Source organism: Xenopus laevis, chromosome 6S (assembly GCF_017654675.1).
Source record: "Xenopus laevis strain J_2021 chromosome 6S, Xenopus_laevis_v10.1, whole genome shotgun sequence".
NCBI lineage: Eukaryota > Metazoa > Chordata > Amphibia > Anura > Pipidae > Xenopus > Xenopus laevis.
The window spans coordinates 3,860,063-4,004,241 of NC_054382.1; the positions used below are offsets into that span (position 1 = coordinate 3,860,063).

The 144,179-nt window shown below is 41.5% G+C and overlaps 5 protein-coding genes across 6 annotated transcripts; 1 reads left to right on the forward strand and 4 right to left on the reverse strand.

Annotated features, from left to right (window-relative positions):
- Window positions 1-785: 785 nt before the first annotated feature.
- On the reverse strand, window positions 786-16,825 carry klhl18.S (kelch like family member 18 S homeolog). 2 transcript variants are annotated; one of them, XM_018268967.2, is made up of 10 exons: window positions 16,694-16,825; window positions 12,956-13,086; window positions 11,203-11,343; window positions 10,053-10,251; window positions 8,654-8,814; window positions 6,662-6,798; window positions 3,676-3,898; window positions 3,464-3,568; window positions 2,500-2,611; window positions 786-1,550 (listed from the first exon to the last, which is right to left on the reverse strand). In XM_018268967.2, the coding sequence occupies exons 1-10, from the start codon at window positions 16,817-16,819 to the stop codon at window positions 1,164-1,166; spliced, it is 1,722 nt and encodes a 573-aa protein (XP_018124456.1). In that variant the 5' UTR covers window positions 16,820-16,825; the 3' UTR covers window positions 786-1,163. The 2 variants fall into 2 exon arrangements, with proteins under 2 accessions (XP_018124456.1, XP_018124455.1); XM_018268966.2 differs by having other exon boundaries at window positions 3,676-3,913.
- A 117-nt stretch (window positions 16,826-16,942) lies between these two features.
- kif9.S (kinesin family member 9 S homeolog) lies at window positions 16,943-47,324 on the forward strand. Its single transcript, XM_018268964.2, has 21 exons — window positions 16,943-17,079; window positions 19,720-19,821; window positions 22,448-22,613; window positions 24,923-25,029; window positions 26,108-26,332; window positions 26,416-26,499; window positions 27,333-27,425; window positions 28,474-28,621; window positions 28,810-28,874; window positions 31,013-31,090; window positions 31,345-31,413; window positions 33,854-33,958; window positions 34,042-34,097; window positions 36,347-36,437; window positions 36,698-36,849; window positions 38,923-39,126; window positions 40,645-40,853; window positions 42,712-42,891; window positions 43,034-43,149; window positions 44,850-44,954; window positions 47,107-47,324. The coding sequence occupies exons 2-21, from the start codon at window positions 19,726-19,728 to the stop codon at window positions 47,212-47,214; spliced, it is 2,457 nt and encodes an 818-aa protein (XP_018124453.1). The 5' UTR covers window positions 16,943-17,079; window positions 19,720-19,725; the 3' UTR covers window positions 47,215-47,324.
- Window positions 47,325-57,319: 9,995 nt separating this feature from the next.
- LOC121395251 lies at window positions 57,320-62,352 on the reverse strand. Its single transcript, XM_041568288.1, has 2 exons — window positions 62,293-62,352; window positions 57,320-57,937 (listed from the first exon to the last, which is right to left on the reverse strand). Exons 1-2 carry the CDS (start codon window positions 62,320-62,322, stop codon window positions 57,320-57,322), a joined length of 648 nt encoding a protein of 215 aa, XP_041424222.1. The 5' UTR covers window positions 62,323-62,352.
- A 65,160-nt stretch (window positions 62,353-127,512) lies between these two features.
- Window positions 127,513-134,803, reverse strand: LOC121395223 (cathelicidin-6-like). The gene is made up of 4 exons (XM_041568267.1): window positions 134,367-134,803; window positions 129,862-129,966; window positions 128,946-129,023; window positions 127,513-128,021 (listed from the first exon to the last, which is right to left on the reverse strand). The coding sequence occupies exons 1-4, from the start codon at window positions 134,553-134,555 to the stop codon at window positions 127,812-127,814; spliced, it is 582 nt and encodes a 193-aa protein (XP_041424201.1). The 5' UTR covers window positions 134,556-134,803; the 3' UTR covers window positions 127,513-127,811.
- Window positions 134,804-139,865: 5,062 nt separating this feature from the next.
- LOC108720046 (cathelicidin-7) lies at window positions 139,866-142,718 on the reverse strand. Its single transcript, XM_018269416.2, has 4 exons — window positions 142,375-142,718; window positions 141,930-142,028; window positions 140,929-141,012; window positions 139,866-140,189 (listed from the first exon to the last, which is right to left on the reverse strand). The coding sequence occupies exons 1-4, from the start codon at window positions 142,639-142,641 to the stop codon at window positions 140,001-140,003; spliced, it is 639 nt and encodes a 212-aa protein (XP_018124905.2). The 5' UTR covers window positions 142,642-142,718; the 3' UTR covers window positions 139,866-140,000.
- Window positions 142,719-144,179: the final 1,461 nt, after the last annotated feature.

Sequence of the window (144,179 nt, forward strand, 5' to 3'; positions counted from 1 at the left end):
CTTCCTGTATCTTATCCAGCTTCCTCCCTGTGCCAGGCCACACTGGGCTCATTCCATGCACAGGAACAGGATAGGACGTCGGAAGAGACCCCGTGATCTAGAACAAAGGACAGAATTTCAACAGTCTAGAACACATACTACCCACCTTCCCATTGATCCAGAACAACCAACAAAATGTAAACAGTCTAGAACATAGACTATCCACCTTCCCATTGATCTAGTACAACTGCCCTTCAGGCCACATGACTTACTTCTAGAACCCAACATGATACCTAGTCCTCCTCCCATACAAAACCCAGGCCAATCCAGAACTATCAGCCAGATCAGCAGTGTTCCAGCCAGTGACTATATATATATATATATATATATATATATATAAAGTTCAAAGTGGACCAGCACACCAAATTTTCAATCAAAAAAAGGTTTATTCCAATAAACCTTTTTTTGATTGAAAATTTGGTGTGCTGGTCCACTTTGAACTTTATATACTACGATTGACCAAGCACCCACCCTCGACAACCAGGAAGGAGTGCAGGTACTTTATGAATATATATATATATATATATATATATATATATATATATATATATATATATATATATATATATATATATATATATATATATATATATATATATATATATATATATATATATATATATATATATATATATATATATATATATATATATATATATATATATATATATAAATAAATAGCCCTGAATTTCAGTTCCAAGGGATCCATGGCACTTGGTTCACAGCAGGAGGGAAACACAGTGGAATTGAATTGTCAGCTCTGTGCCAGGTTATTGTGGCAGTTTATGCCAGGGACACACATTTTGGTGCATTAGCCATTGTTGGTTGTTGGTTGTTGATACAAGAGCTTTGGAATTGGCCACCATAAATCATGTGCCGCTCAGCCCCCTGGGTGTGTGGAATTCTATTGGTTCATATCATAGAAGAATCCCCTAATAATAAATACATTCTTACCCCGGGGGAAGGGCAGATTGTCTGGGGGGGGTTATTAAAGGGGAAGTAGCAGAGACTTGAGCACCTGAAGATGTACCTTATATTGTTGGTTTTTCACATTTATAAAACTAATGGATAGGCTCTATACCCTCACACTCAGACTTCTGGCGTCCTTAGGAGCCCCCCTGCCGCTATATGGGGAGCAGCGGTATACAGCCCACCCCCACCCCTCCTTCGTGACACACCATGGGGGCCATGAAAGTCCAGCGGTTGGTCTCGGGGTCGTACATTTCCACTGAGTTCAAGTTGGACTGGCCGTCGTAGCCTCCCACGGCATAGAGACGCCCACAGTTGGCTACAAGTGAAACGCGACTCCTCCGGGTGCTCATGTTAGTGATGAGGTACCACTGATCCGCCATGGAGTTGTAAACTTCTGCCACGCTCAGGAACGCCGAACCCTCGTATCCGCCACAGATGTACATTTTACTGCCCAGGGAGGCGGCGCCATGACGACAGCGCTTGTTCAACATACTCGATACTGGGTGCCACGTCACTGTGTGGGGGTTGTAATATTCCACCTGGGGGGCAAGGAAAGCGAAAGAGACAAATCTCTGGGTCATTACTCTCATAATACAGGAAATGGCTCCAAGAGAAGGAATTCAGAACAGAATGGGTTAAAGGAACAGTAGGAACAGTGTCAAAAGAATTATGCACCCCCCGTGTGTGTAGTGGGGTAATTATAGAGGAAGCAGGGGGGTCCGGGAAACAGGGGGGCACAAACTGTGGGGTCTGATTCCTATATAGCTAAAACCCCCTCCCCCCAGCCGCTCTCTTACCCTGGAAGCAAATCTGAAGATTTTTTTTGCAGGGGGGCACGGGCTGTGGTATCTGCTTTCTCTATAGTTTATAAAAACCCCCCTCGTCCCCAGCCGCTCCCTTACCTGGGCCGCAAGTTGGGTGGGAGTGGGCGGAGTCGGGTGGGGAGTGGGCAGAGGCAGGGTGGGGCATGGGCGGGGCAGAGGCGGGAGGATGGGGATTGGAGTGCACCGAGCCCTTCTGAAGATTTTTTTGCAGTGGGGCCCTGCGCCACTGCGTTTGTGGTTTATTCCTTTCAATGGCCAACTTGGGCCACCCCCCTTGCCATGTCTTGGTATGTTCCCTGCTCCACACCTGAAAGCACCTTGGCACTTGGTGTTACAGAGTAGGAGGTCAGTCGGGAGGCAGTTGGGATGACTAGGGGGCAATACAGGTACATCTGGCCCCGTCAGAGGCTGAACGAACAACTGGGGCCTAAGAATATTTGAACTGAGCAGTTACCTATGGCAACCAATCAAATTGTTCATTTTACTCTCCTACTACTGCTGCCTAAACAAAGAAAAACACTGACTGGTTTCTATGGGTTACTGCCAAGGTGCAAATTAGCCTTGTGAGCCCCTGTGATGCTACAATGTTTGGGGAGCTGCCGGAGTGAGACAGAGCAGTAAAGCGAGGCAAGTCCGGTATGTGGCCCCTGTGTTAGTCACCTACCGTATTAAAGATCTGCAGCCCATCGTGTCCTCCAGAAACATATATTCGACCTTCAAATACCGTTACTCCAGCTGCACTGCGATTGGAGCTCATTGGCGTCACTACCGTCCATCTGGGGGGAGAAACATTTGCACCAATGCCCGTGAGTCACACCTGCTGCTGAACATCAACTCCCACCACCTTCTAACAGTTGGCTTAGAAGTTTCTCATCAACCGCATCTGGACTTCTATTGCAGTGTAAAGAATACGTACGGCCACTATCCCTTTAAGCTTTTTCTTAAAGGGATACTGTCATGGGAAAACATGTTTTTTTCAAAACACATCACTTAATAGTGCTGCTCCAGCAGAATTCTGCACTGAAATCCGTTTCTCAAAAGAGCAAACAGATTTTTTTATATTTAATTTTGAAATCTGACATGGGGCAAGACATATTGTCAGTTTCCCAGCTGCTACCAGTCATGTGACTTGTACTCTGATCAACTTCAGTCACTCTTTACTGCTGTACTGCAAGCTGGAGTGATATCACACCCCTCCCTTTCCCCCCAGCAGCCTAACAACAGAACAATGGGAAGGTAACCAGATAACAGCTCCCTAACACAAGATAACAGCTGCCTGGTAGATCTAAGAACAGCACTCAATAGTAAAATCCAGGTCCCACTGAGACACATTCAGTTACATTGAGTAGGAGAAACAACAGCCTGCCAGAAAGCTGTTCCATCCTAAAGTGCTGGCTCTTTCTGAAATCACATGACCAGGCAAAATGACCTGAGATGACACTAATATTATAAATTACAAAAAATACACTTGCTGGTTCAGGAATGACATTTTATATTGTAGAGAGAATTATTTGCATTGTAAACAGTGTCATTTAGAAATGAAAACTACACAATAAAAATCATGACAGAATCCCTTTGAAGCTCTGGGGCTCATTTGCATCGCATGGATTGTAGAATTAGTATCTTACTTGTCAGTTTCAGGAGAATAAGCCTCCACGGAGTTCAGAGAGCAGTTGCCATCATATCCTCCGCACACGTAAATCTGACCATCCAACACCACAGTGCCCATAGCGCTGAAAAGCAACGAGAGAGACGGGTGAGCACTGAACGGGCAGTAGGGCACAGGAGGGAGCCGGACAGGTATAGGAAGCTATATATAGTATATAGAGGAGAGACTTACCTTCTCTTGCTGTTCATGCTTCCAACTTTGGTCCAAGTGTCAGTTTCAGGGTTATAAACCTCCACAGTGCTCAGCCTTGACTGGCCGTCGTATCCACCAATGGCGTAGAGGAGTCCATTCACAACAGCCACACCCACGCGGCTCCGAGCAGTCGTCATTGGCTGACATTTCTCCCAGCGGTTGGCGATGGGGTCGAAGACTTCCACCACATTCAAGGAGTCGCCTGCGTAAAAATTTGCTGCTCGTCTTAAAACATGAAATGGTTGGAACAAGAATGGCAGAAACAAACAGCCTGGTTACAACTGCCAGCATGCCCCAGATGACAATTGCACATCTTTTACTGCTTTTTTTATATAATTCTTCTGGTTTCTGTTATATTTATCTACCAGCAATGTTTCTTGCAGTGATTTGTAATTACATATATATATATATATATATATATATATATATATCAAAATTAAACCTCACTCTTCCATGATTAAAAAAGTGATTTATTCAACGTTTCAGCCCTTCCACTCGGGCCGTCTTCAGGAAATGCTTGTAGACAACACATTAAATGCTGAAACTAAATTTAATTGTTATATGAAAAATATCTGCTCATTTTGAATGTGATACCAGCAATCCATTTCAAAAACAGTTGGGGGGTGAGGGGTACATATCCCATTGTGTTGCACCTGCTCTTCTATTAAAGGATAAGTAAACCTTTAAAATAAGTGAATGTAAAATTGATGAGGGAGCTATTCTAAGCACCTTTGTAATGTACATTCATTATTTATTTATTTTTTATTCCAAGATATTAAGGGATACATGTACTGTTAATATGAATGAATTGTGTTACAACAGCGCCACCTGCTGGTCAGTTTCCCACCAGTCTGACCAGCAAGTAGTCAAGGAAGTTGTCAGGAGAAAGAAAGAGGCTGATGTTCTTCTGCTTAGGAAAACAATTAGAAACCTTTCTCACATCTTTCCTAAGCAGAAGAACATCAGTCTCTTTCTTTCTCCTGACAACTTCCTTGACTACTTGCTGGTCAGACTGGTGGGAAAATTTTGTATCGTTGTATCCTTTAATATCTTGGAATTAAAAACAATGATGTACATTACAAAAGTGCTTACAATAGCCCCCTTATCCTTTAACCAACAAGCATCTGCTGGTTTCTAAGGCAGGAGCTTTTTTCCTCCATGATTCCTCCTTCTAAGGATTCACATCTTTAAAGGATATGTCCACTTTTAAAATAAGTGAATGTAAAACGGACGAGGGGGCTATTCTATGCAATTTTGCAATGTACATTGATTTATGTATTTTTAATTCCAAGATATTAAAGGATACATGTACTGATTAGACAATTAGAAACCTTTCTCACACCTTTGCTAAGCAGAAGAACATCAGCCTCTTTCTTTCTCCTGACAACTTCCTTGACTACTTGCTGGTCAGACTGGTGGGAAACTGACCAGCAGGTGGCGCTGTTGTAACAAATATCTTGGAATTAAAAATAAATAAATAATGAATGTACATTACAAAAGTGCTTAGAATAGCCCCCTCATCAATTTTACATTCACTTATTTTAAAGGTTTACTTATCCTTTAACAACACTCTTGTAACCTTTCGGGATTTGAGTAGACCAGTTGCTGGAGTTTTTAAAGGACATCTCAAGCTTTTTTTTAGCTTTGGGAATGTCTGCATAGATCACCTTATCCCAACCTGAACCGCATTAATTTCGCTTTCAAATTCGCCTCCTGCGCCCTGCACCGCTGCTTTGTTTCTCTCTTAATTCATTACATTATCCGGCGGCCATTTTTTCCGTGGTACGTCTTTCCAGTTGCATTGCGCATGTGCGGATAGCCCCTCCCGCTTAAAGGACATGTTAAGCCTACATTTTCCTACCACGCATATAATATTGGCATTATCTGTTCTGCTTATACCCCCTCCGTTTTCCAGCATCATTACATTTCCCTAAAACAAATAGCAGCTTTCACCAGGGGGCCATTTTCCCTCAGACACATTATCAGCGCATTTATATCTACAAACAGCACATGTGAGATGTAAAGTTCATGCAATTGAAAAATGCAGGCGAACACAGGCAGACTTTACTATGATGACAAGTCCTGCTTGGATTGAGCACTGTAATGGTTACTCTGAGCTCAGGAGAGGGGTTAAGATTTAAAAATACTGTTAATTGGCTCATGTGACCTAACAAGTTTGGTTTGTTGGTATGTTTGTGTGCACCGTGAATCATATGATCCCAGGGGGCGGCCCTTATTTTTTTAAAATGGCAATTTTCTATTTATGATTACCCAATGGCACATACTACTAGAAAAGTATATTATTATGAAAATACTTTATTTACATGAAGCAGAGTTTTATACATGAGCTGTTTTATGCAATATCTTTTTATAGAGACCTACATAGTTAGAGGGGTATAGTTTTCCTTTAACATTTGACATGTTGCCTTTGTACTCGCTGCAATTAAATATATATGTTATTAATTTGTATATCATCTCATTATTTACATTTAACTGAGGTTATTCTTTGGAAAGGGGGTTTTCTGGGTATGTATTTATAAAATATCGATTTATATTGGATTCCCAATACTTAGAACAGTTGAATTACTTGACACACAGGGATATCTGTACAGAAAAAGGCAGAAGTTACGAGAGAGAGAGAGACAAGTAAACCAACACAGAGGAAGAACTCCATGTTGCCTTGAATTTTTTGTGGTTTGGGAAGTGAGGACAGAGTTGGGGCCAGACTGAAGGTCTATGATTTTAATCAGGGCCTTGGAATACTTATCCTTTAACCTTGCAAAGGAATTTTGCAACTCCTTGATAGAAAGCAGGTCTGTAATAAATCTCTATATTTAGCATTCCTGAGCCCACACCCCTTCCCTGCCAGGAACCACAACATTGCCACCAAGTTAGTATTCTCATGATCACGAGTCCAAGCACAGAAAACACATCCCATAACTGAATAAGCAAGAATTCAAGGTACCTGCTGAATTCAGCCCCCCCACTGCATAGATGAGCCCGGCAATAGAGGTGCAGCAGCGCGGGCGGGTTTTAAATGCAAGGAGGTGGGGGCGTCGCTCAGGCATCAGGTGATAATCCTTTGCTTCATCCACTAGATCCCTGCAAAACAAATGCATCGTTAGGTGATGGTCTGTGCTTAATTATAACATAATTGCTGTTTGCAGTAAGAGATTATACAGGAGAGTTAAAACCAGACTAAAAATGTCTATCCATGCCAATGAAGGAAGATTCCTGAAAAGTGGATTTTCCACTGAAAAATTTCATGATTTTTAAGTTTTTATTTCTAAATGACACTGTTTTCACTGCAAATAATTCACTGTACAATATAAAATGTCATTCCTGAACCAACAAGTGTATTTAGTTGTAATATTGGTGTGTAGGTGCATCTCAGCTCATTTTGCCTGGTCATGTGATTTCAGAAAGAGCCAGCACTTTAGGATGGAACTGCTTTCTGGCAGGCTGTTGTTTCTTCTACTCAATGTAACTGAATGTGTCTCATTGGGACCTGGATTTTACTATTGAGTGCTGTTCTTAGATCTACCAGGCAGCTGTTATCTTGTGTTAGGGAGCTGCTATCTGGTTACCTTCCCATTGTTCTGTTGTTTGGCTGCTGGGGAGGGAAAGGGAGGGGGGTGATATCACTCCAACTTGCAGTACAGCAGTAAAGAGTGATTGAAGTTTATCAGAGCACAAGTCACATGACTGGGGGCAGCTGGGAAACTGACAATATGTCTAGCCCCATGTCAGATTTCAAAATTCAATATAAAAAAATCTGTTTGGTCTTTTGAAAAACAGAGCTGCTCCAGCAGAATTCTGCACTGAAATCTATTAACTGATGTGTTACTACATGCTGTGTATGGGTAGAGTTGCCACCTTTTATGGAAAAAAATACCAGCCTTCCTATATATTTATCTTTATTCCCTATTAATAACATTGGGATCACTGACCTTCCTATATATTTATCTTTATTCCCTATTAATAACATTGGGATCACTGACCTTCCTATATATTTATCTTTATTCCCTATTAATAACATTGGGATCACTGACCTTCCTATATATTTATCTTTATTCCCTATTAATAACATTGGGATCACTGACCTTCCTATATATTTATCTTTATTCCCTATTAATAACATTGGGATCACTGACCTTCCTATATATTTATCTTTATTCCCTATTAATAACATTGGGATCACTGACCTTCCTATATATTTATCTTTATTCCCTATTAATAACATTGGGATCACTGACCTTCCTATATATTTATCTTTATTCCCTATTAATAACATTGGGATCACTGACCTTCCTATATATTTATCTTTATTCCCTATTAATAACATTGGGATCACTGACCTTCCTATATATTTATCTTTATTCCCTATTAATAACATTGGGATCACTGGCCTTCCTATATATTGATCTTTATTCCCTATTAATAACATTGGGATCACTGACCTTCCTATATATTTATCTTTATTCCCTATTAATAACATTGGGATCACTGACCTTCCTATTTATTTATCTTTATTCCCTATTAATAACATTGGGATCACTGACCTTCCTATATATTTATCTTTATTCCCTATTAATAACATTGGGATCACTGGCCTTCCTATATATTTATCTTTATTCCCTATTAATAACATTGGGATCACTGACCTTCCTATATATTTATCTTTATTCCCTATTAATAACATTGGGATCACTGACCTTCCTATATATTTATCTTTATTCCCTATTAATAACATTGGGATCACTGACCTTCCTATATCTTTATCTTTATTCCCTATTAATAACATTGGGATCACTGACCTTCCTATATCTTTATCTTTTTTCCCTATTAATAACATTGGGATCAGCCATAATTTTTACTGGCCAGGTAGCAACCCCTATGTATGGGAGACAAAACAAAGTGCCCAATCAGAATGACTTTCAGTTGCCAGACGTCTTACCGGCATTTATGACAGCAGCGAATCAAGTCATCTTGCTGAACTCTATCCGTCAGGAACTGCGGTCGGCAGAGGGGCAGGCGGATTTTGGACAGTAGCTCAGGTACGAAAACTTCTCTCTTCTCCCGGTCATACCGCACCCAGGCCAGAGCTGCCTCAAACACCTGACACAGCGGGAATGAAAGGACATGAGAGGGGACAGTGATAGTGAAAAAGTAACACCGTATCATAAGGTTACAGAAGGTATTTATGCAGAAATCATGAGGAACTGAGCTTCTATATTGGAGTATGTAAAAAGCTGAAAAACTACTCTTCCAACTTCTTTCCTTTCTCCCAACTCTCACCTTCCCCTATCCCCTCCCCCTTTTCCCTCTCACCTCTTACCCCCCAACCTCCTTCATCCCCCAAAACCTCCTTCATCCCCCTTCAACAGTTATCCCCTTCACCATTTACCCCCTCGTTATACAGCCGATGAAAGATAGAACAAGCCAACTAAAGGTGGCCATAGACGTAGAGATCCACTCGTTTGGTGATGTCACCAAACAAGCCGATCTCTTCCCGATTTGCCCACATTGAAGTGGGTGATATTGGGCTGATCCGATCGTGGGCCCTAGGGAGGATCGGAGGCCAAACGGCGGTCGGATCGCGGGACCGCATCAATGAAAAGATGTGGCCACAATCCAACAGGATTTTCTAACCTGCCCGATCGGCATCCGACCAACTTTTGGCCAGATATCGATCGGGAAAGCCCGTCGGGGGCTCTGAGCGGGTCCATTTTTTGGAACCTGTACCCGACCCATACCCGCAACCTGCAATCCGCAACCTGCATTCTTACCCGCTTGGACCCGCTACCCGACCTGCTAGTACCTTATCCTCAACCCGGACCTGAGACCCGCTGACCATCAAGAATCAGGAAGTGCAGTCATTGTAAACCGGAAGCAACATCATCGGAAGTAGGCGTGATCAGGGGGGAAAGGAGTAAAACAGGAAGTGCTGTCATTGTTAACAGGAAGTGACATCATCGGTAGTAGGCGTTATCAGAAAAAAGGAGTAAAAATCGCTATTGAAAAGACCCGCGGCCCGACCCCACAGAACCGCCGATCTGCGTCTATACCCGCAACCCAAACTTCTACCCACAACCCGCGGGTACCAGACCCGCTGCAGGACTCTAGGCTCTACACACGGGTTGATAAGCTGCTGACTTTGGTGCGTCTGAAGCTTTTATCAGCCTGTCTATGGGGGCCTTAAGGATGTATCCAGACTACAATGACGTATAGATGACACGCGGTGTGAATACATGTAATTCACATGATGTTATTTTACTCTTGAACCTTTGTTGTGTCAAGAAAAAGAAAAAGTCAGCCAAGATGGCTGCAGAGAGGTCAGGAAGGTGACGTTCTACCTGCTCCTCAGCTTTCACATTCAGCTCATCCCTGGAGACCAGCTCCAGCACCTCCTCAAAAGCCAACGCCAGGAACTCCTCAGACATGGAGACCTCCACAAAGTGCTCGTGGAGGAAGCGGTTGGAAGCGTCGTACAGCACCGCACACATCATGGTCTCTGCAAACTGGCGGACCCCTAAGCAGTTTTTTGGGTGCAGCCTAAATGGAAGAAATAAAACACAATACTGATGAAGACATTTAAGAATTGGCATAAAGCTACAAACATCCCAAACCTTAGGACTTGTGTTTTAACGGCCAACCCTGGGTCAGTGTCACCCCTCACCATACAAATAAAGCGGGTATCAGGCACTCAATATTCCACAAGGGCCGCCAAAATCAAAGTTGTAATATTTATTGTCGATTCATTAAAAAAAATCTCAATTGGCCCTCCAAGGCACTTCGTCATGGGCTATTTCTAGGCAGTTATAGGAAACATGACCAATAGAAAACAAGATACAAAACACATTGAAAAAGGGGAATATCTCTTAAAGAGACATGCTCTCGGGGAAGCACATTTCTCAAAGGTTGAATTTCGAATTCATGCGAGTTATTACTCAAACTCAAATTCGACCAATCAAAATTTATTATAAAAACTCTAGTTTTCTGAGCTCGGGCGAATAGGATCGACCTGAAAACTCAAATCGAATTCAAATCAATTTGAGTTTTAAAAACTCGATTGAAGTTTTTTCTCTGAAAAGATAACTTGAATGTCATGGAAGGCTGCAAATAAATCCCAGGACATCTCCCATTGACTAAAACAGCAATTCGGCAGGTTAAGGTGGCGAATAGTCGAATTTGAGTTCTTAACGGGCCAGTGTATTATAAATCTCGAAAATCAAACTCAAATTTTTTAAAAAAACTCGAATTGAATTTGAACAATTCCCCAGTCGAATTTGAGTGTTTTGGCCTTAACATTCGAATTCAAAATTTTAGTTTTCAATTCGACCTTTGATAAATATGCCCCTTACTGTCTCTTAAAGAGATACAATCTTCTATAAAAATAATATATATACATACAAATACAAAAACCCAATGTAAAAAACAATGCAATATCTATATACATCATAAATATACAACCCAAAGAGGGCACTCTCCAACCCTGGGCCTTACCTCTCTTTTAGGAACGAGCAGCAGGAGTCCTTGATGTTCTGTAGCTGCAGGAAGCTGGCGCCCATCAGTAAAGACTGAACGTTCTGCTGATCGATGGCGAGGTGCCCGTTATAAGCAAAGTTAATCAGAGCTTCCAGGGCACTGGGTGGGTAGAAAAATATTGAATTAAAACCACAGGAGCTGCTCAATGCAGAAAACTGGCTATGAATGAATGAATCAGTTAACAGTGCTGCTCCAGCAGAATTCTGCACTGAAATCCATTTCTCAAAAGAGCAAACAGATTTTTTTTATATTCAATTTTGAAATCTGACATGGGGCTAGACATATTGTCAATTTCCCAGCTGCCCCTGGTCATGTGACTTGTGCCTGCACGTTAGGAGAGAAATGCTTTCTGGCAGGCTGCTGTTTTTCCTTCTCAATGTAACTGAATGTGTCTCAGTGGGACCTGGTTTTTCCTATTGAGTGTTGTTGTTAGATCTACCAGGCAGCTGTTATCTTGTGTTAGGGAGCTGCTATCTGGTTACCTTCCCATTGTTCTTTTGTTTGGCTGCTGGGGGGAAAAGGGGAGGGGGTGATATCACTCCAACTTGCAGTACAGCAGTAAAGAGTGACTGAAGTTTATCAGAGCACAAGTCACATGACTGGGGGCAGCTGGGAAATTGACGAAATGTCTAGCCCCATGTCTGATTTCAAAATTGAATATAAAAAAATCTGTTTGCTCTTTTGAGAAATGGATTTCAGTGCAGAATTCTGCTGGAGCAGCACTATTAACTGATTCATTTTGAAAAAAAACATTTTTTCCCATGACAGTATCCTAAGGGATACATGTGCTGTTAATATGAATGAATTTTGTTACAACAGCGCCACCTGCTGGTCAGTTTCCCACCAGTCTGACCAGCAAGTAGTCAAGGAAGTTGTCAGGAGAAAGAAAGAGGCTGATGTTCTTCTGCTTAGGAAATATTTGAGAAAGGTTTCTAATTTTATTCCTAAGCAGAAGAACATCAGCCTCTTTCTTTCTCCTGACAACTTCCTTGACTACTTGCTGGTCAGAGTGGTGGGAACATTTTGGTGGGAAAATCTAATTGTCTAATCAGTACATGTATCCTTTAATATCTTGGAATTAAAAACAATGATGTACATTAAAAAAGTGCTTACAATAGCCCCCTTATCAATTTTACATTCATTTATTTTAAAGGTTTACTTATCCTTTAACCAACAAGCATCTGCTGGTTTCTAAGGCAAGAGCTTTTTTTCCTCCATGATTCCTCCTTCTAATGATTCACATCTTTAAAGGATAAGTCCACCTTTAAAATAAGTGAATGTAAAACGGATGAGGGGGCTATGCTATGCAATTTTGCCGTGTACATTGATTTATTTATTTTTAATTCCAAGATATTAAAGGATACATGTACTGATTAGACAATTAGAAACCATTCTCACATCTTTCCTAAGCAGAAGAACATCAGCCTCTTTCTTTCTCCTGACAACTTCCTTGACTACTTGCTGGTCAGACTGGTGGGAAACTGACCAGCAGGTGGCGCTGTTGTAACACAATTCATTCATATTAACAGTACATGTATCCCTTAATATCTTGGAATTACAAATAAATAAATAATGAATGTAAATGACAAAAGAGCTTAGAATAGCCCCCTCATTAATTTTACATTCACTTATTTTAAAGGTTTACTTATCCTTTAATTGGGAACTTGCAGACAGGGGGGCACATGCTGGTTTAGCCAGTAGAGGGCAGTACCTTGCGTCCATTCCCTGCATGACTATCTCGTCCTGCTTGCACTCCACCATGTCGTTGGTGAACATGGCATGGAAATACGGGATAGAAGCTGCCAGTACAATGCGATGGGCACTGAATTTATGCTCCCCCACCTGAAACAGAAAAGAACAGCCTGTAATGCGATGGTTATATACGTATGTAACGTTACTGCCTGACACTCTACGCTCTGCACTGCTTGTCACCCACATACCATTTGTAGGGAATGTTTCACAGGAGACTAATGAACAGGATAGCATGACAACACTATCAATGCTACTAGCATGCTTCTTGTGCACCAATACATTCAACAGTTTCAACCTGTGCTTTGAATTAGGGGTGCACCGGATCCACTATTTTGGATTCGCCCGAACCCCTGAATCCTTCGCGAAAGATTCGGCCGAATACCGAACTGAATCCTAGTTTGCATATGCAAATTAGGGGTGGGAAGGGTAAAACATTTTTTACTTCCTTGTTTTGTGAGAAAAAGTCCCGTGATTTTCCTGCCCGCCCCTAATTTGCATATTCAAATTAGGATTCGGATTCGTCCAAATCCTGCTGAAAATCCTGGATTTGGTGCATTCCTACTTTGAATAAAGGAGTCATATACCCACAGTTAATCATATGATTTTACTTTACTGATCTCTAGCAATTGTAGTTGCCCCTTGGCAAGAAAGAGTTAATCATGGGAGTGGGGAGGAGGAGTGGCTACGTCAATGTGGCACTTAAGAGGTGGTTGACCTTTACTTTAACTTTTAGTATATTATAGAACGGCTAATTCTAAGCAGTTTTTCATTGATCTTAATTTTTTTTTTTTATTTTATTGTTTTTGACTTATTGGCCTTCTTTTTCTTTCCAGTTTCAAATGGGGGTCACTGACCCCATCTTAAAAACAAATGCTCTGTAAGGCTACACATTTATTGTTATTGCTGCTTTTAATTAACTCCTCTTTCTAGTCAGGCCTCTCCTATTCATATTCCAGTCTCTTATTCAGATCAATGCATGGTTGCTAGGGGAATTTGGACCCTAGCAACCAGATAGCTGAAATTACAAACTGCAGAGGTGAATTTAAAGGTGAACAGCCCTTTTAATAATCAGTGGAGCTGATGCAGGGAGTGTGCCAATTAATCAAGCAGCATTAACGAGTAATCTGCTTAGAGAGCTGGAGCCTGGGCCTGCTGCAAATCTCTAAAACAATACAGGAGACACGCTGCCTCCCTATCATCATCATCATCATCATCATCATCACGTCCATTCTGGGCTCCAGCGCTGTGGCCCGATCTCTCCTGTATGTTCTGTGCCAATACTGAGAGACAAGATCCCTATGCCCCAGGGTAACAAAGTGGCATGTGTTCATTCAATTAGGGCAGTGCCAGATAAACCATCCTCGTGGGGGGCTACTAACGGCATAGGGCTGGCTACGGGAAGCTGTATGTCAATAACCCAATCACTCAGTGATGCCTAATGTAACATACATTATGAACACTGAGGATCTGGTGCCAACACCCTGGGATTAGTCAGGAATTGAATGGGATCTGCCCAGTCAGCATTTCTCCGAGTCAATTGCTTGTAAGTCCCCATCTGCCCATCATTAATCTCCCCTCCCTAATGAATCCACAGAGGGAGAAGCACTGCAGGAGCGACTACAGAACAGCAGCTGGGGAGTCACTTGCTACAGTTCCTCCCCCACATTAACACATTTTTTGTGTTTGTTTGACCTTTAGGAGCGACTGAGCATTGCACAGTCATATGGTTGCTAAGGTTTCACTTACCCTAGCAACAACGCTGATGTTGGCATTGCACAGATGGGCATTAAATACAAACATATGCCAATCATACCCGCCCAATAGTGAGTCTGACAAACGGGAGGAGGGAATCTCCAGGACCATACGTTGGCTTGGCTCCATTGGACTGAGTTCAAAAGTGAGTCTGGGACCCCCTTACCAGTTAATAATAATGGTACTTGCCATATATTAACCCCCTCTTGTCTCTTCCCTCCACTCCAGGCCCATGTGTTTACTCAGTTGCAGGTTTATACAGACCCCTGCTTAGAACAGCTGCTATACACTTGCACATGTACAATCTATATACAGTATCTATATATACACACACACACGAGAGTTGTATTAATGTATCAGAGCTGCTGTACACTTGCACATGTATCACACACACAGCCATGAATATCCTGTAAATTATATCCTTATAAACGGTGAGTAGTGATGTCATCAGTTATAAACGGTGAGTAGTGATGTAATTACTGTCACATGACTCACTAAAATTTGTGTATTATAATAAATAAAGTACCCCCAGTTGTAAAATATGAGGATATTAGAAGTTACATCGGAGTTCCATGACCTGTATAAAAACACTCGGCCTCGTACTTTTATATGGTCATGAAACTCCTCGGTAACTAATAATATCCTTATATTTTACAAGAGGGGGTACTTTATTCACTATATATATATATATACTGTATATATTGCACTGAGAGTCGTATAATTGTATCAGTCTGTGCTCCACATGTAAATGTATAAATCAGCTGCACAGTCTGTATAATCAGGACACAATGACAGGGACACTGAACTGGTGCAGAACAAGAACAATTTGGCATCACAACATCAGCTCAGATGCACCTCCTGTTCACACTCAGTATAATCACTATAATTACTATAATTACTATAATACAAGCATTTCTCAGTAACAGCAGCAGACACACCAGTGTAACTAATGATATAGACACAGATATTACAATACAGACCAAGAATTCTAGCAACACACAAAGGGTCTCAACTGAATTTGGAAAAAAACTGCAAGTCCCAGCATGCACTGCCAGAGTCTAGGGAGTATTCCAGTCTGCTGCCATAAATAACCTCAGCTTGCTATACATGGGGTGCAGGGAGGGTACAGGGGCACTGCCGGGTCTGAGCATATTACAGGGCACAGTCGGGGGGCGTTCGGGGGCACAGGCGGGGGATGTTTGGGGGCACAGCAGGGGGACGTTCGGGGGCACAATCGGGGGACGTTCGGGGCCACAATCGGGGGACGTTCGGGGCCACAATCGCGGGATGTTCGGGGCCACAATCGGGGGACGTTCGGGGGCACATTCGGGGGTACAGTCGGGGGACCTTCGGGGGCACAGTCGGGGGACCTTCGGGGGCACAGTCGGGGGACCTTCGGGGGCACAGTCGGGGGACCTTCGGGGGCACAGTCGGGGACGTTTGGGGGCACAATTGGGGGACGTTCGGGCGCACAATCAGGAACACAGTCTGGTGACGTTCGGGGGCACAATCGGGGGACAGTCGGGGGACGTTCGGGGCATAGTTGTGGGCACAGTCAGGGGATGTTTGGGGGCACAGTAGGGGGACGTTCAGGGCCACAATAGGGGGACGTTCGGGGGCACAGTCGGGGGACCTTCGGGGCACAATTGGGGGGACGTTTGGGGGCACAATTGGGGGATGTTCAGGGGGACGTTTGGGGGCACAATTGGGGATGTTCAGGGGGACGTTTGGGGGCACAGTCAGGCTTGGGCATATGAGGGGCATTGGCAGGCTATAGGCAAAGCTCTAATAATAAAGTTCTAATAATAATAAAGTTCTAATAATAATAATAATAAAGTTGTAATGGGGCTGTAGAGCTGCTGGTGATACAGAGGGTCAGTGACTGAGGAGGGGATGTGTCCAACCAATGGGAGGGGGAGGGGTAACAGTCAATATGGGGAATTACCCTGAGAGTGACATCACACAGCTTGCCCTGCCGCCGGATCTCCTCCATCACCCCATAACCACGGCTGGGCAGATCCCCGACCGTCACGTGCACTAAGTCTTCCAGCTCCTCCAATTCGTCCTCCATCTTCCGTCAGGGCACGGCTGTCAATTAGACAGGAGCAGCAGCAGCTCCAAATTCACACACACACGACCCTCTGACCCTAAGCGCTTGCCGTAGCCACGCCCCCAACCCGGACGTAGGTTTAAAGGCTCCTCCTGAGTGCCGGACAATGAGGGACGACAGGAGTTGAACACGCCCCTGGAGCCCAGAGGTACTTCCGGTCCCGGAACAGTTGCCATGGAGACGGGATAGTTTACACACAGCTGCGCTGAAGCCAAGAGCTGGTGAGTCCCCAGGCAGAGTTAAGGGGTTTAGGGGCTGCAGCTGTCAGTGTTCCCTGATTCCATCATTGCGTCTGGGGGAGGGGGGCACTTATTTTGGGCCCATTTACTGTAACTCTTTGTTTAAAAAATGTTTCTTATTTTTTTTAAAGGGGAACTCCACACAAACATAACTTCAGCTTTTTGAACAGGAAACATAATTTCAAGCAACTTTGCAGTATACATCAGTTAAAAAATATGCAGATTTCTTAATGGTTTCTGACAGTTCCCTAAGCCTCCCCTGCTCTTTAGTGATGTGCGCGTTACGATTTTCCTGACCTGCATCCGACCCTAACCCCACCCCCCCTCAGCCCCCGCCCACATCCAACTTCCGGGTTCCTTTTATAGACCCGCACCGACCTGCCCTGACGATGATGAAACAAAAGGGGTGGGCCGGTTCGTAACTTGGTGGGGGCGGGCCCTGGTGCGAGCCGTGCAGACAGGCCCCTCCCCACCCTCGTGTGCTCTATTTTTCTGTGCCGCTGCAGCCGACTCCAGCGCGCACGATCTTCCGGGGGGCCCTGCGGGGGTGCGGGCCCTGGCCCATTTGCACCCCCTGCTCCCCCGGTAGTTACGCCCCTGGGGGTGGGGCCAGTGTCGGACTGGCCCACAGGGATACCAGGAAAGTCCCAGTGGGCCCAGGTATCAGGGGCCCCTCATACTGATAAACATTTGGCCTATTTCATGGCCATTCCCTATTTCTATGAGAACAAAGAGACTAAATAGATGGAATAACAGATTATAGTTTGTAAAGGAAAGAGACTAGGAGAATAGAGGTTGAGTGAGGAGATGAAGAATAATAATAGTAGTGAGAGTGGCCCCTGGTCTAAAGTTACTTGGTGGGCCCCTGGTCTAAGGTTTTTGGGTGGGCCCCTGGTGACCCAGTCCTACACTGGGTGGGGCGAGCAGGTGTGCGGCTATAAAGCTGGAAGCCATTATTTGAAGGTGGCGCAACCCGCAAAGAGGAGTGGGAAGTCGGCCTGAACCCGCGGGTATCAGCCCAGCCTGCACATCACTACTGCTCTCCTGCTGATCTGTTTGACTACTTTGCTGAGCTGACTGACTACTGTTACTTTGTATCAACAGCCATCTGTCCTCAGCCTGCATCCTCCAAACCCCACAATTCCCTGCACATGGGATTTCAATAAGGAAAGGAACATCACCATACAATGCATTGTGGGTTATGTAGTTCCTGCATGTTATCTGTAAGCTGTGGCTATAGCTCTGCTATGACTTCTGGCAGTATTTTACATGAAATAGTCACTGTGCCATCCTGCTATGACTTCTGGGGGTATTTATACATGAAAGTCTCTGCGCTATCCTGCTATGTGTTCTGGAGGAGTACATTAAGATGCCACTCTGTTTATATATTTATATTTTATATATTCACTGGTAGTGATAGATCTGTAACATGGAGAGTAGTTTATTAACAGGGGTGTCTCGCAAAGTGATCTTGCTGGCATGGTTGGAGTTAATAGAATGGTTACTCCATTCTCCATTGCATACCTCCCAACTGTCCCTTTTTCAGAGGGACAGTCCCTCTTTTGACAGCTCAACCCGCAGTCCCTCATTTATAATGGAAAGACCCTGTTTTCTCTGCATTGAACAGCCAGAAAAAGAAACAAAGTTTCTCACTTAATTGGCTTTTAGCAGAGAGCCCAGAACAGCTAACAGATGCAAATAAGATACTTTGTAACAATTTTGAGACACAAAAACACAGTTTAGATAAGGAGAAATATTTTCAAACTTTCATAACCTGCCAAATTTTGTAAAACAAACATGGTAATTAGGGGGTGTGGCCACAGAAAGGGGTGTGGTCAAAAAAATTGCTGCGCTACGTGTCGGAAAAAAATGTTTTGTCCCTCTTTTTACTTCCAAAATGTTGGGAGGTATGCCATTGATCTTACTGGCACATCTGAGACTGATGGTGCTCCTTGGTACAGCTGGGGTTAATAAAATGCTAATCAGTTTTCTGTAGAAGTTATATTGACATGCTTAGGCTTATTATGCCGTTATCTATATTACTATTATTATTGGTTTACATCTGGGTAGTGTTTTAGTAAAATGGGTGTTGTATTTAGGGGTGTGACCAAAATCGGACGTGGGTTTAAACTTACTGAGCTTAGGGAGCCACTCACAATATACAGTACACATAGAATAGAAATGTCACAATATAAGGCTGATTAGTAATTAATACACATAATTACTACATGGCAGCACAGAAACCAGTGCAATTAGCATCAGAATTGAATAATCAGCAAACCTGTAGCATCAGCTTATATTACAGCCAGGGAAGCTCATTTTCTGCTGGATAATTAGTGACGAGCCCTAAGCTTAGCTTCTCAACAGCCAATCAGAGCCCACTGAGCATGTGAGTGTCACAGACACTTTCCAAGATGGTGACCCCCTGTGACAAGTTTGAAGTCCTGGATCATTGCTGCTATTGACAAGCTCAAACTTTAGCCTCCTGCAATAAGTTCACCATATAAAATATGGAGTTTTAGCCATATTAATATTCATGGTTTAGTTCTCCTTTAACCCACTAGTGACTCCAAGACACAGCGCTCAGTACATTTATATTACTATGTTGTATTTCTATTGCAGAACAGAATGAGCAGCAGACCGAGCACTGTGCGCGTATTTGCCCGGGTTAAACCAACACCACATTTCGCTCATGAGATCATCAGATTTGGGGAAGATAATAAGGTAAGACTATTGAATATGAGAATTCTTTCCATCCCAATATAATAATAATTCGTGATGGGCGAATAAATTCTCCTGGCACAAATTTGCTGTGAATAAACGTGTTTCACCGCCGGCGTCAATTTGCGTTCATTTTGTGAAAACGTTTGAATTGCTCGATTTTTTTTTCTGTGAAAACGTTCTAATTGCTCAATTTTATAATGAAAACGCTCTAATTGCTCGTTTTTTTTATGAAAATGTTCGAATTGCTCGATTTTTAAGTGAAAACTTTCGAATTGCTAGATTTTTCGTGAAAACGTTTGAATTTTCATGTTTTTTTCGTGAACTTACCAATTTCACCAATTTCCCGATTTTTCTCAGTTTTTTTTTTTTTTTTGGGAGAAATTCGCCTATCACTAATAATAAAAAGTAGTGGCTGCCCAGCCTACTCAATAAAAGCATGCCATTATTAAATTAAATAAATAAATATATGTATTGCTGAGATCCTCAAATTTTGCTGTGCTATATATATATATATATATATATATATATATATATATATATATATATATATATATATATATATATATATATATATGCATAGAATGGACCAGCACACCGTTTTCTTCAATCAAACGTGTTTATTCAATACACACTGTGCATCCAGGATGCACAGTGTGTATTGAATAAACACGTTTGATTGAAGAAAACGGTGTGCTGGTCCATTCTATGCATATATAAAGACTTTGACCGAGCACCCGGCTTGGAGAAAAAAGAGGACAGAGTGCAGGTGTTTGTACTATATTATATATATATATATATATATGTGTGTGTGTGTGGAGGTATGGTTGTGTTATCCAGAATGCTCAAGGCCTGGGGTTTTCTCGATAACAGAGCTTTCCATAATTTGGATCTTTAAACATTAAATCTACTAGAAAATCATTTAAACATGAAATAAACCCAATAGGCTGGTTTTGCTTCCAATAAGGATTAATTATATCTTAGTTGGGATCAAGTACAAGTTACTGTTTTATTATTACACAGAAAAAGGAGTTATTTTTTCTACATTTGGATTATTTGGATAAAATGGAGTCTATAGGAGACAGCCTCTCCATACTTGGGTACTTTCTGGATAACAGGTTTCCGGTAGGGATGCACCGAATATACTATTTTGGATTCGGCCAAACCTCTGAATCGTTTGCGAAAGATTCAGCCATATACCGAACCGAACGCAAATCCTAATTTGCATATGCAAATAAGGATTGGGATTCGGTTCAGCCGGCAGAAGGATTCGGCCGAATCTAAATCCTGCTGAAAAAGGCCGAATCCCAAACCGAATCCTGGATTCGGTGCATCTCTAGTTTCTGGATAACGGATCCCATACCTGTCTTTTATATATATACATATACACACACACAGTTCAGGCTGTGGTGCACTCCAATCCAGCAGAATTTTACTGCCTGGGTGCTGTCATATATAGTCATACATATATATATAGTCGTGTTCCAAGGAATGACGCACTCCAGGACTTCATAATGAGATCAAGCAAAGTGAAGTTTATATGTCAACGTTTCGGTCCAGTCTGGACCTTTCTCAAGACAGATGAGAAAGGTCCAGACTGGACCGAAACGTTGACAAATAAACTTCACTTTGCTTGATCTCATTATGAAGTCCTGGAGTGCGTCATTCCTTGGAACACGACTATATATATATATATATATATATATATATAGATATATATAGATATATATATATATAGATATATATATCTATATATATCCAGGAAGAGAAAGTCCTTGCTGTATAGAATCCAATTTCTCACCAGCTTACTTTTTTTTTCTTTTTTTTTAAAGTAAGCTGGTGAGGCATTGGATTCTATTCAGCAAGGAGACTGGCAAATGTTAGCAATACATAAAATATATTTATTTGACTTTATAATGGAATGTTTTAATTTCAATTGGTCTTATTTATCTGTAAAGACTGGTATTAGTAGTAATCTTTCACCTTTCCTTAATTGATCGGTTTTAATTTAGTCGTTTCTTAGAGATCTTAGCACATCATTGTTTCTATGAGAAATTGGTACGATTGCGGTGCTGGGAAGCCTGCGCACAAGGAGTTAATACCTGGGGATCCTCTCTGAGTAAAAAGCTTTTTTTATGAAACAATTCAACTGCAATAATAATAATCAGCAATATATATATATATACACACATACAGGTATGGGATCCGTTATCCAGAAAGCTCCGAATTACGGAAATGCTGTCTCCCATAGACTCCATTATAATCAAATAATCCGATTTCTTAAAAATGATTTTCTTTTTCTGTGTAATAATAAAACAGTAACTTGTACTTGATCCAAATTAAGATTTAATTAATCCTTATTGGAAGCAAAACCAGCCTATTGGGTTTATTTAATGTTTACATGATTTTCTGGTAGACTTAAGGTATGAACATTCAAATTACAGAAAGATCCCTTATCCGGAAAGCCCCAGGTCTCGAGCATTCTGGATAACAGTTCCCATACCTGTATATATATTAGCCAAGGTTTTATTCTCTAAGAAAATAAAATTGTTTGATCCTATAGATATAATGAATATTTAAGAGATACAGAAAGAAATCTAACACATAAAGCTGTGGTTGTGTTTTGCAGACAGTAGATATCCACATCAAGAAAGATGACAGGCTCGGTGTTGTCAATAACAAGCGCTCTGATTGGTCCTTCAAAGTGGACGGCTTACTTCACAATGCCTCACAAGACACTGTCTATGATACTGTGGCAAAATCAGTTGTTTCCAAAGCACTTGATGGATACAATGGTAATTGGATCTGGTGCATAAATGTTTCTGGAGTGATTAAAGGATAAGTTAACTTTTAAATCAAGTGAATTTAGAATTAAATTTCTAAGAACTTTTGCAATTGATATTCATTAATTTTTTCTTTTTTCCCCGAGATATTAAGGGATACATGTAGTGTTAATATGAATGAATTGTGTTACAACAGCGCCACCTGCTGGTCAGTTTCCCACCAGTCTGACCAGCAAGTAGTCAAGGAAGAAGTTGTCAGGAGAAAGAAAGAGGCTGATGTTCTTCTGCTTAGGAATAAAATTAGAAACCTTTCTCACATCTTTCCTAAGCAGAAGAACATCAGCCTCTTTCTTTCTCCTGACAACTTCCTTGACTACTTGCTGGTCAGACTGGTGGGAAAATGACCAGCAGGTGGCGATATTGTAAAACAATTCATTCATATAAACAGAAAATGTATCCCTTAAAGTGGACCTATCACCCAGACATTAAAATCTGTATAATAAAATTAACATGAAACCCACATAATTTTATTTATTTAAGCATTCATAGCTGTTGTAAACTCATTTCAGCTGTCAATCTAATATTGCCTGGCACTCAGAGATGAGGGCAGGCAATTACTTTCACTTTCCATTCAACACTTATTAGATGTCACTGCTCTCCCCACATTCCCTCACCATTTAATTGTGTAGCCAGGACATGGGGATGGACATCAGGTCCCCCATTCTGATGCACAAACAAGATTCTGAGATGATACAAGACTTGTCTTAATAACAGTGTCCACAAAATGGCTCCTGCCTGCTTGTTATAATTATGAATTCCAAGACGGAAACAAGATTCAAACATTTTTACAGTGCTATTAAAGTTCAATTTCTTTTATAAATGCAATCACAAGGAACAGTGGAATGGAACAAACTAGGGGTAACTCTGGAACAAAGAACATTCCCCAGTGGCCTCCTGCAGTGTGCTGGGATCATGCAAATAAATGTTGAAATAGTCGCACACAAAGCAGTAAATAGGGTGCTTAACCCATTTATCAGCAGCCACAAAAAGTTTGAAAAAATGTAATGTTTTGGGGAACAAGCTTCCTTTAATTGTCTGGGGATTAAAACTAATTTTCACTGATTAACCTGTAAGACTTAAGGTGGCCATAGACGTAACAATCACGATCTTTCTTGGAAAAGATCTTTCCAAGAAAGATCGTTCGTTTCAATACACACGTGTATAGCTGAAGCGTGAGATATACAGGTAGATATACGGGAAGAAACAATAGAATTCTACCTGTATCTGACGATTCAGCACTAACAATGGGCGATGTTTGGGTCCCTTCAAAGGCACCTGATCAAAATTTTCCGTCCAGCCCGATCGACGAGCCGACCGATGTCCAAGTCTTCTGCCGATATCGGTCGGCTCTTTTTCCACCATACACGCAACGAATATCGGACGAAAATTCGTTTCGTACGATAATATCTGTGCGTCTATGGCCACCTTTAGTTTTCACCATTATACTTCAAGTTAAAGTGGAACTACCGCGAAATGATTTAATTTTATTTAATATAAGCTTCCTCATACTGAAGTAAGAAACTTTGTAAATACAATCAATTAACTATTCCGCACTGTTTCTGAAATAATCAAGTTTATCTTCACTATCCCTCTTTCAGCATCTGTTTCTCTTCATTCTCTCTTCATGCAGCAGTTGGGTGTCACATATTCACTGACCGTTAGATCCAATATATCTTATAAGGGGGCTTCCTTTCCTAGCAGATGTATTACAGCTCACTCAAATAACTGATTCCAGTACAAACCAAATCTAACAAAATAACTGCCTTTTGCAAAAATTCTGTATGTAGAGAGACAGGATTTCTGGTGATTTTAATAGAGTTAACCCTAATACATCTTCTAAGCAAAAGAAGCCCCACTATTAGATATATTGGATCATTCATCTGACACACAACTCCTGAATGAAGACAGAATGAAGAGAAACAGATGCTGAGAGAGGAACAGTGAAGATACACTTGATTATTTCAGAAACGGCGCATCATTTTTAATTGATTGTATTTAGAACGTTTCTTATTTCAGTGTGATGAAGCTTATATTAATTTAAATTTTTGCAATAGTTCCCCTTTGATGATGTGCCAGCAGGGAACATACCCCTTGCTTGGCCAAACCACACAATATCAGACTAGAGAGCCAATCAAATCATATATTGTACCAAGCACCAGTGCGTAAACCAATTACGTTTTCATTTGGATTGCTGTTGCTGTTTGTGCTATCATTTATTTTCTCCAATGTAAACGGAAACTCTGCTTTTTCATTTCTTTTAGCTACAATCATGTGTTACGGGCAGACAGGAGCAGGAAAAACATTCACAATCACAGGAGGGACTGAAAACTACAAACTTCGAGGCATCATCCCAAGAGCTTTGCAGCAGGTGATGGGGAATCTCAAAGGAGGGAACTGCCTTAAAGGAGAACTAAAGCTAAACTGAAGATGTAGCTAGAAAGTTTGTACATGATGTTTTGTGTTTCTGTACCAGCCCAAGGCAACCACAGCCCTTTAGCAGTAAAGATCTGTGTCTCCAAAGATGCCCCAGTAGCTCCCCATCTTCTTTTCTGCTGATTCACTGCACATGCTCTGTGCTGCTGTCACTTACTGAGTTTAGGGACCCACTCACAATATACAGTACACATAGAATAGAAATGTCACAATATAAGGCTGATTTAGTAATTAATACAGATAATTATACATGGCAGCACAGAAACCAGTGCAATTAGCATCAGAATTGAATAATCAGCAAACCTGTAGCATCAGCTTATATTACAGCCAGGGAAGCTCATTTTCTGCTGGATAATTAGTGACGAGCCCTAAGCTTAGCTTCTCAACAGCCAATCAGAGCCCACTGAGCATGTGAGTGTCACAGACACTTTCCAAGATGGTGACCCCCTGTGACAAGTTTGAAGTCCTGGATCATTGCTGCTATTGACAAGCTCAAACTTTAGCCTCGTGCAATAAGTTTAGTATATAAAATATGGCATTTTAGTTCTCCTTTAATCTTCTCATTCCCTTCACTGTGCAATTATTGGTAGTAACTCAAATGCACTGTTGCTGCAATATATCATACAAGAGGCCACGATTCATCCAGGTGCTTCATGTGCCCTGGACACAAAATTATAGCCCATATACCCGGATGCTACATGAAACCATAGAATATTGGTTACGACTATAAATGGACGTGCAGTTATCTGATAATTATCCTGAAATTTCTGAAACCATTTCCCATGCAGTCCACAGTGCCATGAACAGAAAATGTCAAATGTTGCTTGTAATGATGGATTCTGCCCTTTTATTTAAATAATCTGTAGTAAGCATTAAATGTGCTTAATTAATGATGTAAGTTAAAGTTGGTTTCCCAAACAACAACTGATTATCTGCAATACGGTGACTTTAGAGTGTATGAAATAACTGGTAGCACAGCATCAGCAAACTTTCTTATAATATTTCCAATGCAGGTGTTTAAAGAGATTGAAGGGAAAAGTGATCAGTCCATTACAGTGCGGATTTCATACCTGGAAATCTACAATGAGACGCTCTATGACCTCCTTTCCACTGTTCCAGATGCCTCAGCCCCTGACACACAAATGACCATAGTAGATGATGCTCAGGGAGTGTTTGTCAAAGGCTTATCCCTAAACCTTGCCTCCAATGAGGAGCAGGCCTTGAACCTTCTCTTTGAGGTAAAACACACAGACTTTGCATTCATTGTCCTATGTACCTGATCAAAGCAAGTAGAACATCATATATATCACTTTTCCTCTAGGGGGAGACAAATCGAATCATTGGGTCACATGTCCTGAATAAAAACTCATCCAGATCTCACTGTATTTTCACTATTCATGTGGAGGTGAGTGTGAACTTTTAATTAACTGATGTGAGTGTCCATTGGGTGATTATATAGATTTTTCTATCACTGTTGTACATCCTGATACTTTTATCAGCACAGTGACCGCAAAAGAAAAAGCAAATGTCAAGGGCTAAAATATATTATGCTGATTTGTATAAATATAGAGGAATAAAAAGGTGCAGGATACAACAATTTACATTTTTTTATGGAAAAAGGATAAGGTGCAGGATACAGTGCAGGAGGACTAACTGATACAACAATTGCATTTTTTTTATAGAAAAAGGATAAGGTGCAGGATACAGTGCAGGAGGACGAAGTGGTACAACAATTGCATTTTTTTTATAGAAAAAGGATAAGGTGCAGGATACAGTGCAGGAGGACGAAGTGGTACAACAATTGCATTTTTATATAGAAAAAGGATAAGGTGCAGGAGGACTAAGTGGTACAACAATTGCATTTTTTTATGGAAAAGGATAAGGTGCAGGAGGACTAACTGGTACAACAATTTGTATTTTTTATATAAAAAGGATAAGGTGCAGGTACAGTGTGGTAGGACAACATGGCACAGCTATTTTCCATGTATAGAGGAAAGATGATTTGCGGTGTACACAATCTCCCTTCCAAATTGTATCTTGTTTGTAGGGGAAGGTAAAGGTTGGGATACAGTTTAGGAGGTCAGAATGGCACAGAGATCTCAATCTGCGTATTGGCAAATGTACAAGATTCAGCGCAGGAGGGCAGGCACATCAAGGTGCAGAATACTGTGCTAAATACATATTGAGATGGGTTCTTGCATAAACGTAAGTTTGGCTGAAATGTCTATTCTTTTTCAGTCTCGTTCCAGAATTGTTTCTGATGCAAAGTATACTATGTCAAAAATTAACCTGGTGGATCTGGCAGGTTCAGAGCGTCTGGGTAAAACTGGGGTAAGTGTCTAAAAAATTTCAAGTTTTTTTGAATTGTGTTCTTTTCACAGAATTATCACAAGGAATTAATTAAAAAAAAAAGTCTGCCACTCAATACAGGGAGTCCTATAGTTACATACAACCGACTTACATGCAACTCATACTTACATACAGAGGCTATTACTTTAATGTACTGTGGTTTGCTTGACCTTTATTAGCAATTAGCTTTAATAAACCAACTGCCCCAATCCCCTCTGGTGTGTGTTGTCTACTGCAGAGCACAGAAAGGTTAAAATAAATAATATGTTATTATGTTGACAAACATCTGTCTTGTTGCATTTAAAGGATAAGTAAAGCTTTAAAAAAGTGAATGTAAAATGTATGAGGGGGCTATTCTAAGAACTTTTGCAATTTACATTCACCCTTGTAACCACAGCCCTATAGCAGTAAAGATCTGTGTCTCCAAAGATGCCCCAGTAGCTCCCCATCTTTTTTTTCTGCTGATTCACTGCACATGCTCTGTGCTGCTGTCACTTACTGAGCTTAAGGACCCACTCACAATATACAGTACACATAGAATAGAAATGTCACAATATAAGGCTGATTAGTAATTAATACACATAATTACTATTATGGCAGCACAGAAACCAGTGCAATTAGCATCAGAATTTAATAATCCGCAAAACTGTAGCATCAGCTTATATTACAGCCAGGGAAGCTCATTTTCTGCCGGATAATTAGTGACGAGCCCTAAGCTTAGCTTCTCAACAGCCAATCAGAGCCCACTGAGCATGTGAGTGTCACAGACACTTTCCAAGATGGTGACCCCCTGTGACAAGTTTGAAGTCCTGGATCATTGCTGCTATTGACAAGCTGAAACTTTAGCCTCGTGCAATAAGTTCACTATATAAAATATGCCATTTTTACCAATATTCATTTATAGGGTTTAGTTCTGCTTTAACCACCCACTGTTTATATTGATATTTTGCCCTGTAAGATGTGCATGTGTGTTTAGGGTAAGAATATATCCACTTAAATGTTATCTCCTCATCTCACTCTTGTGTTTCAGTCTGAAGAGCAGGTCCTGAAGGAGACCACATACATCAATAAGTCTCTCTCATTCCTGGAGCAAACAATAATTGCCCTCACTGATCGCAGCCGAGACCACATTCCCTTCCGGCAGAGCAAACTCACCCATGCCCTCAAGGACTCCTTAGGTAAAAAACTATATACACACATTTCCTTTCTTAAACCTGCCATCTTGGCCCCCAACAAAGACGCAAATGAGCAGGAGTCAGCCTGAGTGCTTTCATTACAGTAATTCCTTTACCCGGTGTCTCTCTCTTCAGCAGGAGGGAGGGGTCAGCAATCCAGTTAAATAAACATTCTCTATTATTTCCTACAGGAGGCAACTGCAACACAATTCTTGTAGCCAATATCTATGGAGAGGCCTCTCAGCTCAACGAGACTGTAAGTTTCTCTTGCAATTTGTCACTTAGTCACTCACTTTCTATGTGCTGTTCATTTACTTCTGTCCAACCACAAACAAGTCACTGGGCCATTTGATTTATTTTTTTTATTATGCATTTGGGGAAACCCCATTCAGTGTTACTTGTTAGGAGAGTGGAATTGCTTTAAGGGAAAAAAGTAGGAGTCAATCGTGGAGGCTCATTTAGAGGTAACAATATTCAGGTTATTGCTGGCAAGCTAGAGAGGGCAAACATTTGGGTATAGAAACACCAGACATGGGCTGATACTAAGTCATGTGCAGATACAGTCATATGAAAAAGTTTGGGAACCCCTCTCAGCCTGCATAATAATTTACTCCACTTTCAATGAAAAAGATAACAGTGATACCACTGTTATCTTTTTCATTGAAAGTGGAGTAAATTATTATGCATTTCCCATGAACATCCGAGTAATGGGGTGTTTTCTGAACAATGATTTTTAGTGAAGCAGTATTCAGTTGTATGAAATGAAATCAAGTGTGAAAAACTGGTTGTGCAAAAATTTGGGTACCCTTGTAATTTTGCTAATTTGAATGCTTGTAACTGCTTAATAATGATTTCTGGCAACACCAAATTGGTTGGATTAGCTCGTTAAGCCTTGAACTTCATAGGCAGGTATGTCCAGGTATTTAGTGTGGCCAATTGCAAGTTGTGCTTGTGTTTGACTCCCCTCTGAAGAGTGACAGCATGGGATCCTCAAAGCAACTCTCAAAAGATTTGAAAACAAAGATTGTTCAGTATCGTGGTTTAAGGGAAGGCTACAAAAAGCTGTCTCAGAGGTTTAAACTGTCAGTTTCAACTGTAAGGAATGGAATGAGGAAATGGAAGGCCACAGGCACAGTTGCTGTAAAACCCAGGTCTGACAGGCCAAGAAAAATACAGGAGCGACATATGCGGAGGATTGTGAGAATGTTACAGACAACCCAAAGATCATCTCCAAAGACCTGCAAGAACATCTTGCTGCAGATGCAGGTGTATCTGTACATCGTTCTACAATTCAGTACAATTTGCACAAAGAACATGTGTATGGCAGGGGGATGAGAAGCCCTTTCTGCACTCACACAAACACAGTCGCTTGTTGTATGTAAAAGCTCATTTAGACAAGTCACAGTCATTTTGGAACAAAGTGCTTTGGACTGATGAGACAAAAATTGAGTTATTTGTTCATAACAAAAAGTGATTTAAATGGCGGAAGAAGAACACCAAATTCCAAGAAAAACACCTGCTACAGACTGTCACATTTGATGGAGGTCCCATCATGCTGTGGGGCTGTGTGGCTAGTTCAGGGTCTGTGTGGCTAGTTCAGGGACTACTGGGGCCCTTGTTATAGTCGAGGGTCAGATGAATTCAACCCAATATCAACAATTTCTTAAGGATAATGTTCAAGCATCAGTCACAAAGTTGAAGTTCCGCTGCAGGGGTTGGATATTCCAACAAGACAATTACCCTAAACTCACTTGGAAATCTACAAAGACATTTATGCAGAGGGACAAGTACAATATTCTGGAGTCCCCCGACTTGAATATCATGGAAAATCTATGGGATGATTTGAAGCAGACTGTCCATGCTCGGCAGCCATCAAATTTAACTGAACTGGAGAGATTTTGTATGGACCAATGGTCAGAAACAGCCACATCCAGACACTCATCAAGGGCTATAGGAGGCTTGTAGAGGCTGTTACATTTGCAAAAGGAGCTCAACTAAGTATTAATGTAATATCTCTGTTGGGGTGCCCAAATTTATGCACCTGTCTAATTTTGTTATGATGCATATTGCATATTTTCTGTTAATCCGATACACTTTATGTCACTGCTGAAATACTACTGTTTCCATAAGGCAAGTTATATATCAAAAGGAAGTTGCTACTTTGAAAGCTCAGCCAATGATGAACAAAACTCCAAAGAATTAAGAGGGGTTCCCAAACTTTTTTTCATATGACTGTAAGTGGGTAGGTGGGGTAAGGAATTCCCATATCACCCAACAGAACAGGAATAAGAAAAGTGGAATTATTTAAAAGGATAAAGTATGTGACCATAACAATAATACCAAACCCGAATTCACCCCTTGCCCTGTGTAACAATTTAGCATTTTCTTTTGCAGCTCTCTACTCTGCGCTTTGCCAGCAGGATGAAATGTATCCCTGCCGAGTCTGTGGTGATGGAGCACTACGATCCTGTGGTGAGTGCTTGAGCCCCTATGGCTGCATCTTTTTTCTTTTTGGGATTCATTAAGCACCCTCACCCCACTGATGGATGAAACACATCTGAGTACTTTGACTTCAGAAACTACTGCTTTGCTAAACAAATGAGTGTTGGGAGCTAAATGGGGCAGATTATGTACATTCCTAACCCTTGCCAGCCAATCACATTAAAATAGGAAAGCATTTGGATCGCGTTCTGCTGAAATAAAAGCCTATTTTTCAACTTCTACAGAGAGTTGCTCGAAACCTGCAGAAAGAGATTGACCATCTAAGGCAAGAGCTGGCTATTCATGACACATTGGTAAGTGGGTTACAGCAAGTTTGGGTGAAATTGCAAATTGTATTATTATATGTACCCCAATATTCCAATGACATTTTATATACACCCCAGTCTGTAACATATAAACTTTCAAAGCTGTTTTCATTGTGATTTAGCAAGTGGCAAGGGTAGTCCCGTAGATGACTTGGTATAATGGCAGGTGCATATCATACACTACTTAGCAAATCTAACCCCTAGTCACTCAACTTTAACTTCAATTAACCTAACCAAGCTGAGGGTTGATGGGAGTTGTATAATACTTCTTGCTAATCTGGAGCAATCTAGCCCATTCTGTCCTACACAGACCCATTCATTTTTTACCAGTATTCTTACTCACTCTATTCTACTCTGACTCATCCATTTTCCATAGACTCTACCCTGTTCTGGCACATTCACATTGGATATTAATTCTGCTCCAATGGCCAGTGTAAGCATTTAACTGTTCTCACAATCTTTACGTGCCCTGTACATTCTAACTAATCCTTTGTGAGCCCATTGCCCAGTCTGTGTCGAGGATTAGGTAGGGGGCGTTGTGGAGACTGATAGGGAAAGGGCGAGTCCTTGAGGCAGGAGCTGTATGTGCCTAGGGAACATGTAAAGGGAAAGCAGGAACAGGTTGATGAGGGCGAAGAGTCAGGCTGGATCAGGTGCAGAACAGGACTGAGAGGGCGAAGATCAGAACTGGACTAGGCAGGACGAAGAGGGCGACGACTCAGGACAGGAACAGACTGAATGGAGCAGGAGTGGAACAGGAACAGACTGGATGGGACAGGACGGTGTAGGCGTAGATCAGGTCAAACTGGGGATAGAGTGCAGAAGGAGACTAGAGCAGGATAACAGGAGAGGACTGAGAGCAGGATAACAGGAGAGGACTGTAGAGCAGGATAGCAGGAGAGGACTGGAGAGCAGGATAGCAGGAGAGGACTGGAGAGCAGGATAGCAGGAGAGGACTGGAGAGCAGGATAGCAGGAGAGGACTGGAGAGCAGGATAGCAAGAGAGGACTGGAGAGCAGGATAGCAAGAGAGGACTGGAGAGCAGGATAACAAGAGAGGACTGGAAAAGGCAGGGCAAGATGCAGAGCGAGATGAGGGGGTACAAGGTAGGGCCAGGAAGCAAGAATCCAGAACCGGCGAGGCAAGGTCAGTACAAGGCGAAGTCAGGGAAAGGTACAAGGTAGAATAAGTTAAGGCAAGATCAGGTTTGGAGTGAGGAACAGTCAAGATACGGAATAGCAAGGAAAGCTGGGCAGGGCAAAGTCAAGACAAAGTTAAAGCAAGGAGAGGTCAAGGCTTAAAGCTGGACCAGAGCAGAACTAGAAAGGGAAGGTAAAGCAGAACAAGACAAGGTTCAGAGCCAGGCAGGACAAGACAGGGAAGAGTTCAGGCAAGGAGGCTAGAACTGAAACCCTTAGCTAGGGACAATGCAACACTGCTAGTCTGAGAAACAATGCTCTCGCAAGGTGTGTTTGGGGGGCTGACCTTAAATAGGGCAGAGTTAGCCCTGATTCGCTGATTGCAGCAGCTGGGCTGGGGCTGCAGAGGCCAAACCGGCTGGGGCTGCAGAGTCCAGGTAACATATAGCGAGTAACCCTACAGACTGCTCACCTGGCCTAATGGTTAAGGTATCAAGCCAGAAACCCAAAGGTCCCTGGCTCGAATCCCAGCAATACCTGACAGTCTGGTTCATTCCTATGTTCCCAATGCTAGCTGCTGTCCTACAGTGATTTACCCATCCAGGGCTCATTAAGTAATTTAGGAGCTTAAAGGTGAACTGTTGTGAAAATTAAAAGTAATTAAAATAAGCTTCATCATATTGAAATAAGAAACTTTGAAAATACAATCAATTAAATATTCTGCATCGTTTCTGAAATAATCAAGTTTATCTTCACTATCCCTCTCTCAGCATCTGTTTCTCTTCATTCTGTCTTCATTCAGCAGTTGGGTGTCAGATATTCACTGACAGTTACATCCAATATATCTTATAGGAGGCTCCTTTTGCCTAGAAGATGTATTAGAGCTCACTCAAATAATTGGTTCCAGTACATACAAAACCTTTTGCACAAATCCTGCATGTAGAGAGACATGATGTCTGGTGAGTTTAATAGAGTGACCTCTAATACATCTTCTAGACAAAAGGAGCCCCCCTATAAGATATATTGGATCTAACTGTCAATGAATATCTGACACCCAACTGCTGAATAAAGAGAGAATGAAGAGAAACACATGCTGAGAGAGGAATAGTGAAGATAAACTTGATTATTTCACAAACAATGCAGAATATTTAATTGATTGTATTTACAAAGTTTCAGTGTGCTAAAGCATATATTCAATTTAAATGTTCGCGATAGTTACCCTTTTAAATACAGTTGCCCATAACAAGTGTGCAGAGAAAGGGATGTGAAAGTTGTCACTGTTGTTTCAGAACAATCGAACTCGGGTCAGTTACGAGCCTTTCAATGAGAGTCAAATTGCAGAAATTAACACTCAAGTTCGGCGCTATCTGGATGGCACAGTGGATGAGATTGATGTAAGTTTGTGCTACAGTATCACTTGCCAGTGTGAAATACTTCTGTATCTTTTTAGTGATTCCTTTCCCTTCCTTATTTTTAGATACGGAACCTGAGGCAAATCCAGGAAATTTTTAATCAGTTCAAGCTGATACTGAGGTGCGTATTCTTTCCCTTGCTCCAGGGATCCTATACTGGCCTTGCTTGGTAATTTCATGTAAAAGGGGCCTTTATCTATTACCATGTATGCAATTAAGCTTTAAAACTGTGATCATTATTTATGAACATGACATTACACCAGCTTGGACACTGACCTCTGGGCATAATTCAGGACCTAATCTATATATATATATATATATATATATATATATATATATATATATATATATATATATATGTGGAATTGCTGCTAGACACACTGCTCTCTTTAAAGGATAAGTAACTATAAGTGAATGTAGATGTCATGATCGGCACCCTAAATCCTGAACAAATGGTAGACTCCCTGGTCTTGGCTCTGCTTCCACCTGTAGCAACCGCCTTTGACTTCGGGAGGAGCCATCCGCTAATCGGATGCCGCCAGGTCTTAGTAAGAAACGAGCCAAACGAGTTCTGAACGAGCAAAGGGGCACGGTCGTTGTCAATGTTTTTGGACGGTAGGCACAGTTCTTGGAGTAGACAAATCATAGTCAGACAGGTAGGGTCGGTGCAGGCAGAGTTCAAGCAAGGTCACAGGCAAGGGTCAATACTGGTAGAATCGTCAGGCAGGCAGGAGTCAGGATTAGCAGAGTTCAGGATAGTCAGGCAGGCAAGGGTCAATATTGAACTTTCTCACTAATTTGCTTGGAAATAGACTTTAGTGAATAACTAGTAGCATGCTGGGGTCCTCTAGTGACCAAATAGAGGTATAGCCACAAAATTTCCAAAAAATCCCACAAGCATGCTGTTTGTAATAAAAATTATTTTAATTAGACCATATTAAAATATCAAAAAAGTCCCCACATGGAGCCTAACGCGTTTCATGCTTACCGAGCACTTAGTCATAGGCAACAGAGTCATAGAGATTGCCTATGACTAAGTGCTAGGTAAGCATGAAACGCGTTAGGCTCCATGTGGGGACTTTTTTTGATATTTTAATATGGTCTAATTAAAATTACAAACAGCATGCTTGTGGGATTTTTTGGAAATTTTAAGGGTAAATATTGGCAGAGTTTAGAGTAATCAGACAGACAGGGATCAAAAACAGTAATCAAACCTGACGTCATTACGCTGTGATGTCATTACGCCTTCCCCACTGGCCCCCTAGACCACTAGGGTGAGTTTTCATTACAGTAGAATTGATAATAGTGCTATTCTAAGAACTTTTACAATGTACATTCATTCATATTTTTTTTTTTTTAATTCCAAGATATTAAGGGATACAGGTACTGTTTATATGAATGAATTGTGTTACAACAGCGCCACCTGCTGGTCAGTTTCCCACCAGTCTGACCAGCAAGTAGTCAAGGAAGTTGTCAGGAGAAAGAAAGAGGCTGATGTTCTTCTGCTTAGGAAAGATGTGAGAAAGGTTTCTAATATTTTTCATAATCAGTAGGATGGGAAACTGACCAGCAGGTGGCTCTGTTGTAAAAAAATTCATTAATATTAACAGTACATATTTCCCTTACTATCTTGGAATTTAAAATAAATAAATAATGAATATAAATTGCAAAAGTGCTTAGAATAAAACCCTCATCAATTTTATATTCACTTTTATGTGTTTTAATAATAGGGAAGGATATTTACATTGCTGGCCTAATGTTGGAGATCTGTCTAAAATCCAGTGGGGGTCATTTATCAACACTGGGCAAATTTGCCCATGGGCAATAACCCATTGCAACCAATCAAATTGCTGCATTCATTGTTCTACTTGCAGCTGGCTTCAAAAAGCTAGTCACTGATTGGTTGCTATAGGTAACTGCCCATGGGCAAATTTGCCCAGTGTTGATAAATGAGCCCCAGTGACTCAGCTCCTTTGATATCATGTCATTGTTCCCTCAGTCACACGCTGTCCAATAACATGAGCAGAAAAGTACCAAACACTGAAGGCAGGTGTAACGGGGAGATCCCCGGCACGTTTATTAGTCTCTTGTCGACATCAAGTAACTAATAAAAGTGGAGGTTATCTCCCTGCTACACCTGCCTTCAGTGTTTGGTACTATTCTGATAATAGTATTTTGGGAGAGGTGCCGACTCCTTCAACCAAAACAGGACAGTCTCTTTCTGGAGAGGCTTGGGGGGAAAAAAGGAAAAATTGATTGCTACAATAACATGAGCAAACACTGGTTTACCAACCTAACGGCATCAATCATATTTAGGATTATAGTGACCAGTCAACACAACGACTCACTGCCTTTCATTTACATTTGCAGCCAACAGGAGATGGAGGCAGAAGCTCGACTGAGACAGAAATACACCCTGATAGACAAAACTGACTTTGTGACTGTCACAGCTGCTCAGAAGGTTTGTGTCCGCTTTTATCTAAGCTGCAGTTCCCCCACTGTTACTACTATTATAGTATTACTATTACATAAATGGTGATCAAGTACCACTGCCTGACTCGAGAACATTCTCCTACAATTGATACTGTGCTTAGAATTATGTTCAGCAACTGCCTTATATAATATAAATGGTACTCGAGTACCACTGCCTGACTCGAGGGCATTCTCCTCTAATCTATACTGTACATAGAATGCTGTTTATGTGCCTTGTGTTTGTTACAGGCTGGGCTTTTAGACACGGATGGGCGGATGGTTGGGGAAGTAGATGGGCAGAGTTTTGGTATTGGAGTTGCTCCTGGTTCATCCAAGCCCAGCAGCTCTCTGCAGTTTTCTGCAAGAAAATCCAAGAGCAGAAAATCAAAGGAACGGTCCAGGTAGGTGTGCAGCCTGGATTTCTGTATTTAAAGCACCAGACATTAGTTACAAACAGGGTTGCCACCTGACCGGTATTTTACCGGCCTAGCTGGTAAAACACCTGCCAAGGCCGGGGGCGGGTATTACAAATTTACCTGCAATGTAGCTGCCGGTAAATTTGTAATACCCTTCAAAAAGACCCCTCAGCCTGCCCCAATCCCCTGTAAACGTAGCTTTTCTGACTTTGTCCCCGTCTGAAAATCTCGGCACCGTAGCCACGCCCCCTGTTGCGGTCACTTTGACGTCACTCTCCACCCCTTTTTGTTCCTGCCCCCCCACCAACCGGTAAAACATTTGGGAAAAGGTGGCAACCCTAGTAACAAATGTGCTCTATTTAATCCAGTTATATTTCTAATATTACTAACTGAATGGCTAACTTTACTGTACTTCATATTCAGCTTATTTGCTTAACATTCACCTCCCAGGGTGAGTGAACCAGATATTCCCAGTACTTACCCAGATCTGATTCTCTGTACTTCCTGTTCCTGACCTGTTCTCGTTCCCATGGTCGAGGAAAAGAGCAGGACAACTGAGTGGGTAACCTGCAAGCCTGATGATGCTCACCAGGCTAATTTTATGGCCCATGGATTCCTCATGGTTTTCATAGACATAAACTTTGTTACTTTAGAAACGTTTATCACATCTTTCCTAAGCAGAAGAACGTCAGAGCAGCCTCTTTCATTCTTCCTTGACTACTTTGTGGTCAGACTGGTCAGAAACTGACCAGCAGGTGGTGCTGTTGTAACAAAATTCATTCATATTAACAGTACATGTATCCCTTAATATCTTGGAATAAAAAGAAAATAAATAATGAATGTACATTGCAAAAGTGCTTATAATAGCCTCCTCATCAATTTTATATTCACTTATTTTAAAGGCTTACTTATCCTTTAAAAATGTTGTTTATTATGTGGAAGAAGTTGCAAAGCAGGTTTATACAGCATTAACCTCTAGAGGGAGCTTCTGCTTCATCACATAGATTCAGCTGCCTGTAGAAATTAATACAATGGGGAAACCTCAATCAGCTCTTTTAATAGAAGCCAAAACAACCAATCTGACAATAGGGATAGAAGTAGAACGAGTGCTAGAAATAAGGAAAAATAATTGACGGACTGCAATTACTTGACAAACAAGATGGTCCTTGTTGACTCTTTTAAGGGGAAGTTCATATTTAAATTGATATTCTGTAACAGCTAGAGATGCACCGAATCTAGGATTTGGTTCTGGATTCGGCCAGGATTCGGACTTTTTCAGCAGGATTTGGATTTGGCCAAATCCTTCTGCCCGGCCGAACCGAATCCTAATTTGCATATGCAAATTAGGGGCAGGGAGAGAAATCTCGTGACTTTTTGTCACAAAACAAGGAAGTAAAAACACTTCCCTTGCATTCCTCCCAACTGTCCCTTTTTCGGCGGGACAGTCCCTCTTTTGACAGCTCAACCCGCAGTCCCTCATTTGTACTGGAAAGTCCCTCTTTTCTCTGCACTGAACAGCCAGAAAAAGAAACAAAGTTTCTCACTTAATTGGCTTTTAGCAGAGAGCCCAGAACAGCTAACAGGTGCAAATAAGATACTTTGTAACAATTTTGAGATACAAATAAACAGTTTAGATAAGGAGAAATATTTTCAAACTTTCATAACCTGCCAAATTTTGTAAAATTAGGGGGTGTGGCCACAGAAAGGAGTGTGGTCAAAAAATTTGCTGCGCTACATGCGGAAAAAAAATTTTTTGTCCCTCTTTTTACTTCCAAAATGTTGGGAGGTATGCCCATCCCAAATTTGCATATGCAAATTAGGGTTCGGTATTCGGCCGAATCTTTCACAAAGATTCAACAACTTGATACTGAGACAAATTGCATTTTTTATTTCTATTCTGGCTTTGTCTCTCCAGCTATCTGGTTACTAGGATTAGAAAGCAGATTCATTATGGGGCTCGATTTTCATTGTTGTTTTTTATTGTTTATCTCTCTGTTTAGCTCCTTTCCCTTTTTTAGTTTGTTAGGTTGGTGTTAACAGTTTAAATTCAATTTTCAGCCCTGTGAGTCGGAAAGAAGGAGTGGGAAGTCCAGTCCTGGGCAAGGAACAAGAAGCTTTATCTTCTTCAAAATCCTATTTGCTAACAGCTTCGGCCAGGGAGCTGGACCTCAAAGAGACCGCAGTCAAAGAGCAACCTGAGCTGGGAAACCTGGATCCGCAACCTGCAGAGGCAACAGTCAAGGAGGATCGCAGTCTGTCCAGGTGAGTGTTGTGTCTGTATAAATGCAACTGACAGATTCTGTTGGGTGTTGTTCAGTCTGGCATTGCACTTGCAGAAATGCTAATGTTCTGGGGAGCCTATATCTCTGAGCTTTGTGGGAACATAGACTAGGAAAAGCAATCATTAAAAGAACAGTAACATCAAAAAATAAGTGTTTTAAGTTGAGAAAAATACAATACACTGTTGCCCTGCACTGGTAAAACTGCTGTGTTTGCTTCAGAAACACTATTATGGGTCAGATAAATAAGCTGCTGTGTAGCCATGGGGGCAGCCATTCAAAGTAGAAAACGCTCAGGTTATACAACAGATAAACTCTGTAGAACATAATGGTGTTATCTGTTATCCACTATTTAACCTGTGCCATATAGCCTTTCTTCAATTTTCGCCATTGCTACACATCAGCTTGTTTATATAAACTATAGTAGTACTTATCTGTTATCTACTGTGTATCCTGTGCTTGAATGGCTGCCCCATGGCTACACAGCAGCTTGTTTATATAAACTATAGTAGTACTTATCTGTTATCTACTGTGTATCCTGTGCTTGAATGGCTGCCCCCATGGCTACACAGCAGCTTGTTTATATAAACTATAGTAGTACTTATCTGTTATCTACTGTGTATTCTGTGCTTGAATGGCTGCCCCCATGGCTACACAGCAGCTTGTTTATATAAACTATAGTAGTACTTATCTGTTAGCTACTGTGTATCCTGTGCTTGAATGGCTGCCCCCATGGCTACACAGCAGCTTGTTTATATAAACTATAGTAATACTTATCTGTTATCTACTGTGTATTCTGTGCTTGAATGGCTGCCCCCATGGCTACACAGCAGCTTGTTCCTTTAAAACACTCATTCCTTTAAAACACTTTAAATTTTTGGTGTTACTGTTCCTTTAAAACTCACTGGGTGTGCCAATATGTTAATCACTTAGAGCAGTGTTCACCAACCAGTAGCTCACAAACAACATGTTGCTCACCAGCCCATTGGATGTTGTTCCCAGTGGCCTCAAAGCAGGTGAGAAGTGTTGTGAAGTTGGTGTGTGGGTGCTGAGTGCAAAGAGAATGCTGCACATGAAAGGTGCTCTAAGGCAAATGTTAAGTAAAGGGTTTTTTGCACCATAGTTCCCATAATAAGTGCTGAGATTTATACAATAATGATGATGCCAAGTTATAAAATGGCATAGGCCAAATGATTCATGGTGCTATTATACCACTTACTTACTCCAAGACTAACTTAGAAAGCTTAACTTTATGTTTAAACCTGGGCTCATTGTGGGGCTTCTGTTCCCTGGCTGCTCTTTCCTATGGACAAGAAGGAATCCCACCCTGGGTTAGTGAATCCAATCTCCCACCAGTAGGTACAGATCATTCATTCTCAGAACTTGCTTCTCACATACACTGTGGCAGCTGGGGGGCCGCAGATTAGCCCTTGCGTTTAGTCCACAGGCAGCAGGTTTGAAAGAAGAATTCTCAGTCTGCGCTTCTTTGTTCCCTCTTCAGCTCTCCTCCTCCTAAACCATCTGCTTTCGAAGACTTTAAAGTGGAACGGGGCAGTGAGCTGAATCGCATATTTAAGGAGAATAAAACTATTCTTGCCGACCGCAAGCGAAGGCTCAAGGACGTCACCCAGAGAATAAACCTCATGAAGAAAGAGATGGACACCACTACGCACACTCTCAATGTGGCCAAAATAGAAAGAGAAAAACAAGGTAAAATAACCGAGGAGGGAGCGCGGAGATATTTAATCACAATACACCAGAGCCGTGGATATCCCGTCAATTATATAGTGAATAAAGTACCCCCTCTTGTAAAATGTAAGGATATTATAAGTTACCGAGGAGTTTCATGACCATATAAAAACACCAGGTTGAAGGCCGAGTGTTTTTATACAGGTCATGGAACTCCGAGGTAACTTCTAATATCCTCATATTTTACAACTGGGGGTACTTTATTTATTATAATACACAAGTTTAAGTGAGTCATGTGACAGAAATGACATCAGAACTCACCGTTTATAACTGATGACATCAGAACTCACCGTTTATAAGGATATAATTTACAAGATATTCATGGCTTTTGTGTATTATATCCTTAGAAACGGTACTTAGTGATGTCATTGGTTATAATCGGAGCTTACCAATGTCATTTCTGTCACATGACTCTCTGAAACTTGTGTATTATAATAAATAAAGTGCCCCCTGTTGCAAAAATGAGAATATTAGAAGTCACCTCGGAGTTCCATGACCTGTATAAACACTGGGCCTTCGGCCTCATGCTTTTATATGGTCATGGAACTCCTCGGGTAATTATAATATAGTGAATAAAGTACCTATTGTTAAATAGAAGGATATTATAAGACACAGAGGCCGAGTGTTTTTATACAGGTCATGGAACTCCGAGGTGACTTATAAAATCCTCATACTTTGCAACAGGGGGTACTTTATTTATTATAATACACAAATTTCAGTGAGTCATGTGACAGAAATTACATCACTGTATTTAATTATATATTATAACCGATGACATCACTAAGCACCTTTTACAAGGATAAAATTTACAGGATATTCATGGCTCTTGTGTATTATATAGTGAATAAAGAACCCCCTCTTGTAAAATATAAGGATATAATACACAAGAGCAATAAATATCCTGAAAATTATATCATTATAAACGGTTCCTAGTGATGTCATCAGTTAAAAACAGAGCTCAGTGATGTCATTTTTGCCACGTCATACTATAACTTGTGTGTTATAATAAATAAAGTACACCTTGTTGAAAAATGAGGATATTAGAAGTAACCTTCGGACTCATCTTTTTATATAGTCATGAAACTCCTCTGTGACTCCTAATATCCTTATATTTTACAATAGGGGGTACTTTATTTACTATATATCCGCCACGTTTCTAACTCATCCATTGGAATTCTTCTATTGCACAAATGCTCACAGGGGAGGGGCGCTATGTAAATATAGTAGGGATGCACTGAATTCACTATTTTGGATTCAGCCAAACCCCTGAATCTCTTGCAAAAGATTTGACTGAATACTGAATACTAATTTGTAGGGATGCACCGAATCCACTATTTTGGATTCGGCCGAACCCCCGAATCCTTTGTGAAAGATTCGGCCGAATACCGAACCGAATCCGAACCCTAATTTGCATATGCAAATTAGGGGTGGGAAGGGGAAAACATTTTTTACTTCCTCGTTTTCTGACAAAAAGTCATGTGATTTCCCTCCCGCCCCTAATTTGCATATGCAAATTAGGGTTCGGATTCGGTTCGGCCAGGCAGAAGGATTCGGCCGAATCCGAATCCTGCTGAAAAAGGCCGAATCCTGGCCGAATCCCGAACCGAATCCTGGATTCGGTGCATCCCTACTAATTTGCATACGCAAATTAGGATTCGGATTCGGTTCGGCCAGGCAGAAGGATTTGGCCGAATCCGAATCCTGCTGAAAAAGGCCGAATACCGAACCGAATCCTGGATTCAGTGCATCCCTAAATTAAAGTAAATGATGCATGTTCTCTCTGCTCAGCTGTGTCTCTGCTTCTCTCTTTTATGAGCAGGGGAATACATTAATGAGGAAGGGCAGGTTATCATTGATGAGCACGAGTTTATTCTGATTGTCCGGCTGAAGGATCTGAAGAAACAATACAGGGCAGATTATGAAGAACTGCAGGACCTGAGGGCCGAGGTGACATATTGCCAAAAACTGGTGGATCAGTGTCGGCACAGACTGCTCACAGGTCTGTCTCTTTGCTGTCTCTGTCCATTAAAGGGAAATTTGTGTTCTATTTCTTCATCGTACGTTGGCTGTGTGACTTCTAGAGAGGCAAAGTCATTCTGTGAATGTTTATATGGTTAATTGCTTTAATTTATTTTCCCCAGAATTTGAAGTTTGGTATAACGAGTCCTTTGTCATTTCGGAAGACATGCAGACTTCATTGAAGTTTGGTGGCAGCATAAGGCCCGGACTTATTCCAGCCAATAAGCTCCTAGCACTGGTGAGTCATTTCCTCTATTGGAGACTCTGACTTAAAGGAACAGGAAAAAATCAAAGTGTTTTAAAAGAATGACAATATAAGTAGTGATGCCCTGTATTGGTAAAACTGGTGTGTTTGCTTCAGGAACTCTACTATAGTTTATATAAACAAGCTGCTGTGTAGCCATGGGGGCAGCCATTCAAGCACAGGATACACAGTAGATAACAGATAAGTACTACTATAGTTTATATAAACAAGCTGCTGTGTAGCCATGGGGGCAGCCATTCAAGCACAGGATACACAGTAGATAACAGATAAGTACTACTATAGTTTATATAAACAAGCTGCTGTGTAGCCATGGGGGCAGCCATTCAAGCACAGGATACACAGTAGATAACAGATAAGTACTACTATAGTTTATATAAACAAGCTGCTGTGTAGCCATGGGGGCAGCCATTCAAGCACAGGATACACAGTATATAACAGATAAGTACTACTATAGTTTATATAAACAAGCTGCTGTGTAGCCATGGGGACAGACATTCAAGCACAGGATACACAGTAGATAACAGATAAGTACTACTATAGTTTATATAAACAAGCTGCTGTGTAGCCATGGGGGCAGCCATTCAAGCACAGGATACACAGTAGATAACAGATAAGTACTACTATAGTTTATATAAACAAGCTGCTGTGTAGCCATGGGGACAGACATTCAAGCACAGGATACACAGTAGATAACAGATAAGTACTACTATAGTTTATATAAACAAGCTGCTGTGTAGCCATGGGGGCAGCCATTCAAGCACAGGATACACAGTAGATAACAGATAAGTACTACTATAGTTTATATAAACAAGCTGCTGTGTAGCCATGGGGACAGACATTCAAGCACAGGATACACAGTAGATAACAGATAAGTACTACTATAGTTTATATAAACAAGCTGCTGTGTAGACATGGGGGCAGCCATTCAAGCACAGGATACACAGTAGATAACAGATAAGTACTACTATAGTTTATATAAACAAGCTGCTGTGTAGCCATGGGGGCAGCCATTCAAGCACAGGCTACACAGTAGATAGTTATAGCTCTATTATCTGTGTATCATGTGCTTGAATGGCTGCCCCCATGGCTACACAGCAGCATGTACAGTTAATATGAATGAAAGAAAGATACTGATGTTCTTCTGCTTAGGAAAGATGTGAGAAAGGTTTCTAATTTTATTCCTAAGCAGAAGAACATCAGCCTCTTTCTTTCTCCTGACAACTTCCTTGACTACTTGCTGGTCAGACTGGTGGGAAACTGACCAGCAGGTGGCGCTGTTGTAACAAAATTCATTTATATTAACAGCACATGTATCCCTTAATATCTTAGGGAAATAAAAAATAATGAATGTACGTTGCAAAAGTTCTTAGAATTGCCCCCTCATCAATTTTACATTGACTTATTTTAAAGGTTTACTTATCCTTTACAGAGATTATTATTGAAGATTATTATTAAACCTTTCTAAAGGGAAATAGAAGCTTAGCTACAGTATTGGAATAACTTCTAGTCCTGATAATAAAACCCTTTCTGTGCATGAATATAACAAATTATCCTTTTGTGTGGGAGCAGTGTTTATTTTCTTATTACAGATTATTTTCTTTCCTCCCTTTTACGATTGTGTGTCAGCTGCTCACATGTTCTCATTGTGCTTCTTGACTTTCCTTGTCAAACAGGGGGAGGATGAGCAGGAGACGTTGGAAAGGCTGCAGCAAGAGCTTCTGATGGAGGTTCCCGGTTCCCTCCCTTTTCACAACGCCAGAAGCAACGTAGAGAAAAAGGTGTGCAACAATAACAGATACACATGTATGAGCCATATGTATAACACTCGCTGGTCAACACTACAGACTCCCACTAATGTCACTCAGCTACAATTCCTCCAGTGCTGCTCACTACACATTGGGTAGCGCCATGTAATACCCCAGGGGCCTCAACCACCCAAACAGCTTTATCTACATTATGTTGGCTTTTACCTCTTTATTTTACTATGTATGACATTTAGCTAAAGAGGAATAGGAACAGAGTTTTCACTGCTCTTCCCATAGCCCAAGGGATTGTTATACGAGAGTTGGAGGTTAAGACTCCACTTTAAGGGGGTTATTTATTGACTCCGAATGCCAAAAACCCCAAAAATTCGTTTTTTTTTTAATATAAAATCTGAATTTTTAGTGGAAAAATAAAAAACACACATTGTACGTGATTTATTACACCCCAAGGATGGAAAAAGTCTGAATCCAAAATCCAGCATCTCAGAACTGCCAAGGTTGCATATAGGAGAGAAGTCCCGAAGACATCTTGATCTGCTCTGGGTTTTGTGCAATAATCCGAAGATTTCGTGGTTTCAGGAAAAATCTGAAAAATTCGTACGATTAGTTGTTTTCACGATTTTTTCTGTTTTTTTCCGGCATGGAAAAATTTTGGGAAAATGTATTGATAAATAAGGGGAAAAACCCTGTGCATATTTGGTCGGAGTATTTTTCAGAAAATAATGAGATAAATTCAGACTTTGATAAATGGGCCCCCAGTGTTCCTGTTTTCATTTTGAATCCATATTAGACCATAAGCTGCTTTAAAGGAACAGTTCAGTGTAAAAATAAAAACTGGGTAAATAGATAGACTGTGCAAAATAATATATGTATCTAATATAGTTACGTAAATGTAACGTATAAAGGCTGGAGTGAGTGGATGTGTAACATAATAGCCAGAACACTACTTCCTGCTTTTCAGCTCTCTAACTCTGAGTTAGTCAGTGACTATAAGGGGGGCCAACATGGGACATAACTGTTCAGTGAGTTTGTAATTGATCCTCAGCATTCAGCTCAGATTCAAAAGCAACAGTTAGGTCCCCCCTCAAGTCACTGATTGGTTACTGCTTGCTAACCAGGGTAACCAATCAGTGGAAGCCAAGAGAGCAGGAAGTAGTGTTCTGTTCTGTTACACATCCAGTCACTCCAGCCTTTATACATGATATTTTTGGCTAACTAACTATATTCTATATTATATTATACATTTTTTTATTTTATACAGCCTATTTACCCAGTTTTTATTTTTGTACAGAATAAAACCTTTAAAGGACTGGGTCACCTTTAAGTTAACTTTAAGTATGTCATAGAATGGCTAATTCTAAGCAACTTTTCAATTGGCCTTCATTTTTTATTTTTTATAGTTTTTGAATTATTTGTCTTCTTCTGACTGTGTCCAGCTTTTAAATGGGGGTCACTTCATCTAATAACGAATGCTCTGTAGGCTACACATTTATTGTTAATACTCATCTTTCTATTCAGGGGCCTCCCCTATTCATTTTCCAGTCTCAATGCATGGTTGCTAGGATAATTTGGACCCTAGCAACCAGATTGCTGACATTACTAACTGGAGAGCTGCTGAATAAAAAGCTAAGTCAATCTAAAACCACAGATCATAAAAAAAGAAAACCAATTGCAAATTGTCTCAGAATATCATTCTCTACATCATACTAAATGTTAATTTAAAGGGGAACAACCCCTTTAATGCATTTTCAATATCCATTGTTCCCCTTTCTTGCAATAAGCAGTGGCTCTTGTATTTACTCTAGACCAGGGGTCCCCAACCTTTTTTTACCTGTGAGCCACATCCAAATGTAAAAAGAATTGGAGAGCAACACAAACATTGAAAATTTCCCTTGGGATGCCAAATAAGGGCTGTGATTGGCTATTTGGTAGCTCCTATATGGACTGGCAGCCTACAGGAGGCTCTATTTGACACTTTCCTTAGTTTCTATGCAATTAAAATTTGCTTTCATGCTTGGAATTCAAAAATAAGCACCTGCTTTAAGGACCCTGAGAGCAACATCCAAGGGGTTGGAGAGCAACATGTTGCTCACGAGCTACTGGTTGGGGATCACTGCTCTAGACACTAGTGAAAATCAGTCTGTGATTTCTGGATGTTCTCTTGCAGCACAAGTACAGCAGAGCCACGGCACAGCTCACCCCATCCAAAAAGAAGCCTAACGTGATCACAAGCACAATAAAGAACAAACCCCCTTCCATGTTATCAGCTGCATAGGAGCCCAAGGGAATCTACTCTTACTGCACTGACTGGCTTCCTAATCCCCTGGGCCTCACACATGGAATTTACACAACTTTTGGCTCTGAAATAAAGGATTTGGGAAGGTTCCAGTATGCGCCTTTATTCCCAATGCCACAAGATCTGTCCTGCTTCTCTGCTGCTCCCACATTCAGCTTTGTGTCCTTCTCTTTGTTCTAGCCCTGTCTACTTCAGGTAAGATTCAGGGAGATTTAGTCTAGGGATGCACCGAATCCACTATTTTGGATTTGGCCGAACTTCTGAATCCTTTGTGAAAAGATTTGGCCGAATACCAAACCGAATCCAAACCCTAATTTGCATATGCAAATTAGGGTTGGGTAGGGGAAAAGGATTTTACTTCCTTGTTTTGTTACGAAAAGTCACGCGATTTCCCGCCCCACCCCTAATTTGCATACGCAAATCTGGATTCGGTTCGGCCGGTCAGAAGGATTCGGCCTAATCCGAATCCTGCTGAAAAAGGCCGAATCCCGAACCGAATCCTAGATTCGGTGCATCCCTAATTTAGTCACCCGGCGACTAATTGCCTCTTCTTCTGGGCGACAATCTCCCCGAACTGCTTTCTCCTGCCTTCTCGACGGCTATAATGAAAAATCGCCAGTGCGATGGCACTCAAGGTGATTCGTTTTCCGAAGTTGCCTGAAATTTCCCAACTTCGTGCGACCTCGTAAAACGAAGTGTTGCAAGTGCCATCCCGCTAGCGATTTTTCATTATAGCCGTCGGGAAGGCAGGGGAAAGCAATTCGGGGAGATTGTCGCTCAGAAGAAGAGGCAATTAGTCGCCGGCCGACTAAATCTCCCCAAATCTCCCTGTGTGACCTTACCCTTAAGGTTGCAACACACACAAAGAGAGATCACAATAGGCACTCACACACCCATAACAGCTCCTAAATAATCAAGTGTCATTCTCTTACACAGTATTTGGTGCCGAGAATAAAATGCTGTTTATTTGCCTCGTATAATAAAAGCAGCTGAGGAGTCCCAATTGTTTATCCAGGTAGCAGGGATATTATACAGGGTAGGCAGAGCTTGGCAGCAATCCCATTATCTTGCAATGTCTGAAGGAGCTCAATGTCTTCCTTCACTTCACTGGGGTCTCCTGCAGTTTGGATTTCAGGGCTTGATCCCCCAGATATCTGAAAAATAGAATGTGAAACTGTGAAATAGAAGTAATTGTTTATACTGGGAAAAGCTGCTGCTATAAGAAAATACATCGGCCAGGGAGAAAGGTTTCCCATAGAACCAGGCAGGGCCCAGCTCTTTCCCTATTTTGTTCTTATTGAAGGACAATAAGGCTCAATTGTAGGCAATATAGGTGGGATAGTAGTGAATCGAGGTTCCCAAAATGGGTATGGCTTATGGGGAATGGGCCAGATGTAATAACAGGACTAGGTAAAGTAGGTGTATAATAAGCAATATGGTGCCATTAAAATATTTAGGGCTCTGGTACCTGCAGTCTCTGGTTATAAAAGGCTGTCGGGTTACCAGAAGCTGGAGTGCCATAAATGCTTCAGAATTATAAATAACGGGGACCAGGTCCAGACTGAGAATCAAAATAGGCCCTGGCATTTCAGGTACACAGAGGCCCAATCAGCCCACATAGAGGCCCAAACAGCCCCCACCAGCCCAGTAAATAGTGACTTTCTATGGGACCTTATAGCAGCCCCTCTGGCATTTGCCAGAACCCACAGATTGCCAGTCCAGGCCTGACGGGGACCCACCCAGCACTACGACACCCGGTGCCCAATTAAGTATTGGAACAAAATAACACAGAATGTGTGTCTTACTTACCCCTGTATCTGCTGGGAATAGATCTGGATCACTAGGCTCAAGGGCCTCCTCTCCATTGCTGCTGAAGGAAAGAGGCGCAGTGTGGATTGGTATAAATATTCCTGCCATTAGCAGCAGCACTAATCTCAGCCAGCTCCCCATAATAATAATATGTTCCCGGCTTCTCTTTCCTTTCTGTTATATACAGTGACCCACTAATCAGGCATTTGTGCAAGAAAACCCGATACCCTTGGGTAAATGTCCCGACATGCACCCCCCCCTCTGACATAGTACTGGGTGTTACTGACAATCATCCAAATAATAGTCTGTACCAATATCCCAAATTACATAATGGCATCTTATCCACGGTAAGTAATGCCACAACATTAAACTTTCATTGGCTGAATTACTCTCACCTGGGAAGTTCCCTCTACTCTCAAAGTTCAATGGGCCCAACTTGGTTTCAGAATTTGGCAGATTAAATCAGAGTAGAAATACATGGGATGAGGCTTTATTACTGGAAATATTAGCTGAGCTGCAATCACACTCATAGCAAATAACAGTCACCTGAACCCAGAAGCCTTCCTTGTATAAAGAACAGGGATTCATGTATTTCGTTATTGCTTCACACAGTTGTGTTTGGTTACACATAGTTTTTTCTGCCTGGATACCAAACTTATGGTTAGAAAACAAAGGACTTCAGAAATTAGAGCTGCTGCTTCACCCCGTTCCTTGGGTTAGAAGGTATAGTAGGGAGAGATGGTGCCTATAGTAACAGTGGATAATAGTCTCTGGGAAGGGAGTGTGACTGTGGGATAGCAGGTATAGTAGGGAGAGATGGTGTCTATAGTAACAGTGGATAATAGTCTCTGGGAAGGGAGTGTGACTGTGGGATAGCAGGTATAGTAGGGAGAGATGGTGTCTATAGTAACAGTGGGATAATAGTCTCTGGGAAGGGAGTGTGACTGTGGGATAGCAGGTATAGTAGGGAGAGATGGTGCCTATAGTAACAGTGGATAATAGTCTCTGGGAAGGGAGTGTGACTGTGGGATAGCAGGTATAGTAGGGAGAGATGGTGTCTATAGTAACAGTGGGATAGTAGTCTCTGGGAAGGGAGTGTGACTGTGGGATAGCAGGTATAGTAGGGAGAGATGGTGTCTATAGTAACAGTGGATAATAGTCTCTGGGAAGGGAGTGTGACTGTGGGATAGCAGGTATAGTAGGGAGAGATGGTGCCTATAGTAACAGTGGATAATAGTCTCTGGGAAGGGAGTGTGACTGTGGGATAGCAGGTATAGTAGGGAGAGATGGTGTCTATAGTAACAGTGGATAATAGTCTCTGGGAAGGGAGTGTGACTGTGGGATAGCAGGTATAGTAGGGAGAGATGGTGTCTATAGTAACAGTGGGATAATAGTCTCTGGGAAGGGAGTGTGACTGTGGGATAGCAGGTATAGTAGGGAGAGATGGTGCCTATAGTAACAGTGGATAATAGTCTCTGGGAAGGGAGTGTGACTGTGGGATAGCAGGTATAGTAGGGAGAGATGGTGTCTATAGTAACAGTGGGATAGTAGTCTCTGGGAAGGGAGTGTGACTGTGGGATAGCAGGTATAGTAGGGAGAGATGGTGTCTATAGTAACAGTGGATAATAGTCTCTGGGAAGGGAGTGTGACTGTGGGATAGCAGGTATAGTAGGGAGAGATGGTGCCTATAGTAACAGTGGATAATAGTCTCTGGGAAGGGAGTGTGACTGTGGGATAGCAGGTATAGTAGGGAGAGATGGTGTCTATAGTAACAGTGGATAATAGTCTCTGGGAAGGGAGTGTGACTGTGGGATAGCAGGTATAGTAGGGAGAGATGGTGCCTATAGTAATAGTGGATAATAGTCTCTGGGAAGGGAGTGTGACTGTGGGATAGCAGGTATAGTAGGGAGAGATGGTGCCTATAGTAATAGTGGATAATAGTCTCTGGGAAGGGAGTGTGACTGTGGGATAGCAGGTAAAGTAGGGAGAGATGGTGCCTATAGTAACAGTGGGATAGTAGTCTCTGGGAAGGGAGTGTGACTGTGGGATAGCAGGTATAGTAGGGAGAGATGGTGTCTATAGTAACAGTGGATAATAGTCTCTGGGAAGGGAGTGTGACTGTGGGATAGCAGGTATAGTAGGGAGAGATGGTGTCTATAGTAACAGTGGATAATAGTCTCTGGGAAGGGAGTGTGACTGTGGGATAGCAGGTATAGTAGGGAGAGATGGTGCCTATAGTAATAGTGGATAATAGTCTCTGGGAAGGGAGTGTGACTGTGGGATAGCAGGTATAGTAGGGAGAGATGGTGTCTATAGTAACAGTGGATAATAGTCTCTGGGAAGGGAGTGTGACTGTGGGATAGCAGGTATAGTAGGGAGAGATGGTGCCTATAGTAATAGTGGATAATAGTCTCTGGGAAGGGAGTGTGACTGTGGGATAGCAGGTATAGTAGGGAGAGATGGTGCCTATAGTAACAGTGGATAATAGTCTCTGGGAAGGGAGTGTGACTGTGGGATAGCAGGTATAGTAGAGAGAGATGGTGTCTATAGTAACAGTGGATAATAGTCTTTGGGAAGGGAGTGTGACTGTGGGATAGCAGGTATAGTAGGGAGAGATGGTGTCTATAGTAACAGTGGATAATAGTCTCTGGGAAGGGAGTGTGACTGTGGGATAGCAGGTATAGTAGGGAGAGATGTGTCTATAGTAACAGTGGATAATAGTCTATGGGAAGGGAATGTGACTGTGAGATAGCAGGTATAGTAGGGAGAGATGGTGTCTATAGTAACAGTGGATAATAGTCTCTGGGAAGGGAGTGTGACTGTGGGATAGCAGGTATAGTAGGGAGAGATGGTGTCTATAGTAACAGTGGGGTAATAGTCTCTGGGAAGGGAGTGTGACTGTGGGATAGCAGGTATAGTAGGGAGAGATGGTGCCTATAGTAACAGTGGATAATAGTCTCTGGGAAGGGAGTGTGACTGTGGGATAGCAGGTATAGTAGGGAGAGATGGTGTCTATAGTAACAGTGGATAATAGTCTCTGGGAAGGGAGTGTGACTGTGGGATAGCAGGTATAGTAGGGAGAGATGGTGTCTATAGTAACAGTGGATAATAGTCTCTGGGAAGGGAGTGTGACTGTGGGATAGCAGGTATAGTAGGGAGAGATGGTGCCTATAGTAACAGTGGATAATAGTCTCTGGGAAGGGAGTGTGACTGTGGGATAGCAGGTATAGTAGGGAGAGATGGTGTCTATAGTAACAGTGGATAATAGTCTCTGGGAAGGGAATGTGACTGTGAGATAGCAGGTATAGTAGGGAGAGATGGTGTCTATAGTAACAGTGGATAATAGTCTCTGGGAAGGGAGTGTGACTGTGGGATAGCAGGTATAGTAGGGAGAGATGGTGTCTATAGTAACAGTGGGGTAATAGTCTCTGGGAAGGGAGTGTGACTGTGGGATAGCAGGTATAGTAGGGAGAGATGGTGCCTATAGTAACAGTGGATAATAGTCTCTGGGAAGGGAGTGTAACTGTGGGATAGCAGGTATAGTAGGGAGAGATGTGTCTATAGTAACAGTGGATAATAGTCTCTGGGAAGGGAGTGTGACTGTGGGATAGCAGGTATAGTAGGGAGAGATGTGTCTATAGTAACAGTGGATAATAGTCTCTGGGAAGGGAGTGTGACTGTGGGATAGCAGGTATAGTAGGGAGAGATGGTGCCTATAGTAACAGTGGATAATAGTCTCTGGGAAGGGAGTGTGACTGTGGGATGGCAGGTATAGTAGGGAGAGATGGTGTCTATAGTAACAGTGGGGTAATAGTCTCTGGGAAGGGAGTGTGACTGTGGGATAGCAGGTATAGTAGGGAGAGATGGTGCCTATAGTAACAGTGGGATAATAGATGACTGCACTGAGCATGTGCAGTGTCACTGACACATAAAATATGACCTTACAAGATCCAAGATGGGGAGCTGCTTGGGAAGCTATGAAGACCTGGATCATTCCTGTTATAGGGCTGCTGAAGTTCTGGGCTTGTACAGTAAGTACAGTGTTTAAAATCGAGCATTTCTTGTCAGATTCTATTTTAGGCTTTGGTTTTCCTTTAACAGAAGCAACAAGAGGCCGTATAAATGTCATCTCCTTTAGTAAATGTATGGTTGGAGCAAGAGCATAGAAGAGAGAAGAGAGTTACAGTGTATCAGACATGTTGTAACAAAGGGGAAATGTGCTGCTAAACATGTATTTTTGCTAATTACAATGATGAAATCCTGACATTTTATAGGTTTATGGAGACAATTCAGATCCTCACACAGGCCCCAGGCCATGTTATTTGGCTTTATTTATATAGACATAGACTTATTACACACTATTTTATTAATATGCTTTATCTCACAGTGTCTGCCACCCACACCTACCCACACACCTACCCACACCTACCCACACAACCACCCACCCATGTACAATACACATCCATACACACACACCCACTTCCAACCACCCACCCACCCATACACACACACACCCACAAACACATCCACACACACCCACAAACAAATACACACATCCACCCACCCACCCACAAACACATCCACACACACACACCCACAAACACATCCACACACACCCACACACACACACCCACAAACAAATACACACATCCACCCACCCACACACAAACACATCCACACACACACACACACACACACACCCATACACACACCCACCCACAAACAAATACACACACACACATCCACCCACCCACACACATAACACACCCACCCACACACACCCACACACACAACCACCCACCCACCCATACATGCAACACCCACACAAACACCCACACACACAAACACCCACCTACACATACAAACACCACACGGGTCCACACAGATTGGACACTGATCAGAACACAAAACCCCTTTCTAAATGCTGGGTCCCTGCATCTTCCAGCCATTTGTGCCTCATTTCCAAAAACTGGTTTCATCTGTTTTTATTGTGATGCACAAATCAGAGCAGCTTTGTATAATGAACTCCTCCTTATCTGTACAGCTAAAACATTTAACAATTCATACATAGGTTTAATATACAATACTTCATTATCTCTTTTTTTTTTTTTTAAAAAAAAGACATCAGGAGTCATTATTAAAAAACAGGTATTTCCACCTGAAGACAATACTTAATGCTTTGTTGATTATTTAAGTTAATAATACATGTCTGTCCTTAATTAGCTACATAAGAGGAATATATATTCTGCTTCCTACTATTTGTCTGTATAGCAGGACATTCCCCCAATCAGAATTCATTGAGCAGAGATGACTCCCTTGATGTTTCTTTGGTGATTTCTAACCAGAGCGACATCCCAAGACTTTCCTCTGCTCACAAACTATATTTTCTGTTTACTGTAGCCAGCCAGCAGAATTGAGCACTAGATGGCGCTGCTGCATTAAACTCATAATATTAGCAGTGTAAAAACTGATAATATCTTGAAAACTAGAGAATAAAAATCCAGTTTCTCTCAGCAGTTAGGATCAGGGACTCCTGTAGCTCCACGAGGAAGAACATCAGTGTTATATTCCCTGCAGTAGCAGAAAAGGCTACACTTGTGCCTAACTGAGGCCAGCATTGCAGGGGTTAATAACAACACAAAGCGCCTACAATACAATTACAAACAGGAATGGCAAGATAGTAGGAATCTGGAAACAAACAACTCAATTAACAACAATTAAAAGCCTGAGGATAAGGGTGTGGCCTATATCTGGCACTATCCTACTATAGATTGTAAGCTCTGATGAGCAGGGCCCATGTAACCTCGTATTGGTCAGTATCTGTATTATAGATAGACCTGTCTATTGTACTGAGCTATGGAATATGTTGGCTTTTTATAATAATAAATGATTCTATTGTGGAACATCATCGATTTGCCCCCTATCTACAGATATAAAATAAATAAGAAGAGCCCGTGAACTAATTACTAGCAGATATTATTGGTGTAGGAGGACAGGGCTGACATCTGATTGGTCGTTATGGATTCAACCCATTTATGTTTAACCTGGGTCCCTCTTTTGTGGCTTTTTCATTGTAAACATAAATCAGTCCATACGAGGTTTAATTCTGTTTATTGTAAGTGAAGCTAAATGAATCGCATATATAATGATTAATAAATAATATTTATAATAATAACCATAATTGAATTAAATTATATCATTACACTATTATAATAATTACTTTGCATGATGATTTGCCTGCAATTTCCTGGACATAAACTTGACCACCATCCAGTTATTCCTGCTGCGATTTTACTGATTCATTGTCCATTGGAATTTCTCATCTGACAGCAGGAAACACACGTAGAAAACTCCATAGCAACATAAATAGAATCTCTTCTGCCTGACCTTCAGTTCAGCTGTAAATTAGTCAGGGTTCATCAGGAATGGACTACAATGGGGCTGACACTGGGTACCCCTGGAACTATAGCAGGGTGACACCCCAATGTTTCTATGTATCTGTAACCTTGTTATGAGCTAAGGGGGCCCAGTCTGAAGGTCAGTTAGGGGGAGATTTGGGGTGAGTGTTTATTTGTACCCTGGGTACCCCTGGAACTATAGCAGGGTGACACCCCAATGTTTCTATATATCTGTAACCTTGTTATGAGCTAAGGGGGCCCAGTCTGAAGGTCAGTTAGGGGGAGTTTTGGGGTGAGTGATTATTTGTACCCTGGGTACCCCTGGAACTATAGCAGGGTGACTGTTACCCCAATGTTTCTATATATCTGTAACCTTGTTATGAGCTAAGGGGGCCCAGTCTGAAGGTCAGTTAGGGGGAGATTTGGGGTGAGTGCTTATTTGTGTCCTGGGTACCCCTGGAACTATAGTAGGGTGACTGTTACCCCAATGTTTCTATATATCTGTAACCTATTTTTGAGCTAAGGGGGCCCAGTCTGAAGGTCAGTTAGGGGGAGATTTGGGGTGAGTGATTATTTGTGCTGTGGGTACCCCTGGAACTATAGCAGGGTGACACCCCAATGTCTCCATATATCTGTAACCTTGTTATGAGCTAAGGGGGCCCAGTCTGAAGGTCAGTTAGAGGGAGATTTGGGGTGAGTGTTTATTTGTGCTCTGGGTACCCCTGGAACTATAGCAGGGTGACTGTTACCCCAATGTTTCTATATATCTGTAACCTTTTTATGAGCTAAGGGGGCCCAGTCTGAAGGTCAGTTAGGGGGAGATTTGGGGTGAGTGCTTATTTGTGCCCTGGGTACCCCTGGAACTATAGCAGGGTGACTGTTACCCCAATGTTTCTATATATCTGTAACCTTGTTATGAGCTAAGGGGGCCCAGTCTGAAGGTCAGTTAGGGGGAGATTTGGGGTGAGTGCTTATTTGTGTCCTGGGTACCCCTGGAACTATAGCAGGGTGACTGTTACCCCAATGTTTCTATATATCTGTAACTTTGTTATGAGCTAAGGGGGCCCAGTCTGAAGGTCAGTTAGGGGGAGATTTGGGGTGAGTGTTTATTTGTGTCCTGGGTACCCCTGGAACTATAGCAGGGTGACTGTTACCCCAATGTTTCTATATATCTGTAACCTTGTTATGAGCTAAGGGGGACCAGTCTGAAGGTCAGTTAGGGGGAGATTTGGGGTGAGTGTTTATTTGTACCCTGGGTACCCCTGGAACTATAGCAGGGTGACTGTTACCCCAATGTTTCTATATATCTGTAACCTTGTTATGAGCTAAGGGGGCCTAGCCTTGTTAGCTATGGAAGGCTATGACCCATGGTTGGACCTTCAACTTCTTGAGCCACTGACCAATAGAAAACCTTGAGGGAGGTATGGTCAGAAATGCAGTTTGGCAGGTTAATATGCAGCAACAAAATAAAAACTATAAACACTACTGTATATATATAAATATATATATATTAAATATGCCATAATTAGGATTATACTAATTGATCTGGATGTTTTCAGGGGGATCCTTCTGGGATTCTTGGCTCAAATGCAAATGGCGTTCATGATCACAATGAGACTTGTAATGCCACTTTTAGCCCTTCTGTTGAGAAAACACCAGGGCCACCTCTATGGGGTTGTGAACTATAGATTGATATTGATAATGGCATAACTATTAAGTGTTATCTACAAGGACAAGTCTACATTATTTGTTGGCCCATGGCTGACCAGGAATTTGTTTTGTCTGCACATTTGTGCTAGTCAAGCAAACACTTGCTGCGCCAGGGACCTTCGAGTCTCCCGCTGTCATGATGCACAATGGAGACTTTTCACCACATCTCATGGCTTTAAGAGCTTCTGTTCATTTTGGTACTGGACCATTTCTTCCGTCAGGGTATTCATCAAAGACAGAAAATACAAGTATTTGGCGGTCCATATCAGCGCCTTCCGCAACTGTGGATCCTGTATCAGCTTCTCTTCAGGTACACCCTGAGTCAGAGACCTATAGTATAAATATTTTGCTGTCAAAATAAAGAACTTTCTCTTCACCTGTTGGGGCACCCCTATGGTCTCCAATTTCTTAGTGACTTTTTCTATCAGGGTGGCTCCTTGAGTCTTTTTTCTGGTATTATCAGACTCTTCTACCAGAGCTTGGAAATACGAGTATTTAGCAGTCTGGACTTTGATTCTTTTCTTAATTGTCAAACATTTCATCAGTGTTGCCATATTGCTCTTATCCAGCATCCATGTACTGTCATTTCTAGCCTCGGACAGAAAGCGGTTGTAGATATATTTTGCAGATCCCGATGAATCTGCCCATGGGCAGGTCTCTTCTGGTTCTTGATCCTTGTTCTTGCCCTGATGTTCCTCCTCTTTGGAACTCAACTGATTCTTTCCAACATTCTCCTCCTCCTTATGGGTCTTCATCTGATTTTTGCTCTCTGGTTTTGATGCCACCTAAACACAAGGATATGGTTATTCTGGTGAATAATAAACATCATCTGTCACATTCCCCAACATGGTGTCAGAGTAGAGCATTGGAACCACCAGGAAACCCAACAGTAAAGGGCCACCAACCTAGCGAACCCTATAATATTTGCTTCCTGCTGAGAAAAATATCCCAATGGTAGAGACTAATTATTCAGACTTTCCTTCTATACCCAGGAATGTAGGCACTGTTTATCCAAACTATTTGCCACCTACACTAATGGATGCCAATTCAGTGTAGTATATTGGGATTACTTTATAATAGAGATATCACTACAAATAATAGGGTTTTTGGGTTGATGTATCTCTCATGCATCGGCTCTTCTTCTCCCATTTAAATTCTGAAAATGCTTCCAGAGAAGCTCACCCATCTCGCCCTACATAATAAGCTTCCACCCTTGATTTTCCTGTTTATCTGTGGCAATTAATGTGCCCTTTCCCTGACTCCCAAATTAATTATCTCCTATCTTGTATTGAGCATAGTTCATATTGAGAATGTCACACCTATTGGCAAATGTAGTAATAGTTTTAATGCTCTGTGCTGTAGGAAGAGGGGAGCATCACACAGAACAGGGCCCACCAGGGAATATCCAGTATCCCAGCAGGCCAGTCTGATACGGCCTCAACAAGTTATGTCATACTCTTCTTAAATGGATTAGAACTGGTACAGGTGTGTCAGGTGATGGCCCCAAATAGAGAAAGGTATGGGGGATCTAGACTAGGTCTTTCTCTTGGATACACATTAGAAGGTGGTTGAATGTTGGGCTTTGAGTAGGTCCCAGTGAACTGTGTCCTTGAGGAAACATAGGCCTCAGAGATAGTTGGGAGGGGATAGTTAGGCCCATAACAAGGATGTAGTAGACAGGATGGTTTTATGTGTCAGTAGCATAATTGAGAGGCTATTTAGTATCAGTATTACAGTATCTGTAGGGAGTTTGGACATCAAGTATGTATTCAGAACCGAGGAGAATCACTTAGTAGGTCACATTGGATGGCTCTGGAAGGCTCTGTCCAATGTTCCCTCTAATTCCTTCCTGGCTATGTGCGCAAAAACAGTTTTTGTGTGCAATTTTTAAAAACTGTGTGCTCAGGTCAGAATTAATTAGGGATGCACCGAATCCACTATTTTGGATTCGGCCGAACCAACGAATCCTTCGTGAAAGATTCAGCCGAATACCGATCCGAATCCTAATTTGCATATGCAAATTTGGGGTGGGAAGGGGAAAACAGTTTTTACTTCCTTGTTTTGTGACAAAAAGTCTTGCGATTTCTCTCCCTGCCCCTAATTTGCATTTGCAAATTAAGATTCGGTTCGGCCGGGCAGAAGGATTCGGCCGAATCCGAATCCTGCTGAAAAAGGCCGAATCCTGGCTGAATCCCGAACCGAATCCTGGATTTGGTGCGTCCCTAGAATTAATACAACATTTGGTGTTTTAACATAAAATACTTTGTGCGCCCCAACAATTTGTTGTGTGTGCTGTTCTCCTTAAAGGGAACATTGACTGTGTCTAATAATTAAGAGTTTGATCTGTAGCTCAAGAGGATTTATATAAGCAATATTTAGGACCCTTATGTTTCTTTTCTGCTAAAATAATAAAATGCCCAAATTTCTCACTTCCCATTGGGAAACCCATGGATGACATAAGGTCTCACAAGGGCAAATTTCTTACCACTCAAAGCAACACGTTTCCCAGTCATGCATCATTTCATACGCCATTTGTATTTCTATCATTCCTTCCACTGCATTTACATACAATACCTCAAAATACCTCTCGCATGTCAGAATTCCTCCTTGCTAATTGTGCCTTTGAGCCAGCAACCTTGACTGATCTGCCAAAATATATACTCCTCCTTGCAACTGATTATTGATGAGTAAACTTTTTCTAAATACATACAAAGAGTAAACTCCCTGCTGCACGAGCAATATTCATGATATTTGCAGAGACGGATAGAGATTGTAACGATGGAGCTTCAGTATGGCTAATTATAGTCCATATCTAGTCAGATGGACCTTCCAAACATTAAGGACAAAAGAAGCTTGGACTGTTTTTCTATAAACCCCAATAAATAAGCAATGGATCAATCCACAGCAAATCCTACTCTTGGAAGAAGTCCTCAAATGGCCGAAGAATATGAAGTTAAAACTGTTCACCATTGCAGAAGAAGTGAAAGTGAAGTGAAAGTTGCACATATTGATTGAAAAGGAGTTTGTCCAAAAGAAAGAGCTCAAGAGGCTTTTGGAGAACTAACCTTGGAGAACAAGAATATCCCCTGGAATACCAATAAAGCTCTTTTTAAAATAATCAAAGCGCAGTTGCGAAAGCTGAATAAAGCAAACCGTCCATGGAACCACCCTGTGTAAGTAGAGAAGCTTCATGGGGGTTTGGTTTTTTGGTGCAATCTGAAATATTATTGGCTGTTTGCACATTGATAATGGACAGCACACTTTGTCTGGAACCAAGACCCTTGGGAAGTCAAGTTTTGGGGTTTCTTCTCTGAGTTACCTACTCCTGGTTGCTGCTTTCATTGGGAGCTGTCTATGTAATTACCTTTAGGTCTCTTGGCTTATCTACTACTTTTACTTCTGGTCATTGACCTTAAACTGGCAAGGAACCTTTGTTATCCTTTCTTTACTCTCATGCCTATAGCTTTGACTATTGATAGTTCCTGTGTGAGCAGAATTGATTACAAGTATGGGATCCATTATCCGAAAACCATTATCTAGAAAGCTCCAAATTACAGGAATACTGTCTCCCAAAGACTCCATTCTATCCAGATTATCTACATTTTTAAAAATGTATTTAATTTTTCTGTGTAATAATAAAACAGTCGCTTGTACTTGATCCCAACTAAGATATAATTAATCCATACTGGAAGCAAAACCAGCCTATTGGGTTTATTTAATGTTTACATGATTTTCTAGTACATTACGGTATGAAGATCCAAATTATGGAAAGATCCAAGGCAGGGCCAGGCCAAGGCAATTTACGTTCATAATCCTGCCCCCGCATGTGTGAGCGCATGCATGTTCCTGCACTAACATCTGGTGGAAGGAGAGACCTTGGTGTTAGAAAATCCTTTCCAGGAGGGCTATGGACTAGGGGCAGCCAGGCAGAAGAGGTACGTGCCCACTTAACTTTGTGACCTAGACACGTGCCTCTTCCGACCACCCCTAGTTCCAGCCCTGATCCCAGTTCCCAAGCATTCTGCATAACAGGTCACATACCTGCACTACCACTTGACAGTGAAACATACCATAGAGTTAGGCCTTACTATTCTATTCTAAAGATAGTACAGTATATATCAACCCATTAGCACCTAAACTGATCACATGAATTGCCATGAGCTACTTGTTGCTCTCAATAGTGCCAAATTAGCAATTTCTCATGTGAATATACATGCCCATCAAGCTCATCCAGTAAAATCATCAAAACCAATTGAACTGCTTCTATTTTTAACTGATAGGCAATGTGATCAATCCAAAATAGCCACAGATACTTGATTATTCAAGGAGTGTCTGCTAGAGCATTGTTCATGCCCGAAGAAATTGGAATATATTAAATGATTCAATCAAAAAACATGGAATATATTAAAGGCAAAAGAGAAGACAATCATACTGTGAATAGGGTGGACGATTTAGGACTCTGTATTAAATAATTCAATTGGCTCTGTCCTAAACAGTCCTGAATTCCCATTATAGATGGGTAATATTTAGGCTGAAGACTTATTGGGTGTTGTAGGTGTTCTTTGGATGGTAGCACATTGAACCATACAATGCTGATTTGATTGTTAAGTCAACTTGTTACGAGGTAACCAGGGCCCTGAACAATTGTAGGATCAAAAAGTAGACTTGAACCCAAAATAGTCCAGTGCAATTATTTCCCTACATCATTTTTTTGTTTCACCTGCTGTAGTGGGTCTTCCTTTAGTCATGTTCCTCCTGCGTGTGGCACAAATTAGCCTACAGAAATTGTGTCTGGGGTACGAAATAAACAGTATTCTCAATGTAAGTCCAAACGGAAACCATTGAAAAAATATAGAACAGAATCATTCCTAGAATTTTGGGCAGGGAATCTCAGTTGGCCATTCCCAATACTTTCATTCAGGGATAATAACCCATTGGTTCCCCTTCAGTTTTAGAAGAGATTTATCTATCCTGGATCCAATAATTCACCAGCTGTGCCCATAAATAGTGCTCCATTGTTTAGACCCACATTATGGCATGTTCACCCTTCGACCATATAGTTCCATTGATATTCATTCATGGTTTCTGTTATATTTGTCATAAGTATCAGTGAATGGAAGTTCATCTTAATAGAACTTACCTTTGCAGATGTTTGGGTAGCTTCTTCCATTGTCTCTGTGCTATAGTGACTACAGGTCACTCTCTTCTGATCTTGATGAGAAAACTACATGATGGAGCTCTTTATATTGTGATGGCTTACTCATCAATTGTCAATCTGGTCATATAATGTATTCAATCTGCTTTACATATTTTACATGAGCCAGGCACAATCTGGATAAACACGTGAATCAGATTATGCAACATGTTTACGCTTCTGTCACATGTGAGGTTTCCATTGAGAAGTCTTACCAAAGAGAAGGTGGCAATGGTCAGTATTTTGGAGATATGGTCAATTAAAAAACTGTTGATATATAAATCAAAATAAGATAGAAAAAAGTCACCAAGTTAACTCACCGAGTATAGGAGGAGGTTCAGGTGCACTACTCTGAGCCATTAGCTAAGGGAGCCGATCCAAACCGCAATTTAGTTGACTTATATAGAAATTGAGCAGCACTAGGACACAGCCTCTGTCCAGGCTGTGTCCTAGTGCTCTTCAATAAATAAATACTTTTTAATTGAAAAGACTGCCTGGAAGATTGGTTCCTAGAAGTGCCTGTTCAATTTCTATATTCGGTTATCCACTCCCTCAGCTGAAGGTTCAGGGCGGTGCACCTGGACCACCTCCTTAAACTGGTGAGTGTTTTTCACTTTGAGACCTGAAAAGATTTACTGCATCTACCCATCAGTGTTCATGATTCTAATTCACAATTTAGTTGAGCAGGCACTCAAAGGACCATTCCGCCACACAGACGTAATAAAAATCAAGCATATCTATTTGGCTCTGTTAAGGCATTTTTATTAGGTCTGTGTGGAGGAAAGGTCCTTTGAGTGCCTGCTCAACTACATTACAATAATAAAACTGTGCTGCCAGAAGAGCAGAGCATTGCCTAGTTAGTCCAAAAAAATGATGAGACAGAGCTGCCTAATCTAATAATTAATTAATAAAAACCCATGCAGAAATGCTCACCAAGGACCATATCTACCACCAAATATCCACATGTAAACGGAGTTTCTAGCCTTCCAGATCAAAGGTTTAACAAACCCTAATTAGAAGGTTTAGAACCATGAAGGTTTTCATTATGGCCAGCCAAAAGGTGCCTCTATAGATGGCCATCATTATCTGTAGGATTAATTCTGGACCTTGTTTGGAAATAGGCTCAGGAATAAAACACCAAGTATGCCCTAATTTCTAATATTTCTAATATTTCTCTCTATTAAACAGTTATGATTAACTGACTTTTATGACTCCAGACACCCTAGTAAGTACAGTTGAAAGACTGAATGGGTGTGACTGATGATGAGTGGCACTCAGTGTGTATTCAAGTAATGTTTGCCAAGTGGTCCAGTGCTCCTTTACCCCTTTACCCCGTTGAAAGCCCAAATTGGTTTTACTTTTGCCATCCTTGGGAGCCAACTGTGACTTTAACATTAGAGACTTTAGAGATGACTTGAAGATAATGTCGAAATAATGGAAGATGGGGCAGTAGCTTGGAGACAACTGAAAAAGTTTGGATAACTCACTCACTATATTGTGGAGTGATGCTCCACAATATAGTATTTAAAAATGTTTTCAAACCATTTCCAGATAGCATCCAGATTGTGTCTAAGTGCTCTGTTCTGAAAGTATAATAAAAATAATATTACAGACTTTTAGCTTGTTCCCTTTTGAAACTTAAATGGTTACTTATAAAGCTTCAAAAAGTTTCGGTTGAACTTGTTAGAAAGTAGAATTGTTCATATGGTTACCAAAAGCCCATAATGATGGGTGATAAATTATTGATAAAAAGAAAAAACTTTAAAAAGAAAAAACTTACACTCGCACACCCTGGCCGTCCAGAAACACACGAATCCCAGGTGCTCGATGATAGAGGAATTGGGCAACCTCAGAAGCAACGTGGACATAGAACACACCGGCACAACATGGGTACTACTAGCAGGTATAACCTTGCTCGTTTATTGCGGATGCAACGTTTCGGGGCGTGACCCCTTTCTCAAGCATGATAAATTATTGATGACATCTCTCATCTTGCCAATGCTGTGAAGAACATCTACAGGGGATCATGGCATTCCAACCCCACAGCATGAAGACTCAACTCTGAGTCCTCACCCACAAGTTAAGAACCCTGATATTGAAGGACAACTTTTGTCTGAGATAGGAAAATAATAAAGGGGCATGGAGCACCTAGAGAGAAATGTTCAAGGCAGGATAATACAGTGCAAGTGGGGTAAGCGGGAATTGGTGCTTCAACATGAGAAAGTGAAATCATGAAATATATGGAAACACACAGGGCTGGATATTCAAAAAGTCACCCCTAGGTCCACGAGCAGCACCCTTGGTTTCTTTATCTGGCTTGAAATGTAGAACAGAACTAGACCCCAGAAGTGAGTGAATGAGCAACAAGGGGACTACTTTCTGCAGGTCTTTTTAAATGGCCTTCACACTCTTTCTCCCCTTTTCACACTATGGTAGGGGCCATTGATCCATCCAAATGCCCACTGAGCTATGGTATGTCAAATAACTAAATAATTTATGTCTCTATTGGGTGGTTCCTGGTTATTTCAAGGACCATATGGTGGTGACCAAGCACCTGCTGAGAAGTTCCACCATTTTCAAAACATCAGGAGTCTGGGCCTTCATACCAGGAGTGCATAACCAGCATTGATCAGCTTCATGTCTGGGCACATACATGCCAGTATCATGTGCATTCCAAACATTAGCCACATTCAGAATTCTCCGCTGAACAATAACCAGCAGCAGCCGGGGAACTTGCCTAAGTATGAATAACGGGAGGGAAGTGATTGAGTGACGCATACTGTGTATATGATATGGAGCAAGCAAGTTATGTGCTGTGCTTTATTGTCCACGTTTCAGAAGCAAGCAATTACCGGCTTAAAAGATTCCTTAAGTGCCAGTAGCCTTGGTACCACTCACTCCTACATACCATACACCGTAACTTCCCATTGCTTTGGGCAGAATTGTTGACAATATAACTCTCAACAATTTGAGGAGCCTGAAATGTTGCACTAATAAATTCCGATTTTCACCATTTCGGAGTGCTGCGGTGTGAATTCTTCTATGAACAATTGGTTCCTTTGGCACTGGGAAAGCAGCATACACCCGATGCTACAAAAAGTGCAAGTATAGTTGTAGCAACTTGTCTATAATTGAGTGACTCTAAACAACTTGGGTACCCCTCCCTAAATAATAACTTATTCACTTGCCATTGCAAACATACAGTAAAATCAGGATGTTGGATAATCCAAGAAAGAAGTGATATATGCTGGCAAATGTCATTTCTTGCACAGTACTATCTCAATATAGGCCTGCCTTAAGCGGTATATATTTCTAGAGCGTGCACATACCCTCATTTCTCATGCCATACACCCCTTCTGAAGAGCCGAAGCCGCAAACAGAGCCGAAGTTGCAAACGGAGACCCAAAGTTGAAGTTCTGAAGACCCAAAGGTACAAATGGAGCTAAAGTTGAAGTCCTGAAGCCACAAAAAAGACCGGAAGGCACGAAAGGAGCCAAAGTTGAAGTCCTGAAATTTTTGTTCTACAGGGCCCCATGATTTCTGATGGCCCTGTATATGAATCTAGTCTGGTACTTGAGTGTGGACCTATTGTAGTGGGTACATAAAGCTCCAGACCCCATCACAGCCACACACCTGGCCATACACAAAGCACTTGGAGAACTGGCAAGCACCAGGCCCAGCTTTGTGGCGATTCCAGATCCCTGCATGTGCTTGTTGGGGTTCGGGGTGCATGGAAGGCGGATAGGCGCTAGGTCCTTGCGGACTACCTGTGCTGAGGAGGGAAATCCAGGCCCGGCAAGCGCAAATGTCAATGGTAGTTGGAAGGAGACTTGGACCTTCTTCTGATGCTTGCCATGTAAATACCAAGCTGGGCCAGATGTTGATCTGAAGGACTTACAGTATTCTAAGCAAAGAAAAGCATTTACTCACTTTGGATGAGAAGCACCCAACCCTATTAGATGATATAAATGTACAATTGGTATTGGTAGCTTAATCACAATGGCTTTTCCGCACAGACTGACCAGCTCTGGTCCAATGACATTACAGGAATTTGAGCCATGATGTTTAAACTGACCAAATGGCTGGACTATAGTTGTATGGGCAAGGTCACCCTGGTCCTTATGTTTAGAGTCACTCTACAAGACATTGTTATTAATAAGTTAAGTATTAACTCATATTTCGAATGGCTAATTAGAGCAGCTCAAAATGACAGGCAAATGATTGGTTCAGCTAGTGAGAGATAAATGATTGGTTCGGCTAGTGAGAGATAAATGATTGGTGGAGATATTAAGACAGGTATAAAACTGGTGCACCCAGTGCAATGATAGGTGATCGTGCAGCTAGTAAATGAGCATTTTTGGGTTTCTCTAGCCATGAGGCAAGGCAAACCATTAGTATGGACAGCAAGTAATAAATGGAATTACTGTTTTCCTTTACTGGGAATGTTGCTTCTTTAACGGAGCAGGGTCGAATATCTCTCTATACACCACTCTTCTCGCACCCACTGCTTCTCTGCCTTTTGGCTAAGATCAAGTGTATTACTGATCCTTTTGGCGGGTTCCCCTTCTTATGATTATATATGAGGAAAGAGAAACACTTGGTCTTTGGGCCACTAAGATCATGTTTAGTCAGATACATGTGATCCGCTGGAATAGGTCCAGAAGTGGAAGCTTGATGAAAGCATTGGGCTGTGATTGCTTGACTCACTTTTTTGGGACTTGCATATGTAACATGCCCTTGCTTAATCTTGCTTCGCTTTCCATATCCCAGGCTGCTTGGCTAGGGGGGGAAATCTTCTCTCCACTACTCCTTTTCTCTTCTTTCTTTTTGCCGGCCGCCAGCCGGAGCCCTAACAAGGCAATGAATGGCATTGCACCGCTCTCTCCAGCACCCTTTTTGTGTTTGGTTTGAGCACCCTGGATGAGGTCCTAGTCCCTTTGGCTGGACTCACAGGCCATGACTTGCCCTGGGGGAAGCTTCGGCAGAACCCAGGGTTGACGGGACTCCCCCTAGCTTCAGCGAAGGTGAGTCCAAATGACCCCAAAACCCTCCCTAGCTTTGGCAAAGGGGGACCCATCTGCTCAAGCTGTCCGTGGGCGGTGCCTGGGACACTTGGGCAACGGAGCCTATGCCTTCGGGTAGGACTCGGAAGGATGATTCAATATCATCTCTCTATACACCACTGGTTCTGCTCCCCACCCCAGAGTGATGCCAAGAGAGGAAAGTTGGAATTTCAAGCCCCCTTTGGAGGTCCAGTCTTTGATCAGGACCCATTTAGCTTATAACCAAATAATAGAAATAAAGCATTTGTATACCAGACATTCTCCAATAGTTCCAAGCATATCTAGTAAATCATATACAACTTCCAGCTATAGCCAGGAGATCATCTAGGCGTCCTCCCCAAATCTCACATTAATAGTCCTCCAGGTTGGTGGAACTTTCTCTGAGACTGCTCCAAGCTCCCAAATGGGCAATCCCACAGTTTGGGAACAACTAAGTGATATGATTGGTGGAGCTAATAACAATGGTTTTGTAAGGAGATGCCTTGAAACGTAACCTTCTCCAGTTTGGACCACGAAGTAATGAGCTAAAGGAGGACAATTCAGGCTATTCGTAAAGTAAACTGTACAACCTCCCCACCCTCACTAGCATGGCTCTCATTTGCCCTGTCCTGTTTGTACCTGGAACTTCCAGCCTCGTTAGTTTTTAATTAATTGTCATATCAGGGCCATTCATCTATATTAATACCAGACATAGAATACCTAAATATGTCGTTTGTTATTAAAAAAAAAACTCTTAACTAATGAAGTAGTGATATCACTAAAAACGAGGGAACAATCTCGTGTTTTCTAGAATAGATAAGAGAAACATAGAAAATATAATAGAGTGTTATTTTCTCATCGAGCATGATGATGTTTACTTACTTTGACAGGAGTGAATTATATACAATATAGCAATAATATCCTGGGGATAATGTTATAAGGGATAATGTACCCCCTACTGTAAATGATAAGGATATTAGAAGTCACTGAGGGGTTGTTCTGTGACCATATAAAGACACAAGGCTGCAGGCTGAGTTATACAGGGAACTCTGAGTATCACTCATGTATTATAAGGGATAATGTACCCCCTACTGTAAATGATAAGGATATTAGAAGTCACTGAGGGGTTGTTCTGTGACCATATAAAGGCACAAGGCTGCAGGCTGAGTTATACAGGGAACTCTGAGTATCACTCATGTATTATAAGGGATAATGTACCCCCTACTGTAAATGATAAGGATATTAGAAGTCACTGAGGGGTGTTCTCTGACCATATAAAGGCACAAGGCTGCAGGCTGAGTTATACAGGGAACTCTGAGTATCACTCGTGTATTATAAGGGATAATGTACCCCCTACTGTAAATGATAAGGATATTAGAAGTCACTGAGGGGTTGTTCTGTGACCATATAAAGGCACAAGGCTGCAGGCTGAGTTATACAGGGAACTCTGAGTATCACTTATGTATTATAAGGGATAATGTACCCCCTACTGTAAATGATAAGGATATTAGAAGTCACTGAGGGGTTGTTCTGTGACCATTTAAAGGCACAAGGCTGCAGGCTGAGAGATTATACACAGGTCACCAATTTAGAAGAGGCAGCTGATACTGTTATATAATTACTATTTATACTGTATAATGAACTGATGACTCACTGTTTGTACAGATGTTACAAGAAGTTGTTTTCATGTAGTAACAACATTTGAGAATTAAGTACTCATATCCGGAATCCAGTCTCTCTCATTCATACTGTAACTTGTTTGTAGTGGTTGTTAACAGGATTTGTCATAACTTATTTGATTATGGAATAATGATAAAAATATGGCACTTTAATTATTTACATTTAGTTGGGGCAAGGAGTGTTGATGAACAAAAAGTAAGTCTCATACACAGAGAACATTTTTTCAGAATAATAAGATATTAGTCTATGTTGGTGCACAGCCCCCCTACGTGAGCCATTACAGTTATTGGTTCAGTCAGAAACATATTATAAAGTAATAGAAGTCAGAAACATATTAGGAAATAATATGTTGGGCAACTAATCTCCCCGAATCTGCACATGTCACTGCCCTTAAAGTGGACCTGTCAGCCAGACATAAAAAGCTGTAAAGTAAAAGTCTTTTCAAAATTAGACATGAAACTCAAATTCTTTTTTTCATTAAAACATCCATACTTGTTATAAATGCATTTAAAGATTTCAGCTGTCAATCATATATTGCCTGCCCCTCCTCTATACCTTAGGCATAAGGGCGGGGCAAGCAATTACTTTCACTTTCCATTCTGCATTTCCTACATGTTGCTGCCCTCTCCACATCCGCCCTCCTTGTTCAAAGTCTATAATTGTGTAGCCAATGCAAAGGCATGGGCATCAGGCCCCCCAATCTGGTGCATAAACAAGATTTTGAGGTGTTACCATGCTTATCTTAATAACAGTGTCCACAAAATGGCTGCTGTCTGCTTGCTGTGGTGGTGAATTTCAAGGCTCACTGCAACCGAGATTTAAATAATTTATATAGTGTATTTTGCTTAACAAGCACAATCGATAATAATTTGAAATAATTTCGTAGGGTTATAGGTCCCCTTTAAATCCTTGTGTTTTCTTCATGGTCTTTTCCTATTGGTGCTTTTTCCTTTAAATACCAGTATCAAGTTGCATGCATTTAGTTTATGTTTGGTTTTTTGTTTTTTTGGCCACAAAATATCTAGAGATGATGATTCTAGGGTTGTGGGGTTCTCTTTGGTTTATGCCACAATACTGTCCATGGACAATGGTTTGTTGCCCCCCAAAGGTAAGGGAGTGGGTTGGGTGTTCAACATAAGGTGAGTCCTTTTTCGCAAAGGAGATATTTGGAAATGGGCAGGAGGAAGAACAGTGGCGGAACTACCAGGGGTGCGGGGGGTGCGACATCTTCTCGGGACCCACCTGCTATTTGCGTTCATCTGCCGCAAACATCACTTCTGGCAGGGGGTGTGGGGACCTGTACCCACACTATGCAAACCACACTCTCTTTGTGCCACACCCCATGAATGTAAGAAGGGAACCTCAAAATATCATGTAGATTCCATGTGATTATCTCACCCATTCCTCCTCAACCATTAGCCACTGAATCATGCGTTGCCCATAGTCTTTCTATGACACTTACCAATATGAGCAACGTGACAACACTCTGCGGATACGATTCACCTAACGCGTTTCAGGAACAACTCCCTTAGGGCTCTTACAGCCTTTTTACCTGCTCATCATAGTCTCGCTGTAAATTCCACTCAGGTGTTTTTTATACACAATGATACAGCGGCCCCTGCTGGGCTCTCCATGGAAAATACATTTAAAAAAATCTAGTTTATTAAATACAAAAAAACTCTAATAAAAGCTAAAACACGTGTTACATTTAAAACATTATCTGTCCAAAAGAACTAAACAGATCCAAATTGTTCTTATGTGACTTATAAGAGGGGGATCAACCATATCCTACAGAGTGAAAAAGGGTTAAAGGATAACCTATGTTTCAGATCTACTCAATTTCCATAGTTCATTTAAAGGATAAGTAAACCTTGAAAATAAGTGAATTTAAAATTGATGAGGGGGCACTTTTGCAATGTACATTCATTATTTATTTTCTTTTTATTCCAAGATATTAAGGGATACCTGTACTGTTAATATGAATGAATTGTGTTACAACAGCGCCACCTGCTGGTCAGTTTCCCACCAGTCTGACCAGCAAGTAGTCAAGGAAGTTGTCAGGAGAAAGAAAGAGGCTGAAACCTTTCTCACATCTTTCCTAAGCAGAAGAATATCGGAGCAGCCTCTTTACTTTTTAACAATTGCTGGTCAAAATCACAAGTTCAGCTAATAACACCTTTGCTGGAGTATTTGGTTTCAATCAGGGTCGGACTGGCCCACCGGGACACCGGGAAAAATCCCGGTGGGCCCCAGTCCTTGTGGGCCCCTACGACCACATTCCCATCTATTTTTTGCCAGAGCTCCCCTTTTGCAATGGGCCCCGCAGCGCTGCCACTATCACCTGGGCTCCTGGGCTGGCTACTGAACTGCCTGTCAAAGCTGCTACCTGCAGCCTGACTGTGCTTTGCTCTGTGCAGGGTGGTTGTGCGCTGCACTGCTGCGCATGTTTCAGTGTGCGATGCGCCTGATGACGTCGCTGACCTGGCTGGCGTCCTTCTCGTAGGGGAAGAGACAGATGCGCGCGTGACGCGTCAGAGACTGGTGCGGTGGGGTGGATCCTCCTGGCTGGCTGCAGTCACTTTCGCTACCTGCTTGTGCCTGGGCTTGGCAAATATAAGTTGTGCTGACGACCTTAATCACCCTGGGGGGTTGGGGGGGGGCAGCTGCTGCTGCTCTGATAGTCTTTGCTCGGCTGTTCTGTTCCCCTGCTCCCTGAATTGATTTCAGGATAGGCGCCGTGCTAGGTGAGTTTCCCCTCTGTGGGTTAACTATATATATATATATATATATATATATATATATATATATATATATTTACAAGACCAAAGAGTAGCACGCACACCGTATCTTCTTTACTCCAAAGGGTTTATTTAGAATACAAAGAGCAATTACATCGGTTATACACTGACGTTTCGGTTGTGTTCTGCAACCTTTATCAAGATGTGTTTCTTAATCAATTAAGAAACACATCTTGATAAAGGTTGCAGAACACAACCGAAACGTCAGTGTATAACCGATGTAATTGCTCTTTGTATTCTAAATAAACCCTTTGGAGTAAAGAAGATACGGTGTGCGTGCTACTCTTTGGTCTTGTACAACGTTCAACTACAGCACAGCACCCGACACTCACTTAACAGCAGATAGCGTGTGCGGATTTTGGAGTCTTTTGTCTTATATATATATTTAGGTAAAGAGAGACCCACACATGCCAGCAATTTCTCATAAACTGCCTATAAAAGGAAAGAATTGGTTAGGCTGCTTTTAAAGGGGCTGTTCACCTTTTAGTATGACGTAGAGAGGGATATTCTGAGACAATTTGTAATTGGTTTTAATTTTTTATTACTTGTGGATTTTGACTTATTTAGCGTTTTGTTTCAGCAGCTCTTTAATTTGCATCTTAACCAATCTGGTAACTAGGGCCCAAATTCCCCTAGCAACCATGCACTGATTTGAATAAGAGACTGGAATATGAATAGGAGAGGCCTGAATAGAAGGAGCAGTAATAAAAAGTAACAATAACAATACATGTGTAGCCTTACAGAGCATTTGTTTTCAGTAGGGAGTCGGTGACCCCCATTTGAAAGCTGCAAAGAGTCAGAAGAAAAAGGCAAATGACTATAAAACTATAAAAAAAAATAATGAAAACCAATTGAAAAGATGCTTAGAATTAGCCATTCTATAACAAAATAAAAGTTACCTTACAGGTGAACCACCCCTTTAATTGAACATATTGAAATACAAGGCCAGAATTCTAGTAGTAACATCATACGTTCGGTTACAAATTAAGACTAAGTAAAATATCTGGCTGTAGAATCCATGACAGTCAAGAGTATCGCATATTGAGTAGGCTGTAAGTTTTAAGCCAAATGAATAAAGAGTGCATTGTCTTCAAAAGCATGGCTTGGTGGTGGCAAAACTCCCTCTCCTGTCTCCCAGGTGGCACATCATCATATAACTAACTTGAGGACATTACTGGCTATCCTGAAGCCTCAAATTGTGACCCCCTGCTGCAGTACAGGTACTTACCTTGGTCAAAATATAAAGAAAATAAAAATAATTTATTAAAAAATGTGATTATTATTTTTTGTCACACTGTTACTAGGGTGGGGATCAGCAGACAAAATGTTGCAGGTTTTTTTAACCTCTTAGGGGATAGTGCACCATTTTCTATGTTATAGAATGGACAATTCTTAGCAAGGTTTCAATTGGTCTATTTTGCATAGTTTTCAAATTGCATGCCTTCTTCTTCTTCTGACTCAAACCAATGGCTGAAATGCCAAAAATGCTAAGTAATTACAAAAACCACAAATAAAAAATGAAGACCAATTGCAAATTGTCTTAGAATATCACTCTCTGGGTCATACTATTCTTCTGTCATGCTTTTTATGGTGTAATTTTTATTTCTAAATTACATTATTTACACTGCAGGTAATTTACTTTTATTCCTGAACCAACAAGTGTATTTAGTTGTAATATTGGTGTGTAGGTGCATCTCAGCTCATTTTGCCTGGTCATGTGATTTCAGAAACAGCCTGCACTTTAGGATGGAACTGCTTTCTGGCAGGCTGTTGTTTCTACTACTTAATGTGTTGCAGTGGGACCTGGATTTTACTACTGAGTGCTTTTCTCAGATCTACCAGGCAGCTGTTATCTTGTGTTAGGGAGCTGTTATCTGGTTACCTTCCCATTGTTCTGTTGTTTGGCTGCTGGGGGGAAAGGGAGGGGGGTTAAACCACTCCAACTTGCAGTACAGCAATAAAGTGTGATAAAAGGGTTACCTTATTTGTATTGTATGTGCACTTAATTAAAAGGATTCTGATATGCTTTTGTATTTATGACTAATATTTTAATTTAATATTGTCACAGCCATTCCAGTTTTTTTTAAATAAAAATGTTAATTTTTATATTTGCGGGCGATTTTGTACAGGAGCGTGGGCCCTTGAGATGAGGTTTCCTGGTGGGCCCCAGGCACCCCAGTCCGACACTGGTTTCAATAGAGTATAGAACAGTAGTTTCCAAATAAAAAGGCAAAATGCTTGTATAGAGCTAAGGAGAGGATAGAACTTAATAAGGAGGTGAGACAATATTCAGTTCAGCCAGCAGGTGGCACTCACCATTAATGTTGGACTGTAGGGAATTCCTGTGCAGGAGGCTATAGAAGGAAGTGCAGGAGCTAGAGACTTCCTCTTTGGCCTAAGAACATCAGTGTAAGATGCGGCGGGAGATTGTCTAGAGTACTTACCTCCCGGCACATCTCTTCCCGGGGGCGGATCCGGCGTTGACGTCGGGTGACGCCGGCGTCACGTCACCTGTGATTTGACACCAAAACAGCTTTAAAAGACCCATTCTCCATTTTGGAAGTGCCCAAGCTGCCTTCAGTTTACTGATCCTGCCGAAGCGTTGTTATTGTGATTTGAATTCATAGTTTTTGACTTCTGCCTGACTCTTGACTCCGATTCCTGCCACCTGCCTTGACCCATTGCCTGATTTTCGACCATGTCTTGTCTTATCCTGCCGGAACCTAGTTTTTGGACTTTTTCTATTGACGCACTCATTCCTTGTTGGCTTCCTTGATGTCAATTCCTGTGATGTAACCAGCATTGAAACATTTTTGAGTTCTCCCCCCTGCAAAGCCTCCCTTCAGGTTGACAGCTCTGGTTTATTGTGTAAGTGAAATATTTTGAAATAGTCGACAATCAGTGCTAACCTCTAAAGGATAAGTAAACCTTTAAATGTAAAATTGATGAGGGGGCTATTCTTAGAACTTTTGCAATTTACATTCATTATTTATTTTATTTTTCCCCCAAGATATTAAGGGATACATGTGCTGTTAATATGAATGAATTTTGTTACAACAGCGCCACCTGCTGGTCAGTTTCCCACCAGTCTGACCAGCAAGTAGTCAAGGAAGTTGTCAGGAGAAAGAAAGAGGCTGATGTTCTTCTGCTTAGGAAAGATGTGAGAAAGGTTTCTTATTGTTTTCCTTGATTCACATGTCTAAGTCTTACAGCAAAGGCCTTCCCAGTCCCCTTCCCCCAAACCCAGTTGTTACCTGCAAGAGTTTGTACCTGCGCATGACTTTCTCCCAATGACATGCGTGTTGACTCTGGTTTCAAACTCGGCTGAAACCTTTTATTATATAACTCTGGTTTCTATGCCCTTGAGAACCCCCCATATAGAGAATGTGAATCTGCTGATTGATGAAGCAGGAACTTAGGTTGGCCATACAAGTGTAAGTGTATAGTACATATAATACACAAGAGCCATGAATATCTTGTAAATTATATCCTTATAAACGGTGAGTAGTGATGTCATCAGTTATAAACGGTGAGTAGTGATGTCATTTCTGTCACAGGACTCACTAAAACTTGTGTCTTATAATAAATAAAGTCCCCCTTGTTGGAAAATATGAGGATATTAGAAGTAACCTTGGAGTTCCATGGCCTGTATAAAAACATTTATATGGTCATGAAACTCCTCGGTGACTTATAATATCCTTATATTTTACAATAGGGGGTACTTTATTCACTATATAGTACCCCTTTACTCTACACTAGTAGCTGTACCCCAATATTCCCTTTGGATGAGACCTATATCCTTTAGGGGTGAGCCCTCGCATAAGTGTGGAGGCAGGGTGCAATACAACTGTAACAGTAAATTTGGTTGCCCTTTTATGTAGCTCCCACCCCTCCCAGCTATAGTCAGGTGATCCCACTGGTGTCTAATTAAAGGGCAACCAAGTTTGGGAGTTGCAAATAAAACTTTGTCCCTGTGTAAAATGTATAATGAAGCAATAAAATTCTTAATGAACTGTCAAGCATTATAATGTACCATGCATTCATGTGTTGTGCATTATGCTGTTTTACATACAGTCCTTCGGGAAAAGTGAAATCTGATTAAAATAAAAAGAAAGTTGACAAAAAAAAAAAATTCTTAATGAATCAGATGAAAGTTGAGTGTAGGACTGGCCAGATATGGAATAACTTTGACGTAGTTGTTCATCTTAAATATATTGTAATATATGGACAAACAATCCCTGTTTTGTTTAAAGGGTAAGGCATTTTTCAGTAGCAGTAGCACAAAATGTCTCTGTCTTAAATATATTGATAATCGGTTGAGTGCAGAGGACTCTTGTATTTGTCTATATGTATCTATCAATTAGCTGTCATCTATCTATCTATCTATCTATCTATCTATCTATCTATCTATCTATCTATCATCTATCCATCTATCTATCTATCTATCTATCTATCTATCTATCTATCTATCATCTCTCTCTCTCTCTCTCTCTCTCTCTCTCTCTCTCTCTATCTATCTATCTATCTATCTATCTATCATCTATCTATCTATCTCTCTCTCTCTCTCTCTCTCTCTCTCTCTCTATCTATCTATCTATCTATCTATCTATCTATCTATCTATCATCTATCTATCTATCTATCTATCTATCATCTATCCATCTATCTATCTATCTATCTATCTATCTATCTATCTATCTATCTATTATCTATCTATCTATCTATCTATCTATCTATCTATCATCTATCTATCTATCTATCTATCTATCTATCTATCTATCTATTATCTATCTATCTATCTATCTATCTATCTATCTATCTATCTATCTATCTATCTATCTATCTATCATCTCTCTCTCTCTCTCTCTCTCTATGTATCCCATCCATCGCACCTATGTGGCTGTATTTAGTCAAATTAGATATGAAGAATGGCATAGCACTCACCCAATATTATAATTTAGTCTCACTCAACCAACAATTTTTGGCGGTGCAGGAGGCAAAAAAATATATAATTAAGAAGATATAGACAGTGTCTCCATTTTGCACACGGTGACTTATAGTAACGTATGGTCATTATGAGGAACTCCAGTACTTTTAGCCATCCATTTAAAATGCCTATGACTCAATATAGTTTTTTAAAAAGTATAAACTTTAATTCATCACTATTAAAAAAATTTTTTTCAAATCATGTGTACAAAGTTGATGTTAATTCATTTAACCTTTTTTAAAAATACAATATATAGAATGTTACAGTTCATGAAACAATTACGTATAAATTGGTATATTTAGATTAATTGATGAGAAAGAGTTAATGCTTCAAGCTTGCATTAGACAGTCCATGGATTCCTATTTGAGGAAAAAGAGATTGATGTGGGAAAGAAATGTCGGAGGAATAAATCACTGAAGGCACCCGCTCTAAATTGTTTGAAAAAAGTCTCTGAAAGAATTCCGCATGCTGGAAATAATTAGAGTCATTTGTTACTTTTTGGAAACACAGTATCCTGTGTAGAAAAGAATGCTGAAAGCATGTAACAATGTGAGCCGCCTTCACTTCTTCTATTGCCGTATCGGTTTACCAACAGCTTGTGAAGCAGTAAATCGATGGCTGATTAGATTGACTCACTGTGCGCCGGCTGCAATATGAATGCCTGCAAGTAAGCCGCCCCAAGTATACGTTACCCTCAGTTCAAGGTCTGCATTAATGTCTTTTTGTCCAGACTCGGATATCTCAGACGAGGGAATGCACGTGTGTCTCCAGATTTTTTACGGCTTGTGCAAGTAACATCCAGACTTATCGCAACCTTTGGTTAAGAGCTGTTGAGAGCGGGTGATTCCTCCATCATGACACGCCAACGCGCGTTTCACCAAACAGGCTTCGTCAGGGCTGTATTTAGTCAAATGCCAACTAGTGTGATAGAGCATGGGCTTCACACGACCTCCTTTCTCCAGGATGGACTTTCGCAAAATTGGAAACACACGTGCTGATGTTGCTGAACTACAACTCACTACTGCCAAAAATACACAAAAATCGAGTTGGACGCCAGGGGTTGTTTGCAAAACAGTAGAACAAGTTTTATTTAAAACAACACGCTACAGGGATTGTAATACTCACACAGGAGGTAGCTACAGTACATCTCCAAGTACATTCACAGGTGTAACAGAGACACATATAGACACACCACACTAGGCATCTATCTATCTATCTATCTATCTATCTATCATCTATCTGTCTGTCTGTCTGTCTGTCTGTCTGTCCGTCTATCTATCTATCTATCTATCTATCTATCTATCTATCCATCCATCCATCCATCATCTATCTATCTATTATCTATCTATCTATCTATCCATCCATCCATCCATCCATCATCTATCTATCTATCTATCTATCTATTATCTATCTATCTATTATCTATCTATCTATCTATCTATCTATTATCTATCTATCTATCTATCTATCTATCTATCTATCTATCTATCCATCCATCCATCCATCATCTATCTATCTATCTATCTATCTATCTATCATCTATCTGTCTGTCTGTCTGTCTGTCTGTCTGTCTGTCTGTCTGTCTGTCTATCTATCTATCCATCCATCCATCCATCCATCATCTATCTATCTATCTATCTATTATCTATCTATCTATCTATCTATCTATCTATCTATCTATCTATCTATCTATCTATCTATCTATCTATCTATTATCTATCTACTATCTATCTATCTGTCTGTCTGTCCGTCCGTCCATCTGTCTGTCTGTCTGTCTGTCTGTCTGTCTGTCTATCTATCTATTATCTATCTGTCTATCTATAATATGGGATGGGAGGGAGGACACAGGGTTGGACGGGTGGAAAACAGCTTTTTAATGGACATGGATATTATTGGCACATTCACTGAATCATTTCCTTTATTTAAAACTGTTTAAGTAAAGATAAATGATATAAAATGAACGAAAGCTTGGTTTAGGCATTGCTTCAGAACTTTGCTTAAGCATGGTTACATTGTTTTCATTATCAATACTCTGAGTTTGATTAACCTTTCTTTTATCATCCGGACACAAGGACAGAAAATACTCATATATTGATGTGCGTGTTAGAAATTCCACCATCAATTGAAAATCAATGTTATTGACATCCAGGGCTTCATCTTGATCCATATTCTTGTTCTGCATCGACAACTTTTCACCTTTATCATCTCTATTGTCCATCAGAACAGTCTCTTCCTTTTCAATGGGCCTCACTTTTGCTTCAGTTTTCGAAATGAATATATCCTTAGTATAAATAAATGAATACAAATGTCAATATTTTTCTTTTGCTTCAGCACATACAGTACCATATGATCTCATATAACAAAATGTATATACTATGAGACAATCATAATAATAATAATAATTGTAGTTCATAGTCATTTCCTATTTCTTTATGAGAAAAAATGCTTAATAATAGAAGAATATAGTCAGTAGATATAAAAGACTAGAAGAATAAAGAGGCTGAGGAGGAGATGAGGAATAATGGTTTGGAAAGTGGGTCCACGGTCTAAGGTTTTCTGGTGGGTCTAAAGTTTTCTGGTGGGCCACGGTCTAAGGTTTTCTGGTGGCCCCACAGTCTAAGGTTTTCTGGTTGGCCCACGGTCTAAGGTTTTCTGGTGGGTCTAAAGTTTTCTGGTGGGCCACGGTCTAAGGTTTTCTGGTGGCCCCACAGTCTAAGGTTTTCTGGTTGGCCCACTTTCTAAGGTTTTCTGGTGGGTCTAAAGTTTTCTGGTGGGCCACGGTCTAAGGTTTTCTGGTTGGTCTAAAGTTTTCTGGTGGGCCACGGTCTAAGGTTTTCTGGTGGCCCCACAGTCTAAGGTTTTCTGGTTGGCCCACGGTCTAAGGTTTTCTGGTGGGTCTAAAGTTTTCTGGTGGGCCACGTTCTAAGGTTTTCTGGTGGGAGCCTGGCATCCCAGTCCAACACTGGCTATGGGTGAAGCAAACCTGGAACAAATGTTACAAAAACAGAATATTCACTGTACCGTTGTGTCGCTCTGAATTGCTTTGGAGGGATCATCCTGGGCTTTTGTATGATCGGAGCCTTTCTCAGTCCCAGTTGCTCGGGCAGATGTTGCTCTGATAACCCCTGAGCTCTCCATCACTGTGGCCTACACACTGCCCTCACTTTAACATTTATACTGTGCTCTATATACCGGAGAATGAAGAGCAACCTCTATAATGGGCCACGTAAATGAAGCCTAATACCCAGCTTTTCCTCATTCATTTACATTTGCTCATAAACCTGCAGACAATTTGCACCTTATTCAGCAGAGCAGGGGCAGCTGGAATTTGGCACAAGTATAGAGGAACAAATATAAATGCAAGGCTAATAGTAGCAAAGAGTGACTAAAGACACACGTCCATCAAGTTCAACCTTTTAAAGAAGAATTCAACCCGTAATAAAAAAAAACCCTCCCCCCCTTCCCTGGATAGACCATCTCTCCCTCCTCCCCCCAGCCTACCTGCCCCCCGGGCAAATGCCCCTAATTCTTTACTCACCCCTCCGTGCAGATTGTGGCCTCTGCACGCCATCTTCTTCTCTGGTAATCTTCGTGCCTTGACGGCATTTTCGGCGCATGCGCAGTTGAAGTAAATTTACGGTCCCGAACCACTGCGCATGCCTAGAAAGTTACGAAAATTTCCGAAAAATTTACTCCAACTGCGCATGCGCCGAAACTTCCGAAAAAGACCGAAGAGAGATGATGGCTGCCGTGAACTCTGAGGCCAGAATCTGCACGGAGGGGTGAGTAAAAAATTAGGGGCATTTGCACAGGGGAGGGGGGCAGGCAGGCTGGGTGGAGGAGGGAGGGGGGTCTACCCAGGGAAGGGGGGAGGGTTTTTTTTTATTAACGGTTGAATTCTCCTTTAAGTCTATATATAACCTGCCTAACCTGCCTAACTGCCAGTTGATCCATAGGAAGGCAAAAACCCCATCTGAAGCCTCTCCAATTTGCCTCAGAGGGGGAAAAATTCCTTCCTGACTCCAAAATGCAATGGGACCAGTCCCTGGATCAACTTGTACTATGAGCTATCTCCCATATCCCTGTATTCCCTCACTTGCTAAACACCATCCAACCCCTTCTTATACCTATCTAATGTATCAGCCTGTACCACTGATTCACTTCCCAGCTCTCCCTGTAACACCCCTTTCCTTCCTCTAATCTCATTGGCTCCCTCCTGTCTGCTGGGAGGAGCTACTGGTGAATAAAGCACCCGACCCTTCCTTGTACCTATTTAATGTATCAGCCTGTACCGCTGATTCACTTCCCAGCTCTCCCTGTAACACCCCTTTCCCTCCTCTAATCTCATTGGCTCCCTCCTGTCTGCTGGGAGGAGCTACTGGTGAATAAAGCATCCGACCCTTCCTTGTACCTATCTACTGTATCAGCCTGTACCCCTGATTCACTTCCCAGCTCTCCCTGTAACACCCCTTTCCCTCCTCTAATCTCATTGGCTCCCTCCTGTCTGCTGGGAGGAGCTACTGGTGAATAAAGCATCCGACCCTTCCTTGTACCTATTTAATGTATCAGCCTGTACCACTGATTCAGGGAGACAATTCCACATCTTCACAGCTCTGACTGTAACAAACCCCTTCCCTTCTTTAACATTGATCCTCCTTTTCCTTACTCTGATTGGCCCCATAACTGATCCCTTCCATTCCCTTTATCAGCTTTGTCGCTCTTCTCTGTACTTTCTCTATTTCATTATTGTCCCTTATATATTTATATATAGTGATCATATCCCCTTATATATTTATATATAGTGATCATATCCCCCTTATATATTTATATATAGTGATCATATCCCCCTTATATATTTATATATAGTGATCATATCCCCCTTAACTGTCTCTTCTCCAATGTAACCAATCCCATTCTCTGACAATAAATCTCCATCTTTGTTAAAATCTCCATCCATTGTTCCCTTTACTTTGCTGGACCCCATGTTTCCTTTAATGTCTGATATCAAGGCGTCTTTACAAATGATAACAGTGATGATGTCCTTGAGATATTGTCCTTCTACTGTATATAACAAATCATGTCTTGTTCTAATTCAAGTCAAGGAGCATGAACCCTGAGCTGAAATATTCCCTGTACTCAACATAATTATTCTAAAAAACTTTTAATTTTTACACATTTTCTATAATTGATGGAAATTTGTTGAACACTTGAGACCATTTTCTGAAGCTAATTGCAAATTTTCAGTTTTGTGGCTTTACTTTGCCATTTAATGAGATCCAAGGAACAGGCAGAGATCAGGACGATAAATTCACACAAATAAAAACAGTTGGCTGGAAGATAAATAGTGTTGGAGCCTTAACAGAAGAGAGAGAAGAGAGGAAATAAGAACAGAAGCGAGAAGAGGGTGAAGAGAAGATAACAGTAGGGAACAGAGGAGACAAAAAAAGAAGAGAAAAGCAGAGAAAAGAAATGATGAGAGGAAAACAGAAAATAAAGAATAGGGGAAGAGAAGATAAGAGATGAGAAACTATTGGGAGAAGGTGAAGAGATGGGAGGAGACAAAAATTGAGAGAAGAGATGAAAAGGAAACAAAGAGGGGAGAAGAAAGGGGAAGAGAAGCTTGGAGAGTTATAAAGAAACGAGAAGAGAAGAAAAGCTTAGAGAGGAGAGTACAGGAGAGAAAATGAGGTGAAGATTGAAGAAAGGAGTAGAAAGGAGTGGAGAGGAGATGATAAGAGTGGAGACAATATCAGGAGAAGGGAAGATAGAAGAGGTGAAGAAGAACTGGGAGAAGACAAAAACGAGAGAAGAGATGAAAAGAGAAGCAAAGAGAGGAGAGGAGAAGAATGGGCAGGTGTGAAGAAGGAGAAGAGTAGAAATGCTTAGAGAGAAGAATACAGGAGAAGACAAGAGAGGCATGGAGGTGAGGAGTAGAGAGGAGAAGAGAAGAATGGAAATAAGGAGAGAAGAACAGAGAATTCAGGGTACAATTCTCAGAGTAAAACCAGGTGCCTTGATGTCTTTGGGGAATGGTCATTTCTCCCTGTCATAAATGAGCCACATCTTAAAAGGGTAAAGTCGTTATCTTTTCAGCTCACCTTGGTGTCCCTCTGATCTGGAACAACCTGGCCCATTGTATTGTCTGAGCCTTTCTTAACCCCAAGGGCCTGGGAAGATGTTGTGTTGGTGATCTTTGAGCTCTCCATTGTCTTCTCTCTTCACTCTGTTGTGTCTTTGCTGTGCCGTCTCTGGGATTTATATTCCCAATAATAAACATTCATGTGATGTAATGGAATATTCTATGTAATTCACCTGCCAATTATAATTCCAGCTCTTCCTCATTCATTATATTTACATATATTACATGTGATTCAAATGTGTTTGTTCCCTCAGCCCATAGCACTTCAATGAAATTATTTTACTTCCTTGTAATGTCTGGAATCCACATTTGTATAATTATGAATATCTGTCATACCTAAGTCTTCTGTCAATCATCAGAATATAATTACTACACTCCACAGCCATTCCTTAGCTCCTCTATGCTCTGTAAATTATAAGGATATTAGAAGTCACTGAGGGGTTGTTCTGTGACCATATAAAGGCACAAGGCTGCAGGCTGAGTTATACAGGGAACTCTGAGTATCACTCATGTATTATAAGGGATAATGTACCCCCTACTGTAAATGATAAGGATATTAGAAGTCACTGAGGGGTTGTTCTGTGACCATATAAAGGCACAAGGCTGCAGGCTGAGTTATACAGGGAACTCTGAGTATCACTCATGTATTATAAGGTATAATGTACCCCCTACTGTAAATGATAAGGATATTAGAAGTCACTGAGGGGTTGTTCTGTGACCATATAAAGGCACAAGGCTACAGGCTGAGTTATACAGGGAACTCTGAGTATCACTCATGTATTATAAGGGATAATGTACCCCCTACTGTAAATGATAAGGAGATTAGAAGTCACTGAGGGGCTGTTCTGTGACCATATAAAGGCACAAGGCTGCAGGCTGAGTTATACAGGGAACTCTGAGTATCACTCATGTATTATAAGGGATAATGTACCCCCTACTGTAAATGATAAGGATATTAGAAGTCACTGAGGGGTTGTTCTGTGACCATATAAAGGCACAAGGCTGCAGGCTGAGTTATACAGGGAACTCTGAGTAGCACTCATGTATTATAAAGGGTAACTAAACCTTTAAAATAAGTGATTGTAAATTTATGAGGGGGTTGTTCTAAGAACTTTTGCAATGTACATTCATTATTTATTTTCTTTTTATTCCAAGATATTAAGGGATACATGTACTGTTAATATGAATGAATTTTGTTACAACAGCGCCACCTGCTGGTCAGTTTCCCACCAGTCTGACCCCAAGTCATCAAGGAAGTTGAGCCATGCACTCCCCTGCCCTATTCATCCATTATTTTTGAAGCGCCATATGTTTTTAAAGTACAATCAATAAAAGTGGATTTTAACTTATCTTGTGCTAATCTACCCTACCATCAATCCAGTGACTTTGAAGGTGCCTTCAAATGCCTTGTTTGTCAAGGAAGTTGTCAGGAGAAAGAAAGAGGCTGCTCTGATGTTTTTATGCTTTGGAAAAAAATTAGGAACTGTTCTAAAATCTTTCCTGTTTACTTCTTTCAAGTTTACTTCTTGAAAGCCCTTATTATAATCATCTGGTGCAGCCCATGGCCATTTAACTTGGATTTCTAACCCATGTCAATATCTTCCAAAAATGTGCCAGTTCTGCTTGATCAGGTACATTCTCTTGGAACGGACACGAGACTTGGGGAAATCTTGGAAAGTATTCTTCCTGATGTTCAAGAACAAGGAAACCCTTTAGCTATAGGATTAAATTACCTCTAAATGAAGACTAAAGGTGTGAAGAAAGAGCTCTTTTTAAAAAGACAAGACAAAAAAAAAATAAAAAATAGGGCTAATAGTAAAACAATTTTATTAGAAAATATAACACCCCTAACTAATTAATACATTTAGCAGAAGCACAACAACATCTCGTCTCTCTCTCTATATATATATTATATGTCAATGTTATATCTAAGTTATAGCAGTTGCACTCCCATAGAGGCTAGCATCACCCATCAAATACTCATAGTTATTGTGGAACCTGAGAAAATATAGATTCCAGGCACTCAGGCGCAAATTCACTAAGCGCCGAAGCGCCGAACGCTAGCATTAATTCGCTACTGCGCAAATTCACTAACGAACGCTGGCGTAATTTCGCTAGTGTTACTTCGCACCCTTACGCCAAGCGAATTTTCGCTAGCGACGTAACTACGCAAATTCACTAACGTACGCAGTGTACTGAACGCTACCTTTTACGCTAGACTTCCTTCACCACCTCAGACCTGGCGAAGCGCAATAGAGTAGATAGGGATTGTTTAAAAAAAAGTTAAATTTTTTTCTAAGTCCCAAAAATGCTGGCGTGTTTTCTACATGACGGGTGATAGGCTGAAGAAGATCGAAAAATTTTTGGGGCTCCCCTTCCTCCCCCCTACATTTCCTGACTCATGGCAACTTACCTAGACAGTGGGCACATGTGTAGGGCAAAATAAAATTGTTATTTGCTGATTTGAAGGTTTTCTAGGCATTTGTAGTGCAGATACGTGTTCCTCCATTGAAATTTGAATTTGGCGCCGTATGCAAATGAACCATTGCTAGCGAAACTTCGCTTGGCGAATTAACGCTAGTGCAACTTCGAAAACTTACGCTACCCCTGAGCGCACCTTCGGATTTTAGTGAATTTGCGGAGCGCTGGCAAAAATATGCCTGGCGAAGTGTGGCGAAGTGCGGCGAAGTTGTGCCTGGCGCAACTTCGAATGTTAGTGAATTTGCCCCTCAGTCTTTCACACAAAAATTCTGAATATTGATTGGTCGACAAGTTCTTAAGGTTGAAATCCCGCTGGTATGTGTAATAGTTGGCACCCTAAACCCAGAACCAATGACAAGCACCCTGGTCTCGGCTCGTGCTTCTGCCTGTAGCAGTCGCCTTTGGCCTCGGGAGGAGCCCTCAGCTACTCAGATGCCGCCAGGTCTTATTACGAGAGGTGCAAGGAGAAGGGTTCTGGACAAACAAAGGGGCACAACTGTAAAGCAAAAGTCTTTGGGCAGAAGGTCGCAGTACAAAGCGTTAGACAGAATCGTAGTCAGATCAGGCTGGGTCGGGGCAGGCAGAGTACAAACGAAGTCAGGCAGGCAAGGGTCAAAACCAGGAAGTCAATCAGAGGGTTAAGCAGAATCGGAGTCGGTAATCAGGAACGGGGTCAGGATACAGAGAGTGGAATTGTCAAAAGCCAAGCAGGGGTCAAACGGGTAATCAGAATCAGGTTCAGAACAGAATAGCAACAGCTAACAGCACCAGGAAACAAGTCCAATAACGGGCAATATGAAAATAGATTCTGTGGCTTTAAATACCTTTAAATTTCGTGCCACTGCATGCTGACCCCCTTGAGGAGGGGCCACCGGATCCCCAGGTTTCTCAGGAAACTTTAGATGAAATTGGTTCCTGAGACGATCAGCCCTAATGTCCCCAACAGGAACCCAAGAATTCTCCTCAGGGCTGTAGCCCTTCCAATGAACAAGATATTGTAACTTACTCCGCACAAGGCGAGAAGGAGTTCTTGGATTATAAATTCAGGCTGACCTTCTACCAACACTGGGGGAGGAAAAGACTGCTGGCGCACCTTTGTGGCAGGTTTTAGAAAAGAATTAGAAATTTTTAAATTATCGGGTAGTTTGAGACGAACAGAAGAAGGGTTAATTATTTCAATGATGGGATATGGACCAATAAACCTGCGTCCCAACTTGAGAGAAGGGACCTTAAGTTTGATGTTTTTTAGGACTTTTTAGGACTTTTTCCCGAAAAGCCTGAATTTTTCTTAATTTTTTCCCGATAAGTCTTTAATAGTCATATTTTCGGACTAACTTCAGCGCAGACGACAGAAACTTTCAAACAGGATAGGGACCTCTTCCATTGACTTATATACAACCTCTGAAGGTCTGAGACGCTGGATTTTCAGATTCAGACTTTTTCCATCCTTGGGGTATAATAAATCTTTGTAGATTCAGGGCCCAGTCCTACACTACAATGCAAACCAGTTCAGGTGATAATAGATCCGACAATTCTATCAATCTTAACAATAAAACGTAACTTTTAATTCATAAATTTAAAAAGCCTGGGCGACGCCCACACAAAACAAACGAGTGTGAACAGACTCAGTGCATACCAAGTCATGTGGTGCAGGACTGTTGCCTTAAATAACATTGAATTAAAAACTGCAGTAGGTGGAGGTTGGGGGTATCATAAACCTATTTTTGCAGGTTGTTGGTTACATTTATATAAGTATATTGCGCTAAAGTGCGCTAGTGATCAGCCCACCACCTATTCACAATTCCAATATCCCAAGAGGCCAATTCTACCTCGCTACGTTGGGACCAGATGGGGGCTGTCCCCCACCGTCCACCTACACTGCCCAATGCATTTCTCCGTAACACGGCTTCATCAGGAGCGTAAGTCTAGTCTTACCCTAGACTTTAAATAGCCCTCCGGTAGAATTGAAGCCGAAACCGCATCTCGTGCGCGTCATTTCCGGCTACGTCACGCTTCGGTCATTCTATGTGCGGAAGGGATGAGTCATTTAGCGCATAGCGGCTTCTTGTGCATAATGAGCATGCGCTGCCCCAATTTTGCCAGTATCGTGTAGTACAGAAATAAAGTAATTGCTTTTAATGCTGCTGGATTTATGGGGCAATTTAGGCAATGATTAATACATCAATTGAATTTTACACAGTGAAAATACATCAATATATTAAGTAAATAGTGAGTATTTGCAATGGCAAAGAAGTGGTGTATTGGTGAGACTCAAAGAAAAGTCATGAAGGTAAAGCCCTCGTTCAATCCATTAGGGGCTTTACTGTCCATGTCAGTGTCGGACTGGGACACCAGGGGCCCACCAAAAAACCTTAGATCAGGGGCCCATCCAAAAACCTTAGATCAGAGGCCCATCCAAAAACCTTAGATCAGAGGCCCATCCAAAAACCTTAGACATAGAGGTAAGGAGAGGATAGAACGTTATAAAGAGGTGAGACAATATTCAGTTCAGCCAGCAGGTGGCACTAACCATTAATGTTGGACTGTAGGGAATTCCTGTGCAGGAGGCTATAGAAGGAAGTGCAGGAGATAGAGACTTCCTCTGTGGCCTAAGAACATCAGCAGGTAGTACAGATGTCTGCAGAGACAGGTGGGAAGCTGCACCCTGTCCTTTTATCAGCTCATTCTAGAAGTTTGAGATGACCAGAATACCCAGGAAGGACAACCTATTGTCCCAATGAGGAGTGACTGTCTTGGTGTAGCGCTCTGGGCGACTGTACGCCAGTTATGGAATGGGGCATTCATGAATAGGTTAGCAATGCTGTAGTGAGACAACTCAGAGAAGCTTATACACAGTATGCTGGACACCTCACAGAAAGAGGAGTAAAGTGTCATTAGTAAGGGAGCCCCCTCTCAATGGCTAACAACACTCTGCTGGTGCATCTCCACTTGCCCGGGGCACTGGAGGCGTCATGATGCAGGAGTCCAACCAGTGTCGGACTAACCCATTAGGATACCAGGAAAACTCCCGGTGGGCCCAGGTGTCAGTGGGCCCTCCTGCTAAAACATTTTCATTCTAAACATTTGGCCTATTTCATGGCCATTCCCTATTTCTTGGCTACATTTAAAAAAAGAGGCTAAAAAGATGGAATAATAGATTATAGTATGTAAAGAAAATAGACTAGGAGAATAGAGGGTGAGCGAAGAGAGGAAGAAAAACAGTACTGAGAGTGGCCCCTGGTCTAAGGTTTTTGGGTGGGGCCCTGGTGTCCCAGTCCGACTTTGCGTCCAACCACAGGCGACGTGACACCCGCGTCACTTCAAAGAACCCGACGTCAACGACAGATCCGCCCGCAACCTTGAAGAGACGTGCCGGGAGGTAAGGACTCTAGAATATCTCCCGGCGTGCCTTACATAAAGTCTGCCTTGATTCACATGTCTAAGTCTTGCAGTAAAGGCCTTCCCAGTCCCCTCTAGGGATGTAGCGAACTGCCGAGTATGTGTTCGCGAACGCCGTTCGCGAACACCGGCAAAAAATGCGAACAGTTCGCGAACTTCGAACATCCGAAAATCGTTCGATTCGAACGATCGAAGGATTTTAATCGTTCGATCGAACGATTTTCGTTCGAATCGAACGATCGAAGCCATTCAATCGAATGATTTCATTCAATCCAATGGCTTCGATCGTTCGATTCGAACGAAAATCGTTCGATTTTAGCGATCGAATGGTCGAATGGTCGAACGATTTTGACGCGAACGCCTATTGGCGAACGTCGCGCGACGTTCGCGAACTTGCGGCGGACGCGAACAGTCGAAGTTCGCGCGAACTAGTTCGCCGGCGAACAGTTCGCTACATCCCTAGTCCCCTCTCCAACTTCCCCCAAACCTATACCTCCCAACTGTCCCTTTTTCGGAGGGACAGTCCCTCTTTTGACAGCTCAACCCGCAGTCCCACATTTGTACTGGAAAGTCCCTCTTTTCTTTGCACTGAACAGCCAGAAAAAGAAACAAAGTTTCTCACTTAATTGGCTTTTAGCAGAGAGCCCAGAACAGCCAACAGGTGCAACTAAGATACTTTGTAACAATTTTGAGACACAAAAACACAGTTTAGATAAGGAGAAATATTTTCAAACTTTCATAACCTGCCAAATTTTGTAAAACAAACATGGTAATTAGGGGGTGTGGCCACAGAAAGGGGTGTGGTCAAAAAATTGCTGCTCTACATGCGGAAAACAATTTTTTGTCCCTCTTTTTACTTCCAAAATGTTGGGAGGTATGCCCAAACCCAGTTGTTACCTGCAAGAGTTTGCACCTGCGCATGACTTTCTCCCAATGACACACGTGTTGTCTCTGGTTTCAAACTCAGCTTTTTCTATTATATAACTCTGGTTTCTATGCCCTCCCCCCACATATAGAGAATGTGAATCTGCTGATTGATGAGGCAGGAACTTAGGTTGGCCATACAAGTGTAAGTGTATAGTACATATAGTACCCCTTTACTCTACACTAGTAGCTGTACCCCAATATTCCCTTTGGATGAGACCTATATCCCTCAGGGGTGAGCCCTCGCAATGGTGTGGAGGCAGGGTGCAATACAACTGTAACAGTAAATTTGGTTGCCCTTTTATGTAGCTCCCACCCTTCCCAGCTATAGTCAGGTGATCCCACTGGTGTCTAATTAAAGGGCAACCAAGTTTGGGAGTTGCAAATAAAACTTAGTCCCTGTGTAAAATGTATAATGAAGCAATAAAATTCTTAATGAATCAGATGAAAATTAAGCGTAGGACTGGCCAGATATGGGATGAGTGTGACGTAGTTGGCCAGCTTAAATATATTGCAATATATGGACAAACAATCCCTGTGTTGTTTAAAGGGTAAGGCATTTTTCAGTAGCAGTAGCACAAAATGTCTCTGTCTTAAATATATTGATAATGGGTTGAGTGCAGAGGACTCTTGTAGTTGACTATATGTATTTTGTGGTCACACCCTCATTGCACCCCGGCCTAATGCCCCGCCACATAGGTTGCAATACCTTTTTCCAGATTTACATATGGAACACCCTGGTTCCTTCAGTTAAAATCACTCATGTGATTTGGGTGTGTGATCCCGAGCGTTCCCATGGTCAGGCTTCAGCTGCATCAGGTTCTACTGTGGTGGGGCAGGGGGGATATTTGGTTTTTACCTCTTTGATTTAGAATAGAGATATATAATGCAATTATGATAGTTTGTCTCTGTGTGTCAGGTCTTTATGAAGTAATAAAATAGTGTTACAATGGGAAGGCTATCCTTGATTTCAGACCTTGTGTCTCAACCCCCTTCTACTTTTAAATTGTAAGCTCTTATGGACAGGCTCCTCTTCCACTCTTGTAGTGGTTATTGCTCGCTGTGACTGTTGTTATAAGTTTTAGTCACTAGGTGGCAGTGTAAGGCAGAGAATGTTCTGGAGACAGGAAGGAAGTGGTCTCACTATTTAGGGACTCAGAGGTCTTATTCCTGCAGAAAGGCCACCCATAAAGCCAGCCTTAACCTGCCCAAAGCATCCTGGGAGCCATAATGTGATGACTGTGAATAAAACATATAGTGGGACATTCACTAAGATTCGTTATTGCGCCAGCGTCCTCTTGGCCGCGCTTCGCCAGGTGTATTTTCGCCAGCGCTACGCAAATTCACTAAAATCCGAAGTTCAGGGGAAGCATAAGGTTGCGAAGTTGCGCTAGGGTTAATTCACCAAGCAAAGCGAAGTTACGCTAGCGTAAAATGTTTATTTTGCCCTACACATGTGCCCACTGTATAGTTAAGGTGCCATGAGTTAGGAAATGTAGGGGGGAAGGAGGGGAGCCCCAAAAAATGTTTAGATCTTTTTCAGCCTATCACCCATAAAAAATGAAAAAACGCCAGCGTTTTTTGGGACTTAGAATTTTTTTTTACTTTTTTGGAAGCAATCCCTATCTACTCTATTGCACTTCGCCTGGTCTGCGATGGCGAAGGAAGTCTGGCGTAAAAGGTAGCGTTCAGAAAAATGCGTACTTTAGTGAATTTGCGTAGTTACGTCCATTGCGCAAATTCGCCAGGCGTAAGGGTACGAAGTAACACTAGCGAATTTACACCAGCGTCCGTTAGTGAATCGGCGAATTAATGTAAATGCGCTACGCTGGCGCATTCACGCTAGCGTTAGGCGCTTCGTTGTTTAGTGAATTTGCCCCTAAGTGAGGCTCATTTATCAACACTGGGCAAATTTGCCCACGGCAGTTATCTACAGCAACCAATCAGTGATTAGCTTTTTAAAGCCAGCTGCAGACCCCCACTGAGTTCCATGTTGATTAGGGTAGAGAGATATCCCCTTAATTAATTATACCGTGTATAAAGGGTTCACCTGCAAGATTGTGTGGCTCCCCAGTTTATTTCTTTCTCAGAGTTCAACTACAAGTCTCTGCTTGCCTGTAATGGGGGTGCATTCCCCAAAGGTTTAATGGCAATACAGCCTATTACATCTCTTTCTGTTTCCTCCACACGTAATATACAGTGATGCGAGACAGGCGAATAACTGACCTGAAGGAGGACTGACCTTTATTACATTGTTTCAAGAGACAGACACAGAGAGGGACAGAGACTGCTTTCTGTAGCAATTACTCTTCTTCATGGTCTACAACTTCGGACTTAATTTTCATGAATGGGAAAATGTCGGGGCATTGTTGGGGGTGACTTAAGCACCACAATAAATATTTTATATGTGTCATGGCTGTTTTTATAGGCTGTTTTCGAGTTTTCTGTGTCCCTGTTATAGCCTTGTGTAACAATTCACGGCCAGTCGGTTGTACATACGGCTTCTAAAACAAAAGATAAGGATTGAGAAAGTGTGAGCAGAAATAGTAATCGCTAATGCCACAGAGTCAAGCAAGTAAAACAAGATCAGAAAACCCAAACTGGAAGATCCCAAACTGATCTACACAAGACCTCAACGTATAGGAGACCTGTGTGAGTGTTATACATTATATGCATTATACTTCTCTAAATATAGAAGGAATATAGAAGGAATGTGCTGAGAAACGTTAAAGGATAACTAAACCTTTAAAATAAGTTAATGTAAAATTAACGAGAGTGCTATTCTTAGAACGTTTGCAATTGACATTCATTTTCTTTTCTTACCCAATATATTAAAGGGGAAGGAAAGGCTTAGTGCACTTGGGGTTAGGCACCCCCAAGTGATTGTATTTATTTACCTGAAACCTAGGGCCGGTGCTCCTATTGGCAGAAAACTGCACCGGCCCGGGGTTATACCAGTGAGCACAATGGAGCCATCCTCTTCCGGCGTCTTATTTCTTCAAATATCCCGGGGCAAATGCATGAACAGTAGAACGAATTAGCCGACTTTTTAGTTAAAGTTTGGCTTTTCATTCTACTGATGTTCTTCTGCTTAGGAAAGATTGGGAAATATTTCTAATTGTTTTCCTAAGCAGAAGAACATCAGCCTCTTTCTTTGTCCTGACAACTTCCTTGACTACTTGCTGGTCAGACTGGTGGGAAACTGACCAGCAGGTGGCGCTGTTGTAACACAATTCATTCATATTAACAGCACATGTATCCCTTAATATCTTGGGAAAAAAAGAAAATAAATAATGAATGTCAATGGCAAAAGTGCTTAGAATAGCCCCCTCATCAATTTTACATTCACTTATTTTAAAGGTTTACTTATCCTTTAAGTTTCAGGCTGATGTATTGAAAATTTCTCCAAAACCCCTACCCCATCTGTTCCACCTCCTGCTGACTCCTTTCCCAGGCTGTGCAGGGATGCCAGCAGCACTCATCTCACTACACTGTAGGACAGGAACCCACAGGGCCAGAACTAGGGGTAGGCAGAAGAGGCACATGACTAGGGCGCAAAGCTTGGGGGGCACCAGGCATGTACCTCATAAGTAGTCTACCCCTAGTCCGCTGAAGATGGTCAAGTGGTTGCTGCTCTCTGACATCAAAGTGTGCTGATACAGGCCTGTCCATGCATGTTTTGCTCCTGGCCGCACACCAGCGTCCTTGTTTGTGCACGGAGGGGGCAGGAGGCAACATGGCTGTCCGGGTTTCCTGGGACGCCCAGCCGGCATTGCCCGGCACTGGGAACCAATAAGCAGCTAGCCAGACCTGAAAGGGAACTCAAGCCTGTCTTTGCTTGTGCAGGGCTGTGATTGGCTGTCCCCCTCCTTCATTTGAAACACAGACAGGGACCATAGCAGGTCTATAGGGAGCTCCGATAAAGGGCACATATATATATAGATAATATTAATTAAAACCAGCACCATATATTATTCATTATTGCCTACACAATTCTGTGAAACAATCGTGTCCATCAAATAATGGAGCCAATACGAAGCAATCAAACTCATTATCCAATAACAAGAAGGCACTAATTGGAGTTCATTTGCTGCTCAGTTGTAATTGGTTCAATAACTGGAAGTTCTTGCACATGGATGAGAAATATAATGCTGTACTGAAAAAATGATTTGGTTGCACAAAACTGATCTAATGATGTTTCTGTTGATTTTGTAGCTGAGAATTAATGTTAAAGAAAAACAGGTAAACCATAAATATGCTAATTACAGGGGATATGGCTTTTCCCATGATCTATAAGTCAGACAGACAGTATGAGCCAACTCTCACTAGTAGCAGCCTCCCTTTAGCAGAAGAACTGGCTGAAAGTCTTATTATCATTATATACTGTACATATACAGCTGTTTGTCCAGCCAGGTCTTGTGTGCTACTTGTGCTCACCTTAATGTTGAAAGACATCAGATACATGTATTTTGGTGTTTCTGTTAAAGTCTCCACTTTCAGTTCATGGACAAACTTTTCTGCTTTGTCCTTAATCCCATTCTCTGTCAATAAATCTCCATCTTTGTTATGATTTCCATCCATTGTTTCCTTTACTTTGCTGGACCCCATGTTTCCTTTAATGTCTGATATCAAGGCGTCCTTAGAAATGATAACAGTGATGATGTCCTTGAGATAACAGTGATATTACTCTGCTACTGTATATAACAAATCATATCATATAAGTCAAGGAGCATGAACCCTGAGCTGAAATATTCCCTGTACTCACAACAGAATTATTCTAAAAAAACATAACATTTTGACACATTTTCTATAATTGATGGAAATTTGTTGAACGATTTTCTGAAGCTAATTGCGAATTTTTTGTTGTTTTGCCATTTAATGAGATCCAAGCAACCAGGCAGAGATTGGGCCGATAAATACACACGAATATAAACAGTTGTCTGGAAGATAAATAGTGGTGGAGCCTCAACAGAACAGAGAGAAGAGAGTCAAGCAAGGAAAACAAGGTCAGAAATATCTTGGGAATAGCTCCCTCATCAATTTTACATTCACTTATTTTAAAGGTTTACTTATCCTTTAAGTTTCAGGCTGATGTATTGAAAATTTCTCCAAAACCCCTACCCCATCTGTTCCACCTCCTGCTGACTCCTTTCCCAGGCTGTGCAGGGATGCCAGCAGCACTCATCTCACTACACTGTAGGACAGGAACCCACAGGGCCAGAACTAGGGGTAGGCAGAAGAGGCACATGACTAGGGCGCAAAGCTTGGGGGGCACCAGGCATGTACCTCATAAGTAGTCTACCCCTAGTTTGCCACTGAAGATGGTCAAGTGGTTGCTGCTCTCTGACATCAAAGTGTGCTGATACAGGCCTGTCCATGCATGTTTTGCTCCTGGCCGCACACCAGCGTCCTTGTTTGTGCACGGAGGGGGCAGGAGGCAACATGGCTGTCCGGGTTTCCTGGGACGCCCAGCCGGCATTGCCCGGCACTGGGAACCAATAAGCAGCTAGCCAGACCTGAAAGGGAACTCAAGCCTGTCTTTGCTTGTGCAGGGCTGTGATTGGCTGTCCCCCTCCTTCATTTGAAACACAGACAGGGACCATAGCAGGTCTATAGGGAGCTCCGATAAAGGGCACATATATATATAGATAATATTAATTAAAACCAGCACCATATATTATTCATTATTGCCTACACAATTCTGTGAAACAATCGTGTCCGTCAAATAAGGAAGCCAATAAAAAGCAATCAAACTCATTATCCAATAACAAGAAGGCATTAATTGGAGTTCATTTGCTGCTCTTTCTTCACAGTTGTAATTGGTTCAATAACTGTAAAGTTCTTACAGATGGATGAGAAATATAATGTTGTACTGACAAAATGATTTGGTCGCACAAAACTGATCTAATGATGATTCTGTTGATTTTGTAGCTGAGAATTAATGTTAAAGAAAAACAGGTAAACCATAAATATGCTAATTACAGGGGATATGGCTTTTCCCATGATCTATAAGTCAGACAGACAGTATGAGCCAACTCTCACTAGTAGCAGCCTCCCTTTAGCAGAAGAACTGGCTGAAAGTCTTATTATCATTATATACTGTACATATACAGCTGTTTGTCCAGCCAGGTCTTGTGTGCTACTTGTGCTCACCTTAATGTTGAAAGACATCAGATACATGTATTTTGGTGTTTCTGTTAAAGTCTGCACTATCAGTTCATGGACCAACTTTTCTGCTTCGTCCTTACTCCAATTCTCTGTCAATAAATCTCCATCTTTGTTATGATTTCCATCCATTGTTACAGTTACTTTGCTGGGCCCCATGTTTCCTTTAATGTCTGATATCAAGGCGTCCTTAAAAAATGATAACAGTGATGATGTCCTTGAGATAACAGTGATATTACTCTGCTACTGTATATAACAAATCATATCATATAAGTCAAGGAGCATGAACCCTGAGCTGAAATATTCCCTGTACTCACAACAGAATTATTCTAAAAAAACACAAAAGACAAAAAAACAAAACATTTTGACACATTTTCTATAATTGATGGAAATTTGTTGAACGCTTGAGACGATTTCCTGAAGCTCATTGCAAATTTTTTGTTTTTTTTGCTTTGTTTTGCCATTTAATGAGATTCAAGCAACCAGGCAGAGATTGGGAAGATAAATACACACGAATATAAACAGTTGGCTGGAAGATAAACGGTGGTGGAGCCTCAACAGAAGAGAGAGAGAAGAGAGGATAAGATAACAGTAGGGAACAGATGAGACAAGAAAAAAAGAAGAGAAAAGCAGAGAGAAGAAATGATGAGAGGTATAACAGAAAGAAAGGAAGAAAGGAAAAGGGAAGTGAAGACAAGAGATGAGAAACTATCGGGAGAAGGGAAGATAGGACAGGTGATGAGGTGAAGAGATGGGAAAAGACAAAAATTGAGATAAGAGATGAAAAAAAGAGGGGAGAAGAAAAGGGAAGAGAGGAGAAGAGAAGTGAAGAAAGGCGAAGAGAAGAAATACTTAGAGAGGAAAGGCAAGGAGGTTAGGATTGAAGAAGGGAGTGGAGAGGAGAAGATAAGAGAGGAGAAGATATCAGGAGAAGGGAAAATAGAAGAGGTGAAGAAAAAAAAGAGATGGGAGAAGACAAAAATGAGAGAAATGATGAAAAGAGAAGCAAAGGAGAGCATAAGCTTGGGCAGGTGTGAAGAAGGAGAAGAGAAGAAATGCTTAGAGACGAGAATACTGGAGAAGTCATGAGAGGCATGGAGGTGAGTAGAGAGGAGAGGAGAAGAATGGAAAATAGGAGGAAAGGAAAGAACAGACAATTCAGGGTACAATTCTCAGAGTAAAACCAGGTGCCTTGATTTCTTTTGGGAATGGTCATTTCTCCCTGTCATAAATGAGCCACATCTTAAAAGGGTAAAGTCGTTATCTTTTCAGCTCACCTTGGTGTCCCTCTGATCTGGAACAACCCCAAGGAAGATGTTGTGTTGGTGATCTTTGAGCTCTCCATTGTCTTCTCTCTTCACTCTGTTGTGTCTTTGCTGCGCCGTCTCTGGGATTTATATTCCCAATAATAAACATTCATGTGATGTAATGGAATATTCTATGTAATTCACCTGCCAATTATAATTCCTGCTCTTCCTCATTCATTACATTTACATATATTTCCAGTAAATATTAGGCACTTCAATACAATTATTTTACTTCCTTATATTGTATGGAATCCATATTTGTACAGTTGCATTGAAATATATTTCTGCCACGGTGCCACCTAACTCTCATACTTAAGCCTTCTGTCAGTCATTAGAATATAAATACTTCACTAAGCCATTCCTTAGCTCCTCTATGCTCTGTATTTATATATGTGATTCTCATCTGATCCAACTCTTTCCAACTACAGCTACTGACCATATACATCCTACAGACTGCACAAAGCACTCATATGGGGAGTGGAAATAGAGTAGGGAACAATTAGAAAACAAGAAGCTTAATTTACATATCTCAGGGAACTCTGAGTATCACTCGTGTATTATAAGGGATAATGTACCCCCTACTGTAAATGATAAGGATATTAGAAGTCACTGAGGGGTTGTTCTGTGACCATATAAAGGCACAAGGCTGCAGGCTGAGTTATACAGGGAACTCTGAGTATCACTCATGTATTATAAGGGATAATGTACCCCCTACTGTAAATGATAAGGATATTAGAAATCACTGAGGGGTTGTTCTGTGACCATATAAAGGCACAAGGCTGCAGGCTGAGTTATACAGGGAACCCTGAGTATCACTCGTGTATTATAATGGACCACCTACTGTAAACGATAAGGATATTAGAAGTCAGTGTAGAACTATATGACCAGATGGCACGGGGCAGCTTTGATTTTCCACTGTGATGCTCCTGGGAAGAATAATGGAGATGAAATTGGACCTTATTGCTGGGTTGAGGGTAGGAGAGAGGATAGAGAGCTGGGTTGGGGCAGAAGGAAGAAGCCGGAAGAGGGTCGCTCTGTGGTGCTCACTGGAAGAACCCAGGGCTGGTGCAGTTTTCTGCTGATAGGAGCACCGGCACAGGGTTTCAGGTAAGTAAATACAATCACTTAGGGGTTTCCCTTACATTTGGCATCTGCAAGTTGAAGAAGACTTTCCTTCTCTTTTAAAGTAAACATGTACTGTTAATATGAATTTCCTGGGCATCCCAGGAAACCCGGACAGCCATGTTGCCTCCTGCCCCCTCCGTGCACAAACAAGGACGCTGGTGTGCGGCCAGGAGCAAAACATGCATGGACAGGCCTGTATCAGCACACTTTGATGTCAGAGAGCAGCAACCGCTTGACCATCTTCAGCGGACTAGGGGTAGACTACTTATGAGGTACATGCCTGGTGCCCCCCAAGCTTTGCGCCCTAGTCATGTGCCTCTTCTGCCTACCCCTAGTTCTGGCCCTGTGGGTTCCTGTCCTACAGTGTAGTGAGATGAGTGCTGCTGGCATCCCTGCACAGCCTGGGAAAGGAGTCAGCAGGAGGTGGAACAGATGGGGTAGGGGTTTTGGAGAAATTTTCAATACATCAGCCTGAAACTTAAAGGATAAGTAAACCTTTAAAATAAGTGAATGTAAAATTGATGAGGGAGCTATTCCCAAGATATTAAGGGATACATGTACTGTTAATATGAATGAATTGTGTTACAACAGCGCCACCTGCTGGTCATTTTCCCACCAGTCTGACCACCAAGTAGTCAAGGAAGTCCCCGGGGGGCCACCTCCCGACGTCCAAACTTGCATCGCACACATGTGCGAAAGATGTGCCACAAAAGGTTTTTGTCCGATCAGGGATGGAGGTCTGGGCTGGAGCCCACCGGGTTTTTTCCTGGTGTCCCTCCAGCCCAGTCCAACCCTGAATTCCACCAGTTTCCAGTCTTGCTGGGATGAGTTTTGGATTTGCCATCAGCCTCGTTGCTCTTAAACTAACAAAGTATTTGTCACACAGCATGAATGGTATGTTCCCAATCTCATGAAATGAAATACAATGGAGCTGCAACTGGGTGACACCAGGATATACAGGTCTGACTCCTTATTCCTGGATGGGGCGACTCCTTGCTTTGCATGACACAAGCTGTGATGAAACACCATTTCCCGTAGGTAGGAACGATAATGTACAGAAAGGTTTTATTAGAGGATGGAATAGGAACTCTAGGAAAAAGATCAGATTTCAGTGAAGGGGAGGATTAGGCCTCATAGACCTTCCAATGACAGTTGGGTTTCATCCTTCCAATGATATTTTTTTGCCAACAATGTTCTATTAATTTATTTTACTGTATATTTGTGCACAAGGAATTGTTTCCCTTCCCCTGGATCATCTTATACTGCAAATGGAAATGTTTTGGAAGGCAGTGGATTTGTGCCTTTTTTTTCAACCTGCAGTGTCTTGACTCTTGAAGCTTTTTCAGACAACTCTGTAGGACTTTTTCCCCGAAAAGCCTGAATTTTTCTTATTTTTGCCTGAAAAGTCTTTAATAGTTGTATTTTCGGACTGACTTCAGCACAGACGACTGAAATTTTTAAACAGGATAGGGACCACTTCCATTGACTTATATACAACCTCTGAAGGTCTGGATTTTCAGATTCAGACTTTTTCCATCCTTGGGGTATAATAAATCTTTGTAGATTCAGGGCCCAGTCCTACACTACAATGCAAACCAGTTCAGGTGATAATAGATCGGACAATTCTATCAATCTTAACAATAAAACTTCACTTTTAATTCATAAATTTAAAAAGCCTGGGCGACGCCCACACAAAACAAATGAGTGTGAACAGACTCAGTGTATACCAAGTGATGTGGTGCAGGACTGTTGCCTTAAAAAACAATGAATTAAAAACTGCAGTAGGTAGAGGTTGGGGGTATCATAAACCTTCGCAGGTTGTTGGTTACATTTATATAAGTATATTGCGCTAAAGTGCGCTACTGATCAGCCCACCACCTATTCACAATTCCAATATCCAAGAGGCCAATTCTACCTAGCTACGTTGGGACACATGTTTTTAATTGCGTATATTATATAAGGAAGTAAACCTTGGCCAAACTCCACCTTTGAAGTGCCAAAGTGAGGCATGAAACGCGTCAGGTGACTTGGTTTAGTTAAAGGTCTCTAGAGCAGGGATCCCCAACCTTTAGAGCCAGTGAGCAACATTCAGAAGTAAAAGGAGGTGGGGAGCAACACAAGCATGAAAAATGTTCCTGGCGACCCAAATAAGGGCTGTGATTGGCCATTTAGTAGCCCCTATGTGGATTGTCAACCTATTTTGAGGCTCTGTTTGGCAGTACATCTGGTTTTTATGCAATAAAAAGTTGCCTCCAAGCCTGGAATTCAAAAATAGGCACCTGCTTTGAAGCCATTGGGAGCAACATCCAAGGGGTTGGAGAGCAACATGTTGCTCACGAGCTACTGGTTGGGGATCACTGCTCTAGAGTGATACCTGTTCTTGTTTTTAACGATTACTTGGTAATAAAGTTTTTTCATTGATTTTCACCCGTGGTTGTAAAGGCTCCCGTCAGTTTACTTTCTATTGGGATACAGCAGATTCCGACAGGCAGCCACCACGAGGGTAATTATAAGACCATTTACATGTAAGTGCCTTCAATGTACTGACTGTATCGTTACTCCGTTTACATGTATTATGGTTCTTATAGCATATCGGACGTTCCTCATGGAGTGGCAATATTAAGGAGTCCTGTTGACTTTATAATACAGCACTGAAAATCCAAAACTGCAGTGTGGGATGCAGCAGCAACCAATCTTTACTCACTTTACTCACTATTGTGGAATTTACCAAACACATTCCACTCTGGCTACGCTATATCGACGACATACTGTTAATCTGGTCTGATAGCAAAGAAAAATTCTTTGAATTTGTCAATAAACTAAACACAACCAATATTAACTTAAAAGTTACGGCACAAATTGACAGGACAACTGTAAATTTCCTTGACATAGGCATTTTATCGTGACTGTGATAACCAGAATACTATATCCACGTCGGTATATAGAAAGGACACAGCCACCAATAGTCTCCTTCACGCCCAGAGCCAACATCCACGCAATACAATTCAAGGTATACCGGTTGGCCAATACCTTAGAGTCAGGAGATTATGCAGCTCTATGAATGAGTTTAAAATAGAGGCCAAAAAACTGTATTGGCGATTTAAAGAGAGAGGATTTAGCCACAACTGCCTTAAAAAAGCCTACAAAAGATCACTAGAAAGTGATAGAAATCTCCTCCTCATCCCCAAAAAATCACAACAGCAGAATGACTTGCATCCAAAAATCGTCAGACTTATTGGCGACTACAGCAAAGAACATAAGGAAATTAAACAAATTCTCCACAAACATTGGCATACACTCCAACAAGATAATGACCTTCATAAAGTTATAGGAGATAGACCAAGGGGCAAATTCATCAAGGGTCGAATTTCGAGGGGTTGAATCCCTCGAAATTCGACTGGGGAATAGAATCGAATAGGCAATTCGGGCGAATTTACGCACTGGCGAATAGTCGAATTGGCGACTATTCACCAGGCGAATAGGCGCTCGATCGAATATTCGACGAATGCCTTTTTATTCGATCAAAAACTTGGAAAACAAGCCTATGGGACTTTCCCATAGGCTTTTAAAGCAATTCGGCAGGTTTTAGGGGAAGTAGGCAGTCGAAGTATTTTTAAAAGAGACAGTACTTCGACTATCGAATGGGCGAATAGTCGCAGCGTTTTTGCGCTCGATCTATTCGAATCATTCTACTCAGGGGAATTCACGCCAATTCGATAGTCGAGGAGCACAAAAATGTGAACTTTTTTTTCTTCGAATCCTTCACTCGAAGTTAGTGAATCGGCCCCCAAATGTTACCTTTCGTCGGAGCAGAAATTTACGTGATCGACTAACACAGAGCCACTATACTAATTCCACTAAGACTTCCTGACTCACCAACATAAGAAAGGGCTGTTTCAAATGTACTGACTGTGTAGCCTGCCCCTTATCCATAGAACCGATACCATCATAAAAATATCTGATAACACAGAGTATAAAATAAAAATTTTTATTAACTGCAAAACATCAGGCATTGTATATTTCATGCAATGCAACTGCAGTAAGAAATACGTAGGGAAAACTATTAGAGAATTTAGGCGCAGAATTATGGAACACGTGGGAGATGTAAAACACAAAAGAAATACCTCCATCGCTAATCATGTTAATGAAATTCACAGTGGCGATACCAACACAATGACTTTCATAGGGATAGAAAGAGTTGACATCACCACAAGAATAGGTGACCCAGATAGAAAACCAAAGAGAAGCAGAGTGGATTTATAACATGGACAGTAAATGGATTGAACGAGGGCTTTACCTTCATGCCTTTTCTTTGAGTCTCACCAATACACCACTTCTTTGCCATTGCAAATACTCACTATTTACTTAATATATCGATGTATTTTCACTGTGTAAAATTCGATTCATTTATTAATCATTGCCTAAATTGCCCCATAAATCCAGCAGCATTAAAAGCAATTACTCATCCCTTCCGATGAGTATAATTGTGGTGAGGAGGAAGTCATGTGGTCTTATAGGTCATGATTCATTTTGATTGGCTGTGTTATAGGTCCTACCTCCAGGTCTGGGAGGGGCAATGCCCATGTGTACTGACATGAAGGGACGTAGAAGAAAATAGGTTTATGATACCCCCAACCTCCACCTACTGCAGATTTTAATTCAATGTTTTTTAAGGCAACCGTCCTGCACCACATGACTTGGTATGCACTGAGTCTGTTCACACTCGTTTGTTTTGTGTGGGCGTCGCCCAGGCTTTTTACATTTCTGAATTAAAAGTGAAGTTTTATTGTTAAAATTGATAGAATTGTCGGATCTATTATCACCTGAACTGGTTTGCATTGTAGTGTAGGACTGGGCCTTGAATCTACAAGGGTCTCAGCCCTTTACTCTTCAGTCTGCTAAATTGTATTGTATTATTATAAACCTGCGGGTGTAAACACTGGGTGGTTCTTACTAGTGATGGGCGAATTTATTCGCCAGGTGCGAATTCGCGGCGAATTTGCACGATTCGCCGTCAGCAAATAAATTCGCGAAACGCCCGTGAAAATTTGCGGAAAAAATTCGCCGGCGGCAAATTTTTTTTTCGAAAAACAGACGCCGGCATCAAAAACGGGCGCCGGCATCAAAAACGAGACGCCAGCGCCGTTCCGCGAATTTTTCGGCGAAGCGAAACGGCGCAAATTCGCCCATCACTAGTTCTTACAGCTCATTTGAATCATTTGTATAATAAATCTTGAAAAATGTGAGGTTTTTTTCCACTAAGAAAATAAATCTAGAATTTTTTGAGTTTTTGGCTTTCAGAATTTAATAAATAACCCCCTTAATATGACAAGTTATGCCAAGGTACCCTTGGCTCCTGGACTTGCACCTTAGTAAAAATGTCCTACTTTTCTATAGCGTGCATGTCTATAGAGCTGCCTTGGGAAAGGTTCTCAGACTGTATAGACTTGTACTTGTGCACTAGAAGTGTCCGTGGGCATCTGCCTAACGTTGGCACCAGTGTGTTCACTTTTCCTTGTCTTTCATGTTGGTTATACTGGTCAGATCATACACTGAGCCCTGGTTGTATTTGGGCTGGAATCCAGTGGAACATTATAAAGGAATACAGCATCTTTGGTTTGTCTGGAGTTTTCAGGTTGCAAAAGGTATAGGATATAATCACCCAATGTGGCATTTAATTATGACTTTAATAACACCAGGGGCTTGTGTGTGAATGATCTCCCAGATATCGCTACTAATGCTCCATCCAGTCCATGTGTTGGCACAACTATCTGCCATCTGACAGTTACACCAGCCAGTTAACCTGGGCCAGGAGTTATGGCTTCACTGAGCTGAATAATAATGGGTTGGATTATCTGAGAACCTTCTAATGATGTGTGATGCTCACTCCCATCATGGCCTGAGTCCAACTCATAAAACTGAGTGTGTGGGTTGCTGAGGAGATAAGGAGAGGTTGGGATTATCTGCAAGTGCAGAGAAAGGGACACCATCAAGTAAGAGGGTTAGCGAGAAACAGGCTCAGTCACATGTAAATGGCAAATAAAGGTTTCTGTTAATCTCAGGGAGGGTTTTCTGACCTTTTCTAAAGGTAATTACAGTGTCATTTGTAACTCCATAGAAAATGTATATTCATCTGAAACTCTGGACAGGATAAAATATGACCTTAAGAACATTAGAAAGTCTCTAAGGGGTTCTGTGACCATATAAAGGCACAAGGCTGAGTTATACAGGGAACTCTGAGTATCACTCATGTATTATAAGGGATAATGTACCCCCTACTGTAAATGATAAGGATATTAGAAGTCACTGAGGGGTTGTTCTGTGACCATATAAAGGCACAAGGCTGCAGGCTGAGTTATACAGGGAACTCTGAGTATCAATCATGTATTATAAGGGATAATGTACCCCCTACTGTAAATGATAAGGATATTAGAAGTCACTGAGGGGTTGTTCTGTGACCATATAAAGGCACAAGGCTGCAGGCTGAGTTATACAGGGAACTCTGAGTATCACTCATGTATTATAAGGGATAATGTACCCCCTACTGTAAATGATAAGGATATTAGAAGTCACTGAGGGGTTGTTCTGTGACCATATAAAGGCACAAGGCTGCAGGCTGAGTTATACAGGGAACTCTGAGTATCACTCATGTATTATAAGGGATAATGTACCCCCTACTGTAAATGATAAGGATATTAGAAGTCACTGAGGGGTTGTTCTGTGACCATATAAAGACACAAGGCTGCAGGCTGAGTTATACAGGGAACTCTGAGTATCACTCATATATTGTCATTATATCAGAACAGTTAGAACAGTTTACATTATGCATTTGATATTAGGCAAGAGCAGTTATTGTTACACCTTATTTGATAATTTTGGAAAGGATGTGGAAGAAAACCAATTATTTAACTTTCCAAAATATCGCAAAATACTGCAGCTTAACCTCATTTTTGGGCCAGTTCTCAGCAGCTACATTATTTCGATTTTATAGCAAAGCTTCTTTAGACTTCAGATGCAAGCATTCATAATCTTTCTTAGCACCTATGGCTTCCAGTGAAAGATCAACCAGTTCAGGAAGGCGTCCCTGTATGAATACTAAGGTGTTATTTGGTTTGATCTCTCCCAATGGGTTGGACATTTCCCCACCAACAAAGGATCAGATACTCTTCCTAACAATACAATGGTATGAGAATTTCTCTACTGGTTCTGGGTATCTCTTCATGTTAAGGAAGTTCGTAAGGAAGTCTCTTATAGCCTTGGGTTAGACAGCTTTCCTCAATGGCCCAGGGAGATAGTGAGTATGTCTGGTACATACTATGTGGCTGCACATGAGCTGGGATTCATTTGGAGGAGTAGAACTTGGTAGAGATTGGCCTTTTTTCAACCAAACTTAATGATGTAACTATGTAACAAGGTCCCAGTAATGAAGAATGTCCATGAACAATCTCTTTAGTATAAGATGTGGTAGAGAGATCCAAGAGGTGTTTAGACAGTGGTAGAACTAGCAGTCTGGGAATGAAAGGCAGACAGAGCAGCTAGCGAGAGTAGTACTGAGCTCCATTGTAGGATTGATAGAGTAGAGTAGCGGTCCCCAACTTTTATTACCCGTGAGCCACGATCAATTGTAAAAAGAGTTGGGGAGCGACACAAGCATGAAAAAAGTTCTGGAGGGTGGCAAATAAGGGCTGTGGTTATTGATAGCCCCTTTTTTATGTAACCTAAACTTGCCTCGAAACCTGGAATTCATAAATAAGCACTTGCTTTAAGGCCACTGGGAGCAACATCCAAGGGGTTGGTGAGTAACATGTTGGACATACTGTAAGCCACTGGTTGGAGATCACTGGAGTAGAGGTATCTCTCGATGTCTGAAAATCTGTTCCCACAATGTTACAATCGCATGGCTTGATGGCCAAGAACAATAGTTCACCTGATGAAAATGCAGATTGGATTATCCCTGTCTCAAATGCTCTGATTTCCTACAGAAGTGATCAATAGTAGTAGTGGTCAATGCATTGGCTTTTATGCTGACAAGAGTATTTTCTTGACTTGGCTTCTCCCACACACTGGTGTAATGAAATAGTAGGTGCACATAGAACCCCATAGCATTCTATACGTAACCTTTCTATCCTCTAGTTTTCAGATTCCTCTCCCTGGTCTAATTTATTCTCATCCTTCATACTCAAATGTTTGTTTCTCTACATCTAGAGGCACCGAGCTACCCATTCCAGCCAAGCAAATCAGGAGTATATGAGTGGAGATCACACCTGCTGCCATTCTTTTGCTCCGGTTTCAAAAATCCTTGAAAATTATTTGCAGTGAGAATTTTATTTGTTGCAATGTTCAACTGAAACAAAAACTGCAGCTCTATATACATATATATGGGGTAAATAAGGCAATGCCATCTCTAGTGTTCTAGAGAAACAACTATACAAACATACATAGAATGTTCCCTGTTTATAATACAGAAGAACAATGCTGCACCAGGATCAGGAAATCTTCTCTCTTACGGGAAGGGGCAAGAGTATCCGTCATGGATCATTGAGTTGGCACGCTTTATTTGCTTAGCACAACCACAAAGGCAAAGTAGTTATTGGGTGGATAAAACGTGGACTATTATAAATCAACATGAATATACTTTAAATACAGGACATTTTAGGTATAATTATATGTAACCCCACTCAAATGATAAATCAGACGGCACTCCGGATAAAAGAAAGGTTGATTTATTGCAACAGGTCACAGACCAAAATCGCCTGACGTATATAGGAAAGAGATTTAGCTCTTGATTAAATTCTTTATTATAAAAAAAAACACATTTTCCTTTCTGTAACTGATTAAATGGATTATGAGTTTATCCTGTGGAATAATTATCAATAAAATAAATCAAAGATGCATTCCAGACAAGACAATATTTGCACAGTTTCCCCGAAGTCCGTCTCCAGAGTTGTGCTATTTAATTCTCTTTTATGAACTCGGACTTCTCTATTCCTGTCCTTGACCTGTAAAGAAATATCAGGTTATTCTTAATGTAAATCACAGTATATGAAGCTAAAGAAGCCCCTGAGCAATCACATTGTGTAGGTGCATTAGATATCAGTGTATGTTTGTGTGGGGTTATCATATCACCAGCTTTCTTCCTATTCACACAGTTATAGCTGAAACGATCAGTTTATCAAATATTGTAGGATAACTGAAATGAGAAGTATTTCCAAAATCTTCTACCTCTGATTTGGAGCCGTGGGCAACACCCTGTTCTTCATACAGTCCTTGTGCCTCTTGTGCAACTACATGAATGAAGCCAGAACCCCCCCAGATACTTACATGGAATAACCCACATAAAATTCTTATTGCAAGTCCTTCCCACATGTCCACCATTCTTTCTGTATGTGTCACAATCACATAAGTAATGGCAAAAATACACCTCGTTATGATGAAGAGGATTTAATTATTCCTTATAATACAGGACTGTTACTCAGAATCAGGAAAGGCAAATCAAATATTAAGTTTTCCCTATATAACTCAGCCTGCAGCCTTGTTCCTTTATATGGTCACAGAACAACCCCTCAGTGACTTCTAATATCCTTATAATTTACAGTAGGGGGTACATTATCTGCTATTGAGAATGTAAATAAGGAAAACCCAGTGATGAGACACTTTCTACACCATGTAATAGTGATAAACAATTTGGATCATTTGGGATGTTTTAGTTGGGAACAAGAAGCCCTGGGGGATTTAATAAATGATGGGATGTAAATTGCTTCTTATATGATTAATAGTGAAATTATAAGTGTAGGGGACAAGAGGAATCCTTCCCCTGTTTTTCTGCCTGTGACATCATCCAGCCCAGTTACAGGCTGGAGAGCGATCTGATTAGCTGGGCTCCCCGCTGCATCCTTGGGAGAGAGGGTGTGCCTGACTTTGGAGCCAAATGCAAGGGGTCTCCCAGAGAGCTAGAGAGAGCAAGCACGAGTAGCTGTAAGACTGTTAAGTACAGAGAAGCTGTTAAATCCGTGGAATCTTTGGAGGTACAGATTGAGCCTAGCCTGTCCCCTGCCAAGCTGCTAGAGACTCAGAAAGAGAAAGGTGCCACTGGTGAGATTGATCCTGCTGCAGAGCTGCCTGTAATCTCCAGTGTGATTGCCTCTGAGAGCACCCCGGTGAGTGAGCCACCCAAGGGAGGATACTGGCACAGATACAAGTGTGGGGCCCCAAAGTGAAGACAAGTCTTGTGTATTTACCTGCTACGTTGGAGCTGCTGCTATCTTCCAAAGGGAGAGGTGTCAGGGCCCGAAGGCTCTGTTGTAGTGTGGACCGAGGAGGAGACAAAACAACACCAAGTTCGCAGTACAAGAGGGTTTATCAGAAGAATGGTCAAAAGCAGGCAAATTGGTCGGTACAGGCAGCAAAGAATCAGAATCGTTAAACAGGCAATAAGTCAATACACGGAGAATCCAAATAGCAAGAAATCGCACCCAGGAACTATACAAGATAGACCTATAATTGGGCAATGACAGGATGAGCAAATAGATTTAAATAGTCCATAGTTTGGCGCCAAAACTTGACGCGCTGACGTCATGATGCCGACGCCGGACACCGACGCCGGCGTCCTCATGTTGGTGTCCTGACGCCGACGCACATTCTGACGCCGGCGTCCATTCCGTCGCCGGTGACCAATCCTGGGGCGACACGTTTCTGACGCAGTCCCACTGCGACCAGGAAGAACCGCATGGTGGAGCAGGAGGTCGCCATCTTGGATGTCCCGTGGGGTAAGTTCCTCCATTTCCATTACAGTACCCCCCTCCTTAGGGGGGGCCTCAGGACCACCGAGGCTAGGGGAAGAAGGAAAAAGTCTGTGGACCAAGACAGGAGCATGAACGTCAGAACTTCTCACCCAGGAACACTCTTCTGGACCGAACCCCTTCCATTCGATAAGGTATTGAAGAATGCCCCTAGAAATACGAGAGTCCAAGATTCTCTTGACTTCGAATTCCTTATGATCATCGACCAAGACAGGAGCTGGAGAGGAAGAAGAAGAGGGGCAAGACACAGCAGGTTTAAGCAGGGAAACATGAAAAACATTGGGTATCCGCAGCTCAGGAGGAAGTTGAAGACGAACAGCCACAGGGTTGATGATTTCGATGATAGGGAAAGGACCGATGAATTTAGGACCAAGCTTGGGTGTAGGAATCTTGAGACGAATGTTGCGTGTGGAAAGAAAAACTTTATCACCAGGAACATATGGAGGGGACGAAATCCTTCTTTTATCGGCAAACCTCTTCTGCACCAGGGAACTTTTCTCCAAGTTTGCTGCAGTAGCATGCCAAATAGCCAACATGTGAGCAGCTTGGTCATTGGCCGCAGGAACGTTGGTAAGAAGAAGATCCTGGGAAAAAGCCAAGGGATTCAGACCATACACACAGAAGAAAGGAGACTTCTGGGAAGAAGAATGCAGAGCGTTGTTGTGAGCAAACTCAGCCCAGGGAAGAAGATCCGACCAATCATCCTGGCACAGGGACACATGACAACGAAGAAACTGTTCCAAGGCCTGATTGACCCGTTCTGCTGCTCCATTAGACTGTGGGTGGTAAGCAGAAGAAAATTGAAGAGAAATGTTAAGAGCCTTGCAAAGAGATCTCCAGAACTTGGAAATAAACTGGGAACCCCGGTCGGACACAATCTCGGCAGGAAAACCATGAAGACGAAAAATGTGTTTAATAAAAAGTTCAGAGAGTTCAGGGGCGGAAGGCAGTTTCCGAAGCGGCGTGAAGTGAGCCATTTTGCTGAATCTGTCGATTACCACCCAGATGACAGTGTGGCCAGAAGAAACAGGGAGATCAACAATGAAATCCATTGCCAGGTGAGTCCAAGGTCGAGATGGAATGGGAAGTGGCAAGAGTAAACCCTTGGGGGGGGAATGTCCGGACTTGGAAACAGCACAAATGGAACAAGAAGAGACAAAGTCTTTAACATCTTTCCTTAGGGTCGGCCACCAAAGCAAACGAGACAAGAGCTCGGTTGTCTTCTTAATCCCGAGATGACCAGCCTGTTTGGAACTGTGAGATTGGGATAAAATGGCATGACGGAATTCCGGAGGAACAAAAGCAACACCAAGAGGAGTCTCTACAGGAGCCGAAGACTGAGCAGAAAGTAACTGAGAGGCACAGGAGGGAAACAAGGCGGCAATAATCTTGGTAGAAGGCACAATGGGTTCAGGATCTTCAGGGCAGGAATCTTCAGGAACAAAGCTTCTGGACAGAGCATCAGCCTTCCTGTTTCTGGAGCCAGAACGAAAGGTGATAACAAAATTAAAGCGAGAAAAGAAAAGTGCCCACCTGGCTTGCCGGGGATTGAGGCGCTTGAGGGATTGAATAAATTCAAGATTTTTGTGGTCAGTAAAGATGGTCACAGGAACTGAAGAACCTTCAAGTAAATGTCTCCATTCTTCCAGGGCCAACTTAACGGCAAGTAGCTCGCGATTCCCAACATCGTAATTTTGCTCTGGGGAAGAAAATTTTTTAGAGAAAAAGCACAAGGATGAAGTTTACCATCAGAAGAAGATCTTTGAGACAGAACTGCTCCAGCTCCAACATCAGAGGCATCAACTTCCATGAAGAAGGGTAGTAGAGGTTCAGGGTGTCTAAGAATTGGAGCAGAAGAAAAGGCTTCTTTGAGGGTCTTGAAGGCTTCGAGAGCTAGAGGGGACCAGTGTTGAGGTTTACTCCCTTTACGGATCAAGGCAAGAATTGAAAAGATTTTGGAAGAAAAGTCTTTGATAAACTGTCTATAATAATTGGCGAAGCCAATAAACCTCTAAACTGCCTTGACGCTGGTAGGAAGGGGCCAATCCAAGATTGCAGAGACTTTGGCGGGATCCATCTTGAAGCCTTGTGGAGAAATGATGTAGCCAAGAAAAGGAATGGAAGAAGCTTCGAAGATGCATTTCTCCAATTTGGCGAAGAGATTGTTTTTCCTCAACCTGGAAAGAACTTCACGCACTTGGCAACGATGATCCAGAAGATTCTTAGAAAAAATAAGAATGTCGTCTAAATACACGACCACACACTGTCCCAAAAGATCACGAAAAATGTCATTGACTAATTCTTGGAAGACCGCAGGAGCGTTGCAGAGACCAAATGGCATGACGAGGTACTCGTAATGTCCATCGCGAGTATTGAAAGCGGTCTTCCATTCATCTCCCTCACGGATCCGAATGAGATTGTAGGCCCCACGTAGATCCAGCTTAGTAAAGAAATTAGCACCCTTAAGCCGATCAAAAAGTTCGGAGATGAGAGGAAGAGGATATCTGTTCTTTATGGTGATCTTATTTAACCCCCTGTAGTCAATGCAGGGCCGCAAACTACCGTCTTTCTTTTCGACAAAGAAGAACCCTGCTCCAGCAGGGGAGGTAGAAGGACGAATGAAACCTCTTTGAAGATTCTCCTGGATATATGACTTCATAGCAGAAGTTTCGGAGGGAGAAAGCGGGTAAGTGCGGCCTCGGGGGGGCATTGAGCCGGGTAAGAGTTCAATAGGACAATCATAGGGACGATGAGGTGGGAGAATCTCAGCGGATTTCTTATCAAAGACATCGGAAAAGGCTTGATACACAGGAGGAAGAGAAGAATTTGAAGATACTGAAGAAACTTTAACAACAGGAACAGCAGGCAAACAATTATGTAGACAAAATGAGCTCCAACGGGACACTTGTGTGGTGCACCAGTCAATGACTGGATTATGAACATACAGCCACGGCAATCCCAGTACAACAGCAGTGGAAGGGCAATCGATAAGAAGAAAAGACAGTCTTTCCAAATGCATAGTGCCCACCTTGAAAGAAAGTTCCTGAGTAGACTGCGAGATGATGGCAGAAGAAAGAGGACGATCATCGATCGCCAGGACTCGAAGAGGGGTTGCCAAGGGTTGGAGCGGAATAGCATGTTTACCGGCAAAGGCTCGATCCATGAAGTTGCCCGCAGCGCCAGAATCGAGGAAGGCTTGAGAAAGGATCTTCTTGGAGCCGAACTGGATTTGTATAGGAAGGAGAAAACGTTGAGCAGAGGAATGGGGAGAATGAAAAATTCCACCCAGGTAAGTCTCCCCAATCTTACCTAGGTTCAGGAGTTTCCCGGCTTCACTGGGCATTCATGGGCGAAGTGGGCTTTTCCCCCACAGTAGAGACATAACCCAGCAGCCCTTCTCCGGAGCTTCACCTGTTCGGAAAGACGTGCCCGTCCAATCTGCATTGGTTCTTCAGGAGGTAAAGAAGAAGTAGCAGATGCCGCAGGAGGCGGAGAAAGAAGGTTGGAAGCCGGACTGGAGAGTAAGGGTCTTTGGAAGCGTGGAGCCAGGGTGGGTTGGAACCTGGAAAACTTCCTAGCGCGTTCCCTGTCAAGTTCGACTTGGAACTCCCTTTGTCTGGTGTCAACTTTCACAGCCAACGCAACAAGATCTTCCCAGCGAGAAGGAATTTCCCGTGATACAAGATCATTCTTGATGCGCATTGCCAGGCCGTTGTAGAAGGCAGCATGGTAACCATCATTATTCCAAGAAGTTTCAGCCACAAGAGTGCGGAATTCGATGGCGTATTCCGGAACAGAACGAGTCCCTTGCTGCAGCTGAAATAAACGAGCCGAGGCAGAGGTAGCCCGACCAGGAGCATCGAACACCGTGCGAAGGTCATGGATGAAGGCCTTGGCATCGTCAATAACCGGATCCTCCTTCTCCCAGAGAGGAGAAGCCCACTCCAGAGCTTTCCCTTGCAGGCGGGTGATGATATAGCCCACCTTCGCTCGCTCCGAGACAAACTGACCTGGAAGCAGGGTGAATTGGATCTCACACTGGTTGATGAAACCATGGCATGATTCCGGATCACCGCTGTACAGAGGAGGTGCAGGGATGCGAGGCTCGGAAACCTGGAGCGGAGTAGCAGGGACAGGCAGAGGAACTGGAACCACTGGAGACAAGGCAGACAATTTCTCCAGGATTGCTTCTAGTGCCTGGCCGAAGAGGGTTTGTTGGGCTTTGTAGGTCTGCATGCGAGAAGCCAATCCACAAACAGCTCTGCCGACATCAGTAGGAACTTGAGGCTCCTCAGAAGGGTCCATGGCCCAATTATACTGTCAGGGCCCGAAGGCTCTGTTGTAGTGTGGACCGAGGAGGAGACAAAACAACACCAAGTTCGCAGCACAAGAGGGTTTATCAGAAGAATGGTCAAAAGCAGGCAAATTGGTCGGTACAGGCAGCAAAGAATCAGAATCGTTAAACAGGCAATAAGTCAATACACGGAGAATCCAAATAGCAAGAAATCGCATCCAGGAACTATACAAGATAGACCTATAATTGGGCAATGACAGGATGGGCAAATAGATTTAAATAGTCCATAGTTTGGCGCCAAAACTTGACGCGCTGATGTCATGACGCCGACGCCGGCGTCCTCATGTTGGTGTCCTGACGCCGACGCACATTCTGACGCCGGCGTCCATTCCGTCGCCGGCGACCAATCCTGGGGCGACACGTTTCTGACGCAGTCCCACTGCGACCAGGAAGAACCGCATGGTGGAGCAGGAGGTCGCCATCTTGGATGTCCCGTGGGGTAAGTTCCTCCATTTCCATTACAAGAGGTACTTTTGGGCAATGATAGCGCTACCTGGATTTGAACTGTGTGGTTATTAACCCCTTCCGGAGGATTGGGACTTTTATATTTAACATTGACTGTGTTGAAGCAACATAGTGATTTAGGTAGTGCCCCACTTGTCCCCAGTGCAGGAGTGCATGGTGTATTAGTTGCCCAAGTTTACTACAGTTTATATAAAGTTTATATTTGTTCATTTGCAAACTGCTTATTATTCCTAGTGGAACCCCCCTGAAGTGTGTTCCTCAGTGTTCACTAGGTGGAGGCACCGCGCTGTAAATTCCAGTACTTTTCATATGCAAAAGGGACTCAGGGCCCCTGGATTGCCAAGGGTAAGTACACAGACGCCCAAACAGCCCACAGAGAGGCCCAAAGAGCTCACCACTAGCCCAATAAATATTGACTGTCTATGACATCTTACATTTGCCAGAACCCACAGATTGCCAGTCGGGGCTTGACCGGCACTCCTTCCAAGTGGAACCACTAACACTGATGTAAAAGGGGACTGAATTAATATGACACGACTAGAGTGGTCTAGTGTAACATTAGAATAGAAAGAGGGCTCTGAATCAGTGTCGGACCAGGAAAACTCCCGGTGGGCCCAGGTATCAGTGGCCCCTTATGCTGCTAGACATTTGGCCTATTTCATGGCCATTCCCTATTTTTATGAGAACAAAGAGGCAAAATAGATGGAATAATAGATTATAGTATGTAATAAAAGAGACTAGGAGAATAGAGGTTGAGTAGAGGAAAAATAATAGTACTTAGAGTGGCCTCTGGTCTAAGATTAAATGGTGGGCCCCTAGTCAAAGATTTTTGGGTGGGCCCCTGGTGTCCCAGTCCGACACTGCTCTGAATAACAACTCACTTGCTGAATACTCACATTATTGGTGCACTCGGTGGATGTAGCAGCCGGTTGCTCCATGTGCAGCAGACAGACTTTTACCTCCTAGGGAGCAGTATAAAATACACAGTTATTTCAATTAAAAACACTTATAGATCCACAATATTCTGTATATGTCAAGGTAGAGGAGTTTGTCTAAACTGTCAGTCAGTTCCAGGGTTCGTGAGACACAAATTCAGAATTTTCGCAGAAGCCCCTCCACTTGTTGGGTATAAAAGTAGGACAATGAATCTAATTGGAATCTATAACGTTATTAGAGGACATGTCAGAGTCCCATTGGCTGATACAGGCATTGGCATCCAGAGCTGGCTACTGATCTGTTTAATTCTCTTTTGAACAGATTGTATTCTTTTTTATTACAGGGATTCTTAACATCTGGGTTGGCAACCAAAATGTTTAATGCCTTCCAGGCTGCTCGGGGGCTCCATACACTTGTAGCGATGTGTAAAATAGCCACCCCTAGTATTATTGTCAGGCAGTCCCCCAGTGTTATAGACACCTAACTGGGTCCTAAAACACATTTGGGAGGGGTACTGTTTGTTCTTCCTGCTGTAAACTATGCCCCTTGCTGTTTCCCACAGTGACCAGTAGATGGCACTGTGCTAGATTATAAAAGCCACTGAAGCCATGCTTTCGGTGTCCATCTTGTGCTGGCTCTAGCCTGTGCAGGAGGCAGAGCTCGAGTGGAACCTAGACAGGTCAGGTCTAGTAAGAATAGGCTACTCACCTTTATAGGTCACTCTAGGAGTGACAGAAAGTCAGGATATTTAGCTGAGCATCTTGAGGCTCCTACGAGGATTGTAGTGGGATTAAGATCCCTGTGTACTAATTGCCCAGAAGTAGGGACTAAGTGTACAGACCTAGGGTAGAGAGTATTCCCCTCAGGTTCCACTTAGGGAAAAGGCTGAAAGCTGGGTGTACCTCCTCAAAGCTGCATGTATTGTTTCTATCTCTGAGGAGAATCATACTGACCAAAGGTGCTGTGAGTACTGCCTATTCAATGTACTGTATGATCCTGCAAATGTTCTCTTTATGTACACTTCACTGAGGATTGTATATTGTGCTCAGTTGCACTACACCCTGCTTCCACATCGATGCGAAAGCTCACTCCCTAAGGTTTTAAGGTCTCAACCGGAGCATATGTACTGGGAGTGAAGCTTATAGTAGAGTAAGGTGCACTCAATTTACTATAGCGTTACACACTTATTTGTATGATATTATCGATTGAATATAATAAAAAGAGCCCTGACTTACACCATCTGGATTAAAAGGACAGTTCTGGTTTTGAAGATCTTCAGAGATCAAACACAGCGTTTCTTGAAGAGTTACTTTTAATCGTAGACCTTCGTTGGGGGCTCCCTAGAAAGCAAAAAAAAATAAAGTAATAATGCATTTTATCGGTTTTAGAGAAAGTGCTGGTATCAGATTGTATCAACATAATATTTATATTATTTGCTGTCAGATGCTGAAATGAAGAGAACTAAAGCCTAAAAAAGAATCTGCCCAGAAATATTTTATATTCTATACTGAATTTACAGTACCAGCCCACAGGTTCAGAAGCCCTGTAACAGTAATGATCCACGGCTTCAAAGTTACCCCCAGCAGCTCCCCATCTTGGATCTTGTTTATATAAACTATAGTAGTACTTATCTGTTATCTACTGTGTATCCTGTGCTTGAATGGCTGCTCCCATGGCTACACAGCAGCTTGTTTATATAAACTATAGTAGTACTTATCTATCTACTGTGTATCCTGTGCTTGAATGGCTGTCCCCATGGCTACACAGCAGCTTGTTTATATAAACTATAGTAGTACTTATCTGTTATCTACTGTGTATCCTGTGCTTGAATGGCTGCCCCCATGGCTACACAGCAGCTTGTTTATATAAACTATAGTAGAGTTTCTGAAGCAAACACACCATTTTTATCAGTGTTGGGAAACACTACATTATGGTTTCAGTACGTTAAGACACTTTCATTTTTTGGTGTTACTGGTCCTTTAATAACTTGACCCTAGCAACCAGCCAGCTGTTAGGAAGTCAGAATGGAAGATGAATCACAGAACATCTGAACAGAAATACAAACAAAGATGACATTTAAGGCACTTGAGTTGTTTTTAGTACAGGGCAGAGAGGAACATGAGGAAAGTGAATCCCTCCAAAAACCATATATATAATGAAGACCAAGTGCAAAGTTGCTAAGTCCAAGGCAAACTTCCCTTTTATACTGAAATGATTTTCCTCTCTGGGGTAAACACTGAACTTACCGACTGGGAGTCTCTCTCGATGCCGCGAAGTCTGAACGTAAAGTTGCCATTGTGTCCGTTATTCAGAGAATGAATGAGTTTTTCCACGGCGACGTCCTGGTCCCACTGGGGTGGTCTCTCCAGGGATAGGGGGGCACAGATAACTAAGGCAGCACAAGTGAGGGCAGTGACAGAGACTCGGAGCCCATTGCTGAGGACTCTGCTCATTGTACAAGTGAGTGAGAAACAAACCTGGAACAGTCTCCGTCTCCGTGCCGTCTCCCCTATTCATCTCCAGAGCTTAATCCTTGTATTCAGCTTATAGTTTACAGCCAATAGACTTTAACCTGTAACATATAGACATGGGCCCTCCTGCTTAACCCCTCACGGGAACTGAATGTCACACTGAGCCGGGCACTTCTCTATGTTCCGTGATTAATATAATAGAGACAGTAGCAGTAAATGGGCATCAGAGGCTGCCGGTACAGATATAAGGATAACTATCATTAAAGGGCTTGTTCACCTTTGAGTTAACTGTTAGTAGGATGTAGAGAGGGACATTCTGAGACAATTTGCAATTTTTTGCAAAATTTGCCCCATCATATGCTAATTTATACATGGGATGGTGGGAATATATGTATATATATGGTGACTACAACCCGTTCAAAAAATCGATCCATTTTTATGGACGCTATATTGACGATTTGCTCATTATATGGAAAACTGATATAACAACCTTCAATGAATTTATTGAATACAGCAATTCTAATGATTTAAATCTAAGCTTTACACATGAATACCAGGACACTAAGGGGCCGATTCACTAACTTTGAGTGAAGGAATTTGAAATAAAAAAACTTCAAATTTTACATTGATGTTTTATGATAAAAAGGTAATAATACTGCATCGGATGGCCCCTGCTCCTCCCAAGAAAGGGATCTGGTTTGCCTATGTTAATAAGATGCTGCCACTAATAAAGTTGACTTACGAGGATAGAGGGCAACTGGGCAACCTGAAAAATTTGAAAAGATATGGGGTGTCTGGATGGAGACACATATGTTAACCTTGCCATAACTGTGTGGTACATATATTGCTGCTCTTTGACTGTATTCAGATTGTGAAGTCATGACTGCTGCTGTAATTTTATTTTGTTTTATTTTATCTGCTCCCTCTTCCCTTCCATTCTGTATCCCCCCCTTTTTTGAAAATTTCAATAAAAAGAACACCTGTTAAAAAAAAAAAAAACCTTTGAATTTCGAAGTGTTTTTTGGGCTACTTTGACCATCGAATGGGCTACTACGACTTCGAATCGAAGGATTCGAACTAAAAATCGTTCGACCATTCAACCATTCGATAGTCGAAGTACTGTCTCTTTAAGAAAAAACTTCGACCCCCTAGTTCGCCATCTAAAAGCTACCGAACTCAATGTTAGCCTATGGGGAAGGTATCATACCTAAGGCATAGGATACTATCTGGCCTGTTATAGAGGGCGCCCTCTAATGTCGCCTGTGCTGCATAGCAATAAACATGAACAAAGAACAATCATTTCCTCCATTTTAAAATTATTATTTTTGTGACTCTCTATTAGTATAAATAATGGGCATATTTATTGGATTTGAGGCATTTTTATGGCCCAGGATTTCCCAATAATGAGACTGACACAGGATAATAATAAAGAAGCGTTTATTAAGAAAGTACAAGATCTTCAGTTGTATCTGGGTGACAAATAAAAAGTCCATGTTGATGATGATGGTCATTGTATGGGTTCACCTGGCGGGAAGGTAAATTCACACTCCAAACAGTAGGGCTGCACCCGGATATGACCGGTTTTCCACTTTAGTGTTGTCTCCTTTTAGAGTGACCATATTGGATTTGCCTCTTGTCTGGAGAGAAGAAACATTATTATTAATTTGCCTTCTAATATAGTTCAACTATGATTTCACTTCATTAACAAATGATCAGACTGAATTGACCAAGCGCATGGGTGGCAGAAATGACTTGATCACTGCTCTTGCACCTCTGTCCTGAGATCGTCATAAAATGCCCCAATAATCTCATACCATCCACTGAAATAGCAGAAAATATTATGATATGATAATTATTATTATAGATCAAGCCACACTTATCTTTCGTTTAATGCTTCTGCATGAGATGCACTCCATAACAGACTCAGATTTATGCTCAATCAACACAATGCATTTCTTAACCTATAATGAAAATAAATGTATATTCGTATATTTCTGGATATTCCAATTTGACGTTTTCCTATTGTTGGAAAAAATACAAAAGTTCACTATTAGGCTCAAAACAAATCCTACATCTATTCAGCTGATCCATAGAAAACCAGACCGTTTGCCAGTGGCGTAACTAGAGTGCGTTGGTCCCCTGCCAAAAAATCTTCAGAGGGTCCCAGCGCACTCCCCATCCTCCCGCCCACTTCCCACCTCCACCCACTTCCTGTCCTGACTCCGCCCGGACCCCACCCACTCCTGGCCGGACCCTGCCCACTCTGTGCCCCGTGTCTCAGCTTCCCCGCCGCAGGTATGAGAGCGTCTGGGGAAGAGGGAGTTTCTTATTAACTGTGGAGGAAGCAGATCCGGTTACACCATTGCCAGTCGCTGGATCAGGTATGGGATCTGTTATCCAGAAATATGTTTTTGAGAAAACTTCAAATTACAAAAAGACCATCTTTATACTCCAATTTATCTAAATAATCCAAATTTTTAAAAATGATTTCCTTTTTCTGTGTATTAATAAAACAGTAGCTTGTACTTGATCCCAACTAAGATATAATTAATCCTTATTGGAAGCAAAACCAGCCTATTGGGTTTTCTTTAGGGCCAGATTTATCAAAGATCAAAGGGAAAATTTGAATTAAAAAAATTAATATTTCTAGCAAATTTTTGTGTACGTCGACTAGGGGATAGTACAAACGCGGTTTGAATTTTAAAAAAAATCGAAAATTCGAATATCGAAATTCATCATGTACTGTCTCTTTAAAAATTTGACTTCGACCATTCACCATCTAAAACCTGCCGAATTGCTGTTTTAGCCTATGGGGGACCTCCTAAAACCTATTTGGAGTCAATTGGTGGTCTTTGAAAAATCGAAGTTTTTGTTTGGGAAAAACTTTAAATTCTAATTCGATTGAATGCGCTATTACTTTGATTCATACCAATGAATACGAACTATTCACCCGCAAATAAAACTTTGATTTTTTTTTTGAATTTCGGTTGGTCTTTTTTAATTTGAATTTCGAATTTTTTTAAATCCGAAATTTGACCCTTGATAAATCTGATTTTCTAGTAGACGTAAGGTATGAAGATCCAAATTACAGAAAGATCTGTTATCCAGAAAAACCCAGGTCGCAAGCATTCTGGATAACAGATCTCATACCTGTATGTGCAGATATAATATGAACAAATCTCTTTATTACTCCTCCTCTTTATTATATTTGCTCAGTGAGAAAGTAATGAGTGAGCCATTGTTATATACTGTATATGTAGAAAGAAAACACTGAAGCTTTTCCAAACAAGGAAACTAATAAGGAAACGAGTGGTATGAATTCTGGCCTAATGCATACCTCCCAACTGTCCCTTTTTCGGAGGGACAGTCCCTCTTTTGACAGCTCAACCCGCAGTCCCTCATTTGTACTGGAAAGTCCCTCTTTTCTCTGCACTGAACAGCCAGAAAAAGAAACAAAGTTTCTCACTTAATTGGCTTTTAGCAGAGAGCCCAGAACAGCTAACAGGTGCAAATAAGATACTTTGTAACAATTTTGAGACACAAAAACACAGTTTAGATAAGGAGAAATATTTTCAAACTTTCATAACCTGCCAAATTTTGTAAAAGAAACATGGTAATTAGGGGTGTGGCCACAGAAAGGGGTGTGGTCAAAAAATTGCTTGCGGAAAAAATTTTTTGTCCCTCTTTTTACTTCCAAAATGTTGGGAGGTATGCTAATGTTCATGGCACTGGACTGACAGGATCAATTCTCACATTCCTGTAGACATGTTGCCTCACAATCATTTGTTTAGTAAAGGCTTTCTCTGGTAGGCAGGGATCACTGAGTGACCTTGGCCTTTGTGTGTCTAAAGGGTGGTGGGTAGAGACGTGGCTCACAGACTACTATGTACCATAAGCCTATGAGCCTGAAATGTGAACTCTTATAATATCAGTGGGGAGGGTGACATGCCTAGAAGATGTTGGATGTTAGGTGGCCAAGAAGAAACCTTTTCAAAGGAAAAGCGAATTATTTTTCAGGCCCCCAAAATGTCTAGAAGTTGACCTGTTTTATCAATTATTGAAATTGTACATGAATTAGGGCCTCATGGGTCTCCTATACCTCCTGGGCCCTCCTGCAGCCGCAGGGACTGTTTCCTCTGTAGTTACGCCCCTGTGTTTAGAGGTGTCTTTGCTTCATTCTTGGTGATGGCTTCTCCATGAACTTCTAGGCCTTCTAAGCCTTGGCTACTGTTTCTTCAACTGATCAACTGATCCTCCTTCTCACTGCCACTAATACATCTTCCTGTGGCCCAACTGCGGCAATGTGTTAACTCTTTAATATTTGATGTTCAACATATTGGTGCTAAACTGGAACTGGGTGCTTAAAGGACCAGTAACATCAAAAACATTTTTTTAAAGATTCCTTAGTATACCATGAAAAACCCCCACCAAGACTAATTAAACTTTAAAATCCCACAGCCTTCAGTAAAATAATTTAACGAAACTCCGCTTGCGCTCCTCTTCAGAAAAGGGGACACTGCGACAATCCATTGTGCGGCGCTCGATTTCTCCTCCCTGGCTATCTCTTATAAGGAAGGCAGAGAGGACAAATCGAGCGCCGCACGATGGATCGCCTTTTCTGAAGAGGAGTGCAAGCGGAGTTTCGGTAAGTTATTTCTTAATAAAGGCTGTGCAATTTTAAAGGTTTTTTTGTGGTGTATTTGTTTGTTACTACTCCTTTAAAGCAAGATTTTGGCACCCTGTTCTTGGCTGCCGTGTTGATTGTTGATGACTATCATCAGAAGGTTCCTCCCTCTTGTGCACAACTGTGAGTCTTCTCCTAGTATAACTGTAAGAATTTGCCTATAAAGGGAGAGGGTTGGTGGGTCACAGGGGCCCTCCAGTCTTAAGATCTAGGGTGGGGGAGGCCTGGATAGCAAAATCAGGATCCCAACATGAGACGTTGTACCCACATTCAGCAAATCTTTTACTTTTTTATTTTAAAAACTGGATATATTTATTAACCTAAAATTAAGGAGTACAGAAATGGGACCTGTTATCCAGAGTGCATGGGACCTGGAGTTTTCTGGATAAGGGAAAGATCATTTTAATATTAAATAAACTAAATAGAATTGTTTTGCCACCAAGAAGAGCAAATTATATTGGGGTCCTGCTTTATTGGGGTCCTGCTTTATTATTACAGCATTTTAAAACTTTGAATTATTTTATTTTAATTAAGTCTATGGGTGAAGACCGTCCTGAACTTGAAATTTGGGATAGCAGTACAACTTTTATATCTTTTTTAATTTCTGAACTTGCCATCAGATCACATATCCCAGCCCCAAGTACTCACCGGCCGATGGTCATTCTGAATATCTCGGAGCCTCAAAGCAAACGTTCCTTCAAGTTTAATCTTGGGAGAAGAAATTACCTTCACACAACACTGTTCCCCTCCTGCTGTTGGACGTTGGGGGTCCTGAGTTATAGGGGCTCCACCAATCAACGTACTTGCACCCAACGTAAGAATTTTGCCAAGTTCTCCATCGTAGCTTTTCTTTGGTTTCATGTTAGAGGAACCTGCAGTTCCGGAGTGTTTGCTCAGTGCCCTGAAACATTCATTTCTATATTGTTGGCTCACATGTAAATCATTTGTTTGATGACACTCGCCTCCTGTTTAACTATTGGCATCCTGTGCCTTTCCCAACCGCTGAGAGATATTCTAAGCATTGACAGTATGGCCAAATTTACAGAAATTCTCCAATTTTGCAGATTTCCCTAGTTTTTTTTAACATTGCCTGTTCTACCTAAATCTAAAGGGCGATTTACTAACAATCAAATTTTATTTTTTCCCCACAAATCTCAAAAAATTTGTGGTTTTCCTTTTTTTCTTAAAAGCTCTAAAAATGTCAGATTTATTAAGGGGCAGATTTATCAAAGGTTGAGGTGAATTTTCGAATTAAAAAAAAAAGCTATTTTTTGTGTACTTCGACTAGGGAATAGTCTAAAAAATGTATTAAAATTAGAATATCGAAATGTATCATTTACTGTCTCTTTAAAAATTCTCTTCGACCATTCACCATCAAAAAACTGCCGAATTGCTATTTTAGCCTATGGGGGACTTCCTAGAATGTATTTGGAGTCAATAGGTGAACTTTGAAAAATCAAAGTTTATTGTGGGAAAAACTTTGAATCGAATTCGATCAAATACACTATTACTTCAATTCATACGATTCAAATTCTGCCGAATACGGACCTATTCGATCGAAAACGGACCTATTCGACCAAAAAAAACTTCGACTTAATTTCGGTTGTTTTTTTTTTTAAATTCGAAATTGATAAATATGACCCTTAAGTTTAGAAACCACAAAAAAAACTCTAATACAAAAATTCCCCAGGTAAAAGTTGTCGAGGTCCTATAGAAGTTAGTGGGAGCTGTACTGATCTATTGGACCGTATTAAATCGTTTCAGATTTTTTTCCCGATAGGTTGTAGAAGTATTTGTATTTTTTTCCGGATCGTTAAGAGTAATTTTCTATGTGTACTTTTTTTATTCGGATCTTTTAATAAATGTCGTGACATTTGGATTTTTAGAGAAAGTGAGTTTAGTTGAGGTTTCAAAAACCTCTAAAACCACAAAAATCTGACCTTTAATACCTTATTGTACCACTATGAGGAAACTTTTTGTGCTGATTTCATTATGAAGAAAGTCACCAAACACAATCCCTTAAATAGCATTAGCTCAAAGCTATACTATAATTTTCTATGAGTGAATGAAGAACGCTTTCAGTCATTCATGAGAATTCATTCATGTTTGTTTCTTGGCTTATTTCGGTCAAAATCTTTAAAATATAATGGGAATTTTATTTATTTTCCCTCGTTTTGCTTGAACACTTTTTAGTATTTACTAAAACTCAAAATGTTCCCATTTTTTTATTAAAACAAAGTTGATCTAACTCCCATCCACTAATTTAACTAATTTAGCAAAAAATATGATTGAAAAAGTCTCAACAAATTTTTTGAATTATCCTCTCGGATCATAAGAGTTTTTTGAGTTGCGGCCTGAAAACCCAGACTTTTTCAGATTATCAAACAAAAACCAGCACAGATCAAAATGTCAAGAAACATCTTCAGTTTGGAAAAGGGACATTTGCCATTGACTTCAACATGACAGGTTTTACCTGGAGTAATTTCGGATTAGCAGCTTCAGGGTAAATTAAATCTCTAAAAATTCAAGGTTTTTTTTACACCAAAATCTTTTTTCCTGTTTAAAAACTCAACCACAAAAATTTGAGGTTTAATAAATGGGCCAAAGGGCCATTATAATTCAAGAATTTTGGAGTTCAAGTTTTCTGAACTTGAATTTTTGAGATTGTCATTTGAAAAAATTTCTAAAGAATTTGAGATATAAAAGTCTCCATCTAAAAACTGTAGGAAACCAGGTACACTGTAGCACACCAGACGTGGAGATTTAGTGCATCAACATTTCTTTATTGGCCCCAAAAGTAGATACATGTAAGGCAACGTTTCGGACCCCACTGGGGTCTATCTGTGACCTTATACAACACCAAAATATATAGTGTAAAAAAGGGGGAAGGTAGGTGGCGGGGTGGGGGTTTGTGGGTGGAGTCCAATTAGGGTAAATGAGTCACTGTGAAAAAATACAATCCATTTGGATGGAAATTCTTTAGATCCACCTTGTTTCACCACTCTCGTTTCTTTTGTTCAAAGTCCAGAGCATTTAAGAATACAAAAATTTGTCAGAAAATATTTTGTTAGAAAAATTTTTTAACGATTCAAAACAATCGTTAGTATTGTTTTTATTTTTCTGAAGGTTAAGAAGATTGGGAGTCTCTGAGTGCTAACACTGTCACCGACAAATACATTACACAAAAGGTGAAGGTACAGTGTAACGAACAGTTCAAAAATGCAGCGTCTCAGAGGTACCCCGCTTCTTCATAAGAGTAATAGAATGTATAATACATGTGTATATAAATGTTTACACTGGGTATTCACAAATGGACTTGTTTAATGTCTTTTTGAATCGTTAAAAAAATTTTCTAACAAAATTTTTTCTAACAAATTTTTGTATTCTTAAATGCTCTGGACTTTGAACAAAAGAAACGAGAGTGGTGAAACAAGGTGGATCTAAAGAATTTCCATCCAAATGGATTGTATTTTTTCACAGTGACTCATTTACCCTAATTGGACTCCACCCACAAACCCCCCCCACCCCCACCCCGCCACCTACCTTCCCCCTTTTTTACACTATATATTTTGGTGTTGTATAAGGTCACAGATAGGCTTGAGAAAGGACCCAGTGGGGTCCGAAACGTTGCCTTACATGTATCTACTTTTGGGGCCAATAAAGAAATGTTGATGCACTAAATCTCCACGTCTGGTGTGCTACAGTGTACCTGGTTTCCTACATATGTTCTGGATCACAGGCAGGTGATCCTTTCACTGTTTGAGCACCCTACCCAGCAAAAGGGTTATCTACAGGTCGAAGCTCTTCATACTCGTGTGGAATTCCATCTAAAAACTGGTGAACTTCTATAGAAGTCAGTGGGAGATATATTTTCTACATTCTGGCTACTTTGTTGTTGCAAAATTGATCTAGTTTAATCACACATTTTCCCCCACAATCTAATTTTTAAAAAGCTTGAATTCGAAAATGAATTAAATCTGATTCCCCAGTTGTGATCTGTATTACCTTGTAGATTTATAAATAAGCCATTTAAGCCTACTAAGGTCATATTAGAATATCATCATAACAAAGCAGATTTTTTAAATGTTTTTCATGGGGCTAGAAAAAATGTGCAATATTCACAAATATGTAAAATCAGGGAAATGCATTATGAATTTTATTTTGGTATTGTCAGGTCTGTAGTTTCCCAAAGGAAGAAAAATTTAACTTTTTAAAAAAAAAAAAATTAAGAAAAAAACCATGAAAAACAAAACATTATGTTTTTTTACATTTTACAAGAAACACGGATAAAAAGTGCTGAAATTTTTGGCCACTTTTTTATTTTATGACATTCAAATTTTTTTTTCCTGTTTTACAATTTTTAGAAGGAACCACCCAATTGAGCTTTTTTTTCATATTTTATCAATAAAAAAACCCACACAAGAGAAAAAAAACAACAAGTTTTCTATTTTCTATATTTTACAAAAAGTTAAAACCCCAAAAAGAAGACGGTTTCATTTTAAGATAAGCTTCTTATGATTTCTAAAAGGAAAGAAACATGATAAAGAACAAAAAATTTAGTTCAAAAAAATATTTTATGAAAAAAAACCCCAACAAGGAAAAAAAAATAATAACCTTTTAATTTTTTGGCCACTTTTATTTTTTTGATATATAGAATTTTTTTTAGAAGAAAACACCCAATTCAAATTTTTTTTATATTTTATGAAAAGAAAAAAAACCCAAATAAGAGAAAAAAACTGCTTTTTAGTTTAGTTTTAGTTTAGATTTTAGCTTTTATAATGGGTTTATGATATCTCTCTGTACAGACTATGAGTAAACTTAGGGGACTGTTCCTGCTGAATTGTGCTTAGTACAGAGGAATACCTATGCTGCCATAGTTTTATGGGATCTCTCTGTACAGACTATGAACAAATTTAGGGGACTGTTCCTGCTGAATTGTGCTTAGTACAGGGAATACCTATGCTGCCATAGTTTTATGGGATCTCTCTGTACAGACTATGAGCAAACTTAGGGGACTGTTCCTGCTGAATTGTGCTTAGTACAGGGAATACCTATGCTGTCATAGTTTTATGGGATCTCTCTGTACAGACTATGAGCAAACTTAGGGGACTGTTCCTGCTGAACTGTGCTTAGTACAGGGGAATACCTATGCGGCCACAGTTTTATGGGATCTCTCTGTACAGACTATGAGCAAACTTAGGGACTGTTCCTGCTGAATTGTGCTTAGTACAGGGAATACCTATGCTGCCATAGTTTTATGGGATCTCTCTGTACAGACTATGAGCAAACTTAGGGGACTGTTCCTGCTGAATTGTGCTTAGTACAGGGAATACCTACGTGCCATAGTTTTATGGGATCTCTCTGTACAGACTATGAACAAATTTAGGGGACTGGTCCTGCTGAATTGTGCTTAGTACAGGGAAATACCTATGCTTCCATAGTTTTATGGTATCTCTCTACAGAGCAAATGTAGGGGCTGTTCCTGCTCAATTGTGCTTAGTATGGGGAATTCTCCACAGATTGAAAGACCACATGATAGTCATATGAGTAATTTCCCTTGATCATATATCTTTCCACCAATTCTAAGTGCTAAAAGCAAACCTATTTATGAAGCTTTATTAGTACATACAGTAGGCTATTTTACCTAAAAGATTACAGTTCCCCATTGGGTCTGGTTGCCCTTCAAGAATTAACACCCCCTACTGAAATGGTTACTTCCTTGCATAACCAAATAAATCAAAGATGCAGGACAAGCACGACATAGAACTGACATGGGTTTTGGTTGGTTTTTGGCGATTTCCGTAGCTGGAAACATTTGGTTTCACCAGAAGATTCAGATTCCCGGCTGCTTCCTGTAGGGGGGGGCTCGTCTTGTATTCCTTAACATTGTCGTCTAATAGATTTTCTTTCAAAGAGGGTTTCTGTGGGAGTAATATAATAGGTTTATTTATATTGATACAGTCAATTTTGAAGTATTAGAAACATCAGTTCATCTGTTCCATGCCATTAAACTGCCAGTGATCACTGCTCAATTACATTAATATTAGAGACACTAGAGCAAAACTAATCTCTGCTACAAATACAATTTCAAGAGAAGACAACTATCATACAAAGTCTTCTCCACCAAAAATGAGGCTTGATAGGCAAGAAGACATTGGCTTCAGATATAACCTTTGTAGAAGCCTTTGTAGAAGCCTTTGTAGAAACCTGTTGGTTCATATGAAGGACCAAAACCCAGAGGACTATGAATGTGCTCCCACATGTTCTAATTGTTGGCCATCGTCAAGCTGAGATTTCTTTGTCTGGAGAACTTGACTCTGCTCGGTCAGTATAATGAGGACTTTGGTTATTTTAAAGAACCTTCTCTATCTCTCACTTGTAAACATTAAGAAATGTTCTTATATAATCTTTTTATATTATGACCGTGTATTTTCCTTCCTATTGTAAATAGTGACACATCATTATACAATTAACCAAAGCGAAGGGACTGCTCCAAGCTCACCTTCCCATAAGCTGTTCCTTTAAGCGTCTCCACTGCTCAAACAAACATCAAGGCCAGAAGAAGGACGGCACTCCGATCATACAAAGAGCAAGTTTATTGCATTCTCCTGCAGGGATCTTATGCCTTACGTGTTTCAGGATTCAATCCCTTAGTCATAGGCCTTTGTCATACTAAGGGATTGAATTTGAAATACATAAGGCGTAAGATCAATGCAGGAGAATGCAATAAACCTTTGTTTGATCAGAGTGCCGTCCTTCTTTTGGCCTTGATGTGTCATTATACAATTACACAAGAAAGTGAAAAGAAGAAAAGAATAAAAAAAAATTAGAAAATGGTGACAAACCTCAGAAGTTAATGAATCACAGGAGACTTTAATATCTCTCTGTTTTGGATTAGAGGTTAATGTGCAGTTCTTTACCACCTGTAAAATAATAAAACCAAAATGATTCCTATAATAGAGAGAATGTGACTCAAGGACTGGTTACTTGGCATAGGTCCAGGGTTGGAATTGACTTTCCATCATACAACATTGAGCAAATATATACTTAGTTGTTAAAAAGTGGGGACAATAGAGATGGAGGATCAAATAAGGGGTGGATGGGTGTGGGTGAGAACATTGTGCTGCAGGGAGGTGAGGGAGCCAAAGTGGACATTAGGAAAGTGGTGGATGGACAAGAGAACACAGCGGTGAAGGAAGAGAAGTGGATGGGATGAGTTGAGATTGTAAACATGTAGGGAGAAATCAAAGTAGAGTAAATGTTATGGAAAGTGTTGGAGCCAAGGTTCAGGGAGAAGAAACAAAGCAACTGAAGTGCTATGGAAATGGATCCTGGTGCTGTTAGAAGAATATGAGGCAGAAAAAGGGAGGAGTGTAGTAGAGGCCATATCATGGTTGGTTTGGGTGGAATGGTGATGATGTGAATAAGTAAGGGTTGAGGGCTAGGTGCAAGGAGAAGAAAGAACACAGAGATATGGAGCATGAGAGGAGAGACAGAAGACATCTGGGAAGTGGTTGGGTGGAATTAATATGACACTAAGGTAAGAAGAGCAAATGGTCCTTGGGGAAGGAGTGTGGAACAGGAGAAGAGATTTGCAAGTTTGAGAAGGAATGTGTAGAGGTGGCAATGTTATTGCTGCTGGACATGACTTGGATGGATTTTGGTTTTAAATAAGTCTCTAAATTGTAGGATGTAGGAATGGAGGACATCTTTAACTGTGCTCTGTACAAATTATATCGATATTGAATTGGCTTTACTTACACCATTCTCTTTATAGGCACATGCTTCAAGGCTTTGTTGTTTAGTATTCAGGCAAATTGTCTCTTTGATCATAAAATGCAATTTACTTCCAGCTGGGGTACCAACCTGAAAACACACGAGAAATTCATTATGTTTTTTAAATATCATCTCCCTAATTCTGATGGTTTGGACCGCACTTTGTGGATAAAAGAATCTGCAGGGAGTGAGCTGCATATAGGCTAGTGGCATTTTGGGGGTAGAAAATATGAACAAGTACCTAGTTCTGGTGCCAATGCACCTGTTACACATGAGGCTGTATTGTGCGGAGGTGCGAGGGGGGCATGTAATAGCTTAATATCAAGGTGGCATCTCAAATGGGAATTTGGCATTTAGGGGCTGTGCTGAGAACTGAGCTGCTTCCCTCTAGCCCTGTACAACTTTCTAAACATCTCTGTCTCTGAGCATTGGCTTCGGTGATATACAGTAACATGGCCTCAATGCTCTCAAGAATCAGGTCCAGCCAGAAGTAGAAAGGCTCATAGACCAACCATGCAAATGAAATGGACATTCTAAAGCAGTGGCTTCCAAACTAGAGGAACTGCAGAGAAACCATGGCCTTGCTTCAGAAAGCCCAGCCAAAGGCCAGATATGGGGAGAAAACCTATTTGCAAAATGCTCCCGAAAACCTGAAATGTTGGAGGTAAATTAAAGCAATATTTGGGGGAACAGTTTTTTGATATGTCAGATATTCTCGAAAGTATGGCTGAACCTTGGGGCGACCTAGCAAACACTGAACTTGGACCAAACTTGTCCAATAACCACTCTTCTAAAGGTTTAAGCTGTGAAACAGGTAGGACCAAGTCTGAAATTGCAGAAACCCCCATATAGAGTTGGCTTATTTTTTCCCAGAATCCTTTATACGTCCAACCTGCCCAGTAGTGGGATACATCAAACATGCTAGAGAACAAAGAAGGATCGGCACACAGGCATTCAAATTTGCAGTGTTACCTGCTTGTTTAATGTGCGGACTGCAACGTTTCGGGGTAACACCCCTTTGTCAAGCCCCTTTGTGACCCCGAAACGTTGCAGTCCGCACATTAAATGAGCAGGTAACACTGCAAATTTGAATGCCTGTGTGCCGATCCTTCTTTGTTCTCTAGCATAAGGGAGGCTGCCGGATCCTCTGGGATTGAGCACCGGGCTGATTTGGTGAAGGGTGCGTTGGTTCTCTCTACCTTGGTGAGATACATCAAACATGGGCATGCAAAGGCCCAACATGTATACTGGGGGACGCAGAGAGTTAAGTAGGTGACATAGAAGGGTCCATCTGCATTGCAATGAACACATTACCAAAATAATATCATTCAGGCTTCAATGCCCAATTATTACAGTACAAATCCATTGGCTGCTCAAATCCCATCCCAGATATCAACTGAATGTTTTTTTAACTTTTATCGAGCTTATCAGCCTGGTCATATTTCACCCAGAGTATCACACCCACACCAGCCATTGTTCTGTATTTGTGTAGCTTTCTGTATTAGATTCCAATCCTCTAGACTCTTTCTCTCGGGCCTCTCGTTCCTACCTGAGTAAACACAGCCGCACTGAATGGCCGGTTTATTCTGCACAAAATAATGCTCTCATTAACCTTTGTCATATGATATTAAAGAAACCAAGTCTACAACATAAGCTCATTTCATCATGTGTCTGGCTTACATATTCTTTTAGGTGAGGAATGCATCAGTTATTTTTATGCACAAGCCATTGTCTTAAAGGGCATGTAAAGGCAAAAAAATTAAATCTCATCTTTAATGAAAAATAAATCTATTCCCAATATACTTTAATTTAAAAAATGTGTACGTTTTTATAAGAAACCTGACTGCATGCAATGAAATTCTCCCTTCTTTTACTGTTGTGGATAGGAATTGTCAGACGGTCCCTAACTGCTCTGCAGGGAAACAATCATACTTATGAACAGCAGGGGGAGCCCCCGCCTTACTTCCCAGCCATGCAGAACTCAAGCAGCTTTGTTTGTTTCCCTGTAGAGCAGTCGGCGACTGTGTAGAGATTTGTATTGAATTTTATTTTTGCCTTTACATCCCCTTTACTGTTTCCAACTCCAGCTGCAGGGACAAAGATCATGGAGCCAGATTTAAACAGATAAACTGGGATTCTATTTGGAGGATTATTTTGCTGCAGCCAGTGGTTCTGCAGAGTTGGAGAACGTTTATAATAAACAATACAAAAACTATAAAAATCCACATTAGATTACATGACAACACAGGACCCAGTGCAGTCTGTATATTCTGATTATTAATCAGTCTTGTGTATCGGCTTCTGGCAGATATTATTTGACTTGTGCTGTTTTGATCATTTATGACAATCCCTAAGCAGCCCAGATCACACTGAGCATGTGCACAGTCTTGGTCTTGCAAAGATGTTTAACAAAGTTACAAGATGGTGACCCCCTGTGGCCAACTTTGAAAGCATAAATCATTTGTTTGATTAGGCTTGTGGTGCAGTAAGTTCATGTTTATGTTTAGTATATAAAATACAGCATTTCTAGCCTGATTCTATTTTACACTTTAATTCTCCTTTAATGCATTACTTTCCATTACTATTCCCATGGACTACACTCTGTCACAATCCAGCAAAAACCTTTAGAACAGAAAAGATTAAAGTCAAATTCTGGGTTTTCCAGATAACATTGTGATCTAATCCTTCTTTTGTTTTGGATTTATAAACTCTGCCAGAAATCTTATGCAATGCGGGTCCTGCCTTCTGGTATCACAACAGTTACATTCACATCTAGTTCCTTGTACTTTCCCTATTATGCTCCTTTATTATTCCCCTTCCATTTGTTATTGGGGTGGAATAGATTTGCATTGCGCCTAAAGGATTAGACTTTATAAACCTCTGGCAGAAAGTATCATATTCTCTTATTTATCTAAACCCTAGAAGTTAAAGAGATACAATCTGTAGATACAATTGCTTTAGTGGTGGTGTACAAGTTAAAATTCAGTAAATACAAATGTATATTTATAAACCTCTCCATGTAATAAAGAAAAATAAACAGGCTGCCTATAGTAGCAGTGAGATAATAGTCTTTTGGAAGGGAGTGTGACTGTGGGATAGCAGGTATAGTAGGGAGAGATGGTGTCTATAGTAACAGTGGGATAATAGTCTCTGGGAAGGGAGTGTGACTGTGGGATAGCAGGTATAGTAGGGAGAGATGGTGCCTATAGTAACAGTGGATAAAAGTCTCTGGGAAGGGACTGTGGCTGTGGGATAGCAGGTATAGTAGGGAGAGATGGTGCCTATAGTAACAGTGGATAATAGTCTCTGGGAAGGGAGTGTGACTGTGGGATAGCAGGTATAGTAGGGAGAGATGGTGTCTATAGTAACAGTGGATAATAGTCTCTGGGAAGGGAGTGTGACTGTGGGATAGCAGGTATAGTAGGGAGAGATGTGTCTATAGTAACAGTGGATAATAGTCTCTGGGAAGGGAGTGTGACTGTGGGATAACAGGTATAGTAGGGAGAGATGGTGCCTATAGTAACAGTGGATAATAGTCTCTGGGAAGGGAGTGTGACTGTGTGATAGCAGGTATAGTAGGGAGAGATGGTGTCTATAGTAACAGTGGATAATAGTCTCTGGGAAGGGAGTGTGACTGTGGGATAGCAGGTATAGTAGGGAGAGATGGTGTCTATAGTAACAGTGGATAATAGTCTCTGGGAAGGGAGTGTGACTGTGGGATAGCAGGTATAGTAGGGAGAGATGGTGTCTATAGTAACAGTGGATAATAGTCTCTGGGAAGGGAGTGTGACTGTGGGATAGCAGGTATAGTAGGGAGAGATGGTGTCTATAGTAACAGTGGATAATAGTCTCTGGGAAGGGAGTGTGACTGTGGGATAACAGGTATAGTAGGGAGAGATGGTGTCTATAGTAACAGTGGATAATAGTCTCTGGGAAGGGAGTGTGACTGTGGGATAGCAGGTATAGTAGGGAGAGATGGTGTCTATAGTAACAGTGGATAATAGTCTCTGGGAAGGGACTGTGACTGTGGGATAGCAGGTATAGTAGGGAGAGATGGTGTCTATAGTAACAGTGGATAATAGTCTCTGGGAAGGGAGTGTGACTGTGGGATAACAGGTATAGTAGGGAGAGATGGTGTCTATAGTAACAGTGGATAATAGTCTCTGGGAAGGGAGTGTGACTGTGGGATAGCAGGAATAGTAGGGAGAGATGGTGCCTATAGTAACAGTGGATAATAGTCTCTGGGAAGGGAGTGTGACTGTGGGATAGCAGGTATAGTAGGGAGAGATGTGTCTATAGTAACAGTGGATAATAGTCTCTGGGAAGGGAGTGTGACTGAGGGGAGGTAGATTTTGTCAGAAATGATAATCAGTAGTCTAGTAGAATAAAACACTGGTTGGCGCAAGGCTTCTGAATGTAATGTCTATACTGACATTGCTCAACACCCTGGCATGTTATTATTTCACGAATAGCAGAGTTAAGCAACGTACCTGTTTATTCTGTAGGTCACTTTTGAGAAGCCTGAATAGGAAGCTGCTGTTGCGTCCTTCATTGTAGATGTTAACTGCCTTTTTAATAGTTTCAGAATTTGGGGAGCTGAATGTTAATCCATTCAGGGGTGCAGAGTGTATCCGCACAGCACCTCCAAATAGCAGCAGTAGGTGGCACCAAGTCTCCATCACTGACAATGTCCTGCTGGTTTGCCTTCCCCTTGACTTCTGACTGTGGCCTTTCTGTCTCTTTTTAGCTGAATTCTTCTCTGTCCTGTGAGCTCCACACTCTAATAGCCACACTCTAATAGCCACACTCTAATAGCCACACTCTAATAGCCACCTAGACAGAGGGAGTAGGTAGAACTGTTGGCCCAGGCCTGGACGCTTTCCATGGCATCAGGTTTCCATGCCCTACAGCACCTGGCACTGTCTATAGAGACACTGTTAGGCAGCTTTCCTAAAAGGCTTGGGAAGATTTGTTTACTTGTCTTAAAATATGAGTGCATTGTTTGTCAAGTGACAACATTTTATAAGCCGCATACCTTGGCATGGGCGAATGTGTGCTTTTGACACAGTTTATTTCCTGAAAGAACCCCTTTAAAGGATAAGTAAGCCTTTACAGTAAGTGAATGTAAAATTGATGAGGAAGCTATTCTAAGAACTTTTGCAATTGACATTCATTATTTATTTTCTTTTTCCCCCAAGATATTAAGGGATACATGTACTGTTAATATGAATAAATTGTGTTACAACAGCGCCACCTGCTGGTCAGTTTCCCACCAGTCTGACCAGCAAGTAGTCAAGGAAGTTGTCAGGAGAAAGAAAGAGGCTGATGTTCTTCTGCTTAGGAAAGATGTGAGAAAGGTTTCTAATTTTATTCCTAAGCAGAAGAACATCAGCCTCTTTCTTTCTCCTGACAACTTCCTTGACTACTTGCTGGTCAGACTGGTGGGAAACTGACCAGCAGGTGGCGCTGTTGTAACACAATTCATTCATATTAACAATACATGTATCCCTTAATATATTGGAATTAAAATAAATAAATTATCAATTGCAAAAGTGCTTAGCACCTTCATCAATTTTACATTCACTTAGTCTCTCACTTAGTCTCTTTCTCCTTTCTATTGCTTAAATCAGGGCCAGAACTAGGGGTAGGCAGAGTAGGCGGCTGCCTAGGGTGCCATCATTGAGGGGCGAACCTTAAAGAGGATTTTTTTTTTTGACTTTTCTTTTGTTTTTTTTTTTAAGCTCTTGTTTATTAAATAATCATTCCACCTCCCGCCACACCTCCCTCACCTTATCCCTCTTGCCGGCAAGTACTAGACAGCTTAAAGGAGAAAGAAAGGTTAAAACTAAGTAAGCCTTATCAGAAAGGTCCATCTAAATATACCAGTAAACCCCCAAAGTAATGCTTCTCTGAGTCCCCTGTCAAAAGAAACAGCACATTTCTTTCCTTCTATTGTGTACTCATGGGCTTCTGTATCAGACTTCCTGCCTTCAGCTTAAACCTCCAGGGCTAGGGCTTGAGCATGCTCAGTTTGCTCCTCTTCCCCCGCCCCCTCCCTTCTCTACTGTAATCTGAGCCCAGAGCAGGGAGAGCTGGGCTGGCACAGGTACATAGATACTTGGGGTGGGGGCAGTATGATCTGATCTATTTTTGGCTACTGCTGCTGCTGGGACAGGTAAAGATTGGGGGCAATATGATGGCTGCTGTACCCAGACTGTACTCAGACTGTACTCAGACTGTACTCAGACTGTACTCAGACTGTAGTCACTGTCACTTCTACCTAAAGAATATATCCAAAATGAGATCATTTATTACCCAAGATGCTGTCAAAATTCTTATCCACTCTCTCGTCCTATCACGTCTAGACTACTGTAACTCTCTCTTCCCCGCCAGAGACTGTCACCTCTCCAGTTTCTAACTTAATTGGCTTTCAGCAGAGAGTCCAGAACAGCTACCAGGTGCACTTTATAACAATTTAAGATAAGCAGGTCTCTTGGGGAAACTGTGACTTGCAGCTTTAAGGGCAATTAACCTTCATTAGCAAAACTGTAATAAGCCATAAAAAAACCCACAAAAATGTGTTCATACTTTCACAACCTGCCAATGAAACATGGTAATCAGGGGGCGTGGCCACACAAATGGGCGTGGTCAAAAAATGCCTCGCTCTGCACAACAAATCTTTTTGTCCCTCTTTCTATTTTTAAAATGTTGGGAGGAATGATACAGGTCATGGAACTCCAAGGTTACTTCTAATATACTAATATTTTCCAACAAGGGGGACTTTATTTATTATAATTTAGTGAGTCACGTGACAAAAACGACATCACTACTCACCGCTTATAACTGATGACATCACTAGTCACTACATATAATTTACAAGATATTCATGGCTTTTGTGTATTATATGGATATAACCAATTATTGCTCTTACTATTAGAATTAGGCCTTGTGCGAATGTCCTTTAAATTGTCACTTAACTATTAAGTTCAGTGAAAGATCTCTAATCAAGATTGAGTACATTTATTTTTGGGGAAATCTGGCTAAATATTCTGTTGATAAAGCAGACATGGGACATGAGGTCCCACATAGATATCCTGGGTACCCCCACAATGATGTTGTCGTAAGGATAGGAATGGAGCTTCCTCAAGTATCTAAGGCCTACGGAAGAGTCCTGCATGGGTGCAATTGGGAGGACCTGTGGCCAACCCTTTAGCCACCACTCAACACATCCCCCGACCAGGATCTAAGCTGAAACTTAGCTGCTGACCCAGGACCAGCAAAACTGGAAGTGACGTCACTCGTAGACCTGAAGTGATGTCACTCCAGCGCCAATTCATTTGTGCATAGGACAGGCAGAGTATGACACACACAGGGAGCATAGGACAGAGTATGACACACACAGGGAGCATAGCGCAGGCAGAGTATGACACACACAGGGAGCATAGGACAGAGTATGACACACACAGGAAGCATAGGACAGAGTATGACACACACAGGAAGCATAGGGCAGAGTATGACACACACAGGAAGCATAGAGCAGGCATAGTATGACACACACAGGAAGCATAGAGCAGCCAGAGTATGACACACACAAGGAGCATAGAGCAGGTAGAGTATGGCACACACAGGGAGCATAGGACAGGCAGAGTATGGCACACACAGGGAGCATAGAGCAGGTAGAGTATGGCACACACAGGGAGCATAGGACAGCTAGAGTATGGCACACACAGGGAGCATAGGACAGGCAGAGTATGGCACACACAAGGAGCATAGAGCAGGTAGAGTATGGCACACACAGGGAGCATAGGACAGGCAGAGTATGACACACACAAGGAGCATAGAGCAGGTAGAGTATGGCACACACAGGGAGCATAGGACAGGCAGAGTATGGCACACACAAGGAGCATAGAGCAGGTAGAGTATGGCACACACAGGGAGCATAGCGCAGGCAGAGTATGACACACATGGGGCAGCTAGAGTATGACACAATCAGGGAGCATAGGGCAGGCAGAATACCTTAAAATTGCCTACACTTGGGAGGACATTTGCTGGGTACCCAGGCGGGTTACCCATGGACTACTCAAATAGTCAGGGGATCAGGAATAGAGAGACAATATGCCTAGAGCAGCGGTCCCCAACCAGTGGCTCGTGAGCAATATGTTGCTCTCCGACCCCTTGGATGTTGCTCCCAGTGGCCTCAAAGCAGGTGCTTATTTTTGAATTCCAGGCTTGGAGAAAAGCTTTGGTTGCATAAAAACTAGGTGTACTGCCAACCAGAGGCCCATGTAGACTGCCAGTCTTAATGGAGGCCAATAAATGGTCAATCACAGCCCTGGTACCTTCAGGAACATTTTTCATGCTTGTGTTGCTCCCCAACTCCTTTTACATCTGAATGTTGCTCACAGGTAAAAAAGGTTGGGGGCCCCTGGCCTAGAGGAAACATTAAAATTGACTAAAATGACAATCTGGATTTCATCACTGGTATTGTATTTTTTTTTAAAAAAACATACTGGGTGAGTACAAGGCATTAACCCAATTAGACCATTTATATCAGACAATCTTTAGATTCACAGAATCTGGTTACACAATCTTTAAAACCAGTGCAAATTCTTCTTTTTTCTCTTAAACTGGCCTACAGGGATATTACAAACTATGTGGGAAGAATGTGAGGAATCAGCATTTATTATAGTGTTGGCAGAAATCTCTTTTTTAAAGCATAAAGTACAAATCTGGTGAGCAGAACCTGTGAGAGGGACAAAAAGTGAAAGTGATAACCATCTTGGTTGGATTAAAGGGACTAAAGTTGGAATAAACTAAATCAGGACTGTCCAACTGGCGGCCCGTGACCCCCCTTGTGTGGCCCCTCACATGAAGGTCTTACTGCTATGACTACATACCTTGTGTAAACTTTAAAAGGTATCAGCACTGAGATTTACTGGCCCCTGCATTGTTTACACCTCAAATTCACACTTTAATCTCCTGTAGTGTTGACACCTGTAACCCCCCTTGTATTGTTCAGACTTGTGACACCTCTATTGTTCACACCCCTAAAGCCCTGTACTGTTCACACCTGAGACCCAGACTGAAACTGCCCACATTGTTCACCTGTTCATGCAAACTGCTGAAGGGGCATAAGCACTGTGTCACTGTATGTAGCATATCTTAGAGTCCTGATAGGTTTCTCGGTCTCCTGCTGTATTCTGCCTTCCCTATGCTCCCTGTGTGCCATACTTTGCCTCTGCTATGCTCCCTGTGTATGCCATACTCTGCTTTCCCTATGCTCTCTGTGTGTGCCATTCTCTGCCTACCCTATGCTCCCTGTGTGTGCCATACTCTGCTTTCCCTATGCTCTCTGTGTGTGCCATACTCTGCCTTCCCTATGCTCTCTGTGTGTGCCATACTCTGCCTGCCCTATGCTCCCTGACTGTGTCATACTCTGCCTGGGCTATGCTCCCTGTCTGTGTCATACTCTGCCTGCCCTATACTCCATGTTTGTCATACTCTGCCTGCCCTATTCTCCCTGTGTGTGCCATACTCTGCCTTCCCTATGCTCTCTGTGTGTGCCATACTCTGCCTGCCCTATGCTCTCTGTGTGTGCCATACTCTGCCTGCGCTATGCTCCCTGTGTGTGCCATACTCTGCCTGCCCTATGCTCCCTGACTGTGTCATACTCTGCCTGCTCTATGCTCCTTGTGTGTGCCATACTCTGCCTGCCCTACTCTGTACTCTGTGGGACTTAAGCCTGTTCTGTTTTTTTTTACTATTGGGAAATTGTTGTTAGGGGCCCCTAAGGTATTTATGTCATGTGCTTGGGGGGTGATGTGTTATGGATTAAGGGTATGTTTATGGTATATTTAAGGGTATGACTTACATTTTTCACATATGGGTGATATTCCTGCAGTGAGCACCAACCATTTGGTTTTTTGGTTTATTACCCCTTTAATATTAGCTTTTAAATCCTGAACAGTGCAAAACAACACGTATAAAGATCAATTTAAAACTGCTCTTTTATTTTGATAAATTTAAAAAAAGTACATAACACAAGGAAGAGGCAGTCTTTGGCCCTGAACCCTTGCAGGAGTTCTGCGCCATCTGGAGCAGCCAATAGCACCCAAGAAAGTACTTCATGCAGAAGTACCTAGTTTTATTTGTGCAAGATCAATCATTTTGCCTACATCGACTCCAGCTATGGCAGATCCAGCGCCACTTCTTCCATCACCACGGCCACCACCACGCCCTCCACCACCTCGGCCTCCACCACCTCGGCCTCCACCACCACGGCCTCCATTTCTTGATCTTCTTACACGGAGAGGCTATGTAAGCAGAAGAGAAGCTCTGATAACAAATACTTTTGACAGAAAAACAGGTATGTGTATATAAAAACACTGTGGGGATGATTGACTGACATAGGTTGCACAGGGTCCATTATCATAAGCACTTCTCTCTTACACCTCCCACAATCCTGAGCAAGGCACAACTTGAGGTCAACAGGTTTGGCACCATGTACTACCAGTGGCTCTCAAAGCCTTTCAGTCCAAGGACCCCTTGAAGGACCATCTTTTGGCCAGGGCCCCTCTTAGCCCAAAACATTAGTGAAGGTATTTAGAAAATACAGGTTTATCAAGAGTTCAGACATAGTTTTAAGACTATGAAAAATAAAATACATATCCAGGTATATTTATGAGAGGCCTTCAGGCTGAGCCCTGTCACTACTCCACCCCCCAACCCCACAGTTTGGGAATCACTGCCTTAGATGTTTATTCAACAATAACCAATCAATAATATTATCAGTAAAAATAAGTCAAATCAACTGGTTTATTCTTGAATATGTTTCACCAGTCATCCAACTGGCTTTCTCAATTCAGAATATTGATATATCAGTTGGATGACTGGTGAAACATCTACAAGAAAAAACACAGCAAGTCCAGTTGATTTGACTTGTTTCTACAGCTATACCATGACCTGGATGAATGAGAATCTTCACACAATCAATAATATTATTTTTGGTAGCCCTCTTCTAACACAATAAATTGTTAGTAGTGACACACTTACAGCATTCTGGATGGTATCACAGGTTATGACAAAAGCCGGGAGTTCATCCTCTGGGAAGAAGCTAGCCGTGCACCTTTTCATTACCTGCCGGGGAGAGATCAACAAGGACTTTGAGCTATTGAGGAACATTTACATAAAGACCAATGAATTGTAGACATTGAACCATTTAACCAAAGCAATTCCACATCATGAATGTTGCTCATCTTGTAGGAGTTGACACTAAAAAAGAGCCACCGCAACTTTTTGTCACAAGGAAGGTGAACATTCTACTTTACCAACTTGCTTGCCCTAATTTACACATGTAAATTCAGATTTTAGTTTTATATGAAGGATTTCAGGAGTCGGCCAAAGCCCACTAGACCCTTACTGCTTGGGGAAAGAAGAACTGCTAGGGATGAATCATATCCACATTCCCAGAGCAGTGAGGGTCTAGTGGTCCTTTAGCATTTGGAACAATAAATGGTCAAGGACAATTATAATAAGCCCTTTATGCACCAGTTTATATTTAGCCTGATATGCAATAAGCGTTTCAAACTAAAACAATTTTCCCAAATAAATATAATTTTTAATGGACAACTCTATATAAAATCATTGGACCATCCCCTGGGAAAAAATTGCTACAATTTAGCCTCAAGTCTCTGTGGTCCTCCTATAAAATAAAAGAAAGGAACCGACCCAGGGTACTTTTCTGGGGAGTACATTGGCCCCATTTTTCTTCCATTCCTTGTATAGGATTTGTATAGTAATTATTAGAAGTTGATGTATATTACACACTCCCCCACCCTAAAACCATACAAGGAATACCTGGAAGCAGAAGAAAAGTGGTGTTGAAGTGCTCCCTGTTGAAATGCCCCAGGAGGGTAGGGGTTGCCTTGATAAATGGCGTTACCCTAAATGTCCTTGACCTTGAATTCTGTCTGTAACAAACTCAACAACCCTACTCCAAGCATAAATTATATTTTATTCCACCCAAGCACCCGTGTGCATAAGTAATGACTCACCCCATCCTCAAGGAAGTCACATTCCTGCACTATCTGGTTGTCGGATTTCTGGCACCCAGTCTCCTTTATGGTGAACTGAATCTGAGCTGAAGAACCATTCTGCAAAAGGGGAAAATGATAGATTGGAATATTATCAACATAAAAAAATAACATTAGAAGACTAGTTTAAAAATGATAGATTGGAATATTATCCACATAAAACAATAATATTAGAAGACCTGTTTGGGTCTTCTAATATTATTTTTTTTATGTTGATAATATTCCAATCTATCATTCGGCTTTAAATGAATTTAGAATAATACATATTTGGCCTTTATTGATATATGGTTAACCTACTGTCCAGTCGGGAATACAAACTGATACTGTTTTTGGTTGCTATGGCTAATTCACCTTAGCAGAATCTTAAGGTTTACTTCCCCATTAAAAAATCACTAGAATTACTTACTGTAAAGTAGTTGATATCACTATCGAAAAGCTGGAAGATGGAGTTGTCACTGGATCCTCTGTTGTAGTACTCAGTGCCGACTAGCGCTATGGCCGATATCTCCATGTCCGTCATGGGAATTCTGGGTAATGACACCCCATGTACTGATAGGCACAGAGAGAGCAGCAGGAGGGTGATCCCCATGTTTGCTGGATACATGAGCTTTCTGCACAGGTCAGGAACCCCTTTTATACTCACCCCATAAGCTAACACTTTGCATACAGACATTTTTATATTCCAAATATGATCTCTGGGAAAACCCACACTTGCACCATTAACTGGACTGTTGCAACATGGACCTGTTGTGACCGCCGGACACAAGTAAAAATCTGCAACTTCTACAAAATGTCACAAAAAAAGGAAGTTCTTTTGCCCATTGTACAGATTCCTGCACTTTCCCAAAATCAGTGTCACTAAATAAATAAAAAATAAAAAAAAAGTATGAATAAATAAGACCGACAACTCTATTAAATAATGAAAATTCCTCACCTGGTACAAAATGAAGGTGTTTGTTTAAAAGACTCCTTTGTGCAGCAGTTAATTCACATGTGGAAACATTAATATCTTACTTGCTGAGTTACTTTCATCTGCCATAGTAGTAAAAGATACTGTAACTAATGCTTCAGTCAATTAGGGGCAGATTTATCAAAGGTCGAGGTGAATGTTTGAATGAAAAAAATTTGTATTTCGAACTATTTTTTGTATACTTCGACTATGGAATTCAAAAATTTGAATATCGAAGTTTATCATGTACTGTCTCTTTAAAAATTCGACTTTCGACCATTCACCATCTAAAACCTGCCGAATTGCTGTTTTAGCCTATGGGGGAGCTCCTAGAACCTATTTGGAGTAAATTGGTGGACTTCGATTCATACGATTCGATATTAGAAGTCACAGAGGGATTCTGTGACCCATAGGCGTCGGAACCGGGGGTGCTACAGGTTTGTAGCCCCCCCAGAATTTTCCTCCTCCGATTTATATGTTTTTTTTTTATAAATGTTGCCGGTCTTTTTGTGTGCTGGTTTGTGCCTCTATCTTTAAAGGATGTGGGGTATTAATACATAGAATTGCCCTTTTGCCATCCTGCGATGGGTTGTTGTCAGGTATTGTTGGGATTTGAGCCAGGGACCTTTGGGTTTCTGGCTCAATATCTTAACCATTTGGCCAGGTGAGCAGCCTGTAGGGTTGCTCTCTGTGTTGCCTGGCCTCTGCAGTCCCAGCCCAGCTGCAGCCTGATTGGCTTCTCCAGCCCAACCCAGCTGCTGCCTAGTTTAATCAGCCAATCAGGGCTGACTCTTCCCTATTTAAGGGGAGCACTTAGACCACTCCTTGCCAGAGCATTGTATGGTTTTCCTAGTACTGCGGCAGCGGCCCTAACTAGGTAGTTCTAGCTCTTTTCCCTTGTTATTCCGCCTTGCCTTGTCTGCCTGTCCTTGTCTTGCTTTACCTTATCTTGTACCTTCCCAGCCTTGACCTTGATCCTGCCTTGCTTGTTCCTGATTTCTGCTTCCTGTTCCACCTTGCCCTGACTTCACCTTGTACCGACCTTGTCTCGCCTGTTCCTGATTCTTGCTTTCTGACCCTGCCTTGTACCCAGTCTCCCTCTCTTGCTATCCTGCTCCAGTCCTCTCTTGCTATCCTGCTCCAGTCCTCTCTTGCTATCCTGCTCCAATCCTCTCTTGCTATCTTGCTCCAGTCCTCTCTTGCTCCAGTCCTCTCTTGCTCCAGTCCTCTCTTGCTATCTTTCTCCAGTCCTCTCTTGCTCT

Excerpts from the sequence above, each read along its gene's own strand:
- klhl18.S (XM_018268966.2), bottom strand. The coding sequence starts at position 16,819 with ATGGAGGACGAATTGGAGGAGCTGGAAGACTTAGTGCACGTGACGGTC. Across the intron at positions 11,344-12,955 it reads ATGCAGGGAATGGACGCAAG|TGCCCTGGAAGCTCTGATTA; the intron begins GTACTGCCCTCT and ends CTACCCACCCAG. Across the intron at positions 3,914-6,661 it reads GGGGGGGCTGAATTCAGCAG|CAAATTTTTACGCAGGCGAC; the intron begins GTACCTTGAATT and ends TAAGACGAGCAG.
- kif9.S (XM_018268964.2), top strand. The coding sequence starts at position 19,726 with ATGAGCAGCAGACCGAGCACTGTGCGCGTATTTGCCCGGGTTAAACCA. Across the intron at positions 26,500-27,332 it reads TTTTCACTATTCATGTGGAG|TCTCGTTCCAGAATTGTTTC; the intron begins GTGAGTGTGAAC and ends ATTCTTTTTCAG. Across the intron at positions 28,875-31,012 it reads CCTCTCAGCTCAACGAGACT|CTCTCTACTCTGCGCTTTGC; the intron begins GTAAGTTTCTCT and ends TTTCTTTTGCAG.
- LOC121395251 (XM_041568288.1), bottom strand. The coding sequence starts at position 62,322 with ATGGAAGAAGCTACCCAAACATCTGCAAAG. Across the intron at positions 57,938-62,292 it reads CTACCCAAACATCTGCAAAG|GTGGCATCAAAACCAGAGAG; the intron begins GTAAGTTCTATT and ends CCTTGTGTTTAG.
- LOC121395223 (XM_041568267.1), bottom strand. The coding sequence starts at position 134,555 with ATGGAGACTTGGTGCCACCTACTGCTGCTATTTGGAGGTGCTGTGCGG. Across the intron at positions 129,024-129,861 it reads GTGCCTATAAAGAGAATGGT|GTGGTAAAGAACTGCACATT; the intron begins GTAAGTAAAGCC and ends ATTATTTTACAG. Across the intron at positions 128,022-128,945 it reads GTGATTCATTAACTTCTGAG|AAACCCTCTTTGAAAGAAAA; the intron begins GTTTGTCACCAT and ends TTACTCCCACAG.
- LOC108720046 (XM_018269416.2), bottom strand. The coding sequence starts at position 142,641 with ATGTCTGTATGCAAAGTGTTAGCTTATGGGGTGAGTATAAAAGGGGTT. Across the intron at positions 142,029-142,374 it reads GTGATATCAACTACTTTACA|AATGGTTCTTCAGCTCAGAT; the intron begins GTAAGTAATTCT and ends CCCCTTTTGCAG. Across the intron at positions 140,190-140,928 it reads GTGATACCATCCAGAATGCT|CCTCTCCGTGTAAGAAGATC; the intron begins GTAAGTGTGTCA and ends CTGCTTACATAG.